General features: G+C 42.1%; 2 protein-coding genes across 3 annotated transcripts; both read left to right on the top strand.

Moving 5' to 3' along the window:
* Positions 1-1,689: 1,689 nt before the first annotated feature.
* Positions 1,690-36,092, top strand: adgb (androglobin). The gene is made up of 34 exons (XM_076084556.1): positions 1,690-1,921; positions 2,015-2,107; positions 3,218-3,289; positions 3,555-3,728; positions 6,038-6,177; positions 6,980-7,066; positions 7,979-8,151; positions 9,711-9,787; positions 10,514-10,688; positions 11,096-11,189; positions 11,691-11,844; positions 14,135-14,180; positions 15,181-15,274; positions 15,492-15,555; positions 15,693-15,794; positions 17,151-17,259; positions 17,588-17,726; positions 19,450-19,564; positions 20,287-20,454; positions 21,140-21,278; positions 21,451-21,585; positions 23,374-23,467; positions 24,160-24,291; positions 24,536-24,689; positions 24,971-25,158; positions 25,470-25,636; positions 27,063-27,226; positions 28,701-28,812; positions 30,984-31,141; positions 31,998-32,153; positions 32,315-32,405; positions 32,530-32,611; positions 35,224-35,407; positions 35,583-36,092. The coding sequence occupies exons 1-34, from the start codon at positions 1,733-1,735 to the stop codon at positions 35,778-35,780; spliced, it is 4,419 nt and encodes a 1,472-aa protein (XP_075940671.1). The 5' UTR covers positions 1,690-1,732; the 3' UTR covers positions 35,781-36,092.
* A 10,021-nt stretch (positions 36,093-46,113) lies between these two features.
* On the top strand, positions 46,114-127,151 carry stxbp5a (syntaxin binding protein 5a (tomosyn)). 2 transcript variants are annotated; one of them, XM_076084295.1, is made up of 27 exons: positions 46,114-46,751; positions 48,576-48,673; positions 78,541-78,622; positions 79,775-79,875; positions 88,631-88,765; positions 96,338-96,401; positions 97,050-97,133; positions 105,667-105,790; positions 107,683-107,761; positions 108,351-108,505; positions 110,013-110,085; positions 110,321-110,468; positions 112,344-112,411; positions 113,150-113,190; positions 113,509-113,729; positions 115,215-115,390; positions 115,717-115,842; positions 116,209-116,360; positions 118,381-118,443; positions 120,212-120,265; positions 122,469-122,518; positions 123,575-123,857; positions 124,051-124,420; positions 125,359-125,524; positions 125,875-125,986; positions 126,096-126,316; positions 126,852-127,151. In XM_076084295.1, exons 1-27 carry the CDS (start codon positions 46,614-46,616, stop codon positions 126,891-126,893), a joined length of 3,426 nt encoding a protein of 1,141 aa, XP_075940410.1. In that variant the 5' UTR covers positions 46,114-46,613; the 3' UTR covers positions 126,894-127,151. The 2 variants fall into 2 exon arrangements, with proteins under 2 accessions (XP_075940410.1, XP_075940409.1); XM_076084294.1 differs by lacking the exons at positions 120,212-120,265; positions 122,469-122,518 and having other exon boundaries at positions 123,618-123,857.
* The last annotated feature ends 4,753 nt before the right edge of the window (positions 127,152-131,904 follow it).

The following is a 131,904-nucleotide window of genomic DNA, read 5'->3' as shown; positions in this document are numbered from 1 at the left end:
GCACATAGCCAACTGAGCTCGGATTACTCTTATGAACACACTTCTTAAGTTATTAGCATGCTGCACAAGCAATAATGTCTTGAGACTGGGATGTAAGATGGCATTGCTTTGGTATTTCCATGCAACAGGTGAACTGCAGAACACTACAGAGTGACAGTAGACATCACTCTGACTGCATTTGATGAACGATCGAGTGGTAACATCAATGTATATATGAAAACATGCCTAATTATTCGTCATTCTAATGAAATGCACAGATTAATGGCCAATGATTAGGTCAATGGCCATAATAAGACTGTATAGTGTGCAGAACAAGCACTGGCACAGTTGTTTCTATTTGAGTTACATAATGTTTGAGAAAACACTAGTGATACGTTTCCCTCGAAGAAACTTGTGGCACAGAGTACAATAGATGAAGTTGTATGTGTGAAAAGTATGAGTACTGTGTGTGTGTGTGTGTGTGTGTGTGTGTGTGTGTGTGTGTGTGTGTGTGTGTGTGTGTGTGTGTGTTCGTGAGAGAGACGCACACACAGGACCATGTGATTCCACTCAGGAAACAGTGTGTGATAGTCATCAGACACTGTGCTCTCACCACTACAGCTTGTTCTCTTTCACACACCTAACTGTTGTCCGGACCAGGAAATACAACGATGGCATGCCAGTTGTGTGGTGTGCAAGCATTACTGCAGTGCCAAAACTGAAATCCACATCAAAGTATGTCAGCATGCATTTCAGAGAAAGTAGCAAATTGGACAGCATTCTGATGTGTTGTGTTGTGTTGTCTATATTTCCTTGTAAGTGGTGCTACAATCATGCGGCGTTACAGTATGAGCCATATGTGTGTGCATCACATGACAGATTTGAGGCAGTGCAATGCAATCCAATACCAAGAAAATGCACCCTTTGTGAAGCTTCTACTATTACGCTTTTATCAAGATGGTTCCAGAAAGGTATTGATTCATCTCTGCAGCACATTTTGAGGCTATATTTTGCAACATATTGCATAATTCTATCAGTTTATAGACAGGACAATGAGGCCAGGTGTTTGATTGATTACGGGTCGTTACTCTGAAGTTACTCTCTGTAATTGTAAACATAGACTGTACAAGGTTGCAAATTACCAAGTGACGCAACAGCTCCAGACCCCGCCCACGTTAGAGCTACGTTCCTTAGCAACATAACCAAACAAATGCACCTCCGGGCCGCCTACTTGACTTGTTCGGATCTTAGTGCAATATGTCCAAGCCAAAAGTCAGGAAAAGGGAGACCTCCTCAAGTAGAGTCTCTTCATCCGACCGACAGACTGAGTGAGTTGTAATGCTGGCTATTAGCGTTAATTAAGGTCAGCTGTGGTTAGCATTAGCGTTAGCAACACATCATCAAATAAACTAATTAAGTTAGCTAGCGTTCAGGAAGCTTGCTAATCCTGACAGAACGTCATACTCAAACTTTGGCTGGTTTCATTGTGTTATTTAGGTTAATACACAGATGCAGTGACCCTAACGTTATATATCAATATGTTGTAGCCACTTTAGAAGTTAACTAACTTCTCATACGTCTAAATACAGTCTTTGATCATCATGAAGGAGACAGCTAGCCAGTATAAGCTAATGTCAACTCCACTATGAAAGGGTAAACAGGACTTTGGTGGGTTTACTCTCGAGACTGAATCTCTGGTACTGAGCTGGCTCATTTCGCTGCTCAATATTGACAAAAGGGAAGCCAAGAACAAATGAAAGGAAGAGTTATGTGTCATCCTTTCAGAGCAGCGTCCCTAGTAGCCTCCTCTGAGAGCCTAGCAGGCGTTTGGAGATGCAGATTTCCCATTTGGCCAGAGTGGAATGATGCAGAAGTCAACAAGGAGAAATGGGACTCGAGTAAAGGAGCTGAAGATGGGAAGACGAACAAGAGTCACAATGCTGTAAATCTGGAGTATAAATTAAATGAATTTGCCATCAGCAATATATACTTTACAGTGTATAGGACATCACATATTATTTGCTTTTGTCTGCAGCCGTTTTTTGAAAATCCTGAGGGGAAACTTTCACTGCCTCCATCTTTAAAAGTGCACTCCTGGAAGCGTCCTACGGAGTTTATTGTAAACAAGGTAACCTTCATGCTTCTATGTTAATGATATGGTTGCTGGGGTAGTCTCTGTCTACATCCAATGTCACTTTATAATGATAAAAGTGCTTTATACTTGGACTGGGATGTGTACCACACTATGCACATAACAGTAATACACAGTAGCCAGTGTATGTGTCATACAGGTAAGCACATATCAGTGATTACATCATTTCATGTCAAATTATATGACAAATTGATTATACTTTCTATCTAATTTATCATTAAAACTATACATTTGTTTGTTTAATTTCTTAAGAGCTGCTATTTTCTCCATCCCATTTCACAGTAATTGGATTTATGTGGATTTTTGGATTGTTGGTCAGAAAAAAAATAATCCCTTTTATGACAATATTGTCTTCCTGTAGGATTTTGTGGTCATTTGTTTGCAGCCATTAGATGTTGTGTGTCTTTGACACAGTGTGGAATGTAGTTAAGCAAATCTGCTCTCCAGTTGCCTCCAATGAAGTTTTAATTGCATCACCACAGTTTTCTGCCCCCCCCCCCCCCCCCCCCTCTTAGTGCAGTATTGAGCAATTACTGGAAGCTTCCTGCATTTTGAATCGGTCCTTGCCAGGTCACAAGCTGCCTTTTCCTTCAAGATGTCAAAAGCATTGCATTCATTTCATAGAAGAGGAACACGAGCTAATCGCAGAAGCAATCAGCCGTGCAGATGCAGGCAACGCGTCAGCTGTACTGTGAAACACACTCTTCATCAAGTCTTTACCCGTCTGTATTTACAAAGCCAGTGTTATTGACGGAAATAATTTAAAGCTCTGCTCTGCTCTCACTTAGAGCTGCTGTGATGATGGGAGAAAAAAACACAACCTACCTTGACCCACAGCTGAGCTCTCTCACCATCATCTGACACATTCATTTATTCTTAATTAGTAACGTAGTAGAGTCTATTAACTTGTTAGTGAAATATGCATCCCAGACACATTCTTGGGAGTATCATTACAAGGTGAGACCAGTTTAGGACCTGGGATGAGCAGCTAAGTACTAAGCAGGTTACATATTCATGTCAGTTTGTCGGAGGTGGAATGTTTCAGTCTGTGCCTTTTAATGAAAACAATGATGTGCTTTATTTTAGGTCCCTACCGTTGTTGAAAATCAAATCACCTTTGACCTAATCTCCCCCAATGATCATCTTATTTGCAGTGAGGTTAGTGTCAACGGTTGTTTTCTACTTTTCTATGTAAGATCGCGCTGACTTTTCGGTAACCTGTATCGAACAGCACCTGGATAGTGTAATTCAGATGTCAGACGGAGTGATGTTTGATTGACAGAAATGAAATAGACGGGGGGTAATGCAATGCCCTTCTAATCAGATAATTGATTAGATTCAGCCAATAGATTTAAAGATTGGTTGGTGGTGGTTAAACTAATGATTACTTTTGTCTCCCTTCTCTCCTCCATCTTCGATCCAGCTGATGAGGTGGCTCATTAGTGAGATCTGTATTGTTCAGACGCTGCATAACGGCATATTTACAGAAGATTGTTGGAGCCCTTGGGAGCACATCTACTCGCTGTGTAATGTGGTGAAAGGTCATGTGCCTCTCTACAACAACTATGGGAAATACGTGGTCAGACTCTATTGGATGGTGAGCCTGACACATGCATACAAACCCCCATCCACACATGTGGATCCAACATGTTGACATCCCTGAAGATGAAGTCTCTGCTTCACAACGCCTCTTTGGTAGTCAGACATTTTTAGAGGCGCATTTTAGGAAATGGATGACATGAAATTGCATTGTAAGATCAGACCACAGAGGATGCCGCAGATGCAAGGGGGGTGGGGATGGACTGAGGGTTGGTGGGGGGAAGGGATGAGAAACTCTTATCCACTCAGGGCTCAAATCAATCAGTCTCACTACTGTGCCAAAAGTGTCCGGGCTTCATATATTCTCTGATGAATAGAACGATATCGTTCTTCTCAGAGAGCAAGGCTCAAGTTGGGTATCTATGCCTAGTAAGACCATGAGAGCAGGCACAACCCCTGGAGGGCTTTGTGCACTGCAGTGTCAATCATATTGATTACGTGCGAGTGTAAGGATTTTTTTCTCCTGTTTAAATAAAGCTCATCATTGCATTGTGATACAGGTTGAAGTTGCTGGCCTGTGAGTTGCAGTGTGTGTGTGTTGCTTGCCACAGATCTCCGTGTAGGGGAGATACTACATCAATGTGTCATCTCAGAAAGGGAACTTCTTCCAGCTCTACGATTTGGGTCAGCGAGAGAGTGAAAAAAGACAGAGCTAAAAATGATTGTGTTCTGTAACACTGTGACTCGTGCCTTGACAAACAAGCATGACACGGTTGTAGGCAGCGGTCCCCGTGCCAACCATAGCACGCTACCAGATGGTTGTTGAGATTGCATGAAGCACCCAGCCCCCAACCGCCCCTTCCATTTCCTCGCCTGTTTTTGCTCATAGGATACTCCTTTTCTCCCCTGCTCATTCGATTCTGTATTGTTCCACACCGACTTTCTTTTTTCTCCTTCACGCCGCTGTGAATATCCATTCTCATTTTCTCACCTTGTTTTTCACCGTCCTACACAACTCTGTCTCTCCTTTCCTGCTTTGCTTCCTCTTTCCTCCTTTCACACTGTAGTTTACCCCATCTGCGAACACATCGAGCTCCTCCTCGAGGCGATGGCTCGACAAAACAGTGGAAGAACAAGCAAGAAAGAAATAAAGTGTGCTCGCCCCCACACTGCATCTAGTCCTGCTAGTGCACACTGCTCTGATAGATAAGGAGAGACACAGCTGTGAACAGTCAGTCAGATTATCACCTGCTTGTGCTGCTTTTTCTTACAAGCAGTGTGAAACTGCCCCAGATGGCCAGTAGACAGACCACTCCGCAGACAGCATGTAACAAGCTCTGACACCAAGCAGGATATGCAAGCATAAGGTAGCTAATGCTAGGAGAGGTGTTGCAATGTGAACATCACATATCCGAGATGTTAAGCTTCAGCTCTTATTACCTTTTTAAATGTAGTTGTATCTCCCACCACCATCTACTGACTGTTTGGTAAAGGATTTGGGAGTTTAGACAAGCTTCCTCTGACATGCAGATGGTTATAAAGAAGGAATCTGAGCAGTGGGAGAACACATGGCATAACACACTAAAGTATACATTCAGTCAAACCTGTTAGCGTGCGTGAATTGGATCCTAGTAGAGAGAACAATACCCAAATCTTAGCACTTTTGGAGGGGTTTGAGGTGTTGGAGGGAGCTGCACGAAGGTTTCAGCAAAATAAAAGTTTGAATCGTAAGGTTAGGAAGGCTACCTAGTTCACTCGTATGATTGTGATTGGATGCTACTAGTCAGCTGACGGCCGACGTGTCGATGCATCCATGAGACGATGATAGTGAGCATGGATGAATCAGCTGATGGCTGATCAGTCGATGCCAGTGCCACTTCACTGCTCTGCCTGAAGGCAATGCTCCATTCTGGAGTGAGAGGCTCAGAGTTGCAAGAGGGAATGTATAGCAGCTAAAATATGAATCAATGCATGTAGCAAAACGCAGTTTTTCATCAGTTTCAGGATAGTATACTATGCTCTGAGGTGATGCCTCTTTTGAAGCTGAACTGAATTTTTGAGGATTCTGAGACTCAATACAATTACAATTGCCAGAAGTAAAAAGCTAAGTTTAGGCTAAAAAGAAACACCACAAAGCTGAAGGAGGACTAGTGTTCGGTGGGATGATGTTTAGTAGTCTCATTTAGCCACCTGTTAGCAACCACTCTTTTTAAGACACATAAAAGCTTCAAAATTCACGAGTGGCCTATTTACTAGCACATTTTATGTCGTAGGACAAAAACGTTATAAAACGATGTTAAATTTCGTAGAACTACTACTTGAGGTGCATTGATTGTTAAACTCTTTGTCTTCCTCCCTTGCTTTTAGGGTTGTTGGAGGAAGATAACAGTAGATGATTCGATGCCATTTGATGAGGAAAACAACCTTCTTCTTCCTGCCTCCACCTGTCAGTCGGAGCTGTGGCCAATGTTGTTAGCCAAGGCTCTCATTAAAGTGGCCAGCACAAAGTGAGTCACTGTACATTCCAACCATAACATACATACATACCTCAGTGCTGCCATAAGGAGTTGGGAAACCGTAATAATAGTCTTAAAAGTAAGACGGCTGAAAAACAGACTCAAGCTTATTCCAAGAATGTGTCACTCTAATACGACCACTGTAGAAATAACTCACACACTATGCGTACTTACTCTGTATACTAACTCTGCACACTAAGTACTGTTAGTGCTGTTCGCACCTTTAGCTGCTGGCTCAGGCATCGCCATGTTAAGAGCTGTTGCGAAGCAATCAAAATGCTCCAAATCTCGCATCAAGCACCTTTTTAAATGTGGGTCTAAAATTACAGAAGGAGAATTTTCAGGAGAAATCAGGGTTGAGGATGTTAATTTCCTGGCTGACACGTACGTGCATGTTGAACCTAACAAAGTAAACCGGACCTGCTCAAGCTTACACTCATGCACAAGAACGCCCACAGAGTGCATTTTGCTGACTAAGCCAAACCTTCACCTGGCCTAATCTCTGCCTTGGAGCTGTCTTGAATTTGGTGACAGACGGGCACTGTGTGTGTCTGCGACGGGGCAACATAGCATGCGTAAAGGTGGCTGTGTCCACAGAAGTTTGAGACATAAATGTTTCATCCAAGACAGGAAACAAAGGAGCTTTTCTTCTTATGAATTATTTACGAGTCATAGTGAAAAGGCTTCATACTCAACTCGTACCAAACTTTGCCCAGGTATCTGCTGGGACTGCTGGGTTTCTTGCACAGTTGTCTTTTTCTTTTTTTTAAACCGTTCCTTGTGTGTTTCTCAGTGTAGTGTCTGAGGTCTACGGAGAGATGGGCGAGTTCACCTTTATCCACACCCTCACTGGCTGGATCCCAGAAATCTGTCCGATAAAGTAAGGTCCTCATTGGTCTACTCCACTCTTGTGCTAATTGTTGTATGTCAGTGTCCCCCATATTCGTGCCTTTTGTTAATAGAATGCTTGTGAGAATTGAACTGACTATTGCCAGTTTTAGCACAATAAAGGCTGTGGCCCTCAATGCACTCACACAGTGTGACTAGCTGTGGATTTTTCCTAATTTATAAAGCATACTGGAACAAAGAGGGAGAGAGAAGTGTATTTGTCTACAATAATATGGAAAGTCACTCTTTGGGAGAAAAGAACTCGGGTCTAAAATGGAAACAAGGAAATTCATGATAAAGCGGGAGGAGAGGCAGTGCGGAGTGGAGATTCTCAGCTTGTCAGTGATAGAACTTTAATGGGGCAGCAGTGTTTTGGAGTGGAGCTGGGGAGTGTTTTCTTCTGTTGCTCAGCAGGTAACCTGCTGTTAGTCTTGGGAATCTATCAATACCTACAAGCACTGAGTACGGCAGTGTTTGTGTTTCACATTGATTCGCGACACATCGGCTTGCAGTCCTATGTGCTTGTACACACACACACATAACACAACAGGAACCTGTTGTGCTTAGCTTGCCTTCAGTAAAAACTATTTTCCAAAGGACGTATTGAAGTAGAGAGATGATAGTATTATGTACTTTTGTAGAGAGAGATGTAACAACCCATTGTATTGCAAATAGAGGGATATACACAGTAACGGGAACAGAAACTGCAATATTATCAGGGCTAAGACAGAATGCAGAAACAGTAGATGTCATCTGGAATAGGAGAAGTCAATGATAGACATGAGAGCTCAACATTAGTGCTCAAAAGTTGTACTTTTGTGTTGGACACCCTAACATCTTTTTAGATTTTATATTAATGTCATCCCTTGTAGCCTGTAACCTAGTTTATTTAACTTCCTCTCAGGTCTGTATACCTGGGAAAAACGTGGGATTTCTTACAAGACACCATTCCCATATTCGCACACCCAGATGAGAGTTTGCCGGAGACGAAGTCTCAGAGTGCAGATCCAGCTGCAGGGAGACGTTCCAGCTGTAATGACAGCGAGAGTCAGCTGCCAGAGCCAGAGAAAAGTCAAGGTCTGAATTGTTAATGAATTGTCAACAGACACAAAGACATACAAACACAGAAAGGCAAACACATATGCACACATGCATACCCGGAAACATACATAACATACTTTGCTTGGACATTTAATTGAGTTAGTCAATGAAATCAATCTATATGTGCAGTACTGTACTACATATTTGTATACAGTATGTGTGCACAGTGTGTAAATCTCCATTTTCCTCCCTCTGCATCCATAATTCAACTTCTATGGTGCATGACAATGAATATTTCATTGTCCTACAAAAACACAAGCGTATCAATGATTCAATTCTGTTATTGCAGTAATAACGCTTAAGCCTTTTAACATTCACAGCATTGATTGTTGATTTACTCCGTTGGTCACTATCATGCCATCCTGCAAATGACCTACATTTTCCTGCCATTGCTCCTCTGCCTCTTTCCTGATGTTTCAAGCATCACTTCCTGTTTTCCCAAGCCCATGTATTATGTAGCGGAGGGAGGGTTAATGTGTGTATGGTGGACTATAAATAAGCCAGCAGAGGGAGCAGTGGCAGGGTGAATTATTTGGCGTTCCCGCAGGGCAGAAGAGCCTTCCAAGTCGAATGTGGTTATGTGATGAAGGCAGGATTGAAACGTGTCCTCAGAAAAGAGTGTGTGGCTTGGAGTTGTTTCAGGTCATGAGAGATACAGTAAAGGCTTTTTAAAGTTTGTACAATTAATTAAAAAAAAAAATACTGACACCTTCACATTAACACGAGTGGGCCGCAGTATGAATTCAATTCCCTCTCTTTTGCTCTCATATTTACCCACCTGTTCTCTCTGCCAGTAATCTGTGACTCGGTCTCTTCTACAATTCCACATGTTTACAACAACAAAAGTGTTGGATATTACTAACATAATGTAATGACATGCACGCACAAAGTTGTATTACTTCACAGAACAGTTATCCTTTAGGGAAATGCATTACATGGTGCTCACATACATGCATGCAAACACAAAAAGAACCTTAACATTCTTTCTCTTTTCTTTTTTCGGTGCCCTCTGTAGTGTTCCATTGAAATGCACAGATTGAAATGCATAAATCACTATGCAGCATGAGAACCACTTCTCTGTTCAATTCTTAATGTGTAGCCTTTATATTAGTGTAGCAGCGCTTCAATCTCTTTTCATCATGGTCCTTCAAATTGATTTTCCATGTCTCCTGGCCCATGTGCTCCTTATACCATACTCCGAGATGCACCATGGGGGAAAGGGCCATCCATAGATAACCTAGATACTCTCTCTTGTTGCCTTATGTATACCTGTGGAGGCCAATAGTGCTGTCACATCTCCAGGCTTACATTTTACATTGATTTAGAAATGTAGCTTTTTATTGTCTGTATCAGCTTTACTTTTAACTTTTCATTGGTAGATGGCACACATTTTTATTATATCAATAAGTTGAATCAGTCAGTCAATCATTTCAGTGACAGTATCTCTCATTTTGCATGTGTGTGCATGTTTGACTGTGTGAGTTTGCATATACCGACACTTACTTATGTCAGTCTTCTTTGTGTGCGTTCCTCAGGTACCCCCGAGGTGGTGGTGTGTGCCAGCTACTACCCACTACAGCCACATAACAATTCCTTTGGGTTTGGACAAATGGTTTGTCTTTTCTCTATTCCCCCTCTCTCGCTGGCTATGCATACACTAGCTTATTCGAGAAGCATCAGCATCTATGAAAATGAGATTTCACCTACTGTAGACTGTATTCAGATCTTCAAATGCTCCCAATCTCGCGTTAAGCATCTTTAAGGTTTAACCTTCATGGAGACATTCTCGCTCATTTGTGTGTTTACCCATATGCATTCAAATAAATATAAAGACAGAGTCATTTTAAATGGGGAATTTAATTTCATTAACTCACACGTTACAATGTGAAAACATATCATTATTTCAGTACTTTTTAAAAATATATACTGTCTTAATCACCTCTGTTATATAGCACAGTTATGTGAAAAATGTTATCTAGATCCCCAAAGTGGGTGGTGGAGATGAAACATAACAGTACTTGTGACCTGGGGGCATGGTGTGTTCTATTTGGATGCTTCTCCTCAACAGGCTTCACTTGTTTTATTATTTACATCCATGATAAGGATAATTATTTGACAGGATTTATTTTTGTTGGAGGTGTTTCATCACCTCCAGTCTCTGATCCTCGGTCAGAATCCCATTTTGAGAGTTTTGACTTGATTCATCTGTCGAGTTGGTTGCAGGTGACAGTAATTCTCAGTATGGGAGAATATGTTTTAAACTGCATTTATGTATTTTCACGAGTGAGTACTGCATGTGTGTTTATTTCTGTCTCTTTGTCTATATGCGGGTACGCAGGCTAATTCCTCAGAGTATCTTCGTCAGTACGGTCTCTCCTTGCTGCACAGCCACATTGTTCTGTTGACAAGAACCAGGGCATGCCAGCTGGAGGCACCACCCAAACCTCCACCTGTACCCCAATGGAAACTCATCCGCCCGCGGAAGGAGATCGTGGTCACCGATGAACCACAAAGTGCGTGAGAGACAAAGAAGGAGGCAGGAAATGAAAAAATTAAGTTTGGAAAAAATGCTAGCGAGGGGTAAACCAGGAGTAGGATGCAGGGGAGGATATCAAACAAATAGAAAAGCACAAATTATGTGATAGAGTGTAGGTGCATTTCATAAATAAATATGACTTGAAAGGAGAGCGAGTGCTAATGCAGGAGCTTCAGAACCTGCTGCACAGAGGGCATACAGTACCACATGCTGAAATGAAAAAAAGGACGATAGCTACAATATTTCTGCAATGAAAATAGCTGCTGGCTTGGGCATATCTGGCATCAGCTGATCTGTGGGTGAAACAAAAAAATGCAGTAAAAAGCAGTGCCGGCATGATGTGTGAGACTTTTTTTTCTTTTTCTCCCTTTTCTCTTTTCGCAGAGCTTCCTTTGTCAAAACCAGAGAAGTTCATTGAAGTCGCCAGCCCTTTTCTCTCCTATCCTGCCAAGAGCAGCGTCGACCGGATACCTGAGTTGTGTGTACACTTAACTGTGTCGTTTAAAGAGTATTTTCTATACTAGCTAACCTTCGCTGTCGCCTCACTGTAGAGAAAGCAAAGCAGGAAAACAGACTCCATCTGGGGATCAAAAAAGAACGTTATCATGATATCATTAGTCTTTTCCTCATCCTCTTACTCTACCATTCTCTCTGCAACAGGGCAATGATATACAGGTAGCAGTTGAAAAATGTAAACTATATGGGTGTCGAAGCCTACAATGTTATCAAGATTGTTTTTTCCCCACTATATTCACCTAAAGAAATGTTTGCTTGCATTCTTAAGCTAAGAAAGAAAGTCGCATATCAAAGCAGCATTACGGTGCTACAGTGTTATGTTGTTCTGGTGTCATTTGATGTCTATTATGTGACATGCATGACTCATTTGTAGATGATATGATGTATTGCTTCTAAATGTGTCACCGTGAGATGAGATGCGGTATGATGTGATGTGTGCATGTGCTATATGTCCACATAACAGAGAGGCCAAGCAGAGCGCCCAGAGGAAACGCTCCTACGGATCCCCTCTGGTGTCCATTGCTGAGAGAGAGGAGACCGAATACAGAGTAGGCCTTCAGCCAGATGCAGCTGAATGCACCACTAACTCACCAGACATCACAGAAGACAAAATAGAGGTACATAGAACTACTGTCTGCTGGGGCACAGAGATGATTTCTATATTCAGTGTGTGTGTGTGTGTGTTTAACATTTTAAGGAGCATCTTGTTGTTGAACAAATAACCTCAATAAAGTGTAGATACCCACGCCGTTTATTGAAAGAGGTATAAGGATCTGTGAAGCCCAGCGTAATGCTGTCTGCCCTGTAAGAATGCAGTTGAAGGCTCATCAGAGTAGCCCTGTGTGTCAGTGACAACAAGGCTGCCATCCCCCAGTCTCAAAGTCACTTCTCTTGTCTCCCAGCCAGGCCACCACTGACCAGGGGCACTTGCCGACTAAAGACAGATCCAGTGAGGGAAGGGAGATGAGGGCGGGCAGCACCAGAGAGAGAGACAGACAGACAGACACAGAGATGAGAGTAGAAACAATGATGGAGAGGAATAAAGAAGGGGGGCAACTACACAGAATACGAAAGGAGGGGGACTGAAAAATGGAGAGAAAGTGACAGTTGGACAGGGAGAGATGAAAGCAGAGCAGCAAACAGAGAAAAGAGAAAAGGGAACCTCTGTTGTGTGTTGGTGGTGGTGGTGAACGGAGTGCGTGGGTTTTCATACAGGGCGAGGTCGTGTACTGTGCTGATGGAAAAAAGCAGTGCAATTAGATGGTGAGCCATCAGTGTCAGAGTCTCCTGGGGGTTTCATTATTACACTTCACTCCTAGCATACAGAGAAAAAATAGAGTTTATATTAATCGCCCTCTTGTGTAACTGTGACCAGTTATAGCGCGGTTAGGCTAGGGCAGTATGGACATGCTAATTTGATGTGTCATTTGGGTTTGATGTGCATGTGAACGTGCACTCATGTGGATTGGTTTGAGTATGTGTGCCACATTTTTACTCAGTGTGTGTTTCCCGCTCTTCGCAAGTGTGTGGTGGGTCACGTGCTGAGGGGGCTGTACATCAAGTGAGAAGGTTTTTTTTTTTTGCTGTTTGGACCCCTCCCTCTGTTTCTGTCAGCAACGATATCAACCTCTGTGCCAAGCTCCTAAAATATAGCAAGGTCACGTCACATGCTGTCGCTAATACCCTCTATGGCCTACTCACTCAACATTAGTGTGGGTAAAATCATTAGAACCTGGTTTAACAGTGAATATCCTTCTGCTTGTCAACTTACTGTAAATTGCAACAAAGATATATTTAACTTGATTGTATTTAACATTTTCTTTCATGTACACTTTATAAATGTGAAATATGGAGAGAGTTTCTTGGAGAGCAAAGACTTAACTCTGGCTGTGGAAAATAAAGCCCCATGAAGTGTGGGATTAAAGAAATGTGCTTTCGTCTACCCATCAATCCATAACTGTGATGTGATCACAGAAAAAAAAAATGGCTGCTGCTCCAAAAGTAGCAGCTTAAAATCCCGGGAGCTTTGTGTGTAAGATGTATCAGTCTGAATGCCCTCTTACTGTACACAGGTAAGCAATCTAACAAATAGCATGCTGTGGGTGGATGAGACATGACCACGCCTTAGAGCTAAAACACTTCACACACACATTCACATTTTTTTGTTGCAGTGGAAGTGTTGCTATAGTGGTAGAGAGGAGGTCAAGTGTACCTCCCAATCCAAATGCCTCTTTCCGTCTGTCTGGGTCTCCGGGTACTTATTCAAATAAGTGGTGACTCACAAACACACACACACTTACTCTGAATCACCCAGAGAGTCTTGGCTGGTATTGCTTTGAAGTAACACCACACAAAGACATGATTCCTATTCAGAGCTGAGTAAACTGTTGGATATTCACCAGGGCTCTGGTGGAAAGTGAAGCTAGCTGATACAGGTGTACCACTTGAATCTAGCTTAGTCATCAAAGCAGCGGTGATGCCCTTCTCCTGATCACACCATCTCGTGCCTTGCTCACACAGAAGTGTGTGTGGTATTTGAAGGATTTGATAATGACTCATTAGCTGTATTTCTCTATTGTGTCGGGCAGACGAGCATGAAATCCGAGCATTTGCGTAATCCCCCTCTAAGAGAGGAAACATGCTAAACAACATAATAACTCGTCTCAAAGTAAATTAGAGCTGGTATTCCCTGGTGGTGTTTTTTTTTTTTTTTTAGCTTTGAGCAGCCCTTGTCACATTAAACCGTGTCTCGTGTCCTGTGGTGTTCGGCAAGAATGGCGCAACACCACAGCTGGCATGGAATCACTAGAGGGCGGAGGCGTATCTCTGGCAGTGTTACTCTAGCAGCAACTCACTGTTCATGCCTCTCTCTCTCTCTCTCTCTCTCTCTCTCTCCCTCTCCCTAAGGTTACTGCAAAGGACATGAAGAAGGACAATGATGACATCTCCAATGGTAAAAGCTGTTCTTTTGCATTGCGCGGCCCTTCATTAATGTTGAAAATAAGGTTGCCTTATCTGAGGTCAAATATTAGGTGACCAGAAGGGGCAGATGCTCATTAATTCAGTTTTATTGGAAATGATGAATGTAGTGAAGGTCTTCATTATTGGTCGACTTGAACAGCATATGTGCAGCGTAGCCAGTATTAATATGATTAAAAGGATGTCCGTTTGTCGCCTTTACTCCCTCCATCTTTCTCTCCATGCTTCTGTCTGTTGGCCAAGACACTTTGAAGAAGATGGGACTGAAATCATGCCTCATGACGAGCCAGTTCCCTGCCTTCTCTCTGCCCCCGTTTTAGTTGCTTAGTAACACCTGCAGTTTGAGTTAGCGGACCACCATTGCTCAGCAGCAGAGACACTGGCCCTCGCAGCCTCAGCTTTCTGATCAGACTTCTCACTTTGAGAAGAGCCTGGGGGCACAGAGCAACTGTGTGTATGTGTGCGCATGTCTGTTGTTATTTTGGTGGAGAGTGTGTCTGTGTGCCGTTGTCTATGACTTTGCTCTGCATGCATTGAGTAAGTGGGAGTGAGTGAGTGGGAGTGAGTGAGTGGGAGTATGGATGTGCATGTGCGCTTACACTATGCCATTATGTGGGAGTTTGGCCAATTCAGCGCACTTTGTTTAAGATAATGATTTGAATCTAGGATAACTTGCTATGAGTCACAAGAGGGAAAGCATTTTCTTACATGCAGCATTTTGAAAAATGTGAGATTTCACAGGCAGGTCTATATCTATTTGGTATTAAGTGTGGCATGAAAAGCGCCATTCATCTCTCATGCTACTAGCTTGATAAGGACATGTATTGAGATGCTGCAGAGTTGTATTAACAATAATGACTGATATTAATTAAAGTACTTTATAATCCATATCTCTTCTATCTCTAACTGAATGTCTAACCCACCAAAAATGTTTCTTAATAACAATATTAATCATAAATGAATCTCCCTTCCAGATCAACCCAAAACTGCATTGGAGGAGCCTGTAACTGAGGAACCCATCATGCAGAAGACCTGGATGGACCTGGATGACTTTGCTAAATGCTTTCAGTGAGACACACACACACACACACCCACACACACACACACACACGCACACACACACACACACACACACACACAAATATGTACTTATGTACATGTGCAAACATACTGTACCAATCGATAAACACAGACAGTTGTGAGAAGAGAATGGTTGAAGGGGCTAAACAATGATGTGGTAAAGATTATAATTGCTTTTATTAATTTATTTGTCATTTTCTTCCAGGACACTCTTGGTGTTTCATAAACCGCAAATCTACCCACATCATATCCATAAATCACATTTTAAGGTAAAGTATGTGACATATTTCTGAATGTTTGGTCTCCAGTGCTGATATTTTCCCAAACTTTTCCGTGTTTTTGACACATTAATGCTTTTTGTTTGTATTGGATAGATTGTTATTAATGTTGCTGTTGTGTTCTGCAGAGAGCCGTCTTGTCCAAAACTGCAACAGGCACCAACTGTAGTGGGTCATCTACAGACTCCACTGGATCCCTCCTTGTGAAATCTACTGTAGCAAGCCCTGAAGTACACACACACACACACACATACAAACACACAGAATCACACACATGCTCCAAGAAATGCAAATGAGCATAAAATGTGCTATGTGTGATTCAATCTTACTCTGTACACATGCTGCAGTACATTGCAAGTCGGAAATGGATAATTCCGAGTCGGTATTCCCGACTTCCAATCTAAATGCATCCCACATACGTCTGCTTGGGAAAACATGGACGCCCCGCAGATAACTGATGTGTGTCTGGCAAGTCTCTAAGCTTCACACGCTTCAAATATTTACAGAGCCTCTACATCATTTAATACCATTAATGGAGAGAAACCGTGAATAAAGAAATGATCATTTAACTAACAACTTCAGAGTCCTGTGGGAAAATATTAAAAGAAAATCAGTTTTAGACATTTCAAGAGATATGAGCGCATGATAAATGGGTACATCTTAAAACCCTGTTTCTGTTCAAGGGTGAACAGAAACATTTTGGCATCTTGTAAATAGCTACATCTTTTAGTTAAGGGTGTTTTGTCAAACCGTTTTTTCCGAGGCCAACAATGAACCATGCATTTAAGACTGACACGAGGTTTGCTGCCCTAACATTTAATGGCAGTCTGTTTCAGAGTCTGAGGCCACAGCAGTAGGCTCTATAGGCACAGGTCATTTATCTTAGGTACAAAAAAAGATGCAGCTTCCTGAAGGATTAGAAATTCAAGGATATCCACAGATTGTAAGCTGTGCAAAGCTTTGTAAGTAATGAGGAGGATCTTAGAATACATTACAAATGTAATCGCTATCTGCTTCACTGGCACCAGCACAACAGACATTTAGTCTGATTTGGTGTCTGGTAAAAGTACCGTAGTCGTGTAAAAAACAGTGTGCGTTTGTGTGTAGCGCAGGTTTTTGTCTGACTGTGTGTTAGTGTGAGTTTGCACGTCTGTGTTTATAGACTGCTGAGTCTGCTTGTCACTCCAGACACGTATGCGTTCCCTCCCTCTTCTCTTGTTCTCTATTTGTCTTTTCTGCACATCTCTCGGTCTCCTGCTTTTGTCTTTCTCACTGGATGCTTTTTCTTATATTACTCTCCTATGTCAGTACCACCTTAAAAAGCTTCTTTAACTCACTCGGCTCTTTTCTATCTCTTCTTATTGCCTCCATTTACCTGCCCTTCTTTCCCTCTCTTCCTTTGTGTTTTCATCCACCGTCTCTTGAACTAAGCCACCCTTCTATCAGTTTATCTATCATTCGTCCCTACAGCTTTCTGCTCTTTCTCTCTTTCACTTGTTCTTTTCCTTGTCTGCTTTCACACTGATAAGTAAGGCCAGTGTGTATGTGTGTGTCTTTGTATCTCCCCCCCCACCCCCACCCCCCAGTGTCCAGAGGTGAGAGGCACTTACTACCTGTGTGTGGACAGCCTGCAACCTCTCCAGATCCTCATCAGCTTCTCTGCTCTGCTTCTCTGGGGAGATGCAGCTGAAGAGAGTAAGGATTTATCGATAAAACACACACACACACCCCTACCTAGATGCTCACAAACAAAAGGATTTTCTGACGCATGTAATGTAAGGAGCTTGACTCAAGTCTCTAACATCCAGAAGGCAGTATGAGGGGGATGACAATTTGCTAACGGCAATTCTAACTCTCTATAAGTATGCACAAACCATACCCTGGAACCTATTTGGAATAAACAGTATATGTACATATTCATAAAAACACTCATACAATGTATGAACATTCCATGGATATGGCCTACTATGTGTCTGATATTTCACCAGTACACATTTTCTCTCTACTCTCCAACACCTCATAGAAAAGGAACTGTCCGCAGCATGTAGGTCTTCAGTTCTCATCGCCCAGGCCTACTCCTGGAGAAGCCTGCAATCTCAGCTGCCAGTACTCACCATCAAGACCACCTCCTCAAAGGCCACCATGTTTAACTTACCCCCCGGGTAGGACAGCCTTAATGAACACTGAGAACTGTGTACTGTATTGATCACAATTAAAAGCTTAGATCAAGCTCATGATCAGACTAGGGTGTCACAAAATATATGTTCCCAGACTCTGTAATCCCCATTAACTATAACACAGTAGTATATCCGTTAGTATACCATTTCATGCTTTGTGTGTCTGTGTAAAGATATTGACATCTTGATATTGCCATGCAATGCTAATGAAACATTCTACTCCATACTAGGAAAAGTCTTCACACGAGTGACCAGTCTAGTCTCTTGCTTGGTTAATACTCTGGCAATTTTCTGATATATTTTAAACTCATCAATTTATGTAAATTTTCACATTTAACATAAGAATCCAAACAAAATGTCATCGCTTTTCACATTTCCTTTTTCCACTCACGCTTGAATCTCATAACCCTAAATTACCCTCAGCGCTCATCAGCCTGGCATTAATGATGCCAAGGTTAGAGCTTCAATTCCCATCATGGGAACCTATTATAAAAATATATGCATTTTTTGGACAGCGCACTTGGGAGCTTTCGATGAAAGAGTTTCACCCTTGTTATGATTTTTACAGCCAGGCAGAGAATATCTGCCTACCTCAGATGCTCTGAAAAGCAGTAAAAAGCATCCGTCCTGGTCTCTATTAATGGGTGCTTCTTGGCCTAGAAGCAGAGGGCCTAATTTCTGGGGTCAGGTGCAGGTATGCAGCAGTGCAATTACCACTGAGCCATAATTACACTCATAGCACTCAACTTATCATGCCCATCTGCCCCATAGTACACTCTCTCCAAGAGAGAATAGCTGACATGTCCAGGCTTTTGGGCAGCACGCCACCTCTTTTCCTCATGTCCCTGATAGCCCATCTGTATGAGGTACTCTAGTTATTTTCTATAATCTGTTTACTGACCCTGTGTGCTGTCGTCTTCTACATTTTTCCCATACTCTTCACCTTCTTTTCTCTCTTTCATATGCTGTCCAGAGCACAAGCCCAGCTCTGCCCCAGTGCTCATCCATCTAGTTAGGCTGTGATGTTTGAATTATGTAAAGCTAATGGGGCCAAGGAAGCAGGGTTCCACTCTCTCATGCCTGAACAGGCCCTGTGAACTTAGCTTGGCACTTGGTAGGCAGGACATTAGGCTACATCACTTCTGACTGTTTGACCCAATCAGTATTACTTGACAGAAACATAGTTTCATGCATTTTTTATCTATGATTATGCAATTAATATTACCAAATACTGTGAAGCCACAGGGTCGTTGGTGGAGGGATAGCTCTGTGCTCTTTAATACCAGTTTCCTAAGTTTAGTAGCCTAATATTTAGCCATTGTTTCTCTTAGTAATGCAATGAAAAAATAAAGTAAATCGTCTAGAGCCCAGCCTGGGGGTCAGGAACCGCAAGGGGTCGCAAGATAAATCAGAGGTCTTGAGATAATTAACAAGTTTTTTGTATTTTTATTTATTATTGAAGATCAAGATAGTTTCTGCCGGCCTCTAAATCTTTTTAAATGAAACTCTAAGAAGGCAACATCATTCTGTGATTGGCCTTGTAGCAACATATGCAGCCAGTGAAAAGGAGTCATGAATAGACTTCATCTTCATAATGTATCACAAGCCAAATCGATGTGGAACCCCTGTTTTAGAATAATTGATATTGTCCAGTAAATGGACAGTAGTGGATTATTTGTTAAAAAAGCTTCCTTTGTCTCCCTTCCAGGCGCCATGTCTTGTCCTTCCACACAAAGGCAGCACTGGGCTACCACGTTCACCTTTGCAGCAAGACATCTTTCCTGTTTGGGGATGAAGAAACCATCATGTCACAACTCACCAAGGTGTTCAAAGCAGTCAGTTGACATTGATAGTAATTTGATAAAACACAAAGTCATTTTAGTTTTTTTGCTGAATAAGGAATGTTCATTTAATAATTTTGTTTAATCTGTGGATAATGCTTATGAGGATCCATCTGTGGATAATGTACTGTACATTAGATTTTCTCTTTCTCTTTAGTCTGAGTACACACAGCAATTTCCTTTGACTCAAAGTCACTTCCTTGCTCATAAAAGCTAAAATGAGTTAAAATACAGTGGTGTGAAACAAATGAACTAGAAAGCACTGAGAGCATAAAATAAAAACCTCTGCCAAGGTTACAAAATCCTTTTAAAACTAAAAATTATGAATTCTTTTTTTGATATTCCTAATCTGGATATGTGTTGGAACAAAGAAAACTTATATACAACCTGTAAATGCAACCTGTTCAATCTCATGACAATTTAAAAAGTACAGAACATAACTTGGTTGAACAGAGAGACGGACAGGATAAAATAGGTCTAGTTGCAATGTGCTTGCTGTCACATTTTTTAATAAGGCCTACTCCAGCTTCAATTTTATAAATCACATCGTGGTAGTAAGATGATGCCTCAACACCAAAGTTCACATGGAAATGTCTTGGTATTGTGGCCGTTCTGCTTTTCTCCTCTATTTAACTCGCATTCTGCTTGTAACCGTAAACACAATATAACTGCTACACCCCACTGCTTTCCCTTTTTTTAAACAGGAAAGTGCTCGTTTCACTGACCAGGCTTCGTCTATATGGAGGGCCCTGTCCAGATTGGTGTCTTCCTTTAGCGATGAGCAGGACCAGCCAGCAGCCAGAAGAACCCTGGAAGAGGCTCACTGTCCCCAAAACATCAACACCACCCTGGGAAAAGGGCAACACCGCAAGGTAGCTTGTTCACCTACACAGTATAGTCCTATGCAGTTGTGTGGTACATTACTGTACAGCTCACCTTGCTTTATACTACAGTTGCTACATCTAGATGCAGTCGGATTGGCTAATTCACATTTTGTAGTACTCCCGTGAAGTATGTAATTGAGTTAATAATGAGTGAAAAAGATGTCCATTCATACTAATAATACTTAATACTCATGATTATCTGTGTCACTTTTCACAAAGCTGCTTCTTCTACTTGTTTGAATAGTAAAATAACATGTTTTCTAAGCCTGATGAAGTGTTTCTATTTAAATATCACATTGCTTTTAAAGTTTAGAATTTACATTAAATGGCTGTTGAAATTGAAATCTCCTTCTTATCAATGTCTGTAGACAGACAGCAGTGATTAAATTAAAAAATGAAATGATGTGGAGTCCAACTACCCGCCTACTTGAGGAACAGGTGGGGGGGGGTTGTCTCAAAGGATAATGAATTATCTCTTATCTAAACTGTCATTCTAATACACTTACAAGGATGTAAATTACAAAAATCCAAATACCTGGAAAAATAAGCATCTTGACACACAGACACACAATTGCTAATGTGTGTGTGTGTGTGTGTGTGTGTGTGTGTGTGTGTGTGTGTGTGTGTGTGTGTGTGTGTGTGTGTGTGTGTGTGTGTGTGTGTGTGTGTGTAGGTGTTTAACTCTGCAGTTTACAAAATGCTGTTTGAGGCTCTGGGCAGGAAGCTGACATCGGAGGAGCGCTTTGCTATACTGGCCCTCACAGATGACCCTTCACTCTCGGCCACTGACCCCAAAGAACACTCCCCTACATGTAAGTGCCATTTGTGTGTTTGTTAATGTTGTATGTTATCCATCTACGTATACATGGCTAAAACTCCAGTAAACTGATTTAAATCAATTTAATTGAAAGTAATCTCCTTTTGCCTTTCCTATAGTTCACGATTCAATATTAACTTGCAATGTTCTGCTGTTATTCTCTAAAGTGGATGTAGAATCAAAGCCTCCAGAAAGCTGGAGAGACAGGGAGCCGACAGACGGGGAGGTCAAGGCAGTCACCATTCTGCAGGCTGCGTTCAAAGGACGCTTAGTGCGAGAGATCTTGAATGCCTCAAAACCAGGTGAAAACACTCACACACCTTGGAAATGTATTCATTCAAATATCATGGTCCGGTTTAAATATTACCTTTTGAATAGTTGAAAATACAAACTTATTATTGTTAGCGAGATAGTCTTGAATTCCGCTTTCTTCTTCAATGCTCTAGGTTTGAAAGGCAAACACATTTGCAGTGATTGGGATGGCTAAAGGGTCCACATAAAGGGAACTAAAACAACAGAACACCTGTGTTTTGTTTTCTAGATTATTATTTAGTGTCTGAAAACAACACACACAAAACACCTCTGTGTCTTACATTCACTGTTTGATTCAGCCCAATGGCATATATTGAGCCTCTGAGCGGAGGCACAAATACGTATTGATGAGACCGCCACTCTTACTAATACACCCTGACAGATGAGGGGTGGCCACACAGGGGATGTACACACACACACACACACACACGTGCACAAAACATTCCTGCATCAATAGCCAAACCTCTCAAAAGTGACAGCAAGTGAAAGATGGGCAAGAGAATACGTGGAAACACTGAACAAGCTATTCCTTTGTAAATGGATTCATCAATGTTTCTTTGTAATAATGTGTTGCTTTTGTTAAATTTGTCCTCATTTTCAGTTCAATTGTTTTTTAAATCCAATTTTCTCCAGAAGTGTTCCTAATTATCTTACTGTGAAGGTGCACCGCTGTTTGCAGCATTACATTCTCTATTTATTGCATGGACCTGAAGTTAACACACAACACTGTCACCATCTGAATAACTTGCACATCCTCTATGGGAGTACGCACAACCTCATTAATGCAGTATTTGCATAAAACAGTACTGTACAATTGTGGTGATGGAAATTTAGACGTATTTTTTTTATGGCTTGAAAATTTAATTTGAGCATCGGAAACATCCAAAATATCCACATCATTATAGAACCACTCAGCCAGCAACCTCGAATATATTGCTGGTGGCGCGCAAACACACACGCACACACGCACAAACACACACACACACACACACACACGCAGAGGCTGAACAGCTTGACTTCTATAAAATAGGCCTGTCATGGTTAATTTCTCCCAAATTCGTATGTAATGGTAAAACACCAATCATGTTTTAAAAACACTACCTTTCTAACTACAATTTGAAAAGCCATTAATTTGAGAAGGTAAGAACTGGCCCTTTCTTGTGTGCCAGCTCACCTGTTTACACCACATCTTCTTTTTTTTTTTTTTTTTTCTCCTTGCTCTTTTCCACTTTCTGTTCTCCTTCTACTCTTTCCTGTCTGCCTCTTTGTCTGTCTGTCTGAAAGGCAACCTCTTTGGTTCTAAAGATGATAGGACGTCTTCGTCTCTCAATAGCCAGCCTTGGCCAATGGCCTGCTATGTAATGGCTGTATCAATTTCGAAAAGTGGCCATTTGAAAAGCGAATGCTGAACGCTAGGGAGGGAGGGAGGGGGTGGAGGGGAGGCTGTGAGGACACATAACTTCTATCCTGCATCTGTCTCTTCACAGTGTTTCTCTCACTTATATGCACGGACAAACACCTACTGACACACATCATGTACTCATAAACACACGGTACTGCATCTTTTAGCAAATGTTCCGTTCTGTCTGAGTGGCTAACCGTCTGGTGAGATGAGTGTGAAAGTTAATGTCAAGGTGAATGAAGCAAAATGCATTTTGTAATTCCTGTTATCTACCTTTGACAATCATTTTTTTTACGTGTTTGACGGCAACATCTTGAATGGTTTGAACATCATCTTTAATGGTGGCTACTTGTCTGTGTGTGTTCATGTCATTCAGGCACAAAGGAGAAACTCAGTGCTTCTAAGATCCTTTCAGACATGTGGCCGAAGGTTGAACCAGATGCAGAAAAACATGCTGCCCTCTTGCTACGGTAAATGAAAAAGAATGGGTCAACATAATGATGAAAGATAATGAAAAATCTGCACACAATGTATGAACTGTACGCACATCGACAAAACATCTCACAACTCATTAACCTAGCTGGTATTCATTCACAAGGATGTCGTTATATGAGAGGATACGAGGGCTCCTACTGCAGTCCTGTGCCAATGCTGTGTACATTGTATGGCTTACATTTAGCCTCTCTGTTGCACTGCGTGCCCAGAATCTACTCCCCTCTTCTGGTTGTGGCGGCCTGTGGCGGGCCAGGCAGGGAGCATTTTCCACATTGTGTTCCATCTTTTCCCAGTGGTACCATCTGCTGTTTATCCTCTCCTTGTTCCAATCGGCTAGCAGCGTCTGCCGAATGACCCGCTGCCTGGGGAAGTATGCGTGTGCATGAGCATTAAGAGCTTGGTCAGTGTGTGTGTGTGTGTGTGGAGAGGGGGTTGGTTGGGTGTTGTGAACCCTTGAGCATGTGTTTTTCTTAACTGACATCCACTTCAGTCAAAGTTCACGCTGAGACGTGAAGCACATCTACTCTCCTCCAATGTATTACTGGATTTGACTCATCATCAGCCACATCAGAGTTATGCTTCTCCGAGCAGTTTGTGTAAAATATTTTCACAAAAATTATGGTTTTAATACTTCATTTACATTTGTATTTCTGTGTTTTCTGCACAGGTATATCATTGAGCACTCTGAGAGGAGAGCAGAGCTCTACCCCTGTCAGCAGGACGAATGGACCAGAGTCACCTTCGCTGATTACTCCGTCTCTCTTCAAGACACAGCCAACTCCTGGGTCTTGGTCTTTAGGTTAGAGAACATTGTAATGCCATGCCCGTTAGGCTTGTCGGTGAACGACAACCTGGCTTGGAAAATCTGGGTGAATCCTGGTGCAAATTGCATTTGATCTATGCACTCAGCTCTCATTTTTGCTGGTAAAGCTAATACCGGGAAATGTAGATATTTCTGTAACATTACATTTCTAAATTTCAACAAAAATGGTTAAAAAAACAACAGCAGTTTGGTCAGACCTGATATCTTGTTGTTTGTTAAGAGAGGTGTTCCTGGTTCATAAGGAGATGCAGCTAGTACCAAAGGTCTACTCCCCATTCCCGAATTGTCTGCTACACGTCATAAACAACGACACCGGAGAGGAGCTGGACATGTTCTTCAACAAAGTGGCACCCCATGTCTACCAACCCAACAAGGTCTGTGGATGCTGTAAATGCACTTGCACTTCAAACCTTCATGTATTTAAAATATTTTTTTTATAAGTGTGGAAGATTTTCATATTACCATGATACATTTGTTCAATCTAGGAAGGCTTCCTTTCTGACTCAATCGAAAACTGGATGCAAACTTGTTGACTGTTCGGCGACCAGTTGTGGCCTCCTGGTGTAATAATGTTGGGAACATTCTCGACTAGTATTATTCATGAGAAACAAATCCTAAAAGAGAGAACAGTAAATTGATTATGTCTTTTTTCCAGCTTGGTTATACCTTCGTAGCAGAGGCTGTCACACCCGAATCCCCCCCTGCTGGTGCCAAGTGGAGGATGCGCTTGATTGGCGGAAGGGAACTCCTTCCAAAACTGTCCCGCGAGACTCCACTCAACACGTTCTCAGTGAAGGAACTCAGGAATTATTACATTCCCAACGACAAAAACCTCATATGTCGGTAAGATCATTTATGGGCTTTATATTTATTTGGCATATTTATGGTAAGAGTCATATTGGTCCATTGAAATCCATTGTACCTGGGGTGGGTCATAAAAATAGATGTTAATAGCTCTCAATGATTCTCTCTTACACTACAGTGTATGAATCTGAGATGTTTGATTATTAGAAACAAAGTGTGACAATAGTTAGCTCATATATTTTACTAAACATAACAGTTCATTTCTCAAGGAGGTCGCATTTTCTAACACAAGACAACATTAAAGATACTCTGACGAATGGTACCCGCAATCATTTTAAACTTTTCCACAGTTGCACTGTGCAGGTGACTGCAGACGTCCTTGGAACAATTCAGTTCCAGACTTCTAAGCCAGACGTATTGATCCGTCTGTCTGTTCTGGACCAGGAGAAGGTGGTGGCCGGCAATACTGGCAAGGGTCATGTGGTAATTCCTGTGTTCTGCTTCCGGGCCAACGAAGGTAAGTCATCAGGTTAATGAATTGAATGTAACCCTTGTGGATCATTTGAGAAGATTTGTCAAACTGTACAGTAACTGTCTCAACATATTTCAGCAACGTAACTGTGTCACTGTTTTACCACTCTCAAATAACGAAACATTGAACTGGATTTACCAATTCTGCACTCCGGTCTAAGTTTGTTTTCAATAGCATTTTTGTAAACCTAATATACAACACACCGGACACATCAAACCGATATGAAAACAGCAGGGCTCCTATACTGTATGAGAGAGAGGGATGATGCTACGCAGTAAATGGGACATTGCAAGTAGGGTCTTTATGCCTTTTCTGTCTTTTCTCTTTTTTTCCCCCAACATTCTTAATCATGTTTAAAGAAATTCTGGACTAACATACTGAATGAATTTGGTACATTTTGGGGTAAAACATACGAAATTAACTCTTAAAGAGGTGCAGTTCATAGACATTCCTTTTTGAGACTCAAAATCAAATTTGTGTGTTTTCTTTGCTACTTAAACTACACGATACTATAAACACCAAATAACGTGCTCTTGGGTTTAGCATTAAGAGCTGGGTAACTTCTCACTGGTGAGCTGGGATTAATGTTTGGGCAAAAGGGACTTTAAGCACAGTATTTTTGAAGTGAGTGGCAGTATTTAAGCTGTGGATTAGTTGATTTTACCACCCCTTGGATAGAGGGTTGAAATGTCAATAACAGTTCAATGTAAGTATGTAACTATAAGATTTCATTTTGTCAGGCGTGATATCTTTTCTTAAATTAGTTCAGCTTACAAATCATAGTCATAGCTTGTGTCTCCAACTGGCAAGAAGGCTCTGAGGAAGTGACATACTATGTCGTTTTGGACACAGCACCTGTTTCTAGAAAGAAAGATTGCGGTTGCATTTTGCTTTATTTTATTTTCTTTATTTGTTTATTCTATTATTATTGTTATTTTGGGGCATGTCGCCTTTTATTTGGTAGTAAGCAGATACAGTATATACAATAAGGAATTACAGTAAGAGAGAGAGAGAGAGGGGTATGACATGCAACAAAGGTCCCCGGCCAGAATCAAACCACTGATATAGCGGTTATATATATCACACCCTGTTGACATTTTATTGTTTAACGCTCTGTGCACCGTTAAAAACCAATCTCATTGTATTGTGGTTGAAGAAAATCACAGAAATAGCTATCTTTAGACAATTCAAAACTATCCCCATTGATAAATACCACTAATGGTTATTGAGGACATTTACTATTTATTTTCACTTTACTTTAATTTTGGGTGAACTGAGCCTTTAAGTAATATTAAACTTTTCAGCCTGATGTACAGTAAAATACACAAGAGCTCTTCAAAACCTGCCTCTCAATCTCTTTACTCTTGTCTTCTCTCAGATTTGGACTGAGAGTAATATCTCTGTGTTACAGCCCTTAATTCCACAGATGAGAAGAACCACAACCAGAAGGGATCCCCCGCCCAGGGCAAGGGAGTCAAGGTGATGGACACTCCCCAGGAGAGAGATGAGGAGGTCAGCACAGCTGGGAAATCAGACTCCTCGTTTGACCAGTTCCAGCCTCCCACAGAGACTATGGTATCACTGACAACTGCCTGCGTGGTATCTGCTGCTGCTCAAACACTTTACATATCTCACTTGCGCACACACACACACACACACACACACACACACACACACACAAGCATGCATCTCACTTACCCTCTCTGCCTTTGTCACCCACTTGCTTGTTGCCTGTGTTGATATCAATTTTTCACTGCCAGATACACATAACGCCTTACACACACACACACACACACACATAAACTTACACACACCCACACACTCATTCTCGCACAGACAAAATTTGCAAGAGTAGAGCAGCAGAAACTGGAGGGGTGGTTTTGTTGTTACTGTCTGACTTATCAGTGCTTGTCAGGGAGCAGAGATTTGTGCATGATTTATGAGTCACTCGATTGTCAGAAGACCACCTATCTAACAAACCTGTTAGATAGACAGAGTGTCACGATTGACAAAGTATTCAGTGCGTACTATATGTGTGTACCACCGGACACACCACACACCGCTTGTACAGTGTAAAAAAAACAAACTAGGAAAATCAACTGAGATTTACTGTGATACCAGCGATACATCTGGAGTACAAGCATCATTTTAATGTTCCCTCAGCAACTGTTTAGACCTCATACATTAGATCAATTTATTTGTCATTTACAACAGTGGATTGAGCCTTTTACCAACAAACATCTTTTTGCTATACACCTATCAAGACGTTTGTCACATCCTGTACGTGTTACAAATACTTTCTGATCCGAAGTCTCTTCAACAAAGTAACCCAACATCAATAACAATGAGACATGTCAACTCTTATAGATCAGATCAGCAGCAGGCCAGAATAAACAGCTATTGATCAAGACTTAGAGCAAATGGTTCAGTGATTAAAGCGCTGTTTTGCGCAGCAGGGACACACACCAGACATATTGATGCCTACTTACTAATGGTAGATTAATGGTAAAGGCTCCTTTAGTGTAATGTCTGTGGGACTTAAACACACATGTAAAAACAACACAATCACAAAAGCACAACATCAGACAGTTAAATACTGTTCAGGGTTCATTTTTAGTTCTTCTAGAACATGTCTTGCTCTATTAGTTTGATTTTCATTTGGGATTTTGTTTAAATTCGGTCTTTTCTGTTTAGTGAGATGGATGTGGGAGTTGCCGCCCCCGATATAATCTTGGCTAACACGCCCTCTGCCTCTTCTCTCTCATTGTGCCAAGCATTTGCTTCCGTCACAGAGCGCAGAGAACAGCAAAAAAACTAAATGTGCAGTTCTTTAAGATCTCTCTCTCTGAATCATCGGCACTAGTGCACTTTTCAGCTGTATGTTAACAAAATAGCATCCATCTCATGTTGGCTGTGCGATTACGGTGTTGCACGGCACGTGCGTTCTGCTGAATGTTTCTTTTTGTAACGCGTGTATCTGTCTATCACGCCGTGTTTGAACTGCGGTAGGAGTGTTGTACACTTGACTTTGCTTGTATGTATTTCACAGGTTCATAAGTACGTGGTGCAGGCAGAGGTGCTTCATAAGAGCTGGGATTTGGATGAATCTCAGCTGGCTTTTGTCCAAACGCTCAGAGGCTTGGAGAAGAATGAAATGAGAGGTACACACTTAAGACAATCCCAAACTCAACATCAAACAGTCAACGACACCCAAGGTCACCCAAGGGAAAGACTGGAAAGAAAACATGTAAATATGTTTAGTTAATTTAGTAAAGTGACATGAATCTGAACATCCAAATGAGGGTTTAAATATACAATATGCAGGGTTGAGGTATTCCCAATAACCCTATAATGAGTCGTGAGTCATTTTTATTTTAGCATTTAAAAGTTTTCAGGATTTTATCCCCGGGTTATGAATGGATTTTGTAATATGGCCTTCATATTTATTTTTGCACGGCCTATTTTGTGTTCAGTGTGATATACGGCGGATACACATTAGGCAGTGTCAGGGGCCAAGCAGATGCTGTTTGTTCTTTCCCTCTACGAGCCAGGGGCCTGTTAATCACAAGCCTAATGAATACAGCTGCTTTCGCAGATCACAGTGTGATTTCTTGTGCCCACTGGTCGTTGGCTGAGGCAATAATCCTGTCCTCTGCCACCAACTCTTCTTCTCCTTCTTTAATCATGCTGCACAAATTGCATCGATTGAAAAATCTGGGCTTTGAAATTTGCAGACGCTTCGTAAAAATTCTTAGGGGGATGAATTAATTGCGACGCGGGTGGCTGTTGATGTGAAAGAGGTGCTGCATGGGTGACAATTTGCATGATTGCCCAAAGAGAAAAGGCCAGCCTGCTGTCATTGAATTTTCCTTCTCTTCACTCTGTTGCTTTTGACAACACTCTCTGTATTTACCAGTCTCTGTGTGGGAGGCATTCCTCAACTAAAAATACAGTAATCAGATGTATTTTGACTACAGAGGAAGTCAAACCTCTGTTTACACATGTATTATAGTAATGGTAGTGTGAGATGATCAGTAATGATTTGTTGCAGCTTAGATATGCTGTGTGTTCTTCTTGCATGTGCTTTCTGTTCATGGATAAATGTGAGCACGTTAAGGGTTTTTTTCCCAACATTTTGCTGGGGTTTTTCCATATGTGTACGTGTGGGCCAATGTCCACACAAACCTCATGTGGTTCTCCAATAAGCTTGTGAAAGTGGGTCAATGGGAAGTCAAATGAAGTTGGCTCTTGCCCCCCTGGTGCCCTGGGAAATATCTCAGCAGGAAAGTGAATTAATTTCACCCAGTTTAACTCGGTCTCAGTGGTGAGGCTGTGCCCTTGATCATGCTCCCTACATGCGACATGGATACACAAGCGCACTACATGCCACGCCAAGCTTTGAATTCGCTTAAACAAGCTGTTTAACAAGCTGCAGTCCAAAATTGTACTGCGCATGTTTAATGAATGCACATTTCTCCATCTCTGCTTTAAACCCCAGTGCATACTGTTAGAGCAGTCAGAAGCTGTATGTGCAGTTAAGGCAGTATTTTACGTTCCCTTCTTAACCTCCTTAACGTATTCTTAACTGTGAAGATACAAAAGATACATTCTAATTAAGTTTAGCCAGCTGAAAATCAGTTTTCGATACATGTATCAGCCTGAGATTACAACACAGATAGATCCAATTTAAACAGTGAATATCTGTATGACTTGAGATAAGAGTAACCTAATGGGCATGCACCAAATCTGTTCAGGCAGAATGGCAGGTTGTCAGTTAGATGATGGATTATTATGCCTCTATTTCAGAGGAGTGAGACTCATGGTTAATGCTTCATCTAAGCTGGGGAGTGTGTTCACTTCAGCTATAAAGTGCAACAGTGCCATCTAGCACACATGTGACCACACAACACATGCATCGTGTGCTCACTCTGTCACACTCGCACATCAGATGAGCTTTAATTGTGTTGATTAGAAAGTGAACAGCTTTAAAGATAAAGGTCAATGCACATTAATGGACATATATGTGTATAAAAAAAGGGTTTTTGTACTTCACACAATAATTCAATTGATCTAAACATGTCAAAAGTTTGGCAAATAAATGATAATTTTGCACAAATGCAAGGTGTGTTTGCACACCTAAATATTTTTAGGTATCCATAGTTTTGATATTCTATACTTACTCACTGTCAAAGACATGCTAACTAATCGTCATGCTTTTGTGTCCCTTAGTAATTAACACCAGGTTGCCAATGTTGATCACATACGTGCACTCATGACGTGTTGTAGATGGTGACAGAAGCCAATCTATCTGATCTCTGTTTGCAAATTGTAGTATACAAGCTTGAGGACTTGAACCGTTCACCCACCACTGATGCACCGCACCATCATGGGCACAAATCTGGCGCACCCAAAGCCGGCCGCAAAGGGGAAGTTGACAAGGAGAAGGGGAGGCCAGCTGCCATCTCTAAATCTGGCTCCAGGCAGGAAACGGTACTACTTCACTACAGCCACAAAACACCACAACACTGTCAACTGCAAATTGGTTATTATTTTATAGTGTATACTATATATTTTATGTTAACTCAGAGCTTAGTTGTTGAAGGAAAATCTTATCGCTGTCTATGTTAAACTTAGTAGTAATATTAACCTTTTTGAGAGGAGGCTGTTGAGGCACTTCATTTGAATACACACTCCTCTTTACAGATTCCCTCCCACATTTAATGAGGTTGTTGTCGAACTGTCCTGAAATATCTTTTATCTTTTCTTTTTAGTTTATTTTATCAGGCAGGGCAGTATTTACATATTTCATTGACTCTGAAATGCTAACAAAGAGAGACTGAATCCCACAAGTGCCTGGATGACCTGCGTGTATTTAACACACACTATAATCTCGCAGTGTATAATTCTCAGTATTGTGGTCTTGGTTTAGTCGTCAGAAACACAGCTGCCTGAAAAATCTCTGATCCACGTAAGTGCCTTTTATTATCTACTGCGTTGTGCAATGACAATGACATTTGAAAAGCAGATTTTCAGAATAGTGGTTCCCATCAATACATTTCCATTTGGAAATTATAATTTTTTTGCCCGGTAGAGGACAGGATGATCTCTGAATAGATGAACTAAAATGATCTATTATTTACAATGAAGACAAGACAGCTGAACAGGACGTATAATCCTGGCTGTCTGTGTACCAGACTGTCTGAGTGGCACACTGAAAGAGACATACTCATGATGTATTGTGGTAAGGTGACCTTCTACTGGGATGTTTGTGTGCTTGAACATGTGCGTCATGTTTTTGTCCGTGTGTGCTTTGTGTGTGTGTGTGTGTGTGTGCATCTTTGTGCAGAGGCTTGACCTGACTAAGGCGAACTGGACTCTGCGTGTGGTCACTGACAAGAGCGAAGCACAGAGCATTGAGGTGTCGAAGGACACGGAGAGAATGGACCAGATTAAAGCCATTAAAAAAGCCTGGGTAATGGCTGAACCAGGCCGCTGTGCCAAGGTAACCCAGAAGCTATGATTGTAACGGTGATTTAATGTAATTACTCACAAGTTGAAGCCATTTTAATGAGGTGTTTCCAATATTATGGCCTGTAGAAATGTGTTTGAATACTATTCTATACTCCAACATACACTACAGAAAATGTTTTTGCTGTCCTTTAGGCTTTACAGTCTCGTCTCAAGTTTCTTAACCAGCTCCAACCTCAAGCAGCTGATGAAACTACTACAGATGACGCAGAAAGCAAAGAGCCAGGTACCATACTTCAGATACTGTACACACACACACACAGATACATACATATGTATTTGGGCACTTTCTGTTTCTTTTATTTGTCATATACAGTGTGGTAATGAGACATTTTGTGATTCTTTGACAGCTGCTTCCAGATCTGATCCCGGCACCGCTCTCAGTCTAATATCTAATAACAAGCTGACCATGGACGACACTCCCTTCATCAGGTGCTTTACCACTCTTACACGCAGTCTTTTTGTAGCTATATGGAATTTTTTATTATCATTTGACAGGATAAGTATAACGATAGAATTAGGATGAGAGCAGATTGTAGCCGTCACACCATAATGTGATATAATAAGTTATATAATCACATCAACTATACATTGCAGAGTTATCATTGTGGGTGCTCGTGTAACAGACAGCCAGTTCAGCTTGTTCCAAACAGACACAACCAAGGCAGACTCATCATCACACTATTTATTCCAACAAGCTTTTTCTATTTTCCTGTTGAAATCCTATTTCTGCGCACTCCGGTTGCCTATGAATACATTGGATCCCTGTGTTTTTCTAGCTTCGTGAGCCTGACTTATGTCTTACTGTAGCTGCACTAGGGGATTGTGAGTGTGTGGTTGTTGTGTATTCTCAGTGCGCATGTTGCTATGTTGGTGGACATCCCAGCATCTGTATCTCCAGCAGTTTGGTTCATACAGCGTCTGCAGGACATGGATAGTGATTTACTGTGTTTTTGACCTTTGCAATGAATAGCAGCACAAAGAATGTGCAATTTGGCGAGCCTGAAAGGGCAACGCATGGACTCCAGTGGACAGTAATGTATACTAGACAATAAGGGGAGGCTAAGTGGAGAAACAGACAAAAAAATAATAATTAATTAATAAATACGTTTGCTTCCAGAACAAATGTTCTCCATAAACATATACGTATATTTTCTTTACAACTCTACAGTAATCCATAAGTCAAATGCTCTGACAAAAAAATTGACAAAAATCAGGTATCTATAGCTGTCCCAGGACTGTAATAAGCTCATCCAGTCAAATGAAATGACTGGACTAACTGCCTGTCTACCTGATGGCTCTCTGTCCTAGCTTGACAGCTTTGAGTACTGACAATAGCTCTGTTTGACGTTTACGTTCAAGGCGATATGTGATATTCATAATGATGATTTTCGCGGCAGTGACTTTGGACGGGCAGTCGGTGCTGCCAACATGGCAACTTTTCTCCCTAGAATTAGAGACTTTTGGATTTCGTGCCGCTAGCTACTTTCTTTGGAATATAGTTGGCAACACTAGGCTGGTGTTCAGATACCTATACAATCTAGCTTACTCTTGCTGGTGTCTCCAATGTTACCAACACAGCTTTAATGTACTAACAATACATGTGAAATTTAACTTGATGATGGCTTCCCCCCATGCATCTGCTTCATGGCTGATTTAACATCATTTTAAGATGCAATTCAACAGCTCCACAGTTGGAGAACTGTGCTCACCATTGGCAATAGAATAATATGAATATGAATATTTTTAACATCAATACGCAGTGTAGGCTTCTATGAGTTTCCTGCTTGTCGATTTATAAAGTGTCAACTAAATTGACAGTGTCCTGAAGGAAAGAGTCTCCCTCTATCTATACCCTTAGAGTCTCCCATTGCTCTCCCTCACATCCCTCCCTCCAACTCTCCCCCTATCCATCCCTCTCCATGATAAATGAGATGATATTTGGGTCTGTTAATTAGATGGCTATTTCAGGACCCCGATGAGCTCGTCGCTCCAGTGACATGCGCCCAACTCACATCACCTCTCCACCCTTTCTTGCTGTGGGCGTATTTGTGTGTGTGTGTGTGTGCCCACTCGCACGTGTGTCCGTGTCCAGCTGGTAATGGCTGCTGACAGTGTGGCCTGCAATTCGCGCCAAGAGAGAGAGAGAGATCCCGAGGAGTAGTCTATTAGGGGAGTCTGATTAGTGTGCGATACACCTTTCTCTCACGAAGGCGCACCACAGGGCACGTCACAGATTCACAGTCACGCACACTCATGCATGCAACCTTCATAACGTTTGCACACACGTTGTTACAGGCCGTAAAAGGGGTTGAATGGAACCAAATGAACTCTATCATCACCTCCACTGGCCTAGCCTCTTCATTAAGGTCATCTTTTAGGAAAAAGGCATGCGGTATATTTAGCACTTATAATCTCTCTTTGAATTTCTCCCTCTGTGTGTGTGCCTCAGAGGGCCACTCCTAGTCATTTCTCTTCCTCAAACTCATGTAGACTGCTTCACTCATTCATTCTATGTATGTCACACACACACACACACACACACACACACACACACACATACACACACAAATACAATGGTTACAACCAGAACCAAATCGACTTCTCAGATATCAGTCTGGATGTACAACTCGGGATATGAGATAAGACATGGGACTGTGTGTCCATCATTTCCTCTGCCTATCTCTGCATTTATCAGCCACATTTCCATTTGTATTTGTTCTGCCGGTGTCAACATTATCAGTTGTCCCATCTCACAAAATAACTTGTACAATTTGGTGGAATGGTCTATTACTTGAGCTGATGATATCTGCAATATCTGATCCTCAAAATACTTCCTTCTGAATTTAATGGAACATATGCCACTGCCCAACACTGTATTTCTCAGAAAAAGTCTTGAGCTTTCACTATGAATAAATGAACCATCCAGCATTAACATTCTGGTTAGAGACTATATTGAAGATGTGTAAAAGGCTCTAGCTCATGCTACAGTGAATCACGATACGCACACTCATCACATTGTAAATCCTTACGTACATCCGTAGACGCCAAAAGGATGTTCCAGAGCTGATGGACTCGCAGGTAGAGGAGATCCAGCAGAGGGAGCGCTTAGAAAAGATCCAGACTTACCGGTTGGTCCGAGACAATGTGCTGGAGCATCAGAAACAACAGGAGCTCAACAGGAAAGAGCTAATAATACAACAGCTGGAGATGTATGAGCACATGCAGGTCAGTAAAGACAGACAGGGGACTGTGTGATGTCTAAAAGTGAAGGTGTAGACAGTAATAATGATCAGTTTTGACTATCAAAGAGAGTGAGAAAGATCTGTTGTCAGCTTCCCTTCCCTCTGGTTAAACATCATTGTCTAACTTCTTTCTCTTTCCCTCTCTGTCGTGACTCAAGGCAGCCTTGGGGCAGCGCCGTAAGAAATTCCAGGATGCTTGCGAGTCATTTAGTAGCCGTCAGATGGCAGCCGTGAAAAAGGAACAAGAAGAGAAACAAGCTCTGGATGACGCTCAGCAGGCAGTAGAAAAAACAAAGGCCTCTTCTGCCAAAAAGCAGGGAAACAAACAGGCCAAGAGTGCTGTCAAGAAGAAATGACACTAAGTTCCAGTTTCAATTCTCCTCAGCAGGCAGCTCTCAACAAGTCTGTCTGAACACTGAAGATGCTTCATTTAACATAGCTTGTTGATGATATAATTTATAACTTGATGATATAATACCAAAAGGTTGTTGTTGCACCTGATCCAGAGCTGAAAGTGCTGTTGCCTTTTTTTTCTTTAGACTTTATTGAAATATGAAACTCTAAAAAGTTAGTTTGTTAATGTTTATAATGTTGTTTTCTTTTACCAAATGTGTTCATACTTTTACAACATTTATACTGTATTCCTTATCATATTAAAAAGATATATTATATACCACACTATATCCTTCATCTTTCATTTCTAACCTGCATTAACAGAGCCACGGCTCACCTACAAAAGCAATCTTTGCATTTTTTGTTCATTTGCTTTGGAAAATATCAAGAATAATACATTTGAAAAAAATTAATAAGGCTGTCACTGGCTGTGTGCATTGTTCATTGCACTGAGAATGTCAGGCATTCTCACTTGGAATGTATGGATTTGACTTTTTGATGCCCAGTACGCCTGGCTATATTCCACACATCTTTTGCTTTCTTAAAGGTCACTGTATCGACTGTATGACTCCAGGCATGCTGAAAACAGCCAACCTCCCACAAACTGAGTGGTATTGATTGATTGGTTAATTGATATTTTCTTGCTGACATAATCTCACAAGAGTCCATTCCTACACGACCAAGAACAAGTGTTTTACACAAAAGCTGCAACATAGATAGGTGGGGGCAGATATTTTCAGCAACATGGGAACTATCAATCCCATAATCTAAGGTTGAAGTGAATATATTTGAGATGGTTAGGCTTCTGATATGCATAACTCTTCATCAGCCAGGTGTTTATTTATCAAATGAATATGATCTAGTTAAGTAAGTGCCCTTTATTTTAGCATCGTATTTGAAGTCCCACAGAGAGAGTCAGCTGACCAGCTGAGGAACAGGAAGCTAAATTAGAATTGAAAGGGAAGAGGCTGCTATCTAGTGGCTGTGGGCCTTAATACATTCTCATCACCATCTCTGCACTATGCTGTTTTCATGGTCGACAATAATGAATAGTTCAATTTTGTGCTGCTGTGAGAAGGAAATTATTATTATGCTGTCTGTGTGTGTGTGTGTGTTAGTGTGTGGGTGTACGTGTGTGTGTGGAAGACAGCGGGCTGACAGGAATTATTTGTTCTTGCTTGTATGTGTGTTCATGTGCAAAGTCATCCTGCAGTAATCCGCTCCTGCTTTAAAGCTTTGGTACCCTGCTGCTGACAATTCGTTTATTAAAACTCGTCTTTGCAGGAGATGAGTCCCTTTCATTATGGTATCGGACAATAATATGCAAAATATGAATCAGATAGATGGGCTCATACAATGATGCTGTAGACACAAGCAAACAGTAATTTGTGTAAATATGTGCACACAATGTTTGATATAAATACCCTGTGCTGCTCCACTCCGCACACAGAACACAGTGTGTGTATGTGTACATTGCTCAGTTGTATTTTTGCTCATAAAAATGTGCTGCTGCGTGACGTGTATTTTGCACTGCATCTGTAAGGCCTCATATATAGCAAACCACTATTACCCTATCTACCCTTGTAACTGCACGACAGAGCTAATCCTGAACGCCTTGTCCCCTCTCGCCCAATCATTCCTCCCTTCCAAAAAAAAAAGTGCTGTTATTTGCTGTTTTCAGTACCTCTAAACCCGCCCTCCTCCCCCTAGTCCTCTGTGCTGAGATCACCCGACACTGTAATTGGCAGTGACGTGTGTGTATTAACAGAGAGGCTGTTTGTTAATTGGCAGCTGGTGGTTTGATGCAAATGTGTTGTGAGCCAATGAAGAACTCTGGCGTAACCTTGAAAACACGGGGACAGTTGGCCATTATATGTGTGTGTGTGTGTGTGTGTGTGTGTGTGTGTGTGTGTGTGTGTGTGTGTGTGCGTGTACGTGTGTGTGTGCATTTGACTTCCCACAAGTAATAAGAAAATATTTGATTCTTAAATGGACCCACATAGAGGGATGATGAAATTAAATGAAAGTAGATACACATTCCCTGCAGTGGGGAGACTGTGGTGGCTCTTTAATTCACTTTCCATTTTAGAGGTAATAATTCAAGAGTGCCTTAATCAATTTCTTTGCTATTACTTTTGTGAATGACAAAAAGGGCGACTTGCAGGAACTGCCTGTGTATTCCACGTTTCTCTCTCTCTGTTTCTATGGCAACATCTCTGTCACATGTACAATATATAGACTACCTACTGTTGTTTTTCAGTGAGCTATGATGCTCTCCTCCCTACATTTCATATATATATATATCATCTCATATATCTTATGTGGCTCAGTATCAAGGGGTCCAAGTCTAAATCAAGTCTCTGACATTAAACTGAACATCAGTTAGTTGTTAAACTGATCCTATGAATCTTGTAGCAGAGCCAGAAGCATGTTAACTTAGCATGAAGACAGCTAACCTGAATGGTCCAAGCATATAAATCTGCGCAAATCTAGAACTTGACAGTTTTCTGTTTTTGTGCGGGATAAACAAATGAGATACAAGATGTTAAGTAATGACTTAAGAGGTCCAGAGGTTGTTTTTTTTAACCTGTGGACAGACCCAGCTAGCTGTTTCCCCCAGCTTCTGGTCTTTATGCTAAGCTAAGCCAATCGTGTCTTGGCTGTATCGTCATACAGATATGAGAGTGGTATCGATCCCCTCATCTAACTCAGCAAGCGAGCAAGTAAGCATATTTCCCAAAAATGTTGAACCATTCCTTTAAGTGTACATCTCTGAATAATGCACCACACAATGACTTTCTTCCATAAAATAGTGTAGACTTGTTTTGCATTCAATCTATAAATCTATAATGTCTGCAAAGAATATGCAGTGCCCTTCAAGTCCTCAAGAGCCTTATGCTCACTTAGCTCCTTTTGCCTTTTCTTTCACCTTTCTCTGCCTTGCACAGGCACATGCACTCCCCCACGCATCAATAAGCACACACACACACACACACACACACACACAAACATGCACTCCCAGCTGGAAATGGGTGGATACAGGGTCCTTTGGCCTATTGGCTCAACATGCTGCAGCATTGTCGAATTGTTGTTGTTCTCTCCCTCTGGGACTGAATGTCTCTTGGGGTCTGTCCACAGAGCGTGCTATGCTGACACAAGACAGGGGAGCAAGGCTTTGAGGGAGAGAAGCCGGTGCTGCCATGGCTAAGACTCAGCAGACGACAAGGAGCAAAAGGCCAATCCGTTCCTGTATGGTGACAGAGTGACAGCATTGAATGTGATATTGACATCCAGACTGTACTGCAGTAATCCCAAACCGCTGTACTTTACAATAACTCTGTCTCTGATGTGCGCACACACACACACACACACACACACGGAACCCCCAACTTGCAGATACAAAAATGCTGACCTGGTTGCAGCCTCAGTCTCGTAACCCAACTATTTTGCTCCACTGCCTCACCTTGCTCTGGCTTCACTCTCTCTTTACTCTTATTTTTTTTTTTGGCTTACCCGCCTCCAGCAAGAAACCTCTTTCTTCAGCCAACAGAGCGCAGCTCTGCAGACACCAGGGGGGGATGTGAAAATCAAATAATGAGTCTGGAGAAGTTCACAAAAAAACTGCAACCCTTCAGTTTTAGAGGTGCCGAGCAAACGAAGCACCGCACACAAGGTCATCATCACCATTTAAAAACAGTACCTGTCATCAGATTTAGGTGACAAGAGACCTACTGTAAAGCGGGAGAAATCCTGTGTAAGAATGTGTTCTATTGTAACTTATATAGATAGGCTTTCTAATTGTATCTTTCTTATTTCCCTCTGGCCCTCACTTATCAATGCCTACAAGATCCTCCCTGGACCACCAGTGAATACTTTGTAAAGATTAGTCTATTCCTATTTGAAGGTCCAACCGAGTCAATATTTAAGCAGGGCTGGGGAACCGCATGTCTGATGATAAAATGTCTGTGGTGCAGCTCTATGTGCACTTAACGGGTGGCCAGTGACAGCAGAACCAGGCAAGTTGCTATTCAAAGCACAGGTCTGAGTTGACAGCTGAATCAATCAGCACATCACTGCACAACATTTACAGTGGAGGGATCAAGGGAGTGTGTGCATGTGTGGGCACATTGCTACATGTGTGTGTGTCCGTACATACCGATCAAAGTCGGTTTTGCATCCGAGCTTTCTTCTGGGATATTTTAGTCCCAACTACATCCCCCGACAGTTATACTAACTACCACTTGGAACTTCTTTTGGTGGCCGCTGTTGTGTTTCGAAGTCGCTTATGTCTGTATCTATTATAGTGAAGCAATCGTGGTTGTCAGGATGCAGCCGATGTAACTTCCTGTTGTGCCACAGCCTGTGTCCAAAGTGTTTATTTCAAAAGATCTTTGAATGTTGATTTAGACTGCCCCAGATGTGGTTCTTTGTTTGTTTGTACCTGGGTGTAGCACAGCACTAATCATGCATCATTTGATGTCACATCTTCAAAGCTCTGCCTCAGCTGATAGATGGATGAAGGGTAAGCTAATAGATGGCTGGATGGGAGGATACACACAATTTCCTTAAATAGCTTCACAGCAACTGCTTGAATCCAAACCTAATTGTGTTGAGATGATTATATAGCTGGGATGTGTCAGGTTGCCAATGAAACAGGAGTCTAAGTTTCATCCCACTTTATTGGATTGTGCAATAGCCTTTGCCAATCACAGGGGATAATTGTGCGGCTTAATTCACCATCGGAGGCTACAGAGGCCTCGGTAAGGCGGCTCACCATCACGCTGCTGTAGTCCAGAGGGAAAAGGAATTTAACTTTCTTCTGAATGCGCTTTTACAGTGCGCCTTCTTCAGTAACATTGTGTTTGGCTTCAGATTTCCTTTTTATTTGAACACATCAGGTCATGATTCTTTTCTGATATAGAGTCACTTCTAATGGACAGAGAGGACTCGTACCAGTTCAGCGACACAGGCATGGTCATGGTGAAGTGCTGATTCGATAAAGTGTGAACTGATTAGAGTCATCGATAAACTGTCCTGTTGATTATAGCTGTCTTAGATAAAAGGACAGGAGACTTTTCTCTTTCTCACACTCTCTCTCACACACATACACACACACATCCCTTTAAGCCTCATTTTTACCATTCGTATATATAATTAGGGCAGAAGGTGCACGTCGTGTCCATGTTCAACTTAATACCAGTAGAATCATGGTAGACTTTCTTAGACTCTATTGGACTTCCCCTCTCCTGCTTCAAACGGCATGGACTGACGGAGGCAGTGGTCTCGATTTATTGAGTTAGTGACATTGAACTGAGGATGAAATGTTTCTTCAATCTCTGGTTTAACTTCACGCCAACTCCGGCTTCTTTCAAATAATCTGTCCTCCCAGAGGTCCTGCGTCACTGCAAAGGAAACATTGGTATATATATATATGTGTGTGTTGATAGTCAGCTTATCGCCTTGGCTGATTATTGGAATTGATACCAGCTGTGCTGCCCCGAGTAGAGACAAGCTGCCGTTGTATCACTTCCATCCCCTGAGCCCTGAGCTGTTTGCATGAAACATACCTGCACATACACACACAGGCCACAAAATACGTCGTTAGGGACGTGTGGCCTTCTGACCTTGAAAGCTTGAGCTGACAATGCGTCTTAACTGTTTTCGTGGCGGAGACAGATCTTTACAGTCTTATATTCTCTCCCACATTAATCAAAAATGAGGTGTGCTGCCAGGATCATAAACTCATGCTTGTATTAGCCTCTAGCTTTTTGATTAGGAACGCTGTGAATGTGATGAAGGCGTTATGGTATTGTCAATTTCTTCACCCTCATCTACTCATCTGTTTTATCCTCCCGTCGATATTTATGAGCCCCAGTGTAACCATAAGGACTGGTGGGAGGGTGGGGGGGGGGAGGGGGGGGAGATCTGGAGAGGAGCATTTACAGATGTACCTCTTGAGCTGCGTTGCCGTCCGCAGCAGCAGCCCATCTACACGTGTGCTTGCAGGGGGAATGTTTGCCATTGAAAACATCCTCCTATTTAACCAGGCAGAGACAATCAAGTGTTCCCTCAAGGGTATTGACTCATTAACTCGCAATCTCCTGGGACGTGTTTTTGTGAGCAGCATGTGTGCCTGTCTATGCGTATCATGCATACTCTTAATAGCTTTGTATGTTTCCACTTTGACCTCTCTGTTTTGTGAGTGTGCAAATTCTTGTGACTAACATTTAGCGTGAGCATCTTCCGCTTGTTTCTTTTAATAACAAGCCCCCAGCACATGTGTGTGAGAGTTATATGTGTGATGATACTGTATCTCCTCTCACTTGTTAGCTAGTGCTGTTTACCGCATATACTTCTTGCTGCATTAGGACACAGTGGTTGAATGCCGCAGGAAGCTTTGGGGTCATAAGCCCAAAACTCAGGTGTGCTATGATTCGCTTGATTAACTACAGCTGTCAGTGAGGGCGGAAGGTCCTTGTCCCTCTAGTCTAGTCCTTCTGCATGACAGGCAGACGCCCCGACTCGCAGCGACCTGCTATTGTCCCCTGTGTCCTCCTAGGTTTTTCACTTTCTCCAGACAGCGTTGCGACTTGCTGCTATAGGGGGTCAAACAGGGCTCACTGTGATGCCACGCTCTGGGGCTGCACAGTGTGGCACTTCGGATGGATCCGTCTTGAGTGTGAGAGAGTGCGACAAGGTCTATCCCTGTTAGGTCATCTGTAAGATTTTAAGTGGCTGAAATCCTCAAGAGGTGAATAGTCTGTGTGTAAGGACACTTGTTCTTTGTGCATATGCGCATTGTTGTGAGCGTGGCCTGTTTACGTAACTCCACATTCATTTTGTCTAGTTTTGTTTAGTAAATTTAGAATAGTTAGAAAATCAGTCAAGATGAAATTACATATAAAACTACATTCTTATATACTGGAATAACGTACAATCCTACACTGTAAAGTCAGAGAAATTAAATGCATGTAGATGCAAGTATTTGAATTATGTAGAGGCATATTCGTCCTCTTTATGCAAACATCTGTGTAATAATCTTGTAATAAACATCTGGGTCAATACTCTTGACCCTTTGCTGCACTGTATCTTCAAAATAAAGAAGACAACATTTTTATATATTTTATAAATATAAATATAAATGTTCTTTGATATAGATTCGGTGTATTTTGTTTCTGTGTTTACTGATTAACTCAACATTACCTAAAACAAGCTTATGCCACTGCAGAGTCAATGGGTCTAGTACAGTAGCTGCTCGATACAGTCAAAGTTATCATGTTGTTGATGATCCTTATCCACCCTCACCTCAATGCATATTGATTGTACTCAATATGCATATTTCCAAGGATTGTTGTGATCAATGATAATACAGAGATAATGGAGGGACAGAGGCACAGTGTACTGGCGTAATTGGTACACATATAGCTAGAAGAAGTAAAGTTCACCAATGCTGTAGAATGTAGTTCAACTTCCAAGATGTTTAGTGTGCCTAAAAAATAAAGTAATCTGCGTAACATCAACCAAGGGAGGGACAATGACTGCACTGACAGCACTGGCAGGCTGCCATTTCAAAACGTCACAGTTATGTTTGTAGGTAGAAGCAGATGATATATTGTAAAGTATGTGTGTCTTTGCAATGCTTCATCATTACACTCCTTTCATCTCTTGCTGATTTTTCAACCCCTCTCAAAAAAAATGATTAAATGAAAATCATCATAGTTTTGTGGCCTATGACTTAAAAACTGAAATATTGGTCATTGACACACATTGACTTTACATGGGATTTACACCTCTGTTTGACCACCTCTCTCTCTCTCCGCTCTCTTTTCTTTCTGTTTTATACTCTCCTTACACTTTTGCCCTTTACAAAAAAACACTAATAAAGCGCTACCTCAGTGGAAATCCTTATCAAAGAGCACAAACACAGCAGTCAGACTCAAAATACAACACACACACATACACACAATGCAGCTAGATGAATGGCCCGGGCCACAACACAATGGTGCTAAATTAAATCACTGATGTCAGAGTCGCCAAAAGCTCTCCCTTCAAACATCACTCACTCACTTACACACATGCAAGGATTGACTAATAAGGACCTCTTTGTTTGCCTGCGTAATGTATTCTGGATCAGGCGATATAAGTTGGGGTTGGAAGGTGCGTATGGTCAATTTCAGTTCATTATGCAAATCAGCATTGCAACGATTGTTCTCAAGCCACACTGGTACGAGAACTGAATCAATAATTTGCTCCCTGGTCCTCTTCATATCTTTTTGTGCCCTTTTATTCAACAAAGTCTTCATTACCTTGATGCATCCTTTACTCAGCGCCGTCTCAGCAAAGGATTACGTGAAAACACATACGTACAATCTCATTTATTCAGCATTGATTATTGCAATGTGGTGGACATAGACATGCCCTTTTTTTGGACTTTCCCCAGGTTGGGACAGAGTTGGGATCAGGCGTTGTTAGCAAGAGCGCAAACACACCTATTACTTCCACCACTGCACCCCTGTCCCCGCTGCCGGCGTCAACCTGTCGAAGACAAGCATGTTAGCAAACAGCCAAAACAGGTGGCAACGTCAGTGTCAGTCAAGCATGAGCAGTCTCAGCTGAGCTCGTCAAGTACTTTCATCTGTGACCTTACGAACATACACAGCTGCACTGACGTTCTGAACTCAACTCACATATGGGTGCAATCTATGGGATTCAGACCATTAATATAGCAGCAAACAATTACTTTCTTTGTCAAGATACGGTGGAGTAACATCTACTTGAGCAGAGAATGAAATCGCTTTCCCTCTTTGTGTGTTGTGATCCGGCTTCTCTCTGCTTTGTTGACATAGCCGCACGCACCTTTTAGTCCATGAGCTAACCCATTGGTTAGCTCGTGGCCCAACTCTGCACCGCTCTCATTCGGAGGTTGCGGATGCAAATCGCCCACCCTCCGGTTCCCCCTCAAGTCACTGTTGGCGTCATCAGTGCTGTTAGCACTGCTAGCTGATAGCTGCCGGCTCAGCCATTGCCATGTTGAGAACCGTTGAGAGGCAATAGAAATGCTCCCAATCTCATATATAGCACCTTTTCCAAGTAATAATTGCTAATTTTGGGACGGCTCCAATATAGTCATCCATCCATCTTTTATACCGATATGCTTCACTGAGTTGACAATTCAGTGTCAATTCTGACAGCACACCTTTTTGATTGTGGGAAGAAACTGCAGGAAAAACACACGCAGGCATAGGGAGAACATGCAAACTCTGCACAATTCTGGATCTGAACTTAAGACTTTCTTCCGCTTCGTCTTGACATGTCTGACAACTGACATACGCCGAACATGGCGAGTTATTGATAAAAGTGTCAAACCAAGTCAGTCACTGTTGACCATTTCTGCAGATCCACTTTGGATGTTGGATGAACAAAATCTGCAGAACATTGTCTAGAGCTCATTGTTGAGTGGTGTCCAAGCAGGGTTTTAAAATATAGACATTATGGCCTTTGCCTTTGATGCCTTTAAGGTCCCGTCAGGGGGAACATGCAATGTCACCTGGTTGGGGACCTTTCCCTAACCGATCCCTCATCAGTAGCGCTTCACTAGTGTTACTACTGCATGACGTAACACTTTCAAAGGGAGGGTATAAATAACAGGTAAACCGTGGGACTCCATCATTAGCAGGAAACAACCATCACCATGGATACTGCTAGATACATTGCTTGCTCAGCTGTTGGGTTTTATTATGCACAGCTTCCCTGCAAATGCATACATCCCAAAACAATAAAACCAAATCAGTATTGCCAACATAAGTTTTTTTTAAATTGATGTCTGGAGGTATAAGTGAAATGTAAAATGAATTCAGGGACAATGTGATGCTTTCATTTCCATGTTTTATTTGAATGTCATCACATTTCCTGATATGTTCTGTAAACCCACCATGAAGAATATAGCGAAAGGAAAATGCAGCACATTTATGCAATGTTTCTCCAATTCCCCAGCCCAGCACAGAGAGGCTTTATACTTCCACTATGGTTTGGGATGGCCTTTATTATTGTGAACCTTCCACGCGAGCACACAAACAAGAGGCGGAGTGGATAGGGCGAGGGTGTAGTCGAAAATAATGGGACTGAGCACCCGTCTGTCTCCACAGACACTCACAACGCTGCAGCATCCCAACATCACCAGGTGCAGTGGAGCAAAACCTACTATGTGTGCGTGCGAGTAAGAGAGAGGGGAGGGGAGAGAGGGGAGGGGAGAGAGGGGGCGTTGTCGCTGGGGGCAGATGAAAAGAAGAGAGAGAGAGAGAGAGAGAGAAAGAGAGAGAGAGGGGGGGCTGGCAAGGTGGTGGGACTTGCGTTGAAGCCTCTGCTCTGTCAGACATGCGCAAGAGCGTCAGCAGCAGCACCAACAACACCGCCGCTGCGCTGCGTTTCCGCCTTGGCTGAGCGGCGCATAGAGCCGGGAGGGGAGGGAAGCCGAAAAGAAGAGCGGAGCCACCGAGACGCAGTGGGGCACAGCACGGAGTCCGAACAAATTACACCGACGCACCAACATCCAAGCAGCTCCTCTCCAAATTTACGCGTCAAAAAACAAAAAAAGAAGCGATCTGTGCGGTGTGCGCCAGAGCATCCCAGCATGGAGACTGCGCTAAAAAACAATCACTCAAATGTGAGATTTACACAGGAAATCAGAAGGGAGAGCGCTTGAGTGTGTGCGCGCGCGTGTGTGTGTGTAAGAGAGAAAGTGGCTATCCCCTTTATCTTTTGCGGGTGATCTCAATTCTGTGCTCTGCAGTCTGAAGATGAAGAAGTTCAACATCAGGAAGGTGCTGGACGGCTTGAAAGAGGTATCCTCCTCCACCCCGTCTGTCCAAGTGGGGCCACAGGAGAACCATCTGATCCAGGAGACCCTCCAGTCCGACCATTTCCAGCTCTGCAAGGTGGGCGAGCCTGATGATTTTATAACACAGCTGTTTTTTTTTTTATCACTGTTACTCCTTCCGCATGTATGTTTTTAAATTATAATTTACAGTTTGTACTGCGCGTGTCCCTTCTCGGTACACACTGTGCAAGTGAGCTCCACATAATAAATAAATTAATCGGCCAATAATTTTGCTCTGTATTTTAAACTACAACGAGCACGTCTGCTGGTTGAATGCTTATTTAACATTCGGCAAGAATCCCGTTTCGAAAGAGTATCATTATGAAGCGCTCTGTGCCATTGTAGCCTGTAACGTACCTGACTACAATGCGCATACTGTATGGCGAATGCGCGCTGGCGACAGGACAATTACACATTAGTAAGTTCCTGTGTGGTTGTAAGTATTTGTGCAATAATTGTGCTCGGAAATTTCTCAAAACAACGAGATCTTTTGGTTAAAGGCAATATAGGACTTAATCCTCTGAGAAAATAGCATCCTTTGCTGTATGTGTCGTTTGGCATGAACTGTCATATCGAGGGGTTGGGCCAAACTGATCCCTTCTTGCATAATCTGCTGGGTTTGGATAAGCAAAACAGTGGTTTCTGGTTATTGTGCGTGTGTGAGTGTGTGCCATCCCCTTTCGTGATGTCTTTTCCTCACAGCGTCTCTCCATCCCCTTCTTCCCCCACCTCTCTCTCCTCTCACACTCCTCTCTTTCTAGCTCTGTCTCCCTCAGACACACACACACACACACACACACACCTACACCTACCTACACACACAAGCACACACTACTTTAACCCCAGATCATCGATCCATTTGGGGACTGATGGCGCCTGAAGTGGGGGGCCTGTTTGAAGAAAAAAAAGAAATCCATTGGCAGTTTACACACTACGCATGCTACATCCTAGCCCACTATACTGTTTATTAAGAATTTCCCCCTTTGTGCCCCAATGGTTTGGTGTGGCCTTTTTTATAGACACCACTGTGTGCTTGCTATTGATTTCTCCACACAACCTGCACAATTGTAACTGGCTTGATTGTGGAGTCTGAAGGCTAAGGGGATATTGTTGTTGCAAAGACTAGCTCGGAGATTGCAGGTTTGACTGACATTGATCCACAGCCAAGCATCTGATGGAAGTCTTTTTAAACAAGACCCCCCCCCCCCCTGCACCGTCACTGTCTGCCTGGACCGAAACTCTCGGTAATGTTTCTCTGCGGAAGAAGGCAGGTGTCTCTGCTGCACTGAGTGCTTTTTATGTAACGTGCTTTAGCCTTCTGCCGCTAAGCAAACAAATCCAACAAGCCCACCACCAGCTGACTGACACCATAAAGCTGCAGTCACACAAACAAATATACAGAAAACACAAACACCTTACAGGACAATGCACTCAAACAGAAGGCCCTGCAAGAAATCATCACCAAACGCTTCTTACTGGTGTGTTTTCTCCGTAATTTTATTTCCAGACTTCAGTGTAATCACGACTTCATGTGGGTGTCAGTGAGAGAAGGAAAACGAGATAAAAAGAGTGAAATGGGAGAGAAGGAATCTCAAAATAGGCCCATGATTATAAAAGGATCCTAAATAGCAAAGCCAAATATCATCTATCACGAAGAACAGAGTAACGGTGCACAGAAAGAGTGTTTGTTGCTCTCTTTCGTTTTCTCTTGTCTGTGCAATTTCAGGCTTTACATTTCCGCTTCATAACACTTTCCACATCCATCTGGGCCTTTGTTTACCAAAATCAGGTGTGTGATATCCTTTGACAACACAACAGCCCTGCTGTGAAATGCAAATTGATAATATGTTCTCTTTTTTCCATCTTTCTGCACGTCCTCCAGACTGTCCGTCATGGCTTTCCCTACCAGCCGTCGTCCATGGCTTTCGACCCTGTGCAGAAGATACTGGCCATCGGCACCCAGAGTGGAGCTCTCAGATTGTATCCTTTCTCTTGTCATTGCCAGTGTGATAGGTTACCATGGCCCGTGGAAGCTCCTTTAGGTCCCTGCATCAACTGGGAGGCAGCAGCAGGTAAGTGAACAGATGTATGAGCTGCAGTAGTCAGATGCTGCATACATCGGCGGGGTTTCAGGGTATTTTTAGAGCACGCTGAAGAGTTTTCGGTAACAAGCAATGAGGAACCGACGTCGGAAAAGTGACAAGGCATGTCACTGAAAAGTCCATATTTAGCCGCATATTGAAGTATGTGCCGCAGTTGAGCTGGAGAAGTAAGTGGTGGAGGTAGCTTGCGTCGGCTTCCTTGCAATGTGGGGACGGTGACACAAACAGGGACAACAGCTTGTGATGGAATGGCACCGCAGGGAGTCGTATAGCTACAGAGAACGCCCGCGAGCTCGTCTGTGTCAGGCTGCTTTTACAGGTCCTCCATGTGTTCTCATGCCTGTCCCACAATCTTTGCCAGCTCATTACGGTGTGATGAAGGGCTGTCCACCTGGCTGTCCCTCGTTCCCACCTGCTGGCAGCTGCGGTCGTGACTCATTCTTGTTCACCTGCACTGAAGAGGTGAGGATGAAAACAGAGAAACTCTCAGGCAGAGGAGAGCGAGCATAGAGTCTACAGAGCCATGTTTACCAGACTTCTCAAAAGACGATGGTGTTCAGTCTACAGTATGTACCTTCAGAATGTTTTCTGCTCTTAAAAGCAGAGAGAGGGAGACTGAAGAGATACTGATGCACCACTTTTTCCTGGAAGGGACTGAATGTTCCAAGAGATTTACAGATTCAACAGCTGCTCTGCTTTGGATGAAGAAATTCATGGTTTTTGGTCAGTGGTACACATGTATTAGAAGATCGGAGATGAAATCCCTCCTCTTTTAGAAGTACTATGTTAGGGCTGATGCAGGAGCTGGTGAATAAGCTTAATGGGGCTTATGTCTTGCTGGCTGGTACATTACTCCCGTGAGCTCCAGGCTTGGTAAACTCAGTAGAAGAAGAAGAAGAAAAAAAAGCTGTACTCGTGGTGTACAAAGATGCCTATAACCAATCAGCTTAGAGATCAGAACTCCCTCAGACGATCCCTAGTTTGGCTGGAATTATCTTGTCAGATGGTTCCTTCTGGCTGAAACTGGTCACTTTGAAATTTAATAAACAGAGGAATCTCTTGTGTTTGAGTGATGTGGATCAGATAGAGTCTTATCGGAGTCGGGGGAAGGTGAATTGGGAGTCAGCCATCTATTCTTTGGTTCTCTTCTCCTGTCATTTGCTGTTTAGTCAGCCTTGTCTCTTTATCTGATGACAACGATACCAGCATGGCACAAATGAAAGGGGCATAATGGATATCACGGTTCATGTTATTTTGCGTTGCAGTCCTGCATCTTGTGTTTTTTTCTGTCATGCATTTTGGTTAAAGTTATATCAAGTTGCATATTTGCATATATAGACATCCTGGGACTCCTGCGCCGATACACATCTATGTCCTGGAGGTCATTGTTTTATTTTCACTTAGAGGCAACTCGTGGCTATCTGTGTCTCTGCATCTTTGTGTGTATGTGTGTTTGTTTGCCTGGCTGGCCTGCCAGGACATTTGGCTGCACCCTTCTCCCATGGAGGATTACAGGAAGTGGCAGATCAAGGGCCTCAGCCTGGCAGCGTGGCAGTGGACTGAGAATTACAGCAGGAACAGGAGGTGTGTGTGGATGTGTACATGAGTGCGAGTGAATTTATGCGTGTGTGTCTGTGTGTGTCTGTGTGTGTGTGTGCATGAATCCTCAGAGGAGACGGCTGATCCCTCTAGCCAGAAAGCCAATCACTTCTGTGATCCCCCCCAAAACTGTCCCGTGTTTGATGCTCGCCACTGACTCTGCTGCTGCTGCTTCCACTGTCCAGCTGGGAAGATGACAATGTCCCTTTGGTGTTGTCTGGAGGAGGGAAAGAGGGGAATAGAGAAAGCGGTTGGCAGGAGAGGACGGGCCGATAGAGCGGAGAGAGAGGGAATAGATCGGAAAGAGTGAGAGAGGCAGGCTATCCCTGCTTCAAGATCTAATGGCCAAGAATAGAATCCTTATTGATCTGTGTATGGTAATGCACTGAGACAGATATGCCCAAGTGCACACACTGCTGTTAATTGTTTTCTGTAAATTTTCTCAGGAGCGAAAAGAAGTTGTGAGCATTTACAAAACAGATTTTGTTGTTTAAGCACGGCACGCATATTACCTATCTATCGGATTAGCAGTGTAATTTCTGGAAAAACAAAGTTCGGAAATGCAGAATTATAAAAGTCTTTTGGTTTCGATTGTTTAGTCAAAGTGTTTGTCATGAGAGGCAGAGAACCTTCATTGTTTTCTTTTCCTATATATCCTTTATTTCTTGACCAGACTGGACTAAATGTGTTACATTGATGCCACTTGTCATTTTATCTAATATTGCTTAAACCCAACACAAGACCCTTTGGCCAGTATTTTAATTGTCTTGCTGTTAAACAACATCAGCTGCAGTTTGTTAACCCACAGCGTTGGTATCATGAAGCCAGCGAAAACAGGCAAAGAAGGTGGGGCTAATTCAACATCATGAGCTGCATCCGCTTATCAACCATATCATTTGATGATATCCTGAACTTTCATCAGTGCAAAAGTTGATGTTAATTGATATCCATCAGCCTCTAGACAGAAAGATTACATTAACCAAAGCATACAGCCTAGTCTAAAGGGAAACACTTGCCCCAATATAACAGTTAAAATAAAGAAAAGTCTCTGCAACACCTTAATAGTTAGAATAAAAAAGTGGAATTGTAATCACCAACCTGGAAGGCGAGGAATGGAACCTCAATCATTCCAACCAAAATGAGTTTGTAGAATTGAGCACCAATAACTGTGAAGATATCTTGTTGACTTATTCTTTCGTCAGTTATTTTTAGTCGACAAAATCCTCTGAACTAAGAATTTCTTTGGTTCGAGGACAGCTCACAAACCATACCCAGAACTTGTATCCTGCTTTTAATAACCAGCTTTCCAGTATTTAGAAAGAATCCATTTAGGATGTAAACATGAGTTTCTTTTTCTTTTTTTTTTAAATAGAAGAAAGTCACCACCCTTGATAATTGAAATTTATACTCTGCTGATTCAGTCCGTTTGTTAAAGCACGAATAATGTGGGTGTAAATTACCAATTTTTCCAGAGCACTATGTAATCGGAGATACTGTCACTCTGCGACAGAAAACATGGTACAGGGGCCTTATTGGATGATTTTGGCAGCTTACCGCCATCAAACGACAAGTCAATTGTACGTGTATGTATTTTGCGCGTGTGTCTATTTGCTGGGTGGTCTGCAGCTGTGTGTGTAACAGTGTGGCGGCTCATCTCTGCGGAGAGATGGCTCTTTACTGGTGGTGGCCGGGAGAGATGGCAGCACTATAACTCAGAGACTCCCTGTGAGCCAGCAATTGATCAAATTGTCACTCCATGCTCTGCCAGATTATCTCATCGGCAGGCGCAGGACATCATAGGACTCACACATACAACTGGGGCCGCAAACACTGTACACACAAACACACATTCACAAAGAGTTAGTATTTCAGGATAGACGTTCGGAGGAGGCATAGGTAACACACACGTGTGCCTTCGCACACACACACAAGCGTATGATGATCGATGACTTATACAAATGTTAGTGGATGTGCGCACGCAAATACTGTATGTGTACTGACATACACGGGGGCAAACGTTTGCTCATGCGGATGGACAGTGGCGCACACATGTTTGCAAAGACAACTTTATTCAGACACACATTAACACACACACACACACACGCACACAGGCTTTGCAGTAACTGCTATGACTGGCAGTGGCGCTGTGCAGCTTTTGGTCATAGCATAGATTGACTATGACATATCTCTCCATCATTAATCTTCCTTCTGATTGACTCAGTAACCGTGCTACTCTTCCAGCTCTGTCTGCAGTCACAGGAGAATCTCACTGAGCCATGAGTTCTCGGACTGGACCACTGAACGGGAATTATTTTAAAAGTGTTGACCTGTATAGAGATAAACACGAAAGTGTGCAATTGCAGCTTACAATCGCTGAAGTTGTTTACAGTGTGTGTGTATGTTAGAAATCCCTGAAGGTTTTTATTTTTTATTTTTTTTTAATCTCAGTAATTGCTTTAAAGGGTAGTTCACAGATGCCACTAACGGAACACTGATTGTAGCACATATAATTCATATGTCTGTGATTATGGTAATGGCTTTTGATTGTAATCAGTGATTACTACGACTCTCTGGCTTCTTCTTTTCACATGCATGCAGCATCGTCGGACACAGAGGGATAGCAAATGGTGAAAAAGCGTTGGCATTTCCAGTTCATTGCTTCTTTCAGAGATTATTTTCCGGTCACAGACAGTTTGTATATTCATTTAATCTCTTTTTTTGCATTTTATCATCTTCCTCATTTTGCTCTCTCCTTATTGGGGTTGATAGTTGCGAGCTGACTCTTCTAGATGGCTCTCCGTAGTGCAGACCAGGCCTGGGGTTGTGTGTTTGTGACTGTGTTGAGTTATGCAATGCGCCGGAGATGAGGCTGACTGAGACAGCAGCGGTCTCATCAAAGGAGTTAAGCTGCTGCTGCCGCCACTGTATTATTTACTGCATGTCGTAGTTGTGTGAGCGGCTCGAGCGTGCACATGTGTGATCAATACATGTCTTCATTTACCGTACACACCTGTGGTGATATCCAGGAAAGCTCATTCCTGTGTCAGTGGTTCCCAGGTTAGCTAGCAGTAGCATATATGTGGGGGGGGGGGGGGGGGGGGGGGGGGGGGGGGGGGGATACCTCTATCACACAAAATCAAGAGTTGGTAGTATCGCATCCTAGTTGACCTCATTTTACCTTTGACACACGCGGGAGGAGGATTTGGGGATGAGGAAAACGACAGAATAGCTTGAGATGATCGTATCGCGTCTGATGAGAGAGTTTAATGGCGTGTGTGTTAAAAGAGCTGCTGGTAGAAGAGTCGGCTTGTGTCTGCCAGATGGCGTTTAGAAACAGAGTCCGTGGTGAGTTCACCAGAGAGCTGCCGAGATGTGGCTCTCATGTCAGTTCAGTGTCAACTTCACACTATTGCTGGAACGCGGTATGTGTGCATGCATACCTGTTCACTGAGGTGAAGTACTGGTAATCAAAGACCCCTTGTGTACCCGGTTTCATCTTTCATGCTCTCCAAAAAGCACTCAGCCTCCTCTGCTCTATCGGTTCTTAGAAATGGAAAACAAATTTTGCTGCATCAGTACCACAACAATGTAGTTGCTGCCTCTCTCTGTCCAGTATCCTGACAGTGTGTCCTGCTTAAGTCCTTTAGCCTTGACAAGCCCCCAAATGGGATCTGGGTTTAGGATGATTAAAGTCTTGTTGCCATGTTGCTTCTCTTCAATAATTTAGTGTACATTTAACTCCAGCTTTTACTCCTCTTGCTCCCTGTCCGTCATCTCTGCCAGCTCCTGTCTTGCATGATATGATAGTCCTGCGTGTGCATGTTCAAGTGAGACATGTGAGTTTGACGGTTAGTTATATTATGCCAGTTCACTAATGGAAACGGGCACATGCAAAAACCTCAAAAACCTCAAAAACCACCCACGCACACGCACACACACACACACACACACACACACACACACACACACACACACACACACACACACACACACAGTCTTTCTTCCTCCAGTGAGTCATCACAAGTCAGGAAGCCATGTGACATTTTTCACGAGAGAGCAATTTTATTGGAGGACAAGAAATCTTGATGACCTCGAGAAAGGATAACAACGAGGGCTGTTGGGCATGAATGCTAAAGCAGTTTTGTCTGGAACAGTGTGTGATTTTAGCCCCGTCATCAAGGTTTTTTTGTAAATTAGGATTATCATTTAGCCGAAGTAACGCGTATCACATTTTGATACGAGAGTAAAGAAATAATGCTCAAAAAGCTACTTTTTAATTCCTATCGGTCTGCATACACAAATAATAGAAAGCAAGCTGTAGAGTAGGGCATGTGTGTGTGTGTGTGTGCCTGAGAGGTCACCAACCTGCGCACTAATTATTCCCAACAGACGGAAGGCAACGCTTGAGCGGCTCATCGTAAATACACAGTGTCATGTGGGCTGGAGAGAATAAATGGGTTCAGATTTGTACACATACACTCAGTGGGCGTACCTACTGCACTGGTTGATGGTTGGTTGGCTCTATTCTGATGACTGCTTGTTGACATGGGAAGCGACACTGTTTTGGCCACGCAAATTATATAGCGTTTGCTGCTCTGGGTTTGCTGGTCATTATGTTTTGAAGCGCTAATTCGATAGCATTAATTGAAAGTAAACACAAAATATCAAATCACCTTCAAACTTGACACGCTGCAGTTCTGTAGGCATTGCTATACACATTTTGTCATTATTTAATGCAATCTGAGAACGTAGTGATTCTGATAAAAAGAGGTCTGACAGGTCAAGGAACAAGAGACGGCTTTTTTGGAACAAAAGCAAAACAACTAACTATTACCCAGGTTGTCTGTTGTACATCGTTATCACAATTTACGGGCATCTTAGGCGACACGGAAGCTGTGGTATTGGTTGTTAAACCCAGTTTTCAGAACATTTTGGCCATCTATTTTCCATGGGTGTAGCGAGGTAATTAACTACTGTAGCTAGAAAGATGACAGTAGGTAGGATTGACAGTTCCTGCCTACAAATGTATTATTAGTCGAATGTTTCTCAACCAGGTGGAAACAGCCCTCAGTGGATCTTTACGAGTTGCTGAACAAATCGGAGATGTGAGATCTGGAACGAGGCTATACTGAGCTTGTTTATACGTTGTCTGACCATCTGAACACTTGTTTATTGCTCTGTTTCACTGCATTGTTGCAATGATGTTGCCTTGATCCCAAATCTTAACGATGTCTTTGGTGACTACCGGGTTAAAAGAACTAAAGAGGAGAAAAATGACAAAGTTATAATGATCCCAAATTATCCTTTACTGATGTACTGATGACGATGATTTTACAATAACTTAGGATATGAGACCCATGTAACCTCTTAGTATGTATGGAAATAAACATGCCGCACCCCTCGGTCTCGCAGACAGTGACAACCAGGGACGCAGTGCTGTCCGCCTGTCGGTATTCACGACAGGATTTACTTCACTCAAATGCGTTTTCAGCCCAGCTGTGGTCACTCGTGTGGACCGGCGTGTACTGTATTTGTTTTGCACTCATATTAGTCCTGGTCAATGTGCTTCTTTATTGTAAGCCGCGCTCTCGTGACCAAAGGGTTTGACCACTGCCCCGGCTCCATACCACAGAGGTCCCTCATCATCAAGAGTCAACGTTTCCAAAGTAAATGAGCCCGTGCACTCTATTGGATTTGTTTGCCGTCACTGAGCAGAGCGGCTGATTCACGGGTTATGGTATGTGTACATCAGCACATGGTAACACAATACCTCCTCCTATTGATTTCAAATTGTGGTTCATTTGTAAGCCTGAGGCTTTTATCACCGTGACACTTTGGGGAAATCTCCAAGGATTAAATGCCAGTACTTCTAAAATCAAATTAACAGCAATTTCTTTACAACTGTCAGACCTAAGACAAATGATGATGGTCTCCCTTAGTCTATAAATGATAAGGCAGTGTAGTACAAGTTGTTGTTTTGCGACTTGCCCTGAGCAGCTTATGGCATGTATTGATAGCTCTTGCCTGTCCAGTGATGTATATATCACTTCGCATCAATCTAGCGGCTCAGTGAAATGTCGCTGTCGTGTTTCAAATCAGACATGACAGCGACGGAGAACTAGCCGCATGAGATTTTTGGGGTTGACCGAGAATGCGGTGTCTTTGAATTACCGTCAGTATCTGCTCTGTGAGCGTGTGTTTGTCCACAGCTCTGGGACTGAAGCTTTCTATGTTTGCTGCTGTCTAGCGAAATAATTTAAATAGGTGTAGTTTTATGTCGGAAAACATTGTAACTGCATAACTGTGTCTGTTTATTACCACGGTGACTTGACTGACTCAAAGGCTTCTCATTGACTAAAGGAACTGCAATAGTCTTCTCAGTTTTTTATTTATTTTTTATATAACATTAGTTGTGATGGCTCACGTGGTTTGCTTGAGGTGTGGCAGGTAGGGCTGGTAGGGTTGACCCCCTTTTAGGGGTTTTGGTCTTACTTCACTAAGATTGTTTTAGTCATTGTTGTATGCTTTGTTCATGCTGTATGACTTATTTCCAACAAACTTCTGAGCACATCTCTCAATAACTAAAGTGGTGCTTTTGTGTGATTCTTTGTGGAGAAACTAAGCAGGCTGTTAGTCGACTAAGACTTTCTTTGGTCTAGGACAGCCCTAGTGGCTGTTGGGTCCAACTGTTGTGTCAGTGTGGCACAGTCCCTGTGGTGCTTATGGAGGGGCTGGCTTACGGAATGCAGTGAAGCACAAAGGTTTTGTCAGCTCGCTTTCCTCCCTGACCTTCACGTCACCTCTGGGTCTCTGCAGGGCCACACTGCTGAAATAGCTGTGAAGTATTCCTCCCTCTTTTATTCTTTCTCTCCATCTCCTGTTGTACCGCATGCTGCTTTTTGAAGAACTCCCTTTTCAATTCACATTCCCAGGGATATACTCTAATTGTTTACTTGTTTTAGGATTGTAGGATCTTTTTCTAATGGGATTTACGTATTCTCTGTGCTCCTGGTCCCCCTGCTGATTCTCTGCAGCTCATTACTTTTGTCGAGCTGCTGTAGGTAATCTTCCACTCTGTCTCAGGGGGCTCCACTCCCTCCCCATTTTGATGTTTCCCATGTTCTCTTATCATTTGTTTTTGTACCCATCTCCCCTCCAAAGTGCCTTCACCAAACATACAGAGGCTTGTTTTGCGAAAGGTTATGTGTGTTTTAATGCTCACCCCATGCACTTCATGTACTTGTACTTTTTTTTGTTCTTAATACACCAAGTTATGCAGTGAGGTGTGCCAATGTCTAATCCGATAATCTACACTATACACGTAGGGGTACTCATAGTGTAGCTGTTAGGATGTGCTATCATGATGCTAAATAGATACGTTGAGCGTAATGAATTGAGAAATGGCTGCATGTCCACGTACATAGCGTACTAGTTGACGAGTTAAGAGCAAACCATAAATCTTTGTGAAACCTGATTACAGGTGAAACATGGGCTATTGATACCTATGGCTGTTTTTTTTGTTGCTATGTCGTTTAATCATCTTTTCTTCTCCCAACCATCGGGATACAAAACACTAGTGAGAGAACCATACACTCACTCTTTCAATCTTGAAACAACATTTTTGTTTGAGTAGTACAATTCCTTGGAGTCAAAATATTGTCATGCCGCACCTTTATCATACCTAAGAATGCATCAATTAAGAGGCAACTAGGGATGACCCCGACTATTCGAAGATTCAATCTAAAGAGCCGGATTTGATGGCCAATCTCACTGTCGCAACATCGCTGTGGCAGAAAAATCTGGTTATGAAACAAAGGATCACTCCATTCAGGCTATATGGGGGTGCTGAATGTCTGATTTTACACAGAATTGCTTGGTTTCTCCCAATAACTCATAATATATAGCCTTTTTTGGTACAAACATCTGCCTATTAATAATACCGTTAATACAAATTTGAAAAGAACTAACGTGTCAAACAATCTCCTTAGTGTGCGTGAGCAAATCATGAACATCGTGAACAATGATGCATTAAGTTGCACTCCGAAAGGCTAAATAACAACAACATAGGGCTAGTGTTTCAAAAATCAAAGAATACATTTATTAATCAGAGCACTCGCGTAAGAACGTACCACTAACAAAGCGCTAGATATTTTTTGAATGCATGAAATCAGCAGATGGAGGTGCGTAGAAACAGCTGTGTGCTGCGTGCTTCCCTCTCTCGTTGACTGTCCCTTCACTTCCCTGTTGTTTCACTTCTGTCTGTGGATTGCCACAATGGGGAGAATGGAATTAAGGACAAACGTTATGTATACAACCAGAGCAAGCAGGCTAGGGAACCGTGTTTGTCGCTCCGTTTCAGTACTACAGACGGCTTCGCACCTGTACCGTAAGCTATTATTTAATTGGTTGCAATCTGCAACCTCACAGCTAGATGCCACCAAATCCTTCACACTGGTCATTTAAGTGTCAGAAAGTAGTGACAATTTAGGTCTTTTTACTGCTTGTTTGTGTCAAAACCTCAAGGTATTTCATTTACAATGATATAAAAGCGAGAACTTGATTGACTTTGATTGACTGTTACTACATTTAATGTGAGCTAGTTAAGCGTACTAGTTCAAGAGAACGTTGTAACATTGCAACAACCATTTTCCGAGCTGCTGTATGTTTGTGGTATAGCAGGTGTGTTAAGAGACGGTTCTGGTTTGAATGCGTACAGGCCACAAACCATGAGCACCTAATGGCTGTGGGCTGTGTAAATGGTTGGTTATGACCTTACTAAAATCCAGACCCTCTGTCTCTGTCTGCTAGCTCCTCTACACACAGGCATTCACAGGCAAGCACACATACGCACTCACGAAGCTCTGGACACACACACACACACACGCACACAGACACAGAAGAGGAAAGACAGAAAGGTTCCCAAGGTACCAGACCTTGAGGAATTGCCTGTCACCGTGTTTGTGTGCTGAGATGTGGGTGTATGTGTGTGTGCCAAGGCTCTAGCAGACAGAGACAGAGCTGCATGTGGTTTCAGCTGCATACATACAGTAGGTGCGTGCCCTTGCCTGTGGTTCTATATTTATGGGTAGTTGGCCTCAGAAAGGCCTTAATATCCAGCAAAACGTGCATCCAGGTGAAACATCTGTCATGGCAGACACACGCATTCTTTCTATAGTTTTATTCCTTCAATGTGTCCCAGACATAGTATTCCCTAATTTGAGTCTATTTCATGCTTTTTTTACCTTCTTTGCTAAAGACTAATTTCTACATACTCGACTAAACCAACTCCAGCTGGAGAATATTAGTGTTTCTGTCATCCATAGCTAACAAGCCTACACTGCCACTGTGACCATGTAGGTAATGTTGCTTGTAGGCATATTATGGAATACATATACTACTAGATATTTCACTTGCTACTGTTTTAACTGCACTAAATCGCCTAAAGCAGAGACGGGGACTGCCCTCCCTGCAGCACAAGCTCCTTGTTGCACAACACATGTTAGCTAGTAGAGTGGTTGTGATATTTACCTTTAGATAATATTTGGCACAGTCACGGTTAGGTTTCCCCTTCAGATGTATTTCTCACCTCTAAAACTAAATGTGTTGAAGTAATCAAACACTGCCCTTCAGCCCAAATTGGGCGGGGTTTTTTGGGGGCTGGTGGTAAAATAATTGAGGGCAATTAGAGTTTTTTTGACATTGCTGACATTTTCATTTTCAATCATTTGGTTCAATTATCCCACTTTGGCTCTGGTTTATGATCTTAGATGCTTGTTTAAAAAAGGAGATGCACTTACGACTTCTGGTGACTAGTAGTTCTCTTGAATACCTACAGTATACTGAATACACTTTATTGTAAGTCGCTTTGGATAAAAGTGTCTGCTAAAAACAGCTCAAAACCCATTTTTCTGTGTTTGACTACTCTTTAAAGCAGCTATAATCCATATTTTTGTATTACTAGTTGATCGCATGGCTCCTTCTATGTGAAAAGAGTTGCTTGAGTGTTGAATTGACAAAGGATTATCACCCAACTATGCAGTTGCACTCAGCTCTATGGAGCTTTACAGCATCTTTTTACTCTTTGTTTAGACTTCCCGGCCCACATTATTGTTTTGATGAACATAGTGGAGCGTTTAGCAGCTAAAGAGCCAGACATTTCCCTCAGGAGTCAACTTAAATAGTGATTATATGTCAGTGTTGTTTTTTTTACAACTTGTTTCTGCTGCCCGCAAATGCTTATTGAAGGTTTAAACTTTAAACAATACGAATTTCAAATTGTCCAAATTCACTTAGCTGTAGAGGAAACGGTGATTCATCATACAAAGTAGATATGATTCGATTTCTTTTTGAGAAATATTGGATGCATCGGTAAACAAAGAGGACAAAGTGTGTGTGCCAAGCTGAACCCACACACATGATCACTTTAAAGTACAGCTGCAGTCAGTTTGATCGCAAAGTCACTGCCATTCTTCCTCCTCTTGCTAACAACAGTGGCATCATAAACAGATGTTTGAAAAAAACAGTTGCTCAGCTCTAGAGAGGGCGCTCTAAATATCCGCTCGGTGACTTGAGCTCAGTGACTTGGCTGCTGCCAGCCTAAATAGATGACATTTTGTGTTGGACTTTGCTCGATTAAAACCAATGTCCTTGACTAACTTTAGTTGGCTTGGGCTGGGATTCTGCCCAGGACTTGGCAGCATATTTTCTTGTCAATAAGAGCTATGCAAATCTTGACGTTTGCCGTCCTCCGTCCTGCTGGTAGCTTTCGTATGGCGTCATGCTGAGCGCCTGCAGGGAAGACACGCATGTGTCGCATGACGTGATGACTCAGACTTTAATGCCCTGCCACATGGCTGTCATGCGCACAGTCCCCCCTCCCCCCCCCTCAGCTCTCAGCCTGTTGGTGTGTGTGATATAGGCCTACAGTATATTTAAGTGCATATGAGTCCAGTTTCTGTCCAGCATGTGCGTCTGTGTGTGGAATGTGACTGGCCGAGGGGCTGTTTGTGCTTTTCCGTCTGATTGAACCAGAATGAGGATTCCGTTGTGATGTGAAATGTGGGAACGGCGGGGGGGGGGGGGGGGGGGGGGGGAAAGGGTTGAGACAGACCTCTCAGGACTTAAGGGGATGTGTGGAGAGGAGGGAGGATGGAGGAGAGTGAGAAGGGAGTTACGCTTGTGTTTGTCCAGAGACAAAGTTCTGTGCTACATTGTGTCAGTTTGCTTTAGCATCATCCAGAGTGGGAGTTGGCAGACTCAGCAGGAGTGATGTATGTATGTTAACACCGGAGACTTCTCCTTCCACATGGTGCAAATCTGCAAAGATACAAATACCTGAAAGTGGCACAGATGTGTCCTTCTTTTCTTTATTTAGTGCAGCACAATCAGTCCTGAATCACTGCAGCTTCGGAGACAGGAGGAAAAGCAACAGGACGAGTGGACACCCAAGTTGCGTCTAAGTTTAGAAAAGTGAAGAGGAGGAAAATAAATTAGGAGATAGAGTGTACTGTAGGAGTGTCTGCATATGGAGTGGTGCCAAGGTGGTCGCAGCCATTCAGCTCTGTGATTCAGAGCCCTGGTGTTGTGTGGGTAGGATTTGCCAAAATTGGAAGGGCAACACTTGGCTCTTGACCCACTTGTAATCAGACTGCTGTCCAAGCAGAAGCTGCCACACGTTGGTTGTTTGCCCACTGTTTGATTAGGACGAAGTGTCAGACCCCGAGGAGGTGGGAGGCGCCCACTATTTTTTACCCAGCACACGGAGCACTGCAGATCCCCCCCCCCCCCCCACCCTGTCTCCACCAAACCATATACAGAGCATCCTCTCTTTATGCATTTTCACTTCTTTGATCCATAACCAGGACAGTCTGCGTAGGAAAGGACAACCTTGCTGCTTGTGCATCGCCACTTTCATTTCAGTGATGGAGCAGCTAATTTGTTTGATAAGCCAGAAACCCTTTCCATCCCCCAGACACCAGCGAGAGTGAACGATGAACAGGCAGTGCGAGAGGCCTCAGCTAACTGCGCCACTAGGCCCCCCCATTAAGCCTCGATTGGGGTCTATTGGCGTGATTTCTCTTCCTGTCTGGTGCTTGGCAACACTTTTGCTTTCACATAAAACGCGGGCGTCGATGATAGCTGATAACACAATGAGGTAGGGCAACAGTGAGCGCATTAACCCTCGCTGGTACCGCCGCACACCTGACAATGTTAGCATCCAGAGAGATAACACATGCTGTTGACCCCTTCACTGACAGTTAAATCATAGGCAATAAAACATAGACTGGCTTTAATCTAATTGGCTACACTGAGCATTTCGGTCGAGTGTTTTGTTTATTGTCTAATACATAAATGACATTGTGGGAGAGATTTTCGCTCACAGAAGGTAGTTCTTAGTGTAGCAATCAGCAGCAGCTGGTACTGGTGCTCATTTTTAGAAACTGTTGCTGCATTGCCATGCATTTTTAATGGCTAAGGCCATTGTAGCAGGCTGTGTTCTGCATGTGTGTGCATTTAGTGCACAGCATGTGTGTCCTTTGCGAGTGTTCATGGTAGAATCTAGAGAAGAGCCATGTAGGAAAGCAGTTTGGTGCTTTGTTTGTTGTTGTTTCTATGTGTGTGTGTAAGCACATGAGGACATTTGTACTGTTTCCATTTGTTTTTGTATATCGCTTTGTTTGCTAACACTGATTTGGACATTGATGTAATGAGACAGCTTTGGTCCTTAGACATACCCCCTGAATAGTTTTGAGAGACCTCTGGGGCTCGTTTTCCCAGAGGTCTCTCTATTAATGCTTCCATGGCTCCTGTGCATCTCTGCAAAATTAATTTGATGCACTAAAAAGATTTTTCAGAATAGAACATGAAACTCAAAACTTTTTATGATTTTTGTTGCTAAAAATATCTTCCACCTTGGTCTTGTTAAATATATATTATATATATATATATTATATACACTGCATACCAACAACAAAAGGTTGCAAGAACTTCAGAAACAAGCGGGAAATATGTATAGCAGTTTAAATTAATCCAGTCTAATATAGTGTTAGCCAGTTCAGAGTATGATCTCTTAATCCTAATCTATGTTCGTTCTTTGAATTCAGGGGGCAAATAGATTCAACTCGAAAGCAGTAAAAGATTAAAAGATGATGACACATTGATGCAGAAAATTGTACATGAATTACATGCATCAGTAAATGCTATACAACCTCTTCTGTATCTCATTTTGGATTTATAATAGTTGCCTCAACTCGATGTGTATTTTAGTTGCATACCAAAATGAATTTAAACTAAGTAACTTTAATCTATCGTTTCTGAAAAAAATAGACCTCTTGACTTAAAGGGGACATCAGAATCCGTTTTTTTTTCCTGTTTTGTGGAGAGCGTAGGTAACAACAAAAACGTTTGTGACTCCAGAGGGAGCTGTAAGAGATATGATAAATTGGCTCAATTGACGTAACTTGAAGTTTGACTACAAGTTCTAAAATGATAACAATCATGGGGTGTTGCGCTACAAAGAAGTGAGTTCACCAGACTTCTGGAGCTCGCTCCTCATCTTTGTTTGATACTAGCGCGCCTTAAGGCTACATTAGCCGCACCTATAGAATAACACACCAGGTTCTCTGACCAAGCTGTTTGTGGCCAAGTTGCATTCTAGTTAATGTAAGCGCAAGGTATTGACATGGAAGCAGAATGTGTGAAATAAAAAATATATCTCTGGTTCTGCTGCACCACTGAATATCATCCGTCGCGCGCACACGCAGGTCGAGAAAATGAAAAAGGACTGATCTCCTGGCTGATGACACCGGAATTTATACCCATCCAGGATCATCTGAGGTCACACGTGACTTTGTTGATATGAAGACCCGGCCTGCGTGTGCGCGAGACGGAAGATATTCAGTGTTAAGCACTGCCTCTGGCGGTCATTCAGGATTCATAGAACCGTAGTTACATCCGTAACTTTAGATTTATCTTTTTAAACTGTCCATCGCGAACCCGAAAATGTTACTGCGATGCTAAATGAAGAACTATATTAGTTCTCTCTATATTAGACTCTGTACTTTTTGATAGTAGTGACTTATGATGATTGGAATTTTCAGTATGCTGAGTATACTATAGTATGTTCAGTATGTTCATAAATGGTGGAGCAAAATATATACAGTATTATGCTATCTAATACAACTGGTAGTTGGCGAAGCTATGAATCACCACTGAAAAAGCTGCTTGTTATTTTAACGGCTTTAATATTAATTAATAATTCCATTTATTTTCAAAGTCAACCTTATGAATACATTTGACTTGACTAGTCAAATGGAAAATGAATGCTGTTACCATGTGCCCAATGGTAGGATTGATAAAACTGTTGACACACTCGGCCATCATCTGTTGTGCTGTGGTTTTAAAGAACTGCACCAGTGTGGTGCCAACACATAGGAGTCACGTTATTGCCTAGTCGAGCGTACGCACATCTCACAAACTGGGGTGTAGTAACAATATATGTTTGTATGTGTGCGTGTATGTGTGTGCTGAATATCAGCGGTCTCGGTCGGGCTACCCAGCAGGCATCCTGGACGGGGGACGGAATAAGAGGCAGGAGGAATAAGAAGAGAGAGAGAGATCAGACAGAGAGGCGATAGAGATAAAAATGACAGAGATTGTACGAGCAAGGCGACAGGGGGGATTAGTAGCAGAGCGAGGAAGACACTCTTTTTCTTGCTCTCACTCCTTTACTCTTTTTCCTGTCCTCCACACACTGTAGGCGCTTTGCCTGACACACAGTCATGAAACAGAGTACAACCTGTCCTGTGTGCCCTCCAAACGGCACAACACATGTCTATTACCACACACACACACATTCACAAGCAGGGACAATCCTCTTGACTTATGTAACTTGCTTTGTTGCACTGTGCACTCGCTCTAGACGCCTCCCTCTGAAGGCCTTTGTATCGTGTGTGTGATGTGATTATGAGTGTCTGTCTCTTTCCAATCTTCTCTCGTCTTTCTCAACCTGTCTATTATAATCCCATAGCGCTACAGAAATAAAATAACAGTGTTTGTACGTGTGTCATAGGCACACATTTTTATATTGCACAGATGGACTAGTGAGTCATCAAAGTGCCGTCGTTTAATGAAGTGCAGGGTGTGAATCTGTGTTCTTTTTATTAATCCTGCCATTCCGATGGCTTCCATGTCTTCCTTTTTGCAGTCCTGAATTACTTAATCCAGTCTAATTCATCACCTGCATTAATCCACAGCCACTCTTTTTCAATGCATTTACTACTTTAGCTGTAGCTAGTGGTGGGGCGTTAAAATGGAAATGTTTTGTTTTTTTTAAGCCCTGGCTGCCTGTTTTGACTGAACTACAGACACAAAAAGATGTAATTTACTATATCACACGTTAAAGAAAAGCAGCAATTCCTCTCAACTGAGAAGCTAAAACAGGGGAACATTTTTGTCTTGATGCTGATTAACATTCTGTCTATTGACCAATCCATAAATCAACTAATCAACGAATCGTTTCCGCTCTACTCGGTAGGTTCAGTGCAAATATCAGCTTGCTATTAAATCTGGTATAGATTTCCCTCCTCAGACAGTGATTGTTAATGATTTTTGGTGACCTTTTACCATTAAGTCGTTTGCCGTGGTCAGATTAAAAAAAAAAAAAAATCCCCTTGACCAACGTTCGAAAAATGTTAAATTGGTTACCATATTTGGTTTAGTCGCCAAAATGGACGTGCTTGCTCTGCTGGTGCATTATTTTATGATCAATTTGTCATAATTTCTAAGCATGTAAGAAATGATTTCATGAATAAGTTATAGACTGCACACCTTCCACAGAGAGGAACATACTAATGTATGGTGTGATCCCTGTCCATCATACCAGCTAGATCATCACTGAAAATGTCCCAGAAAGTGATCTTCAGAAAAGAGTGGAGACCCTGTTATGCTACATCGGGTGTCTGCGTAGATGTACATTTTCACACATGTGCAGTTGGTGCGTACAGTCTGCACAGTCCCAAGTGTTGTGCTGCATGCAGAAGCACTTCACTTACAGAATGTACGACCATGTCTACAAGGGGCTTGATGAAATATACATCATGCGGACCCTCACATCTAACTAAGTGATGAAGGCTTCACCTCTCATGTAGTAAATTCCAAATAATTTGCCCCATTAGTTGCGTGGCTCTAAGAACACCACATCATTACTATGATGTTTGTTCCATCAAATGTTTTTTGCATTCTGTTCTTCACTCTTTACATATATAATTTCATTTATTTATTTATTTCCCAGGGATTGAGCCTCTTGCTCGATGTCATTTCGGCAGGGCAGATGGTCACCAACACAGGGGCTTCAACCTCTGTCCTGCAGTTGAAGGACATCTTCCCTACTGGTTATGCCATCCTGCTGTTCTCAGTGTTCATGTGTGTGTGTGTGTGTGTGTGTGTGTGTGTGTCAGATATCAGGGTAGAGAGAGAAAATGCAGATGCTTCACAAAGTGCACCACTGCAGTACCTCTGTGTGTATTTATTTCTTCGTTCATTTTCAGTCTTGAATCCAGTGCTGGGTATACTTCCGTCTCGCATTAATCAAAGAGCAAATGACAGCACTCCGATTAATATTTGATATGCTGCATGGCACTTTTGACAAGACGCCCCTCTCCGATGTGCTATTGGCAAAGTGACAGCCATACAATGTACCAACAGAATTCCTGCCAGCAGGGAGTGCTGTAAAGATTACTCAATCCATTAGTTTGAATTAATCTATAGATGCTGGTGTTGTAGTTCTCTATAATTTGAACTCCCTAACGTTACTTGTGGTTCATTTCACTTTGTATGTGAGTAACATAGTTGGCAGAAGTCAGAGTAATCTAGAAAGTCAGGGTTTGTCCCGACAACTCTCCTTCGTTCGGCATTTCTGTGCAACGATTCTTAGTTTAGCGGTCCATCTCTTACACACACACACGCGTTTCTGAAGTATGAGTATACAGCCAGTCGAGTGTTACTGCACGGCTGGAAATATGACTGACTCTTGCTGCGCTGTCCTTGAAAGTGGGGCCTGGCTCAGCATTGGTTGGCACACTGAAACGCATTAGAGGCCAACGCTGGCTAATCTCCCGTGGTCCTACCTTTTGAAAAGATTTGTTTGATATCAGTGCCAGCGGGTGCATGTGTGTGTGCGTTTGTGTCAGGATAGAGGAGGGAGGAGGGAACAAGAGAGCACACACACACACGATAGAGTACACCTGATTGCTTTGAGATAGTGTTGGGAATGTGGGGAGAATAGCTCCAGGAACCCTGCTTAATGACTGTTTGTGAAATGTTTTTAGCTTTGCAAATGATGTAACATTCACTTGAATGCTCCTGTTTCCCACTCTCTAATAGTGTGTGGTACAATACACCACAGTACAGTACTTTACAGTATAGTACCTGGCATGGTTCTAATTAAGATTAGATTAGTGTTTGATGAGAAAGCTCCTCAGTCCAGATGCATTTAATTGCCTTTTGGTGATTGTATTAAAACAAAGAGCCTCTATCTCGCAGTGTGAATGTGTTAAAGGTTAATTTGGCATTAAGTTACATTGTAATAAAACATTTTCCTCCCTACCACTTTGAGAGGTTAATACATAAAGCCATCTAAATGCATATGCTGGCTCCCGTTCGCCACATCCATTATTCATAGACAGGAGGAAACCCAGTCACAGACTTTTAGTCCTACAGTTGCTTGTGTCTTCTTCCCCATCTCCCTTTCCCTGTTTTTCTCCCATCTTTTGTCTATACAGCAAAACCATGTTTCTCCTTAAATTATTCTCCCCTTGTCATTTTAAATGTCCACGTGGGTTTTGTCTTTGAGACTGTCCTCTCCCTTTTTTTCTCTCCATCAGCCTTATGATGTCTTCTGTCTCAGTCCTCAAAGTAAAACATTGATCTTAATTGGGTGAAGTGTGACGTTTATATTTTATATATATATATATTAAAAGGATATAGATGAAATGCTTGTACTCGTGTATATATATATATATATATATATATATATACATATATATATATATATATATGAGTACAAGCATTTCATCTATATCCTTTTAATTGCCTTATCATTCTCCTAATCCACACTATCCAATAACGAGCATGTTATTGTTAAACATTATGTGCAGGTGGTGAAATTGATCAAACGTCAGGGAGGGTTTTGTACTTGCTCCTCTCCCTCGCCCCGCTGGCATTATATACCCCATTGTTTGGACTATCTGATAGTCTGTTTATAGATTGGAACACTCTGCTTTCGTCGTGACCATGTTCAATATGTGCAATCCAATGATAACAGTGTGAATGCATGAGGCCAGAAAGAGGAATGTGGGAATTACAAGTCTCCCTTTGGACACCTGGTGGTTCACATTTCATTTATGTCATAGAGTTCTCTAGTTGCATAACAAATTAGAAGTATATACATGAATGAAAAGGATTGCCAATCTATAAAGCCTTTTATTTCAAGAGTTAAGATTCTCATAGTTGTTAATTGTTTTATTTATGAGTTATTGTTGCAACTAAAGAGGGATTTGAAACCATAGTGCAGTATTATAAACTCAGTCAATGTAGGTTTGACAATAAACATCTTAACACAGGAGATACCTGAATACTACAGTAGTTATGGAACCTTGTTCAATATCCAAGCTAAATTGCAACATCAGTGAAGACTCCACTTTGAAACTCTTAGTCTTGACTCACCTTTTCTTCGATTTTTCAAATCCTATTCTCGACAGATGATGGACGACAAACATTGGAAAGAGGAGGAAGACAGAAAGCAGGGGGGAAATAGTTCAGGTGGGATTCAATCCGAGTCCAGCAGGTGAACATGTGGCTCTAGTGGAGACAGATTGGAACGATTGATTCTCTTTTGCAATGTGAAGGATGATGTTTGTTATGGTTTCCAGCACAGTACCAATGTGTTTGGTAGTGTTGCCAACTAGCAAAGTTCTTTCCTCTCCGGTCTATTCCTCACACACAGGGTTTGTCCATTAGACAGGGTTGGTACACTTTAGGCATGCCGTGCAGAGCCAAACTGTGACATGCGTATCCATTACAGGCTCACAGCTAGGGATAGACCACTGCTGACCCGTGACGGCCTCCTCCCCTTAGCTGTGTGTATATTAAGGCTAAATGTCCATCTTGAGCTAAATCAGGACACAATCAGACCAACCAAACTAACAAACAACCGCGACTAGCAGATCTGATTAAATAGCAAACAAGCACACAAACTGGCTGCTTGGTGGTACATTGTAAGAGTCAGTGAACGATGTAGCTGAAGCCTAAAACTACAGTTAAGTTAGAAGTCACAGAGGGCAGATTTGACGTAGACTGCAGAGTGAGCTGAGAGCCTTTGCGTCTACCACAGGTCATGCTGTAATTGGCCAAGTGGGGCTCTGAGCGCTAGCGTGTTAGCGGAAGATGAAGTCGGTGTCCTTGCAGTCATTCACAGGCCAGGACTTATGTTTAATACATAGTCACCTTGTACTCATGTGAGATATGCACGGAGCAATAAATATAACTCAACAAATTGGTGTGAATTGTACTCAACTGAAGTAAACTACCTGTTTGGTATCAGATTGGCTCCGCTAGTCTTGTTTCCTTTGGAAATACACACACACATTGCTACTTCTAAATGCAAAAACAATCTTTATTTTTACGACCTCAGAATCAGTGCAGAACAGGCTACGACGACGCTAAAGTCACATTCTAAGCAGTTAATTGCAGCCACTTGTTACTTGCAGACATTGTTGAACTCCATCGCCTGTTGGAACATAATCCTTTAACTGGCTTTGCATTGCTATCACAACAGCAGAACTTATGATTTCTGCTAAGCCTCTGCCTGTCACACTCTGTAAATGAGAATATTAAACAGTGTGACAGTTGCAGTAGCATTGCTAAACATCTGTTCTGTCCAAGATGATCAAGCTTGTGATACTGACTAAATATTCTTGTATTTCACTTTTCTTAATTCTCTTCCTTCTCCTCCTTCTGTCGCACTTTCTTTCTCTTCCGTCCTCTTGTCCCGTTCTACCTCCCCCCCTCCTCCCTTTTCCCTCCTACATTTCTCCTTTGCTCTCCTTTGCTATGCATGCTTTTGCTGGAGGGTTTGGCCACAAGCTGTTCTGCTGACTCAACTTCTTCATTGTTTTTACCCCTTTACTCCCTCCCGCTTCCCTTCTCATCCTCCGTCTCCGCTCCCACCCTCCCTTCCTCTTTCCCGCCTTCCAAACCTCTTTCTCCAGTTTTATTCTGTTCCTTCTCCCCCCCCCCCCCCCCCTCTGTCGCATCTCTTTTCAGATGTTTGCCTCGCAGTGGTCGTACAGTAGCTCAGTGCTGAGTCTTCCTGCTGAAAATAGATGATTCACTGGGTTATTAACACCCTACTACTGGGCAGAACTGGCCACGCTCCAGACACCAACAATCCACATTATCCCGACAGCAAGGGGGGGAAGACTACTCATTGAGTCTCCCTCAATGAGGAAGACTACAAGAGCTTAAGAGGATGGTGGCTGGTTTGTGTTATATTCTCTCTGCAGTAAAACTCATCCAAATCCGTATTCAAGTTAAAAGTCATCTGTGTAATGTTCTTATCTTGAACTGTACAGTCTCAAGAGCACACATGCGTACCTGCAAACTCTTAAGAACAGGCCTCGTTTTTTCCGTGGATTTGGATTACTGCAACGTTGAACTGTTCGCCTCAGCAAATGGCCATTGCCAAGAATGTCATCTAGTTGAATCTTAGGGACGGGGACTATAATAGTGTCGTAGTGCTTCCCAAGGTGAGTGTGTGGAAGCTGAGGCAGCGACAAATACTCAGCGCCCCCCCATCGCAGTTTAATTGTTTGCCTGCATAATAAATCAAATGTGTCAAGGGAGATTATTTATACAAGGACTGTGTTAAACAAATGAATCTCCAGTTTGCTCAAACTCTAGGTTTTTCCTTGGTGTGTGGAGCTGTGCGTCGGAGCCTTTTAGGATTGCATTTGTGAGCTACTTGCGTGCATTTCCGTCCGATTCTTTTTCCATGTCAGGGAGCGTGAATCTCCCGGCTTCCTCGCGCTCCTCTCTGTCATTGATGGATTTGGTGCTACCTAAATGCTCTGCCCGAGGGAGGGGAAAGGAAAACAAATTAACACAAATAAGTCTTAGGGGCCCTTTACAGCTGCAATGGGTAAATCTCTAAAAGTCAGAGGGGTGAAGACCTGCGTCCAGAGAGCTTTTTACGCTTGCACTGTGCACCGGCTTCTTGGGAGGATGCTAATCATTGTTCCTGCTGTTGCTAAGCGACAGCTGAAAACCTGTTTAATAAAGGACATTTTTTGCTCAAGTTAAGACTCACATTTCACTGACCGGTGTGCTGCTCAGCTCAACAAAAAACGCCCTGCCCTTTCTGTCCAGAGCATGTCTTCCATTCCATCGAAACCAATAAAACCATGTCAGCATTGTGACGAGAGGTCCCTGGTGGACACACAGGATATTCTTTTTCTCCATTGTTTCAAAGACAGAAACAATCTTGAGCGTCGTTAATCTGATTCATTACATTTCCAAACGCATGCTTTGTGGCCAAAAAGCTTTAAAGAAAGTACGGTTGCTGGAATGTGTCAAAACAATAATATATTGACTTACTGACCCATAAAAAAAGTATTTGCAACATAACTATCCCGATACATTATGGACTTCTAAAAAGCTATAAGAAGATAAAAACATCATCAAATGTGCCGAGTCAGGGTGCAACACCAAAAAGCCTGACTTCAGGAAGGTAGAGCAAAGTGGCTGGTAATAGCAGAGTGCCGGCGACACTGCAGCAGCCTTTAAATTGGATGTAAACAGCCGCAGGCAGCCAGAGGGGGGGCAGGAGATGGGTGACATGGAAGCCATCAGGCATCTTTAGGCCAAGGTTTGTTTCAGAATTATGGATGATTCGTCGGATATCAAAGGGGCGCTGAGTAATGTGTGGACAAGCAGCTAAGTAGTTAAAGTCCTTTTGCGGTTTGTGCACAATTGTTGTTTCTGGAGGCTACTGTATTTTCTTTTGCCGTGAAGACATTCTCGTTTTCCCCTGTCTCGCTCCTATGTCCTCCTCATTTCTGTCTCTTTCTCTCCGTCTTCCTTTGACTGACATTTGTGCATTGCCTCCCTTCTGTTCCTTCTGTTTTCTGCCGCCCAGCTTTTATCGCCTCATTGCTGTCTCTGGGTCGAGTGCAGAGCAGCCGATACCCCGGGGCCCCCGCCTCCCTCCCCGGCAGGGTGATGTATGAGTGGCTAGCTTTGACGTCACTTCAGGCCCGACGTCATAGCAACTCAGTGCTCCCAGGCTTGCTCTTTCTGGTGCTTTCTCTCAGTGCCTCTCCCTCAGTCCTTCCTTACCCTCCATTAAATCACCTCTCTCTTCTTCCCTTTTCTCGTTCTGTGTCTCCTCCTCTGTGATGGCTCCTCTGTTTTACCGTTTCCCCTTTCCCGCATCCACAACTTTGTCTTGCCCGTCATTTGTCATCACTCTGGCTCATGTTAAAATGTGCCTCTCATCTTTATCCACCCTCCTCCTTGTCCCATCCTTCTGGAGCTTTCTATTCTCATCTAAAGCTGCTCCCTCTCCTTCATTTTTCTATTTATTCCTCTCACAGACGTACAAATATACAGAGGCCTGATATGTTTGAAGTAAGCAGACAAGCAGCAAGCCAACTCTTCTCTCATGTGAAACACAGGCTCATCCCTATTCAATTACACTTATCAGGATCCACTCTCTTCCTGGATAACGTGGTTCCATCAAAACCTGCAGTCTGTTTCTGACTTTACTCAGCCAATTCTCCCTGTGACAACTTTGCTTTGCCAGATGCCCAATGACTCACCTTTATCTGTCAGGAGAGTTGCCCGTGGCTTTGACAAAAATAAACATAAAAGTGAATTATCAGTCAACTTTGACTTCCAGAATAGCTCAGGAAAATTTCATCAGGCTTGACGAGACGTGAAAGCTGACCCACTTTCTGCTTTCGCTCTCTGTCTTCCTCTCTTTGCCCGTCTTCTTGTCTCGCTCCCATCGCTGCCCTGCGGTCAGTCTGTCCACTTTTAGCGTTGGTGCAGTGTGGCAAATGGAGACTTCGCTTGGTTTAAAATGGAACGAGGAATGCTCTTGTCAGCGATTGTGACACATGTCCTACGGAGCCTGTCCCGAGTGGACGGAGTCGAGGCACTTGAGCGTAACTTTGGGTCATGTTTGTTAAAACACTGGAAAGAATTTGACTATGGCAACTGAGATGTCGAGGAACTTTTCCCGTAAAGTGATGCTTTTATTTTGCTGGCATTTGCAGTGCTCAGGGGACATGGAAGCAACATTTTTTCTTCAGCAGTTCAATATTACTTGTGAATCACAGTATGACCAGCAATGTGACATCTTTTTTTAATCTCGTTCACATTTTCCTATCTTTGAAACAAACAAACAATGTTTTCTCTGCATAACAATATAACAAAATGAAATGAATTACTTCCTCTGTACATGACGATTTATTTCCAGATGTATCAGCATGTTTCCCCTGAGGAAATATTGTGGGTAAAATGCAATTAATAACCTGCAGGATAACACACCTTCCATTTGGTTCAGGAATCATTAAAAAGTATGATCGTGTTCTCATAATGTCTTTCTTTCTTTAATCCTGTGAAAGATTTTGTAAATGTTATTATAGTGTGTCAAAAGCCATTGATGTGAAAACAACCCACAGAAATTGAAATGATGTCATTTCCCACGCTGGCGTGAAATCGAGGGAAAAGGCACACTGCCAGAGGAAACATGTATTTTATAGGAAATACATTTGCAGTGGTAAATAGCTACCCACCGTTGGAGGTTTACATAAACAAATGTAAACGCTTTCATGCACTGAGTAAAGATTGAATTACCTTCACATATTGAGAGCAGCAGAAAGCGCACAACACAGACAGAGTGGTCCTTTTTTACGATCACACTATATCATACATGTTTCATTATCTCTGAGCCGACAGTCAATGATGAGGTCATTATTTTCAAACAATTAAAACATGATTTATTGGTTTACCATAAAACTGAAATAATTTGCTGTATGAGTAACACAAATTATTTACAAATGACTATTGTAATTATTTGCAAGTCATTACTAGTTGTTTTATTATCATTGTAGTACTTTTGTTCTAGATATTCTTGGAAAGTCAGTCCGACTCAATCGATGTTGACTACTTAACCTTCCTCCTGACTACTACTCATCTGTGAGACACATTTTCGTGGACACATTTGTTGTCCTGAGTGGTTAAATATAGGAGCTTCAAAAAACAATGCATTGATTAAGGAGATGTATAAGATGCTCCATTGAGATCAACTGGGGGTGACGTTAACCTTGTGCCATTAAACCATGAAGGAATATTAGTTTGAGTGATGTTTAAGTTAAATGCGTCATGATTCATCGGCTAAGTCTGTTTCAATTGCACTTTCTCACATTTTCTTTTTCATCGATACACAAACTTCTCTACCTCAGCCAAGCTTCCAAACAATGATTTGCAGTATGTCAACTCTTTTTCTCTCTTGAGTTTCCAGGTTGTTTTATGCACAAATTGGAAATGTGCATAAAAACATGCGAGTGTTAAACACTCAATCAAATGCAATTCTGTAGAGCATTTAGACATGCTTCACTAAGATACACATGAACTGAAAGTACTAGTCTCTCTTAATTAAATACAAAGAGAGGAATACAGAACTTTAGTCTAGAACTAACTTTCTTGTGGTGAAATTCAGTGCTTAGCCATAGTCTTTGCACATTCTTTGGCACTGAAGTCAAGTCTTCTCCCATTGGATTTGATGTCTTGTTGTGGCCTGCTGCATTTTAACGATAATTATTGTGCCAACATCCACTTGAAATATGAACAAAATCCATTTTTTCCTTCTTTGATGGTTTGAATTTATTTCGCAGGATGTTTTATGTCTGTGTGAACGCATATGTGCGCTTTTCATGATAATGTGCTTGTGGGATGGCTGCCTCCCTTCAGAGAGAAGGCGATGTGAGCAAGCACAACGTCTAACTACATACTCCCCGCTCTCTTTCTGTGACCCTGAAAGATTTGCTTGCCGGGCAACATTAGGAAAGAGTTTGCAATTAATTCACTTTGAGTGAGATGGACTGTTACCGTCGCTGGGCCCAAACCAGCCTGACTAACACACCGCACAGGCACTGTCCCATGAATGAAGGTTACACATAAGAAGGATGCTCAACAAATTTTGCAACAGAGGGGAAGCACAAACTGTGTAGAGAGGTCGCACTATAGACTACTACAGATTAATTGGACAAATGGAATGTTATTGAGTAGTGATATTTAGTGCCTATTGAGACATTTGTCAGGCATGAAGGAAATATAACCACATGGTGACCTAAAAGTAACTTTCCACATTTTTGGGAGCATTTATTGCAGATCAGTTTATCTACAGTTTATGAAGATAAATAGCCAGCTCCAGTAATTACTTGCATGTACAACCAGTAATTCAATTGACACTTCAAGGTGGTAGAGTACCTCCTTATGTTTTGGCAAACAGCAATGACACAAGCGCCACTTCCTCTCTCATCACTTTTCCCCCTCAGCGCTCGGAAACAATTAAAAGCAACATAATTAAAGTTTTTAGGCATACAATACATCCCGATGCTCATTAAATGAGCTGATAAGCTATAGCTTGCTGTCCCTTACTTGCACATTTTGGCCTGCATGGACGTCAAGTCTGTGACAGTGTAGCCAGCAGCAATATCCTTGAGCATCGCAGCCATATAGGTCAAGTGGAGAGAGCATCGGGGTCCTCCGTCCTCATCCACTGGCTGTGACAGTGATTCTGTGCGCGCTGATGATCATCTTTTGCCTCTTGTCTAAAAGTCAGAGAACTTCTCATTTTTTTAATTTCTTGCAGTAAACTTTGACGTGCAGCAGTGACCTTGTGTCACTCTACATATTTCACTTTTCACTTCTCTTCTTTTTAGAACTTATCCTCAGGTCTCAGTTTGACAGTTGGTGGAGTTGCAATTGTTTTGAATGGTTTTGTTATTTCTGACTCGATGAACACGATGAAATGTGTGGGTTTTAACAAATGCTTCTGAACATTTTCATAACCATAAAGTGAAGTCTGAAGTGCCACTACTGTGGCAGTGGACATGTACTTTACTGCATGTTTGCTCAATCCCAAGTATTCGACTTCATGTTGTGATTTATTAAAAGCCACTCCAAAAACTGCCAACCAACCATTCCTATAGATCCCATGCAGTCAAAGGTTACTCTTCATTTACTTGCGGGAGGTTTAAAGTGGAGTGAGGCAGAATTAAAGGTCTTGGGGGTTTACAGTTTTATATGTCAGATGTCATATAGGGGAAGATTCTGATCATCATTGACTTGGGGGCGCCCTCCAGGTGTAATAGTTTAGGCCTGCTCAATCTCTCTGGGGGCTTACTGGCTGAAATCCAAAGACGCTGGTGGATTTCTCCTGGACAGGGACTCAGGGCATCACCGGCTCAGAGCTGTAGTTCTTTAATTGCCTGTCCGGGATGGTGAGGTCAAAGCTTAATCCACCTGAGGAGCTTAGTTGCAGCTTTCCACGCAGCACACAGGCTACTGAACCACGCTGATACCTTGCGGTCGAATATAGCTATAAATTAAATAGTAGCCAATGAATGGAGATTAATGTATTGGACCAAATGATGCAAAATGTGAAGATGAAAGGATGAAAATACGTTTGTACTTCACTTGTTTGCTTACAAAACCCCGTGTTGTGTATTCAGTCCAAAGGAAAAGAAGGTGTGTGGTGCTGGCTCCGTTGATGAGATGGCTTTATTCATTGGTACGGTCACTACACACCTCAGCAATGATCACATGCATTACAGCTTAATACATTACACTGGGGCCTGTCTGGGAGCTGAAGGCGCAGTTTGCACTGTGGGAAAGGAGGACTTGATTATTGGTGTTTCGATTATATTTCGAGAGCTCTGCTTGTTCTCTTGTTGCTATTGCTTCCATTGTCATTGCCAACATGTGATGCAGTTTTCTTCTGATTAATGGTAAAACAAAGGAATTTCTCTTCTCAGTCTAGTATACTCTTATGATGTTTAAATTGAATCTGTATTCATAATATACTGCACAGTATTGTGTTTTGGTTTGATACCTCTGCAGGCAGTTTACAGTAACTGCTCATATGTATGCGACGTACAACCTTCCAGCCCCCGCCTTTACACACACGCACTAACTAACTAACTAATGATGAGCAATAGTGTCGTCCCCAGGGTGTTACACCTCTATGTGCCCCCTGTAAGAAAAATTGCCACCCCCCCCCCCCCCCCACCTTAGTCCTGAGAGTCGTGGGAAGAATGAATGGTTATAATCAGTAAGCTCACCCATTCACTCTCCTCAGGAAGAGCAGCCAGTTATTCTCCGTCAGTCCCTTCTCCTTTCCCTCATCTCTCATTTCCTCCATCCTCCCACCCCTCTGTGCATGTTTTCTCTCTCCTCTGCATCTTTTATCAGAGTGGCCGATCTCCGTATAACTGTATTCCCTCTCTCGCTCTCCCTCCCTGCTATTATTTTCTCATCTGCTCACATAATATCCACCTCTTCTCTGCTGATTCATTTATATATATTTGAATATCTGAATTATCCCCCTCCTTCTATTTGCTCCCCCTCAATCCTGGTACAGTTTTCTTCCCTCGCTGCAGCACTGCCAATGTTCTTCTGTTTTGTTTTGACTATATCCCTCCCAAGCACTCTCTTCTGTTTAACACACAGCTGTTACTGCAATCATCTACCTGAATAATAGTATTAGGTGCTCTTAAGTGCCTTTGATAGAAGAATATATGCTCTTAAAATAAAAAGCTTGCTGGTAACACTAAGTCCTATGCTGTACAATTACAGGGTGTTGAATAGTTACAATAATTTCAAGAAAGGAATGGGGAGGGCATGTGGGGAGTCAGAAAGGGTGAAGCCTTGTAGGTGATGAATCTGGTCAGGCTGTGAATATTCTACTTCTACTTCTACTATGAATATGTAAAGTGCATACCGGGCTTCCATAAACAAACAAAGACAAGTGCTTTGGTGTTACATAAGATACTGTACGTTCCTTGACAGACAACCTTTCAGGTTTGGTCGTCCAGGCGTGGAGTGTTACTGTCAGCATGAGAGTGGAGCGGCCGTCATCCAGCTACAGTTCCTCATCAATGAGGTAGGTCACAAAAAAGACGAGTGAAACGTTGGAGTCAGAACAATGTTTATTACTCCAGTGAGGCATCTCCACCAGTAAGACCAGCGCTGTCTTCCAAAGCCAAGGAAAGGTGACTCTGTGGGTAAAGTCCACTGTGATGTATGTCTTTTAATAATACTCATCCCTGGTTATCGCATTTCCCCCTCTTAAAATGTTCAAAAAGTAGTCCCTACTGTGTGCTGTTGGATGTATGATGATTGTATTGGTAGTGTGAAAGTAACTCGCATTCCTTCTCTGCTCATCTCCCTCACGTCTTACCGAGTTTATTGGCAGTGAGCAGTTCTCTTCCTTGTATGCGACTGTACCAAGAGTAGGATTACACATTCAAACAAAGTCCCGTGGTATCAGTGGGGCTGGGTGATGATGGCCCAAAGGTTGGCACAGAATGCCTGCTCACACTCTTCTGGCTGTTTGTGTTAAAACAAAATGAGTTAGTGATGCCTTGTGGACTTTGGCATATTTGATTGAATGAAAAAAGGTCTATTACCTTTAACCAATACATTTGTGGAAAAAAGAAGAGTACTCTTACCAGACAAATTCAAATAAACTAGTATTATATATTCAGTGTGCAGGATTTCTTGGTTCCTATTGATCCAATGCACTTGTCAATAGAACTTTATTGAAATTGTCAGTCGATTCTCACCAGACATTCTTAAACAGCTGACATGCTGGAAACATTTCTATACGTATTGAATGCCTACAGCTTTCTGATTCATGTGGCAAGTTTGATTTACTTCATGTTATTGAGAAATGCAGTATTTCAGGCTTAGTTGGGTGTGTGTGTGTGTGTGTGTGTGTGTGTGTGTGTCAGCGTCTGTGACTGTGACAGTTCAAACAAACCCTGAGAGAGATGGAGACGATTTTCAGTGCCTCCTACACGCGCACATACATTTAAATACATCTTATGAATCATTGCTGTTACCTGGGAGAAAGACGCCTGATTTAAAACCCGTTTCCAGGGAATGCAGTGTGACTCATGCATGTCAGACTCACAGAGAGCAGTCTGTCAAATGTGTTCATGGACATTTCTGTCGTTATAACCTACATGCATTTCAACGATGGTACATGTGATATCTTTGAATGTAAAATGAAAGGACCCTTTTGTTGTGACAGGGAGCGCTGGTGAGTGCTCTGGCGGACGACAGTGTTCACCTGTGGAACCTGAGGCAGAAGAGACCAGCCATCCTCCACTCCCTCAAGTTCAGCAAAGAGAGGTACGAGAACGCAAAACTGCAAATGACGAGAAAGACCTTCTGCTTATTCGATGTGTCCGTCTTGCTACCATTGTCTTTTTCTCCTCAATTTTGCCCTCGCACTCGCTCTGGTGCGACATGAACTGTGTCTTTCTGAGCAGGGGCCTGTGTCACAGTTTGCTGCCCGTGTGAACTGTTCGTTATCACTGACTGTCGTGCCGTATGCAAACAGACGACATTTCATTTGGCAAATGTGTCTTTGCGCTTGCTAAACTGTGCACAGGGCAAAGGAGGTGACATAGAGGCTCTCTTTCTCTCTCTCTGTTGGTTCTCTAACTGAACTCATTATTTGGGTCACTTACTCGCTCTGCCTTTGAGGCTTTCCCATCACTGGGGCACACGTGTGAACCTACCCAAACACCTGAAGGTTTACACCAGCAGCTTGTAACAGGCACACACACACACACACACACACACACACTCACAAATAGACTATAAACATAAACACACGCACGCAATTAATATACACAGCGTCACACACTCTTTGAGATGGTGGATGGTGTGTGAAATTAAAACTTCTGAGATTCAGATTTTTGTGATAATCATAAGAAATACAGTTAACGCTTATCAGACAAATACCATCTAACCATGTGACGATATAATGATTTGAGTCCTGGAACTTTTGTTGCATGGCATCCCCCTCTCTTGCTACCTTTTCATTTACTCTCACTCTTCTACTATCCACTGTCAAGGAAAGTGGTATTACATGTGGTTATACATGAGGGGGCCATTTTCAAAACAGTCCTTTGTGCTTAATCAAGGACAATCCAATATCCAAGAACTGATATTTGGCTGACAAGCTAAAAAAAACATTGCATAAATAAATACAATTTTCCATTTGCAAATGTCAAAACTCTGAGATACAAGACGAGTAAAGTGCAGAATCACCTCACCTCAAGGAAGTTGCTGTCCACTGTCTCCTCCAATCACGGATGCAGCGATAAACCATCAGAGCCAATCATATCATTGGCCAGTGATCTGTCACAGTTAAAAGTGGGGAATGGGTTAAACGTCAGAGCCAATGATCTGAGACAGCGCTGATGTGATGGACAGGTGGCCGGCAGCGTCTTTTAGGGCGCGTTGTGTTCTTGCGTAGGTGCTTGACCGCCTCTGACATTTAGTAAGCACCGCCGTCCAACGCAAAGACGTCGAGACGCGGCAGCAGAAAGGAGCGAAGTCACTTCATCTCAAGAGAAGTCAATTGGAACGAGAAGATTTGAGAAAGGGTGAGTAACGGAATTGTATGAAAGAAGAAAAGAAGAGGAACAGGTAACACAAGCAGGAGGAGGGCTTGAGAGGGATCAGACGTCCCACTCATTGGCTTTTCTCATCCCATTAAAATATCAAGAGGACGATGGAGCCTCATGACTGAGACAGTCTTACTAGTTGATCTCAGCATTAGACATCAGTCTGCTGTTCGGCACCTGACGACAATTTCACCTGAGGATGTTACAGAATACGAGTCTCTCTGTGACTATTTCGAATCCCTCAATTTAATAATGACAACAAATTTGCATATTTTCTATCAGGTTACTGGTTTCCTCCCACATGCCAAAGACATAAGGCTCAGCTGAACTGGAAACGTAATTGCCTATTCGTGAATGGGTTTGTCTACTTAAGCACAACACACGCAGCTGCGTTACAAGTAATTGTATCATCTGACACCTATAGCACGCACACCACATAGATACTGATCCAGGATGTGAATGCTGCTTGGATGTTGTCGCACTTTGATGCTGGGAAATAGAAAATGTGCTTATCCTGACATGTTGTCAGGCTCCAACACCCGCTTTGTGTGCTTACTCGCAAAATAATGGGCGTGGTGGCTTTGATGATTGTAATACATCGTTGTATGTGTTGCCCTTTAGCCCTGCGACATACTGGCAACCTGTCAAGGGTATTCTCTGGCTGGGTTTGCCTCTCAGGGGGTAAGCAGGTATTGATATCGATCCATGGAAGTAAATACACTTAAGTATTAACGTTTTACATTAACTTTATGTGTGACCAACGTGCATGCATATAACAGGTAGGATTTGTTGACTACTCATCTCCTCATTGGCTTGGAATGATTTATATGTTTTGCTTTCAATGCAATTAAACTGTTTCTTAGAAATGCATTGTAACAATTGTTATGGCTTTCCAAAAAAATCTCACTTAGCAGCACATTTTTCAGGCTCTTTACTTAAGCAGTGCATACGAAATGTTTTATATGAAAGGTATGTGTATCTCCCCCGTACATTGGTATCATATTGTATTCAAGTGTTTGCTGATCAGCAGTCCATTTTCGCCCTCTGTGAACTGATACACAACTCTGCAGTCCTCCATTATTATAATTGCTGCCCGGAGGAGCAGCCTCCAAAGTTATTGGGACCATCAGGGTTTTGTTGAGTCCATCATATTTCAACTTTTCTATCACACAGTTTTGCCAAGTGTGTTGCACTCTGAGAAGCTTTTAAGATCTCCTCTGGCTCTAAAGGCTATAAATATCTCTCTGCTTTGTATATTTCTAAAAAAAAGGTGTGCACACCATGGTTGCTTTGTAATGTAGTTGTCAAAAGAAATCAGGTTACATCCTTATAACAACAATGGTTATTAGAAGATCACAGCTTGAAGTGTCATCAGAAGGTAAGAATTGCTGTTGAAGTGAAGCCATGATGCAGTGTTGATGGTTTTAAGACAGACAAGTTGCAGGATTAAATTGGACAGATGCGTAAAACCTATAAAAGTCTTAAGTCACCCACTCTGTCCCATCTCCCACTTTTTACCCTTGCTCCTTTGTTTTTCCTCTCTCTGTTTGTTCAAAGCTTGACTTTAGTCAGGGCAGTCATTTCCTTGTCACCCAACCAGAACTGCCACGACAGCCTACTAACAGAAAAATGGAACACAAGCCAAATGAAACACTCGTGTTTAAACTTCCCCACATTATTCTAGGTACATCATTAACCATGGTGATTCAAAAAAAGATAATTAATTAACAATTAATTTTAATTATGATAATTTTGAGAAATTTACCATTTCTTTCTGTGAGTTGAGAAGACTGACACCTTCTTTTCTTTAAATTTGTTTTGGGCATTTTTGTCTTTATTTAAAAGTGTAGAGACAGGCACTGGAAATGGGGGCGAGAGAGAAGGGTATAACATGCAACGAAGGCGCGGGTAGTCTTTTTTTAACTTTGGAGAGAGACTGGCTAGCTGTTTCCCCCTGCTAAGCTAGGCTAATAGCCTCCTGACTCCAGGTCCATACTTGATGCACAGACATGAGACTAGTTCAAATTTTCTCACCTTACTCTCGGCAAGAAAGTGATTAATACCCTTTTCCACCAATAGGTGCATATATGCTGTTTTCAAAACACAGGAAAACCCACCTAAAATAGGTGATAGACTCCTTTCCCATTGCTAGTATGCTGTGTTGTTACACTGGCCTGTTTCTTCAAAACGTTTTTTATTTATTTTCTATACAACCCAAATTCCCCTTTTGAAGTCTCTAGGTTTCCTGTCTTCTTAGGGCCCATTCCAATACTCAGGAACAGATCCTTCTCTCCCACCTTCTCGCCTTCCTTCCCCTGATCAGTATTCGAGTTGATGGGGGAAAGCAGTGTTGCAGAAAGCCCTCCAGCGTCAGCATCCATTCACATCAGATCACAGGCTCTAAGAGAGAGGAGAGAAGGGAGGAGAGGAGGAGTTGAGACAGACTGGGCCTCAGCCAGAGAGCAGTGAGTCAGTCTGTGGGTAGGAGTGTCGGGATGGAGGGAGCGCAAAAGAAATCCTGCCGAGTCATCCTGGCGTAGGATGCTCTCGTCACCTCCTGGCCTCACAGGAATGCACTGCAGATGTGGAAGCTATCGTCAATGCAGGGTGATATGATGGGAGACGATGAGAGAGGGTAGCCAAGGTCACCACACACACACACACACACACACACCCGGTACACAGACAACATAGATAAGACCTCTACTGTTACTTGCTCTTTTGTAAGGTTTTTTTAGATTATTTTATTTCAAAAATAATAACTAATTGTATTCTTGATATATTTGATTCTAGCTGCTCGAATCTCGACTTCTGGAAGCTGATCCTAGTAACTTAATATTGGAATTTTATATAACCTGAATCTCAGGTAGCACTTTAAAATATCTACTCTGTAGTTTGTCGACAAAGCTAGTGCATCAATTAAATGAATTGAAATACTTGAAGAATTTTAATTAATTCAGCAGATTAGAGTTTCCTTAACGATATTCGACTGATTTGCTACTCCCTTTTTTCTCCAGCGTAACCTTGTAACTGTGCAAATGCATATTAAAGAACTGTGAATGCGAATTCAGCATTGTTTTAATTTCGAGGCCTCGGTCCGGATTGATTTTCGCAGGTGCTCTGCTCGTGTAAAGCGGAGAGAGAGAGTGTGTGTGTGACTCAATTAAGATACTTCTTAATTGAGAACCTGTTCGTAGATTGGGGTCTCTGGACTCTCATCAGAAAAAAACCTGGTCTGGAGCTTTGCCAAATGGATACTGTATGTCTATTTGATTTGTGTTCTCTTAAACAGTGATGGTGAATTTCTCCAACATCCACAGACTCTTCAACACTTATTCGACTTTTTGTTGTTGTTGTCTTCTGCATTGTCTGCATCACCAGTTCCAGGCAGAAAGGAATATCTGTACTCTCAATTACTCTAAAACTCCTTTGTGCTCTGATGAGAATATTGGCCAGATGAAATAACAGACACAGATTTGATGACAATACAATATGCGATACGGCGATATATATTATATTCTGAAACATGGCCCTCGTTCTTTTTCTGTCCGCCTCTTCCCCTGCCATCATTGTGCATGATTCTTTAATAGATATATTTGAACACATTACATTTGTTGATAATATTAAAACTCATTATGTGTGCTATTATGAGTCCTATTACGGCTTTGCTGCAGCAATGGCATACTCATTACTGGAACCAAATTATAGTGTTTCATTCGCACGTTATTGTCTTGTCAGCCATTCAGCAGTTTGTGGTCAGTGCTTTGCTCAAGGGCAGTTCCGAAAAAATAAAAACATAACTAAATCAAGTCAGTTTAGAACATTATTTGAGCGGACGGACGGTGACTTTCTAATGAAGGGCAGGCACAGATTACTCCACTTGCAATAGTCCTCTTTGATTAGAACATCACATAAAACCAAGCATTTACAAACAATGACTTTCTCAAGTACCCCCTTCTCATTTGCAGTGAACCATGCTCTCGTACGTCTAGCCCACAGTGCAGTTAACCTCAGAGTTGTGTGTGGCAGGCGTCTGTCATTTCCGAGGCAATGTGTTTGGGCCTGAGCCTGCGAGCTGGCAGCTGCCTTTTGTGTGTCGTGGCCACTTGAAGCAGGACACTCGTGCGTGCACAACAGGTGTGAACACAATGACACGCACATAAACAATTAGTTTACACAAAAAGAAATGGAAACACACACATTGCTAAACTTTGAGCAGATTTGTATAATTATGCTTCCTGCCACTGCCTCTCAGTCGGCCCTTGAACACTGGCTCTCGGAACACTTAATCATCTGGCTCGTATGAGCGCGGATACACAAATCAAGCATATTTATATACAACCATAGACTGCATATAAGAAGTGGATGTAGTGTTGGTGACGTCACCCATTGGTTTGTGGACTGCTGTTTTGAAGCCTCGACTTTGCCGATTTCGCCATCACCGTGTTGGATTACGGCCGTCGCCATGTTGTTTTTCGCAACCAATGAATGTAATTTAGCATATTTGGAATGCGGAGGAGTGACGTAGAGACGCCGTATACGGCTCTAGTAGTGGCAGCGACGTGTCAATCACAGTAAGCACCGCCCTAAAGCCTACTCCACTTTATGGTCTATTTTACTCTAAATGGACTATAATGTACTAAATGAACATCATGCTGTATTGAAGAAGACTTAAAATCTAGTGATTGAGACCATAAACTCATGTTTACAATGTTAACTGAGGGAATAAATCAAGTGAGAAGTAGGGTCATTTTCTCATAGACTTCCATACAATTTGACTTTTTTTTTGCAACCGAAAGAAGCCGCCTGCTGGTCAGTAGAGAGAATGCAATTTTTAAGACACTTCCGCATCGGCTTCACTCGGCAGAACCGGAGGTTGCCGCCTGTATACAACATACATTGACGGTACATATTATGTAATTACATGAGTTCAAATCAGTTGCTGAGAAGCATGTACACATGGTTGCACCGTGCACTCACTCAAGCCCTCATATGCATAGATGAGGCACATCTGTTTGTGCAGATGGAAAAGCAAATGAATTCCAGTGGACAGTCCGCCACAAGTCGTCCTGAAAAGTCATGTAGCTCTTAGTCACCTCATCTGTAGTGAGTCTGTAGTCTGAGCGTGTGCGTCTCAATGATCACCTGTTCACGGTACAGTAGTAAGTCACCTCGTGCTCTTGCAGCCCTAAATATCATGTTCATGAACAACTCATTTGAATAACTACAAATTACGTTTCCTCCAACATATTTTTTGCAAAGCACATTGGTAGTGTATCAATAATGCTCATGGTCAGCTTGCCTCATCAGATGAGGCTTAAATGAGCATGTGCAACTCACTGACAGTATTACTCTCATATTTGATTAAGCCAGACCATACTCCTGTTTGTAAATGCTGTATGTAAATCTAGGTTAGTGTGTTTGAGTGTTTTTGAGTGTCTCTGTGCACATTTTGCACTGTGTGGATGAGATTTATGTCAAGTAGCCCAATTCCTCCCAAAAAATGAATATATTCATGATTTGGAGCAGAGCATTGAGGCAGAGGAGGACGGTGTGTGTGTGTGTGTGTGTGTGTGTGTGTGTGTGTGTGTGTGTGTGTGTGTGTGTGTGTGTGTGTGTGTGTGTGTGTGTGTGTGTGTGTGTGTGTGTGTGTGTGTGTGTGTGTGTGTGTGTGTGTGTGTGTGTGTGTGTGTGTGTGTGTGTGTGTGTGTGTGTGTGTGTGTGTGTGTGTGTGTGTGTGTGTGTGTGTGTGTGTGTGTGTGTGTGTGTGTGTGGTAGTAGGAGCTGCTACTCTCAATACAGCCCTGCAGCAACAATCTGAAAGACTCAGAGAGAGAAAGGGAGAGCTGGAGAGAAAGGGAGAGAGGCTTTCTGCGCATTAAAACACACATACGCTCAAAGTCACTGCAAGGACATGTTTACACAAATCCACGTGTTGCTGTGCTATTGAGTGTTTGTATATTTATACAGTATAATGCAAGCTTTCTGTTTGACCCTTTCTACTACAAAATACATCCATACTGTATACTGCTAGCATCCTTTGCCAAATATGTTCAGGAGGAAACATATTGCTGCGAGGATCCCTTGCAGCATTTTTCAAGTCCAGGAAGTGTCACTTTCTTACACTTCACGTGACTTTCATACCAGAGACTCAGAGACCAGAGTTTGAGTCCTGCATCCCACATTCTTTTAGTTTTATGCTACTAACATGTGGTTAATATCTCAGGAAGAAGAATCTTTCCCTATTAACCAGGTGCTTTTACTTGCCCTGAACATTATTCTTTAGCTGCTAGGAGTGGATATTGTAGTTGATTGTTGAATGTTGTTGTTGATTGTGAATGTTTTGCATATTTATTTAATTGAAATGTGGTCTCAACACGTTGATGTTTATGATGTTGATATTTCTTTTCTTATTACATATAGTTGCTTGGAGATATGGTTGCAATGTTATGTAGTTTGGAAAGCATAATGGAAACATGGGGAAAGTGGTTATTTTGATCTCTCCTTGAATACTGCATAGAGTCTGGTCTTCAGTTTAATGCCAGTTATATTAATTCATCGCTGACAAGATCTCATCTCATTGGATTATAAAAAGAAAACACACTATTTTATTTTTTTTGACATACTGTATCTACTTAAAGCGTCTTTGACGGCAGATATTACATTTGGATATTAAACTTGCTGTGCAGAGTGATTCCATTGCTAAATACGAGCCAGTCTGTCATGAACGCAGAGGAAATACCCCAGCGTGTCCTTCCAGGTTGGAAGTAATGGATAAAGAAGAAAGAGATGGATACAACTTAATTTATCTCCCTACTTGGGTGGTGTGTCCCAGCTGATGAGCCGGGGGCGCTGTCTTATAGATGCAGGCCTCTGAAGTCCACAGGTCTAGCTCAAAGCACCGTGCAAGAATAAAAAGGATCGCTGGAGGAGCTTGGCGACCTTGAAATATTAGCAAGGCGAATTACCAAGGTTGTATATTATTATTCCTCAGACGGATTGAAGGATGGATGAAAGAGCAAAAATGATGAAAAAGGGATGAGAAAGATGAATGGATAGCCACAGCTAAGGAGGGAAGGGTTCCTAACCTCTCATTAAACTTTAAGTCTGATGGATTGATGAAAGGAGGAGATAGGCAAGCGATGACGAAGACAGGAGAGTTTTAGGAGTGTCTTTGTCCTCATGTACCCTGTAGGTCTGGATAGACGGTTCGCTGATTGAATGACTCAAAAGTCTCTTTGGTTTCCCACTCTCATCTCGACTGCTTCGACCTGATGGAGTGGTAAATAATCCTCTCACAGTTTTGCATAATTTGTCTCCCGTTATAATAGGCCGCTGAGTGATTTTTCAAGAAGCTTCTGTCTCTCGGCTGTCTGTGTCTTCCTCCCTGGTTCTACCTGGTCCACCCTTCCTCTTCCTCTGTCGTTCTCTGCTCTACTCTTTTAACTGGTGTCTCCTTCTCTTCACAGAATAACCTTCTGCCACCTGCCCTTCCAGAGTAAATGGTTGTACATCGGCACAGAACGAGGGAACATCCACCTCGTCAACGTGGAGTCCTTTATGCTCTCGGGCTATGTCATCATGTGGAACAAAGCCATTGAACTGTGAGTGTAACTGCCCACGTGTCACCCTCTGATGCTGCCTCCCACTCTTAATGCCCTGAATGTTTCTCACATTTGCTCTTCTTCTTCTTCTTCTTCTTCTTCTTCTTCAAAGGCTGCACAACTTGGCATGCTGCTGTGCAGGTTTTTGTGCGGTATGGAGGGGGTTCTCATCCACAGTGAATCACCGATACGCAGATCAATATTTGAACTCTGTGGGAATCAAACTCATATCAGCAGCACTGCAACATTGATCCCAGGGTCTATTGACTCACCTTGCAGCACTTAAGTGAGGCCAGCGATGCAGTGTAATTAGCATTTTACCTTTCAAAAGATTATTGTAACTTAAATGTAATGAGATAAGAAAGAATCATTAGTCAGTCTATCACTTCCAGGCACCGTATCGTACTCCAGGTAGCGAGCGACCTGTCTCTTTGCTGTTTCAATGGATCCGTCAGTTTGACAGGCTCCATTTTGGTTCCCAGCTGTAGAGACTTAAATTATTCACTGGAGCGTTTTGCTTCACGCTTTGCCCCTCATCCACTTCTCTGCATGTGTGTGCGGGTGAGGAGAGAGGGAAAAGATGGAGGGAGGAGGGAGGGGGTGGAACAGGTGTCTGCCGAGATCAGTGTATGGTACACGCAGACGTCTCGTCTTGTCGACAGGGCTGCAGGGAAGCAAAGGCGAGAGTGAGTGGTGGGAGAGAGGAGGAGGAGGAGGAGGGGGGAGGGGGGAGGGGGGGGAGTGTATGACAGAGAGAAGACTGGAGTGGAATGGATGAGACAGGGCTTTTGCCTGGGGTAAAGGACATGCAGAGGAGGAAGGTGATGGAGGAGAGGAACGGAGTGGTGACAGAGGGATACATGCAGGTAACAGAGGGCAGAGAAGAGATGAGGGTGTGCGGAGAAATGAGGATAAAGAGGTGGAAAGGTTTTCGATTAAATAAAAAAAAGGGCAGAAGAGGAGGGCAAGGAGTGATAATGATGAGAAAGAGGGTAGATGTGGGTGATAAGATAGAGGGGTAGATACAGGAGTTCTTCTTGACTAAAGGACAAGCAATAACTTACACTTTTCTTTGCTAGACTGCATTCTCTTTGTTTTTCCTTCAGCTTGACGGTATACCATTCACTCCTCTTCACCTTGTTTCACCTACATGTCAATGTTTTCTCATCCTCGTATTATTTCAAAATTCCTCCTCCATTCCACAGCTTTTGACAAAGTTCTCTCTTTGAAGAGTAAAAGTTAATACTATCTAGAATATTCTCAAAAAAGGTTATAAGAATATCTTTTGAATGTACAGGAAGTGAATAATGATTAAATCAACATACAATTATTGAAATAATGGACTGCTTTTATGAAACGCTTTTAGCATCTCATTCACCCGTCACACACACACATTTGGCAAGTAACCGTGCAAGGGACTGGCCATATCCGGTAATTTGAGGTTAAGAATGAGGTAAGTCTGGTATCATACCCCAAACACTGCACTTAGACAATGACCGGTTCGACCTGCCAAAAACTTAGCCGGCACAAAAAAGTGTAAATTGAAAACATCCCAAAGAAATCTACCATTTCAGCTGTAAGGATGCGTACGTTCATGGTGCTTTATATGCAACATTACTAAATCTTTCTAAAATAAAGCGGAACATTTGATACATTTGATATTTTCATTAATATTCAGCAAATTCCAAAGAATGTGTTAGCATCTATTTTCTGGTTTGATGACGAATCCTTTTTGACAACATCAACCATAACCTCTCGCTTCACTAAGCTGAAAGGGAGATTAGTCCTTTCCATAACACTGCCGTTTGTATTAGAATTAGAACTAGAACCGTATGTCACTTTCTACATGAAACAAAAGGCCACACAGCCTGCAAGTGAACATTTTAAACGGCCTCAAAATCCCCTTCTCTACACCACAGATTGCAGAAGCTGCTAACATTAATATATTATATTGTAACTGTATACATCTCTACCTTACCTCCATTTCTTCAAGCCACCCAAAAATGAACATGCAACAGCTTTGTTTAACCTCAACACTTTCTTTGACATATTGTTGTTTCCATTCAGGCCACAATCACTCACACATGGTATTCTGTGGGATACTATGTCTTGAAGATGGTGGCAGTGCCAGCAATTGATTCATGCATTTTGTTACAGAAGCTCTCAGTTTGCATATATGTCTATATGTATGAGTGTGTGTCTGGGGTTTGCTTTGACCCAGATCAGAGCGGTGTGATGTGATTCTCTTGTTCTCTCTTCTTTTGTTCTTTGCCAGCTGTGGGGTTGGTAGGGTGGCGGTAGTCCAGGTACGGAAGCCTCTGTGTCTTTCCCATTGTTCTTCTCTGACGCTGTCGTCATCAGAAGATAGCGCTTGATCTAAATTAACTGGAATTACTGTAACAATTATTTTCTTTTAGAGTTGATTCACTGTTTAAATAACTTATTGAGGAAAAATGCTGACTGCTTTTCTCTGTTTTTTATCATCATAAATTGGTTATCATTACGTTTTGAACTGTTAAAATAAGGGTTTTGAAGATGCCTCATCGGGCTCTGGGAACTCAACAAAATGTTGTTGGTGTTGCAGACTTGCATTTCTAAGCTAGGTCATATTTCATTATCATCAGCTGAACACTCGGAGTTGTCTACATCAGTATTATTATCATAAACTGGAGCTAATACATGTAGTGCTATTTAAAGCATTTCAAGATTTTATTTGAAGCCCAGCCTCCTGCACCTCTGTTCTATTGTCATTGCTGTAATGAGCTTAGAATACGCTGTGTGCCGGGGTCATCATCCCTTGGGCCCTACTATTTGGAGACAAGCTGCAGTAGCTGTGCCAGTGGCCCCAGGCCTGGCCTGGCCTGGCCTGGCCCGGCCCGGCCCAGTGCTCAGTGCGTTTGTATGACTCACATATATTACAGTACATAACCAACTGCATGGCGCTATAGTTAAGTCAGTGCTTTAGGCATTAAGGAAATCTGTGTTTGTTCAAATGACACATCATTTTATGTATGCACTGTATATGCGAGAATATTTATAGATTTGTACCTGGCAGCGTCTGTTTGTGTGTGTGTGTGTGTGTGTGTGTGTGTGTGTTTGATTTGATTCAGCTAGATGGTCACCTGGTACAGAGGGCCGGAGAGAAGTGGGACAGGAGTGGTAAAATGTTAACAGCGTGCTATGACACATAGTTCACATGAACATGTTGGCCTGAGGCCTATTCTGTCCTCTTTTATTTTCTCCCACTCAGGACTTTGTAATTACTTGTTTGAATTTTTCATGCTTCTACGTATGGGTGGTCCTCAGCTGGTACAGCAGTGCCCTACCAGGGAAGCATCCCGGCCTCCAGCTGCAGCCTGGGGAGGCTGCAGGTGGAGGCCCGGAACAGTGACCTTTCCTGGGGGACCCAGCCTTCCAACACCCTATGCACTTGGAAAGGTGAAAATTACAAAACATTTTGAGGATTCACATAATATCAATCCGTACAGTGTAAAGATTTGCAGTCACTTATTGTGCATTTTGCACATTAGTAAGCGATCATGTCATAATTCACAAGGTGCCGTCTTGGATTCTAAATAGGTTAACTTCTCTATTTTGTTAAGTTTAATACATAAATAAACCTAAATAAGCAGCAGTATCAGGAGAGACTGGAGACAAATTTGGTCCAAAGACAAAAAAGAAGATCAACACCACTCTCATATCTATCTGTTAGATATGAAGCTAGGTACAGCCAGGGTATGCTTGGATTAGCTTAGTTTAGAGACAGGAAGCAGGGGAAAACAGCCAAATCAGCTTAGCAACACCTCTACTGACGAGTTTACACAACACAATTTTACCCCTGATTTTCCACTCGCCGACAGTTTTTGATGATTGCTTACAAAGGCCTTGTTTCAGATTCAAATCTCGCTCATATCAAAAACTCGATATGAGAGATGTGCCGATTCGTTACAGACGCCTGAGAGATATCTAGCATGTTAAAGATCTGGACCTCTCTGAGAATCCAAATCCTGTAGTGTGAAAATGATTCTGATTGGCAATGACAGCAGCAACGGTCTAAAGCCAATGAGAGGACAAGATATGGGGCGAGGGAAATTTCATTTATTTATTTACCTCCCTCCAACTCTCTGAACAGACAATCATTGCTTCCTGTGTCTCCCCAAAAATTCTCTCCTCCATATTCTTTTCTTTTTTTCCTAGTTTTATTTTTGCTGCAAATCAGCAATCAGACTTGTCTGATCCACAACAACTTCAAGATAACCCATTATAAGACAGACAGTAGTGTAATACAGTAAAACAAAATTTGATTTCGTATGAAATTACAAATGAATGGTCTTAATTTTCTTTGGCAAGTGTACATGGTATAAGCAGGATAATGTCCTTCGAGGTGTCCAAGGATTCAATGGACTGAGGGGAGGCCAGATCCATTAATTCCTGATTATGGACACCTCGAAGGGCATTATCCCCTACTTAACTGACAGATAAGTGAACAAGCGTATTTCCCAAATGATCGAACTACTTTAACTGCAGCACATCACATAATGGTTGTTTCTGTTGCTCTTGCTGTCTTTCAGTAAGCTTTTAAACAGGGAGCAGAATTCCGTGTGTCACGGCTGAGCAGTCAATGGCCTTATCGGTCCACAGCAGGAGGGGCTCTAATGCAAAAAGCTACTGTTTTGGTCAGAGGATTTAGTATTAAAGTTGTGTTCTTTCATGTACTGGAAACCTTTGCATGTACTCAGTACAGCTGGGTCAGCACTTTTTCATCTGGAACATGTGTATCCTATGCATTAACACACACACACACAATCATGAGGCCACTTACAGTAATGGCCGTGCTGCAAACATGTCGCCGCCGAGACATTGTCATGGTGACTGCCCCTCTGCTGCCTCACGGTGTGTGTCACCCGTGGTGACGCCAGATGTTCAGGACCTCACTGTGCATGTGTGTGACACTGTACAAGTGTGTCTGTGTATTTCTGTATTCACACATTGTTGTTTATTTTGTGTGTGTAAGCGCATACGTGCCTGCACCGAAGAGATGTTTTCAAATTCTGCGAGGTGGACCCTTCCTTTTGCTTTAACATCCCCCCCTGTGTCATCGACACACCGACAGACATTTCCTCTATGGTGCTTGTGTGTGCACACATACAAACGGTCCATTTTCCTTAAGGTCCTGAATGCATCGCTGTGTTTCGGATGAATATTTGAGATACAAAGAAGGATTTGGTGCAATAAAGGTTTATAGCATATGACTTTTTTGAACCGAAGGTGCCAAGGGGACGGATATGTTAAGTGTTATATTTGCCATGAGGCATTTAGTTTAACTCGAGTAGTCGTGTGTGAGTGTGTGTGTGTGTGTGTGTGTGTGAGAGACATAAAAGACCTTGAATCAGTACTTGTAAGACAAGAATGTGATCCCCATAACTGTGAATGATGCCATAATGACATGCCCGTAGCCAAACAAGTATGCATAGATATAAATAGAGTAGTATGCATTAACACTAAAACATCTATCTTTATGAACATGCAAAAGCTATCAGAGACACACATGTTCCTTTATACACTCATACTCAATCGCTCTTGTCCCCGAAGACCTTTTTTTTTTACTTTGTATGCAAAACGCAGAGTCATTAGCAGTACGCAGTCAGAATCGTGTGCTTACAGGAGCGTGTTGAAGTAGTTAGGTAGGCGTTGTTTGTGTCTGTGTGTGTTTGTTTTGGGAGCCTGTCTTTTCTCTGCCCATTCTGCCTCTGTTGCCATGGTGACTCCTTCATCTCCAAACCTGAACATGCATTTTGAGAATGTGTTCATGTCAGATTTATTTACTGTATAACAACAGGTTTTAACAAACCAGATTTGTGTGTGGAGTCTCACGGGGGGAGATGGATTTCATTGTGCATGAAATCCTGAAACGAGAGGAAATAAACCACGTGGGACAGGCGGCCTTTTATGCAAGTTTCATTTTGTAATTCAGCAGGAGGGTAATTGTTTGTTATGGATGTGGGTTTTACAAATGGGGTGGATGTTAAGATGTCTCTTAACTGTGCCGACATGCAAATGTGTGAGTGTGTGTGTGTGTGTGTGTGCATGCATGGGCGTTCTGCTATGGACGACTGTTAGCTGAGAGACGGGCAGTGAAGGGGGATTAGATAAATCAACAGCTCCAGCTGCAGCAGAGCTTAGGTAATAAGGCTCTGGCACAAACAGGCTAAATATAGAGACAACTGACTGACTGCCTGCCTGCCCACTAACTGCTACCTTTTAACGCGCGCACACACACACAGACACACACACACACACACACACACACACACACACACACACACACACAGACACACAGTAGATGCTATCCTTCTCTGGTCCCTTGCTTATACTCAATAGGTGATTTGTTCATTTCTAACATGATCCGAATGCAACTGACAAATTTATTTAGTTATTTTTAAGTCTTATATTGATGTAAATATGTTTACACCAGCAGGAATGTAGCGCAACATGAAAGCAGTGCTCTCTGTATTTAAATGTGGCAGTGCCCCCCCCCCCCCCCACACTTACTATCAAGTTTAGAGTGTAATCCTTCTGCTACTTCAGCACCACGGACAGCGCAATGGACTCATCGGTACTCCGCACCGTTAGGGTACTCATATTCCAGAGCCATGGTCGGGGCCTTAGATTCTAACTGGCACAAACCTCAGTCAGACAAAGGATCAATGAGTCGGGCAGACTAGATTAACATATTCAATGAAACAACCCCTCTTCCCCTACACTCTCTCTGCTACTAGGGGATGGAGATGGGGGAAGGCCGGTTAACAGGGAGCATTTAAATCCAGAACAGTACAGTTTTTATACTTACTATTATCACCAGCATGTCTTGTCCTTCACTGTCAGACTTACAGATGAGTAAAAGAAACTCATGACCTCCTTCTGTATTGCTTCCATTTGGTTGCCGCTCCTTACTTCCCCTCTCCTTTTTCGGGCACCCCTGCCCTTGCTCCCTGGTGTTGGGGTTACGTTTCAGGCTCTTAACAGTCACTCTTTTTCAGCTGTGACCTTCTCTGGCGCTCTGCAGCCACATCATCTCTTTAAGGCAGGGCAGGTTAGGTAAATTCTGCAGCCACGTGGCACGCTGAGAGAGGAGATTTGACATAAGGCTGTCTGGAGGGTAAATCACAGACAGGAGGAGGAGAGGAGGGGGTAGCCGGGCATTTTGTGCTGTCTCCGCTGACATGCAAATGGCCACACACACACACACACACACACACACAGCAATGGACGCACGCACATACACAGCCATTAGGGACTGCCTGGCCTGACAGTGCCATCCATCACAACCTTAACTGAGCTTATGTCTTTGAACAGCCTTTTAGTGCCTTGGAGTGATTGGCAGATCTGTCCTCCCTGGCGGACCCCTTACACAGGTTCAAAGACACTTGCTTTCCACCTTAGCCCTCTCCATACGCCACTACGCGAGAACTATACGTTCATGGCCTTAGTTTTAATGTCTAAGTACTGCATCACAACTTGAAGAGAAAAAAACATATATGTCTCTCTCTCTCTCTTTGTCTCTCTCATAAGGTCCTCCAAGGCTCACCCTGGACCAGTTGTGCACATAAGTGACAACCCGATGGATGAAGGAAAGGTAAACGACAACACTTCTCTGTCCACACACACACATGCAAATATACGAAAAATGTATACTCTATGTCATCCTCTCTCCAATAGCAGTCCCAAACAGCAAATCTAGTACAGTAAGGTCCAGTATTTGATATTGCAGTGAGAATATACAGTATAGACTGTATTAAAACCTTAACTTGAGGCTGGTTTGCTCTCTCTATACTGAATACTCTCGATATTAGCTCGCTATTTTGGTTAAGCCATTTTTCTCCTACATCACTGACTTTTGTACACAGAACATGCTGTGTTTATATGATCACAAATAAGGGGCTTGAATACGGCCTCATTGTCCCAGCGCACATGGGGCACAATATGGACCATTATGTTCAGTTGATCTGCTTTATTCACACATTTGTATTTCTATAAATGAATCCTCAAAAGAACTCACACTTTATGTTGTGAATAAAATCTTTTAGCATCATCTCTTGTGACCCAGGGTGGGCAGGTTTCTCCCCGAGCCACCACAGTCTGCTTACACCTGACCTCCTTTCATGCTGCGTGATAATGTCAAATGTATTACTTCTTTTTCCGCCCATCATGGGGTCTTATTCTATCTCCTCTCTGTCATCTCTCCTACCTATCTCACTGACTGCCTGTCGCTCTTCCTCTCCAGCTTATAATTGGATTTGAGTCTGGGATCGTGGCCCTTTGGGATCTGAAATCAAAGAAGGCCGACTGTCGCTATACTTACGATGAGGTAAGCAAATCTCCCCTATTTCCTTTTGTCTGTAACAGATTTCAGTGATTCCTCCCACTTCTGTGCAGTTTAATGAAGATGAAGCTGGATTTTGGCTTGACAGAGGAGATTTTTACATCCAACTCTAACTGGATTTGTGTTGTCAAGCTACGAGAAGAGCTTAGAATACTTCCTCAACAAACGAGTTAATTAGAGGTGCTTGCAGATGGATTTAGTCACTTTTGGACAGAGCCAGACTAGCTGTTTCTTCCCGTTTCTAGTCTTTATGCTATGCTAAGTTAGCCGGCTTCTGGGAGTAGCTACATATTTAGCATAAATACCTGAGAGTGGTATCAATCTTAAATATCATTTACTTCAAGCTCAGTTGCTTCATTAGACAGTATGAATCTATGAAATATCACTTCACAAAACATAGTCTGTTTGGCTTGTGCTGCAGTCACAACTAAAGGAAAATATGTACAAAGAACAACAGTTTGTGAAATGCATGATTTAACAATGTCATGATTTATACAGTGTCTCCGGAGTGATGTTGCAAGGCTGCACAGTGATTGCGCTTGCATTTTGCAGTTGTAAAAAGGGAAACATTTTGTGAAAGGTCCACCTTTTTAAAGCGCTGAGTCACGTTGCTTCATTGGCTTCCCCAGAGGCAATAGTGTGTGTCTATAAATAAAAGACAACATGACAATAAAAAAAGAGACACAGTGTCAGAGCTGCTCAGATCTCTCTGGACCTGGCATGTGTCAAACCAAGACCATATCGGTTATCTGTTACCAGATTAGTGTTCATACATAATCTTATCTCCACTAACATAGTTGCTGTAATTCAATTGTTTTATGTTCCGTAATAGATGTGATAAAATGTATTACAGCCTGTGTTGTTTATGCTGGTTTTAAAAAATCTTTCCATTTCCATTTACTCCATGTGAATATGCTTTTACGAATGCATCTGAATATTAATAGGAGATCTCATTTATAAACTTGTCATTTAGGTTTCAGGTGCTAAATCTCATATAGTAGCACTTTTAGACTGACTGAATGGTTGCGGTCAGACATGCACACATAGGCACACATGTGAATGTCCGTAGCTCTTAGACGCAGAGCCAGACCGCCTGTTAAAGATAATAAGATTATTGTAACACTCATGCTGGTGCTCACCTCATTGGCAGTGCTGAGGTGCCGTAAGCACGTTGAGATAACAAGAGTCACAGAGGACTACGTAGACACAAATCGGAGAGTGGATTTTGTATGTTCAGTCTGTACAGTTCTCTCTCGCTCTCTGTCTGTCTCTCCGTCTTTCTCCCTCCCTCTCTTTGCCCTGTTTCCCTCTGTCAGATAAGCTAATATCCTCCTGCTGCTCCTAGGGCATTACATTCTCGAGTACTGAATCTCTCAGGGGAGCTCATCTCTTCTCCCCAAACCCCTACAGTTACACCTCTCCAGAGACCGGGGGTTGAGTGAGCGGGGGCCGCTCCTCATTTCATTCACTCTGATTTACACTGACGAGGAGAAAGAGCCTGCAACACACAGCCGTTCTTTCCTCTCTTTTGGAATGTCTTGGGGTTATTCCCATGGCTAATGCATCCAAATGGTTATTAGAGTCAGATATATTTAAAGATTAATTTGCCCCCTGACAAGCCTTCAGGGGCGCTGAAGACAACCTCTGTGTTCTCCTGTGCGACATCACTGCTGAAATGTGGTTATGATGATTGGGCTGTGACTTTTCTATTATTACTGCTGTAGACTGGGCTGAAGAGTGAACGCTGTGGAACACACCAGGGCTTTGTGAGGGTAAGGGTGGGTGGTATGGACAGAAATACATCATCTTGATATCAGTGGTGTTATGATATTCACTTAAAAGTATGATCTGCAGCAATTCTCGCTTACTCTTGTAAACACAACATTCAAAGTTGGCGAAGAGAGAGAGAGAGAGAGAGAGAGAGAGAGAGAGAGAGAGAGAGAGAGAGAGAGAGAGAGAGAGAGAGAGAGAGAGAGAGAGAGAGAGAGAGAGAGAGAGAGAGAGAGAGAGAGAGAGAGAGAGAGAGAGAGAGAGAGAGAGAGAGAGAGAGAGAGAGAGAGAGAGAGAGAGAGCAGTCTAGAAAATGAAAAAGTGAGAAATAAGACATTATTTTGTGATTTCTGATTTATTTTCTGACCTACGCACAACAATGTGGGAAGGTTCCGCATTGCCGGATTTTGTGTGAATGCAGCCGAATCGACTCTCTGTGGTCTCTCTGCTTTGCCTGTGTGTGTGTGGGGGTGGGCTTACCCTTACTTTTGGTCAAACAGACACACAGAGCTGCAGCTCTTCATACATCCATGACACAGACAGAGAGCAGAGGAGAGAGACGGAGACAGCATGCGACCATTGTATAAAGTCCCGTCCTCGCCTCACGCGCTGTTGTTGGCGGGGGGCTTCACACCCACAGGCTGATGCCCAGAAACGTCTCGAACACAGCAAACTAACAAGAGATCCATGGCAGAGGTTAAGGCCCCTGGTGTTTATTTAGAGGGATTTACTTGAGTACTTGATGACATGAGTCTATGCTTTTAGTTATGTGGTGGGTTTTGCTGTTTCAATTGGAAATGATTACAGAGTCACTGAAGGCTGAACTAAATGTCTAACATCGAGATGGTTGGAAACATGGGTCTAATTTGTTCCGAAGACATATATGTGTTTCACTGGCTTAGCTCCTTTCTGCAATTAAACATATATTCCACATTAATTATAAGCTATTGATATTACATGTAGTTGGTACAATTGGAATTATTTGCCGTCATGATTGTGTGCCGACTCAATTCTGTATAGCGTCTGCTAATAATACTGAAGGGTAAAATAGGTTTTTACATCTATTTAATCCATTGCGAACTATATTCCTCCCGCTGTGCACTCTTTTTCCTGCTGTGTGCTTTAATTCGAATACTACTTGCCTAGAAGCTTGCCGCCACGTATCAAAGTTGTCGAGTGAAATGAACAAGGGGGCTTTCCCTCTTCTCCTTTTCAACGGCAGACTAAGCCAGCAGACCAGCAGTGATGGATTCAAGCTTTGGAATGAGCGTGTCTTGAAGAATATATTAGTTTTGATGGGAATTTGTGGGTGTTTAAACAAGCGAAAGGCAGTCTATGTTCTCATATTTCAAAGGAGACGGAGAAATGCTTTTTGTGAGTAATGTCAACTCCAGAATTGCTGGTACATTTTTAACGACTCTTGCACTCACACAGCGTCAGCATGCAGGGTGCACATAAGGGAAATAATGAAATGGTTTTGACTCAAATGACGGCAGCTTTTGTTAGTTGTACATGCTGTCAAACTGCAGGTATGTCAGCAGATCGGGACATAAACCTGGCCCCCGGACAGCAACAAAGTTTCCAGCAGAGGTACAGACAAAGAGCAGAGGCCATAAAACCTTTGTTTTTACAAGCTCACAAAGAGCTGAGAGAGCATGCCTTCCACTCTGTGTCTATCAGTGGATTGTCTATTATTAGCTGTGGATCAGCAGTATGGGTTTCCAGTGAGTGCTAGCCAGAGAGCATCCGTCACTCTGCCCCTGCTCCACTCTGCCCCATCTGACTCAACACCTTGGTCTGAGTCCGGCCCTGATGAATGGCTTTTTCTACATTTCTTTCTGTAACGTTTAACATATTTCCCTTCTAAATGTTTTTATTTGTATTTATTTATTTATTTTTAATATATCATTTTGACCATTCTCTTGTACCTTGCCACAGTGTTCCAGCCATTTCGTGCTCACTTTCTTTTCTCTTTATATCTTTTTCTCTCATGGAAAGAAACCAGCAGTTTTTGCCCAAAAGCCCAAAAACTCTCTTGCAGAAATGTTTGGCTACCTCTGGCGTGACTAACATAACCAGAAAAAGTTTGTTCCCACAACCACTCTCAATAATTACTTAATTTCCAAGCAATACAAATCATTAAACAACTTTGGCTGTGGAGGAATTTGTGTTAACATATTTGAATACCGAGTTCATAAATAGTTTTGACTGCTGGATGCAGCTTCAGTCAAGATCTAAAACAAGTTGTTGTGAACAAATGAGTAGCACTTTTTTAATCTATAGTTCCAAATGGGTGAGGTTATCCATATAGCACAATACTTCCTGAGCTATACTATTTGATGGACAGCTCAGGAGACTCTGTTTGATGTCTGCATGCACCAAATCCCTCCCACCTGGTTGTCTGAGAAGGTTAAAAGCACATGCTACAAGTTATTTGCATACTCTTAGCGACACAAGTCTGGCTTTATTAAGAAGTGTTTTCTTCGCCGCTAAGACCTGTTGAGAATACAGACGGATAACTTTACTATTCATTGCTGATTGGTCATTTGGCAAGTCTAGCACAATGTCCATTAGATGGAGAATATCATTCTTTATATGATGTTCAGTCTCTGTGGAGCTTTTATCTGTCAGGATGTTACTCTTCATTATGCTAATGTTAACTCCTTGTTAAGAAAAAGATGAATCCCTCACACCGCTCTTGCAAGACATTTGTTAATTAAGTTATTTGTCCTAATGTGATTACTCACAAAAATAAAGGTGTGGGGATTACAGTAGATAAATGTCACTCTGTTGGTCTAATGCTTTGATCCAGATTGAAATATCTCAACCATTAATAGATGGATTGGATGGATTAAGGTTGACGAGGATGAATATTATTCTTTTACCATTTATTCTTGCCCCTATGGGCCGCTAGCACTGCTGTACGTGGAATGCTCATGGACTGCTAACAGCATGGCTCTCGGGATGGCAATGCCGGTCTGACTTGTAATAACTTTTGTGATCCTCGACTATTTATCTACCAACATAATCGGATCAAATCTTTATACGTCCAATATTTGGGTTTATGACGAAGCACACTTGATGTGAGAATGGTAAACAATATAGATGCTTAACATGAGTTTGTTAACACCGTCATTGTCAGCATGTTAGCATGTTGATGTTAGCATTCTGCTCAAGGCAGAGATGTAGAGATATAAAGCTATACATTTTAATTTATCTCAAGGGTCGATACAACATGAGCAGTTTATTTCTAACTCAGGCAAATTAAAGAGTTAATGACATTTCATCATTTAGCACCACCAATATGTCAACATTTCACATTTTTGACAATAAACCTCAAAAAGTCCAACGTTTTTATTGTAATTTGAGCGTTCTAATAACATAGCACTTTTTTTGTTGGTGCATTATCTATTGTTAGTATTGGAAAAAGTCTTAATTGGCAAATTGAAGCTTAAATGGGCTCGTTTATTTTAGGGCTTATGTAATAACCACAACACAACATTTCTTTGTGTTGATTTAATGTTTCAACACAAGAAGGGATTGCTCTATGGAAATTACTGTTGACATACTTTTTTAGATTAATCCTTTTTTGGTTGTTCTCCTGCTTGAGCTGAATAACCATTGCTGTGTGTGTGTGTGTGTGTGTGTGTGTGTGTGTGTGTGTGTGTGTGTGTGTGTGTGTGTGTGTGTGTGTGTGTGTGTGTGTGTGTGTGTGTGTGTGTGTGTGTGTGTGTGTGTGTGTGTGTGTGTGTGTGTGTGTGTGTGTGTGTGTGGGGCACTTCAGAGCTAAGCTCTCTTTCCGTCCCATTGTGATACGATGCTGGCAGTAGTTATTCTAATTAGGCCGTGATATGCATGTTTGTGTGTATGTCTGTTTTTCTTCACCACTCTCAACTTGTGCGTTTGTTTTCATCTGTGCCGTGAATTATTGTTTGTTTGTGTGTGTGTGGGAACACAATGGCTCATGTGTGTGACTCTAATAAGTGTTGACTGAATTCTCTCATACCCCAAGGACCAGTCTGTGAAAACTGACCTAATGTAATAAATCATGAATGAGTCTTTTTAATTGACATTATTTGATATGACGAGCACCATGTTTTCCAATTACCGTACTCATTTTCCAATTAAGAACAATGCAATGTTCCCTGTTGGGACTGTCACAGCGATCATTGCACTGATAGATTTCCAGAATTGATTCTGTCAAAGCTTCTCTGACACTGTGATTCAGTTGTAGCATTTTCTTGAATATCTGCAGTTCATATACTTTATCTGGGTTGCAGTCAACATAAAGAAAAAGCATCTAAGACCATCCCCCTACCACTAACTGATCTCATTAGTATCTCATCTTTACTAAAACTTAATTTATCAATAAATAAATCAAGACCTGTCGATCATTCCCAGTGTTGGTCCCCAGATCCCCAAGTATACACTCTATATGTCTAATTATACGTACAACTCGTACATATAAGGATAACTAATTTCTCTTCCAGGGTGTAGGATGCTAAACATGTTTTACAGAATGTAAAATTGTGTTCAGCACACCTGCTGTAACTACATCCACGCCACCTGGCACTGCACACCGGTGAATCACGTCTGGCAAGAAATCGTTGCCAAACTGCATCCCACCTGTCCCTGTCACTCTGCCTAGTGCCTACCAGGACTCGCATCCGCCATCAGCATTGAGAAGACACCTGAGCCATCACTCATTAGGGCTGTAGTTATGTCTAAGAAAACAATCGTCATGAAGAGGGACTCAGGAAAGTCCATAACTAAAGAATGCTTTTGAAAAGAACATGTTTCGTTTGTGCGTCTTTGTGGGAGTGAGAGGGAATGAGTCATTGACTGTGTAATGAGATAATGTGAGTGGTGCGTCTCTGCAGCACGATGTCACATAGCCGTAACTCTGTATCCTCAAGCTCACGGTGACCTGCAGTCTTTTTTTTTAAAGAACCACGATAATGAGACCTTTTGAAAATGCTCAAGGCTGTGCATCCAAAATCACCCACCTCAGGAAGTTCTCCACTTTACTTGTTTCGTCTTTGTGAGGTCAAGGTCTGACCAAGCAAGACTGTGATGGATTACATACTTTTCCAGCGAGCAATAGACGGGGTTCATTACCCCTCAAAACATATAGATATGATACAACTTGCTCTGGGACAGATACAATTAAAATTGTTGTGGTGAGCATATCACCGGTGTCACATGAGCGAGACTGTGACATTGGTTCCCCGCACCGTCTCATTTAGCTTTTTTTTTCTGGAAAACCTCTCAGCAATAAAATTGATACACGTCTAAACAGATATAAGCTTTAATTGGAAGAGATTGACTTGACCTGACCGCGTGCTCACTTCGACATAGACGACGGTAAACATTTATGTCAGATTAGTGCTGGAGACGAGACGAGGAAAACCAAAGCTAAGTTCACACCTAAACAGTAAGTGGAGCTTTAGCTTGAATATTAAAGAGTGCACGGAGGAAAGAATGCACATAAGCATGACCAACCAGCATATTTTTCTTTTTCTAGAAAAGGCTATACCTAATTGTAACCTCCATTTCAGAGAATATGTCCAATCATTGTCTCTGGGAGAATATTTTCCCTGACAAAGCACCAGCTTTGTGGTGAGACATATTACTGATGCTGCAGGTGTTCTGGTAAGAACATGCCCCTGGGCGTAACTTCATGTGACAAGCCTCGTAAATACTGCTTCGGAAGCTGTTGTTGAGCTTCACACAGATTTGGTGCACATCATCATATTTACTCAATGTCCGGACGTTCACTGGGTTAAATTATGAGCTATAAAAAGGGCATCAATAGGCATGGTTGCCCTTTACTGGCATACTTTGGACCTGATTCATTTGTGTTTTCAATGATTGCTTGTCAGTGGATGAATCATTGTGAACCAGGGTTAAGACTGTTGAGACGACGGGGAGGATGAGAGGACGGAGCAGGCAACATCTCTCTGACTTTTTCCTGCCTTTCCGTATTCTTCTCTAGATCTATTTGCTTGTCTCTGTATCAATTTCTCCATTTGGTCATTTGTTTTGCTTTAAGAAAAGCCTAACAAAAATAAGTACTTTTTCCCCAGTAAATACAGTAGATATTAGAATTGTGATTACTTTCATTTTTTCTATTAAACTTGCGATTGCTTTTTTTTTTTACTTCCTTGCCTCATTTAAAACACATTACTGACAAAACGTTTTCTCTTTTACCTTCTCTGCTTCTTCTTTGCTTCTTCGGTAAGCAAGACAGACTAAATACTTTGATCTTAAACCCACGGCTCCGAATGACACCAGATGAACCTGAATGCATCAGAGCAACTGTATTTCAATTATACTGAATGTTATCGACCATTTTGTCCCCGTGTGAATGTGCGTCTTTATGAAATAGAATTCTTAAAATTGTAGCCATGGTAAAAGAAAACCTTGCTCCTGGCATTCCTGAACAAAATGACCAATCCATTTCCATCATTTCTCCACATTCAGCAAATGGGTCAAATAAAAAAAGCTCCTTCTAAGATATGCATTTATGCCACAGGAAATACTCTGAAGTCAGGGGCCAGACTCTTTTATCTCACTTTCCCCATCTGTTCAAGAGTATATTATCCAGAGTCAAGGGCGTTTAACCCCCGCAGTGTACTGTGTGCCGTATGGCTAACACACTTGTAGATTAAGGTGGATGGTGGCACATGATGCTTCGTCTTGCTGAACCACTGACCCCCCCCGATCTTTCTTGCATGTTGTTTCCTAGGCGATCCACTCAGTTGCCTGGCATCACGAGGGCAAGCAGTTCATTTGCAGTCACTCAGATGGAACTCTGACCATATGGAACATCAGAGGCCAGGGCAAGCCCATACAGACAATCACCCCACATGGTAAGCAGCGGGACACACACACAAAAACAAACACACACTCACGCACACACGCACACACACACACACACAGGCTGCGTCTAAAATCACTTCCACACTCATTCATTTAGTACTCCTTATATTATTAGGATCTTATCTTAATTTTACCTGAACACTTCACCATATTAGGTTAGGTAATTAATTAACCTCATACTTGATCTTTTTCCTAACATTAGGCATTTTAATCCCCCAAATAAAGATCTGCCTGGTGCTGCACACCATTTCTGAAACATTCTAACACTTGTGGGTCAATTAGTGCAAAACTTGTTTTTCGAAAAATGCAGATAAATTGTTTGAATAGACCACAAGCCAGAAAATATGCCTGGATATGTCTCATCTTTTCAAACTTGCTTTAACCCGAAAGTGTTTAACCTCACTAACATTATTAATTGTATTTCATTAACTGCTATTATAATTGTTGTTTTTTTTTATCATTTCTGTGATATTTCTTTCTTTTTTTAAAGAATTATCCTTTTTGCTGTGTTTCCTGCATTTTGTGTATTTTTCATCTATTATGAAGCACATTTTTATCGTATCTTTTTCAATCGCCTTGCAATCTAACCGTTCACAACTTATAGACATATAGAGGGCTTGCAAATAGAAATTGCTTTGTATTGAGGCATCACAAACAAAAAAGGTCGGTAACCACTGCTCCAAATTCTGCTAATGTTATCCAAATACTCCTGGACGTCAAACTTTCTACAAGGAGGGCCATGTGGACATAAATGCAGCAATTTCATTAGGTTATTACATTAAAACAAAACCACTGGTTCTGCCTGGTCTGATTACTTTGCGGTGTTTTGGTATAGTTCCTGTTTTACAATACATGATACGTGAGCCTTTAGCCACCTCTGTTAGTCACATGATTCACTCCATACCTCCCTCAAGATTGTCCCTCCAAGTAACTCCCCCATCGTTTCCCTATTTCAATCAAAAGGATTATTGTCAGTTCAATTATGTCCTGCCTCTGTTTGCTTGACTTTGTGTCGGCACGTGCCTACATTAGTGCCGCTGCTCTGTTTATTTCCTGCAGAAAAGCAAGTCTGCTCTTTTGAAGATGCATTTTAATCTATCCTCCTCCGTCTCCCCGCACACCTACTCATCCCACAGAGCACTCTGACAAGTCACTCAGATGAAGGGACTGGGAGAACTAGACAGTGTGTGAGTGCAACAAATGGACAGAGGGAGAGCGCGAGAGTCAGAAAGAGGAACAAAGACGGGAATTAAATGAAAGGAAATAACTTCTAACCAGTTTCTCAAGCTGGTCTTGTGTGTAGGGGATTGCAGAAAGGATTTCGCCACACAGGCTTTTTAATTAGTTGTTTCTCCGACTGCTGCATACATAATTAGTTTGGTATTTAATGGTCATTATGCAAATTCATTTGACAGGTTTAACTAAGGCTTATAAGTCCTCCTTTAATTGTCTTTTCGATATCTGTTAGTTAGATGTAGTTATTAAAAGCAGTTCTTTATTATACATACCTGCCTTGTTTAAACCTGCCTTAGGGCTCACTTTGGCTCTTTAAAAGTAGTTCATACAGCCACTGTTTGTGCATTCTGAAATGCATAGATAGGCACACATGTGATAACTGTGCAAAATAGATATATTCTGAAAGTCATCCGTGATCGTCACACCTTCTTTGCATGTCCCTTCCCTCTGCATTTGTCTTTATTCTTTCTGATGAATAGCCCTTTGTTATTTTTTTTGGCTACTGTTCAGAGCTGCAATTTAAGTGCAGCTCTCAACAGCTTCTAGGAGGAGAGAGAAAAAATGAGATGACAGGAGGAACAAGAAAAGAGGAGGTGAAGAGAGATGAACTGGCAAACTAAAGTAACTTCTGTTTGTTCTATTTTAGGAAAACAGCCCAAGGACGGGAAGAAGCCAGAGCCTTGTAAACCCATTCTCAAAGTGGAGTACAAAACCACTAGAATCGGGTATGGACTCTCTCTCTCTCTCTCTCTCTCTCTCTCTCTCTCTTATACGCACACACATACGCACATGCTTGGGCATTAATAATATATTAAATATACAACACTGTAATGGCAAAATACACATCAAGGTTGACAGGAGTGAACAGCTGTTGCCAAGGCAATGTGAGCAAATTAATGTGCATTAATCGGAGCTAGAATTTATACAGAGACCTATGTCAATCTTTAGATATTAAAATAATGAAGAAAACACCACCCCTCTTTGAGTCATGGCGTCATGTATCAGGGGTATTTCTCTAATACTTTGTCCAGTTATTACAGTGAAAAGGTCTTTTTAATTGTCTCTTTTTTTTTTTTTAAGATTGTTTGTAGTCATATAAAGTTGTGGTTTCACCTGTCAAAGTTAGCTGGTAACATAGTCCATACACCATATCTACAGTATACAACTACAACTTACAATGCACAACTTTAATGGCCATCAGCAGACCAATCAAAATAGGTATTTTCTGTGGTTGTAGTATAAATTGTATATATATATATATATATATAGAAATCCAGTTGAATGTTTATACCTATGCTTGTGTGTCTGTTCCAGGGAGCCCTTCATAATCCTGTCTGGTGGTCTGTCTTACGACACGGTAGGACGGCGTCCATGTTTGACTGTAATGCATGGGAAGAGTACCGCAGTGCTGGAGATGGACTATCCAATAGTAGACTTCCTCACACTCTGTGAGACACCATACGCTAACGGTACGTTTGTGTTTATTGTGTTGTGGATGTGATCGTATGGTGTGTGCATGTTTGTCCTTTCGTCAATGCATTAGAATCACACACACAAAACACACACACGCTTCTATTTTTTTTAATTATGTGGAATTGCTTGCCCCTGTGTTAGTGGGTTTCTGTAATAAATAAGAAATTTCCCAAGGGGAAGAAATCCTATTCCAGTTTTATTATCGGACACACGCAACATTACATTTTCATTTAATCTATTTGTACACAATAGCCTTCCATCTAAATTATATTATGATCTTATTTCCTGCATTGTTGAGTCAACCGCAAAATCAAGTCAAAGTGCAGCTGAATGGTATGGGATCCTTAATGTATGTAATCCAGTCTGTAAACTCTCAGGCAATGTTATCTGGCGCATACACAGCTACAGGCAGCATTAAGGAGTTATGTAATGATGGTGACGGCAACCGGATGTCACCAAACGGTGATTTTATTTGGTAATGGACATCACTGGGTCTTTGGATTACACAATACATTTCTGTATGTTTGCACGCTTAAACCAGCGTTAGTGTGTAGAGGAGGTTTAATAATACTTAAAGATCTGGCTGCAGATGATGTACGTACACGACTATATGTCTGAATGAGAAAGCAAATGGCAGGCAGACAACATCGTTACACCTACGAGTGCAGGAAACAAAAAGGAGCAGAGAAGTACAGTACGCAGACAAAGACCCAGAGGAGGAGTACAGCTCATAAAAAAAAATACAGAGCATCAGCGCATCATTCTCAGTAAATTAGATTTGATCTTAAGCTTGGAGATTCTTTATTCATCTTGAAAATAGCAGGTTCACAAAACACTGGACTCATACAAAGCTTTAGGGCAGGGAACTGTATGGTTTTTACGGTCAGAAAGGTAGTTCTTTCTCTGACGCAGCTCTGGTGTGATCAGCGTAAATCTATGAATGGTAAAGAATTCCCCTGCATCCTTTCAGTAATTATTAATTACCATGTATTTTCTGCATATTCTGCATTCACGATTTTTCTGTTAGAGCTGTCTTTTTGTATTCATTATGTCATTGCTGGATACACATGTCCCCTTTATTAGTATTTATTACTTTTCTTAGGATTTTAGACTTGAATGACTTGATATGTGCAGTTAGCTTATCTAGCAGCAGGGTGATCTGCACTGGTTCCAGTTTTGTGCCTTATAGGTTATAAAAATCTGTGAAACCAGTGCATTACTTTTGAATGGGAAATTCTACTCCCAAATCAGACTGATGCAAATATTTAACCAGAGCAGTATCCCCCGCAGACATAAATCTCATAGATTAATGAATTTGAAGCATTAAGCGTTCCTGCCCTTACATCTTCAGGGCACAGATATAATAATAACATTTGCCACAGAAAGTCTAAGGAATTCTCCCCATGTGGTTTGCAGATCTCAGTGGAGTTCTCTCTCGAGGAATTTCAACACTGCTGAACGTGTGGTGTGATGAATGACTTGTCTCTCTGCTTCTCTGCGCAGATTTTCAGGAACCTTACGCTGTGGTGGTCCTTCTAGAAAAGGATTTGGTGGTCATCGACCTTGCACAAAATGGGTGAGTCTGGCTCTATTAAATAACTCTTCATCATCTTTTGTTTCTTAAATGTGCGCTGAAATGTCAAAGTTGGCCTATTAGTGCTCGTTATCTTTATTATACCGTGATATGACTTACTTTCATAAATCGTATTCTTTTAGTACGCATGCAGCACTGAATGAGATTAATGCACTGATACTTGGCAGACAGGCTCACTTAATTAAAAGTGACTTTGTCTGTGCCCTCTTGCTAACAGTTACCCCATATTCGAGAACCCCTATCCTCTGACTATCCACGAGTCTCCCGTGACCTGCTGCGAGTACTTTGCTGACTGCCCTGTGGACCTCATACCTGCACTTTACTCAGTTGGCTCGCGGCAGAAACGACAGGGCTACAGCAAAAAGGTACTGTTCTGTATAGGAAAGCTTTCTGTTGTAACACTACATATTGTTATCGGTGATGTGTCTTCTTGTACAGTTGTGGTAATCTGAATTGAAAATCTTTCACCTCGTAAACATATCAGTGGTGAATATCAGGCTTTGGATACAGACCCGCAGAATTAAAGATCAAGGACTTCTTTCCAAGTTTACAATTTTGCACAGGAAGGGAAAAGGAAAAAATGATTTATGGAAGAGGAAGAGATATTAGTTTCTTCTTAGTAGATTGGAAGTAGTGCAATCACATGACGTGCCTTTTGTGTATTTTAAGGAAAAGGTGGGAAATATTCTTTATTTACGGGTCCTTAAAAGTGTCTTGGATCGAAGAAAGTTTCCTGAAAAGATCCACTTCATTTTGGAATTAAAATTGGAATCTCTTTGAAAGAAAAGCATAATTTAAATCCAAGTATGAATAATGGAATATGAATGTATTATTATACTTTTCTGTAGACAAACGTTATACTTTTGCATGTTCCTATTGTGCTATTATGCACAGACTAAAATACTCTCTTAGTTTCACTGGCAAATAAATCATTTTATTTATCGAACATGTATCAACAGAACAATATCGCTTATATTAGCAGGTACTTGACATTCCCATCAGCCTCGGCTGTTTTCAAGCTAATTACCAAATGTAAGCGTGCTGATATGGTGAACCTTGTAAATAGTACCCACCCAACATCGACATGTTAGCAATGTCACTGTGAGCACGTTACCATGCTCGTGTTAGCATTTGGCTAAAAGTACTGTTGTGCCCTAGACACAGCCGCTAGTGTGGCTGTAGACTTTTAGTCTTGCTCCTATAATTAGTGACATTACCAAATTACCAAGGATATTGATGGCAAATTATTTCTGTAAAAAAAGTCTCTATCGCTACAGAAATGGCTAATTACTGCTTGTCATCATTGTTTGTTACCATTTCTTAAACAGAAGCAGACCGGTTTTACCTTTGAAATAGAATAAATCACTACTACTTCCTAATGAAAAGCTCTTTGAACACACCTCCCATCACAGTTTAATGATGTATAACAGAGTTAATAGTATCCCGAGGTTGGAATTTTTCCTTTGTGTCATTCTGGATAGCAGTGTCGTAAAAGAGCTAAATTAGAAATGTAAATGTTCGACACTAGGCCCTCTAACCATCTTGCCGTACTCCAAGAACAACAAGGTTACTGAATAAAGGACACATTAATACATACATGCATATTTTTGCTACAAACTGCATGCAGTTTGTGTGAAGCTAAACGGACTATAAGTGCCGTATTGCCTAACGACCATCCTCTCTCTTTTACACCTCCTCTCTCCTCTCATTCTCTTCTCTTATCCCTGTGTTATCTAAGACAGACCCCCTGCTCTTCTAGCCATTATGTATGCCTATGTTCTTTTCCCTGTCGCCTTGTTCTAGCTTTCTATTGTAAATGTCAGCGTGTACTGACCCAAACTGGCGGCCTAGCTGCTGCTTTTTTCTGTTAAGCAAAGGCCTGGATGAGCTGCGGGAGGGCATTCTCACATAAAGATCACCATGAGTCATCCTGATGACCTTTGTATGTGTCAACGTGTTCAAAGCCAAACCCCCCGCCACCACTCGCACACGCTTTCAGACGGAGACACACACTCATTGACGTGCATAATGTATAATTGCAAGACATACTGAGAGAGTTACACAAAGGATCCCAGCCTTTTTTTCCCCATGCACACTCACCCAGGTGCAGTTTTATCATGTCATCTATTTCTAAAATCATTGTGTGTTGATATTGACGCACTGTTTATTGACATAGCTGTAATTCTATCTGTGGTCTCTCATTCTCTCTAATGTACTGTGTGTGTCTGCTGTCAATCCAGGAATGGCCTATTAGTGGTGGAAACTGGGGTCAAGGCACACAGAGCTACCCAGAGATCATCATCACTGGGTAAGACAATACTGATTTCATTAGCATTAGCTTTATCGTCTTGCTGCAACTCAATTACTTTCACCTCTCCTGCACTGTCAGGTCTCTACAGCAAGGGAGCTTGTCTTCGAATATTTACTGTAGGTCTTTATGTATTCCAATCATGTGCCCTTCGCTTTATTTTGATGTTTATTATCCCGCTCTAAGCTGTCATCAAGGGGAGAAGGGGCGTTTTTAACAGAACACTCGCACTGCAGAAGTGACATTGAGGTATAAGTTTATCAGTAGGAGGCTTTCCCTCCTCTCCTTCCTCTGCCGTACTAACATTCTGTACAGGCTTCTCGCTCTCTTTCTAAGAGTGCCACATGCTGCATCATAGTTCCCTCCCAATCCACTCAGATGTCCACATACTTTTGGCCATATAGTATTCCTTCTGGTTAAAGAACCTTGACTGATGAAAGTCATTAGTTAAATCCTTCTAATGGGGAGATCTATGGTTGTGTTCAAATGATTAAACAGGGGCCAACTTATTTAAGTTTATGGATGTTTGGTTTGTTTTTATTTACTGCCTAGACATCAGATTTTGTGTCTTCGGTTGACATTCTAGATATGTTTTAATGCTGCATATCTTACAAACTGATTTATTTTCATCAGCCTTGAATTCAACGTGCGGAGTCCAGACCACACGTCACAAATATTCATCCCACTCCTGTTCCTCTACCTTTATGATTTATTTTCCTCCGTCTCTTGAATTCCCAGGCATGCTGATGGAACTGTGAAGTTCTGGGATGCCTCTGCAAGTGAGTTCTCTCAAGGGCTAAGATTTGTTTATGCTTCAAGAAATTGTAATTATGTATTATTAAGCTGAGGGAAAGGAAACCACTTTAAAAACTAATATAGAAATGCTTTTTTTTAATGAACACTTTGAGCCCCAGCCTTCACACAGTCAAAATAAACAAAACACGTATTGTTTAGATTAAGTCTTGTAACAATTTATTACTTGAAGTTCAACGCAAGCACATTACCTCTAATTTCATATTTTTTATTGTCAGGTTCAATATGTGTGGTTCCTTGGATTGCAGCTGATACTTTTCTCCTCTCGACCCTTTTCCCCCTAGTAATGCTGCAGGTGCTCTATAAGCTCAAAACAGCCAAGGTGTTTGACAGAAACCGGTCCAAGGAGGACAAGGGCAGCACCGAGGTGTCAGATGAAGACCCCTTTGCCATTCAGATCATGGCCTGGTGCCCTGAAAGCCGAATGCTGTGTGTGGCCGGGGTGTCAGCCAACGTTATCATCTACCGCTTCAGCAAACTGGAAGTAACTACTGAGGTGGTGCAGGTGGGTGTCGCTTTATCAGCTCTAAAATTGTGCTGAATCTAATACAATTACAGAAAATACACCTATTTTCCCTCATCTTCTCTTTTATTGTAAGACTCTGGCAACCATACAACCATGGACTCAAATAAGGGACATGATGTAACTCTCTTTCACAAATACATTCTGCTTGTATTTGTTATTTTTTTCAATCAGCACTCCCTCTCTGTTGTAAGATGCTGAGACACATCCACAAACACACACACACACACACACATGCGCTCTAATATCTGCCTCGTCAAAGGCAGTATGGTTGCCATGCCAACAGACGGAGCGATGAACAAGCAAAGCTAGACTGTCATTATAATCTGCCTTGATGGCGACGTAAGTGCTTATGGGAGTCAGTGTTTAACGATATACTGTAAAGACTAATTGCTGTTTAGTCTGTGTGAGCATGCTCACAGCTCCTATATTACAAGTGAGAGGGTGCGTGCATCCTGTTTATGCTTAGTTTCGGCTTTCAGAGTGTTGAATTGGTAACCAGCAAGACACTTTATTTATTTATTTATCATTTTGGCAACATTTTTCCTGTGAAGCGGTCACTGCTGTGGTGTTGTTGCTCGAGACTTGCTCTAGACAGAGGTCGCTTGTCAATCAAAGTGTGTGGGAGGTGCTGTGATGTGTTCTTCCTCTCAGGTCTGTAAATTAATTTGAATTTTTTTAGCCGGTGCCCTTAATGCGTTCAGCACAGTTTGCCGCAACTATCCAATTATATTGTTCTTCCAAGCAAACAGCAAAAGACTGATTCAAATCAGCCACTTTCCTGTGAATTCTTCCTGTGAATACCAGTGACCGCTGATGCATGTGTCAGAGAAATCTCAGGCCTACGCTCGAAGCTTGTGACTGGGATGCGGATGAGGACTAGATATTTACTAGCAGTCAGCCGTAATTAGGAGAACAGCCTCCCTTCCCACAAGGTCGAACACCTCCGTAACCTCGCAGAAATGAAGGTAGAGGAGGAGGAGGACGGCGGCAGGCGGGAGTGAGAATCCGAAGAAGGGCACTGATCACTCTTCACTCCCACATGTCAGTGGGGCTAATGAGACTGACAGAATGCAAAAGAGAGAGCTTACGGACATCGTGTGTGTGTGTGTGTGTGTGTGTGTGTGTGTGTGTGTGACTCTACGAAGGCGGAGGTTGCAGAGAAGTAGCCTGAAGGAGGATTTAGAAGGAATGGAATATTTCAGTATTGGAGGACCTCAATCTGCCTACACACAAGCACATAGACGCGTGTCACACAAATCTCTAATATCAAAGTGACTCTGTGTGAATGTACATATGTGGTTGTCACTCACGGTCAAATGACTTTTCCCATCCTCAGGGGGAATTCATGAAGAATAGTTGTTTTCAAGAGTTTTGGACCTTTTATTACGATTTTGATTATCTTCTCTTGTAATAAATCTGCTTATGTCTTTTCTCCTCTCCGTCCTCTGTGTGTGTCCTACACAGTTACTAGAGGTGCGAATGCAGTACGAGCTGAACGACATAGAGTCTCCAGACTGTGGGGGGGGAGAACAGACATCGGCGCTTCCCACCCCCGGTGCCTCCCCTCAGACAAGCGGCCCACCTTCACACCCCTCCACCAGCAGCAACAACTCTGACGGAGGCAACATGCCCTGCCTCAAGTACGAAGCGCACACACACATACACACATACCAATTACATAAACTCCCATAAGCACCAGGAGCACTTGCACACATTCTTATACACAATCATACACACAAGAGTCTTGTTTTTTGCCTCAAGCACTCTTGCACAGACTTAGTCAGCGCCTGAAGCATTCTCAGCCACAGCCTCCCCTTCATCCCATTGCAGCCACTCATGCCAGACACTCAACACACAACGGCTTCAGAACTGCAGCTGCACCGCTTGTCATTCTCTTTATGAAAATCCTCTTTTTAATGTCTCTTTTCTTTTCATTTCTGTTTTCCCCCAATGTTCCTCTCTCCAGAGTGCGCAGCACCCCTCTGAAGCAGTCTGCTGGTTACCAGGTAGATTTGGTGGTCCAGTTAGTGTGGGTGAGCGGAGAGCCTCCGCAGCAGATCACAAGTCTGGCGCTCAATTCCTCCTACGGCCTGTAAGTATACAAACGGGAACATTGCAGTCAAGACTAGAACCAGGTCCTCTCGGTGCCCACTACTTATCCTCGTGGCTGTATCATCGGAAGTGAAAAACTTAAATGAAAATCTATAAAGACCACTTTTTGCTGTTCAAGCAGCAACTGCTCACGGCTAACGTAACAACCAGGCCTGTCAACCCGACTTATGACTGCCCGAAAAATTTTGGATATTCAAGCTGTTTTTGTGCTCTAAAGATTAAATCAAATCTCATACCAACGTTGCTATAACCCAACTCTCCTTTTCTCTGCCTTTTCATCTTTCTTTCTCTGACTCCCTTCCTACTTCTTCCACCTCCCCCACTGACTCTGTCACCCCCTCTCCAGTGTGGTGTTTGGCAACAGTAATGGTCTGGCGGTGGTGGACTACGTCCAGAAGACGGTGGTGCTCAACTTGGGGACGGTCGAGCTTTACGGCTCCAATGACCCCTACCAGAGACAGCCCCGCTCGCCAAGAAAGACACGACAGCCCTCTGGAGGTAATGAGGAAAAGGGATAAGAAGGAGAAGAGTAAGAAAAAAAAGTCTCAACTTTTCTGACCACTCACAGCAGTAGATGTTTGTTTTTCTTGCCATTACAGTGCAGCCACAAGAAATAACGTTGCACTTATTGTATTAGTGCCTGTTGTTTAATGCCCAGAAACTAAAGCCATTTATTTTAGGTGGCGCTGCTCATCTGTTCTTTCAGCCCCACTGTTTAGCTTCGAATTGGAAATGCTGTACGAAATCATTTATTTTTTCCCCTCTTGTTTTTGAAATTCCTGCCATTAAGCTAAAATTGTGCAAAATAACTTGTGATATAAACTAAGAAGCAAAATCGTAATTTCTAATTCAAGGTTTATTTACAGTAAAGGCCTGGGTTAGAATTATATGGTAATGGAAATTTTATTTTACACATTTAAATGTGCAATAGAATTCTCTGCCCTATCACATGGCCGTACATGAAACCAACTGTACAAGAGACAAGTGTGGCCACACACACACACACACACACACACACACACACACACACACTGATGATCTGTGAGGCCAGATTGGGTTATAGTCAGTGAGCAAATCAGAAATTAACTGAGAAGGCAAGTGCTTTATAGATTATTAGCAGGATTTTAAAGGTGATTCTTTATTGTTCCGGGAGCCAGTGAATTAAGTGATTTCAGTAATATGTAGATTAGATTAGACGTGTAGCGACTCTTGAATGAGCTGGAGTCGTCCCACGGATGTTTTTTCATAATCCTGCAAATAGAGCGCTACAGCAGTCTAACCTGCTTGAGATAATTATATACGTACAAGAACCACTTTCGGAGAGTCAGTTGAAATATAAATGCTCACAGTTTTTATATATTTATTCGAAGTGATAAAACGTTGTTCTCGGGATATATTGGTTATGTGATTTTTCAAAATTGATATCGGTATCCAGAATATTGCCACGGTTTCTGACTTGCTGACTCGATTTCAAAGAGAGCGACGCCAAGTGTGATAGTGTTGTCATCAGTCTTTCAGGGAACATTATGATGAGTTTCAAGTAACCCCAAAGGTCCAAACGTCTTTGAACTGATGTGAGAACGAATGAAGTCATAGAACAACACATTGAAAACGATGCCATTTAGGCTCAGTTCACAAGGCTGGTAACTCTTTCTCTGTCCATCTTCTCTCTCTCTCTTCTCATTCTCACACACACACACACACACACACACACACACACACACACACACAACACACTCACTCTCACAGCCCATCCCTTTTCCACACTGCAGCCTCATGGTAGCTATTTAAGATGCTTTCCGTATGGACACACTGCCACCCAGTGTTAGATGACGGCAGTGCAGCTGCGTAGAGGATGCCGCAGTGTCATGACGACGCACTGCCCATGCTTAAGCAAAAGTTTGATGGATGAATTAGAAAGCTGTGGACATTGAGGGATTCATTTGTGATGCTGTCGATTGTTTACGCACACATGTGCATGCAGGCACAAACAAAACCAATGTACGCATTCACTCAAACGCTCACATATGCACAAGCACGCGCACATGTAAATACACACAGAGCATCTGGTGTCACCGACTGGTGAGCAGTGGGCTGGCACCTGTCAGAGCTTGGCAAGTGTGAGCAGTAATTAGGCGTCCAGCTGTGTTTCCATGCCAACAGGGACTGCTGTCTGCTTGGCTTTCTGCCTCACAGGACAATGTCACACACACACGCACAGACACACACACACACACACACACACACAAATATGCACGCGACAAATTAAGGAATTCGACTTACAACTGGATGAAGAAACATTAAAGATGCACAAAATCTTTATTGTTTTTGAATTATGAGCTGAACTGACACAGGGCTAGTCTGTAGGTCGGATTAGCTGTCAAGTGACGAGAACATTAGACATGGGAATCATCTATTTGTACTCTCTGCAGTGTATTATGAAGTAAAAAGGGTGGTGTTAAACTCTTTTCGGCCTGCTTTGTTTTGCATGAATTTAATTGTATGATCTCTGCTGCAGGTCTGTGCGACATTAACGAGGGCTCAGCCACATCAGAGGACCGCTGCAAGTCCCCTACTTCAGGTAACATGTCCTTCAGTGTCTTATTAAAGAAAAAGTGGGAGAAATATAGCAGAGGCTTTGTGTTATCTAGACGTAAAAGCCAAGCCCTGAACCAGAAAAGAAAAAAAGATATATACGTATTATGCCATGTATTTGAATGCAAGAGGAACATTGGTTATGGTGTACGATTAAAGTTTCTAAAGAGCCTCTACTTTTAATACTTTTTTATTGAAATTGTCGCTCATCAAACTGGAACTTAACAGAGGTTTTCTTTTTTGTTGAACCATAAAATTGTCTGGCTGTCGATTTCATTCCACCACAGTTTTTAGAAATGCTCTTTTTGAGTTCATTGCCATACGTTTATGGGAGTATTTTCACATTTGTGAATGCTTTCTTTTACCACTTTGCAGAGATCAATAGACAGGAATAAATTTGTTTTAATCTCACATTGTATCCTGAAAAACTGGGCTATAGGCTGTGAACGTATCCAATCTCCATGATGCTAATTCAGTGCGACAGCTAAGAATTTTACACTGAATGAAACCAAAAATTAACATTCTGGTCGAGAAACCCAGTAATTTACATTAATTAGGGAATAAGTTAAAAAAGTAAAAGATCAACCTGAAGGGCCTTGGCAATTTTTACATATTTAGTAACTGCATAATTGTGAAAAATATACCACAGTTATATCAGTCGCAAGATGATGTGAATTAACTTTTTGGATTTTGAGCAGGGATCTTCTTTCAGTTTAACATTTAACATGTGTCTGGGTGCCGATCTGTTCAGAACATTGTCATATTCAGCAGTTTTCATATCAGTGAATAAGACCAAATGCGAACAAACAAAATCAATTTTCACTTAGTATATCATGCACCACAGCCACAGACGGACCTTGCTCTGTGTTGCAACAGTAAGATGCTCTGTTGCTCTTTTACTCGCCTCCTTCTTAATCTGCATCATTAGTATTTCAGCTGAAGGTGCTTGAAGAGAGAGCAGCCCATATCCATCTCATTAGGGGTAACTTGGCACTGAAAATAAGGAGCTTTTTTTTTAAAAAGGTCAAACGGAAAACAAATCTCAAAGTCTGGAGTCCTGCTGCAGGTATGATGCCTGTCCCAACCCCCCCCCCCCCCCCCCCATGCCTGGTGCCACCAGACTGTGGTCTGAAGAGGCACCGCGATGAGGTGTCTTTCTACCAGTGGAAGAAACATATTTTAGATCTCTTGTCATGCAGATTACCCTGTTTTGCCTTGAAAGAAGTTGCAGAATGATGAATTAAGACTCAGACTTAGTGCCCAGGAGAGTGTCATTTAATACAAGAAAATCCTTGGATTAGTTTTTCATTTGCATTAAAAACAACTTAAATTCACAGCTTACATTTGTCAATGCTAAAGCACTTACAGTAATAGGATGGACGCTCTTGATTATGCATTTAATATTGGAAGGATTTACACGCAGCACAAAAAAAAAACATCAGTAGCAAGTTATTACTCTCTAAGAAATAACGGTGTTAACTAGAACCATAACGGGTTCTTCAACTTGTCTTTAAAGGAGTACCTTTTTTGGTTCCACCTGGAACCCTTCCAGAGGGCTCTGCCTAAAACCCAAAAGGCTATAGCTGGATCTATCTGTGTACGGTTCCACCCGTATTTGAGTCAAACCAGTGTCCTGAACATCAGAGTAAACAGCGACAGCTTGTGTGTCGTAATAAGCCAAAGGGTGTTTCTAACTGCACATTTACTCTACTTTACCCCCCCCCCCCCTCCCCCCCCCCTTACACCCCCAAAAGTGTTGATGTCAAACAGCAATCTACAGCAATTCTACAATGGAAGTGGTAGAGGAGGTAAGGTTGGCCAAAGATATTCATTAGAGGCTGTTTAGGCAGGACAACGTCCAGATTTGTCCGTCCCCGCCCCCCCCCCCCACTGTCTCTGTCCTCCGTGTCATGGTCTCCACAGTGGGAAGAAATAGATTAGAGAAGAGAGAACCAAAGTTCAGCTTCACTTCTGGGTTAGCTTCTGTTCCACTGTCGTTCGGTTCTCACTGTATTGAATTATAAACAACAGAATCTTTGTTTTTGTTTCTTGACTAAAATGACATGGTGCTCATATATTTTGCTTCTGTACTCAAGTACATGGTTAAAAACTGTACACCGAGAACTGAAAGCTCATAGAGCAGAGGCCAACTTGGAAGCATGCAGGAATTCAGCTGTCTGTATAAACACACGATAGAGCTTCATTGCCTTAGGACTCACATTGCATGCTACATGTACGTAGCACGAGTGTCATAATGTAAATGTGCCTGCGTGTGATATCTGTCCTGACCTCCTACAACAGGTTCCCTGTCTACATTACGAGTTACATGATTGGCTCTGTCCACAGTACAGTATGACGACGCCACAGAGCAGAGAGCAACTCATTTGTCCAACTGTGTCTTTGTGTACCTTGAGTGTGTGTGTGTGTGTTGATGAAATAGATAATGACATATCAGCTGCTCAAAAGTAACGTGTTTTGTCTGTGGAAGGCCGGGATTCGGGATCCTTCCTTCTTTCTGATTCAGGTGACAATGAGTAGGTATCTCAAATGGCCGAAACGTCAGAGACTGGAGTTTTTGCCCTTGCCCAGACCAGTCCTTCTCAAACCAACGTCGTAGAGTCTTCAAACTAGCCTGACCTCATTTAATTGGTGTGAACCCCGTTAAAGCCCTGCTAAAAGTTTCACAAGACATGTTTTTATAAATATTCTAAGCCTCGGAATATACAGCACATTTTCCCTCTCCTTCCTATTTGCTTTGTTGCACCTGTAAGGGCAGAGACCTGAACCCCTTTTTTAATTATTTTGTGGTTGATGGAATTTGGTGACCTCATGTAATTCCCTTAGCTCCTCTCAACTTCTATGTAGCCAGACTAAGTGAAAACACCTGCGGGGATATGCAGGGCCCTTAAATTAAAGTAAGAGTAAGCCGCGTGTTCGCTTTAGATTTGTGTCCATAAATGATGGACAAGAGCTGGACAACAGCGAGCTTTGAAAACTGGATTATAGTTGAAGTGTCAGTCATTCAAATTATGCCTCTGGCACTTATTCTAAATGGAGACAAAAAAAATGTAATCAAGTTAAACCCCACTCAATTTGAGCTTAAGGATATTAAGGATGTCACAGACTTTTCAGGGTTTTTATTTTATACTTCTTCCTTTGTCAAGGTGGGTTTCTGTTAGTTTTCGAACACAAAAAGGAACTTGCCAGCCAGCCATTTCTTTACAACTACCATCAGTGAACATCACATCTAAGTTAACGCAAGATGAATGTCCCCTTTCATCATATAGCTTCTCCTACTTCTTCTCCTACAGACAGAGAAATAACATCCAAGACCTTCATTCATTGTTGTTTCTATTTATAAGTTCACTCTTTTAAAAGATGGAATGATTTGAGCACCAGAGCTAATAAACCCAATACATTTAGCAAGATATGCACACATACAGTAATAAACTCTATGTTGCACTAGCTGAGATAGTTTTGGGTAAATCTGCCTCACACGGTTATTAATGAAAGAAGCAAAAATAAGTAAAATAAAATATATATAGGTGACCAAAGTTTAGCTAGCCTTCAGTAACCATCTTTTTCCACTGTCTTCTTCCATCTCAGTGTTTTCTGTTTTCTGTTGCCTCCCTGTTCTTGGTGCATGCTCCCGTGGCATGAAGGTCCTGAATGGCTGTGCAGTTTTGAAGTATCTCACTGTATCAGTCCTCTCTTGCAGGGCACTGTGCAACCAGGGGGTCACCTCCTTCATTTTGTCTTTCACAGCATGCCTCTGTGATGCACAGGGTTGTCTCTTGAGTCCTTACACAGTATATTCTACTGTGTAAAGCATATTGGCTCCTCTAGTCAATGAAACAATCCCCCTGGCACTTTGTTCCACAGCCTTCTGTCGTTTATGTGTATTTTAGCTTTGTGCACAATCCTAGCCCAGTGCTAGTTATCTAGCTTTGCATGGCATCGTGTGTTAGCGTAGACGTGTCTTTGTAAAGAGGGATGTTCTCTTTTTTCCAGCAAAGATGTCACGGAAATTAAGCTTGCCTACTGAGCTAAAGCCAGACTTGGGTAAGCCTTGACTTGTCGCCAAACAATTTTTATGAAATGCAGTATATCGTTCTCACTTCAACTGGACTCACACATCCCATTAGTCCAGTTTTATCTGGTTATTAGCCTCAGAATTGGCAAGCTGAGCGGGTATTTTATTTAAGTTTGCATGAGACAAAAGTAGCACTGATCTGACCAGAATTGAAATTGATGAAGCAAAATTTAAGTGTTTGAATTAAATTCAGTGTGAAACTCCCACTTTTTGAACTTGGTGGGGGTTCTATTAGAGGTCAGTGGTGCTAAGCTAAACTATGCACACTCCATCTCACCGTGATGCTTTCTGCTACTTTCGCAGCTTCCTCTTTCTCTTCTCTGTTCTTCATGTCTTTCCTTTCTCTGTCTGATTGGTGCCTTACAAATTGCTCCAATAGCAATACTGTCGCGTTGTGTAGGCTGTGGTGTACAACATTCTTCTACCAATAACATTGGATGGGACATTGTCAAATTAAAATGTGCAAGTGCCAAGACATTTACCTGTATGTTTTGTTTCAGAGTTCCAATGTTATACATATGTAACTTTCATACTAATAAAACCATTGATTGGGGATGGAATATTTTGAAAATGTTGGTTGGCCTGCGAAAATGTGCAAACTCATAATTGCACTGAATTTGTGTCCTATTGTATAATATATTATATAAAGTGTGTATAATCTAAAGTCACCATCAGTAAGGTTTCAGGTGATGCTGCTCTGTTAACCAATCGGTCAGAGAGATCAAATTAGACCAGGCTCTTTTATATGTACCCACTGTTAAGAATGCAAACCGATCCCAATGTTATGTATCTACATCTTCAGTATCTTACAGAGTTCAGTCATAAACAAAATAGTAATATGTCTTCAGTTTGCTGTAAAATGTCTAATGCCGTTAAGGTCCAATGTGTTTCATTTACTAGGACACTATGAAAAAATGTTTTTTGTTGCGTCATTTTTTTTATGTACAGAATCCACATCTGTGTTGGCTGTCTTGTGATTGTACTGCTTTGCGGGTGCTTTACCTCTCTCTGTTTTCTCCTTACTGTCCTCCTGTCTGTATGCCCGCCGCGGGGTGCCAACCCATTAGACCACCGGGACAATTCTTTCAGCCGCTCCCGCTCCTCCAGCGTCACCAGTATCGACAAGGAAGCGCGAGAGGCCATCAGCTCCTTCCACTTTAGCGAGGCCTTTGCCCGGAAGGGTGACAGCACTTTGACCCCCTGCCTGTACGTGGGCACCACTCTGGGCATGGTGCTCGCTCTAGCTCTCACAATGCCACCTTCTGGGGAGCAACGGCAACTGCAGCCAGTTATCGTTTCACCAACAGGTGGGTAACGGGATACCAGAAGGGAGTGATGCATAGCCGTTATGTTGCTATAGAAGATGAAAACCAGATTGATTTGTGCAAGTTGTCTAACGATGTTCACAACATTGTTTCTTATACAATCAGAGTTGAAAGGTTTTAAAAATTGAATTTCAATTCAAATTTCAGTAACAAGCCTTTTCTTTCCATTCATCAGGCATGCTGGTGCGGCTGAAGGGCAGCGTCATGCGGATGTCTTTCCTGGATTCTACAGGTTCCATGCTGCCCCCTGCCTTTGAGCCTTGGTTTGAGCCCAACGTGACCGCAGATGGTGAAGAAAGAGAGAAGGTCCGTAAGCGCCGGCCCGTCTCAGTGTCCCCTTCCACCTCCCAGGACCTCAACGAGAGCCAGTACGCTGTGGTGTGTTCGGAGAAACAGGCCAAAGTCATTTCCCTCCCCTCCCAGACCTGCATCTATAAACACAGTATCACAGAGACCTCCTTCATCCTACGGGCAGATGTGGTGCAGATGAGCCGAGGCGTGTGTCTGGCCTGTTTCTGCGCCAATGGCCACATCATGACCCTCAGGTGAGAAACATGTCAGTCCGCGTCAGTCAAAAATAGCTGGTTATTATTAAAATGTATCAGTCAAAGTCAGTTTGAATGAATCATGTTCATATGATTCGATTTAGGAAGTATCCTTGAAAGACTGTTGCTCTTAGTTCTAGCTTTCTTTTTATCCATTCCTAATTCCCTATATTCTACAAGTGTGGTTTAACAATATTATGGGGGTTGAAGATTGTCTTAACTTTTAAATGGCAGAAATAAATGCTGTCACCACTGAGGCACACATGCTCATCATATTATGTCCTCAATGAAACTTTTCTTTTTGCTCAAGTCAGACACAAACTTTTGTCCTCGTACACACCCACAGCCAACATTCGGTCACATCCTCAGACCTCTGTCCTATCCTCCATCCTCTCGTGACCCCAACGCTAACCTAATCCTCCTAAATGTAACCGTTCAATTTAAACTTAAACTTCAAGGCTAGAAACTTCCCATACAGGCATGCACATACACATGTAGACGTGCCAGGTTCATTTTCATGTTGTGTATGGAAGCGTACGGGTGGAGGGGTGTCTAAGTCTGTCGCTCATCCTCATTAATCTTCCTGTCCCTAGAGGAGAGACACGGAGACAGAATAGCCATCCATATGGGTGTCTGACAAAGGAAGGATGCCCAGCTGTCTCCGTGTGTGTGTGTGTGTGTGTGTGTGTGTGTGTGTGTGTGTGTGTGTGTGTGTGTGTGTGTGTGTGTGTGTGTGTGTGTGTGTGTGTGTGTGTTTCGTGCACAAACATTGCCATCAATGTTTTAGGAGATTGAAATGTGCTGTTGAAAAACTTGAAACCACAGTAATCTTGTGTGTAGGTGCTGACCAAGGCTAAAATATAATTTATTGTCAGCGTTATAACATTCTTATAATAGATCTAAAATCACATACATCGTCTCTGTGTCCCCCTGTCTAGTGTGCCGGGACTGAGACCGCTCATGGATGTAAACTACCTGCCTTTGACAGACATGCGGATAGCAAGGACGTTCTGCTTCACCAACCTGGGTCAGGCCATGTACCTCTGCTCCCCCACTGAGGCCCAGAGGCTCACTTACAGCCAGGACACCTGTGAAAACCTTCAGGTCAGTTAGCATCCTGTATGCAGGACAGCATGCATATGGATTTAATGAGTCATGGTTCAGGAGTTTTTCAGATTATATCCCATTTGCCTTGGGAGCATAAACAAACGGCATGTTGTGCTGCATAGAAAGCAGTGCATGTTTACGTCAGTTGATATGATCATTTAAATGATCTGGATAAGATAAAGGAAATATGTTTGAGAACTGTATATTGGTGTGTATGTTTTACCTGAGAAACTGCATACTAGACTCTGTCTGTAGCGTATTGCAGTGTAACAAAACACTGTAAGACACAGACAGTCAAACTGTATGTAGCAGGATGATGTGTGTGTGTGTGTGTGTTGATGTTACAGGAGATGCTGGGTGAACTCTTTACACCAGTGGAGACACCAGAGGCACCCAACAGAGGGTTCTTCAAAGGCCTCTTTGGGGGAGGAGCACAGTCACTGGACAGAGAGGAGCTATGTATGCCAAACCTACACATGCCCAGATATACAGTGGTTCAGTCCTTTGTTGATTCAAACTCTCCCTCACACGTCTCCCGCTGTTTATCTCCTTTCATTTCTTCACTCAGTCGGGGAGATATCCTCTGGAAAGGCATCCCGAAGTCTGGCCCAGCACATCCCAGGCCCAGGTGGCCTTGAGGGCATGAAAGGAGCAGCGTCTGGTGTCGTTGGAGATCTGGCACGCGCCCGAATAGCACTGGATGAAAGAGGCCAGAAACTGGGCGAGCTGGATGAGAGGACAGCTGCCATGATGGCCAGCGCAGACTCCTTTTCCAAACACGCCCATGATGTAAACAGTCTAAGATCTGTTAACAGTGAACCCTATGTGACGCCACAGAAAGGACACCATAGCTGTTCCAGCTCGTACATAAATATGTGTGTGCGGTGCCTCACAGAGTGAAAAATAAAGTCTTGGCTGAAATAAATAGTGTACTCAGAAATACCCTTCTAAGGGTAGGAGGTATTCATAAAAGTTTGTATAAGCGTTGTTTCAGCTGTTTTAATTTCAGTTCTAATTTGACCATCAGAGCTGGTTACAATAGCTGTGTGCAGTCTTTTGCAAACAGAGTTATGGACTTGTGTATCAAAGCAAACGTTTGTGAGAAATGTCAGAGTGATCTGCCTTCTCAAATTGTTTTGGAAATCTGTCTCACTTACTCTATTCTCCCACTAGAGGGCAGTATATGTCTGTTGAATGTTCACAGTACTGTGGCTCGGGAGCCTTGATTTAATCATGAGGATCATGGATCGTGTAACTTACAAGTTGGGAAGGTATTTCTCATATTTGAACCATGTTCTCACTCCTAAATTTCCTCTGTTTCCAGATGATGCTGAAGTGCAAAGACAAAAAATGGTACCAGATCTGATCAGTGACGGGGGAGGAGCAGAGCTCCGTGGACACAACTGTCACCTTCCATTGGCTCATTTTGACTCACCGTGACCCCCACCCATCCGTCTGTCCATTCCTCCATCCCTGCAAGCCTTCTTCACTGGGACACTTGGGATTTTCTTCCCTAGCACAATGTTGAATACTGTTCTTACCTCAGTCTTAGGGTGGAACTGAAGGGTAGACAGGGGAGAAGGACAACCTCAGAGGGAGCAAATAAATGGTGTCTTTTATTATGTTTTTGTCTCTTTGTTTATCTCTGTTCGACTGTCCTCCGAGGTAGCCAATTGGCCCACGCACCTTGAGATTCTTCATGCTCACATGCCAAAATGTCCTTTATTGTCGTCTCCACTCCGAGCCCATCGGGGCCAATATTCAAACCGAAGAACATAGCTGGAAAAAAAAGACAAATACCTGAAGAAGAAACGGACTACAAAAAATTCTTAAAATGTAAAAAGAAGGAAAAAGAATCTAAATACATCATTATATATACATAAATCTAATAAATGTGCAACGCTGTATCCACTTCAGAGTGACAAGTACAAAAGAAAGGAATAACCCATCGAGGAGAAGGAGGAGCAGGGTGTGAAGGCCGAAGAAAAGTGGCGTTGGAGAGCCACAGGAAGTGCTGTGACAGTGACGCCTCCTCTATGCAGAGAGTCAGGGGGATAAAAGCAACCTATTTTGATGTACACTGGATATTTCGTCATCTCGCTCAACCTCTAGACTCTCCTCTGTATCTTACAGACTTTCATATCGTTACCAACAGTGTGTGTGTGTGTGTGTGTGTGTGTGTGTGTGCGCGTGCGTGTGTGTATGTTAATTTCTATTATCTTGCCATTCCTCTATTTGTTATTCGTTGGGTTTTTTGCTCCGTCTGTATTATTGGAAAATCTCTTATTTTTCTATTGTTGTGAAAGTGGATGATATTTGATTTGTTGAAAAAATACGTTTTGTGGCTTATATCTTAACAACTCAAATAATTTCTCCTTATGAAAAGGGCTGGAATCTAAAAAAGGAGGGCAAGGATATAAAAGGCATATATCATTTAGTACTCACTTGACATGGCAACATCAGCTTTCTTGACTCTGAAAAGGAGGTATGAACCTTACACATGTATTGTTTACCTGAGAATTTCATCTATTGGCCTGATGCGAACCGCCTCCCTCACCCTCTAATGTCATACGCTTCCACAGTTTGGCTTAGTCTGAGTGTGACTGTAAAAGCGCTGATGAGATCACTGTTAAATACACTGATAGCATAACAGCTTTGGTGGAGTTTCCAAATTCTGGATGACTACGGCGATTTCATATATACACGAGTATCCACTATTTATGTGTATGCATATATGCAGGATAATGAAAATACAGATGTGTAATCCTTTAAAGGCATCAATGTAAAACATATTTCAGGTTTTGCTGACAGTTGTCTGTATGAGAAAGTGGTCCGTGTTACTTCTTTGTTAATATTTATTTATTGAGGTGCAAGAGACGGTTGTGTTTGGTGTCAGAAACGTTCACCGTTCATCATTATCTCGTTTCTATTTCCGTGCAAATGTGTCGTTATCTCTCTGTCTACCAGGCTTTTAACCTTTATTTGTATATAAGTAAATAGTTTGACAATCTAAGACCAACTGGAAAGTAAACGTCGAGGTTGCCTCAGCAACAGAAGAGGAGAGAGGCCATATTTTTTCTGACGCCAAAGAGTTGCTTTAGCTTTTCCATTGCATTATCATCTGGCTTGTCATTCCACCAGACTGTAATATGTGTCATACAGTGTTACTTCACCCACGGAGTGCAGACCGAGGATCAGGTCCCTTTAGGAATGTTATCATTTTCAGGGTTCAAGAAATGGAGCAAGTTGCAATGGAACTCAGCCATCTATAGTACTATTGTTTCACAATATGTCATAAAGTGTAACATCTGGACTAATGTTTAATGTTTGAAGAGGCCTAACTGCTGGTTGATGAGGCTGTTTCCATAAAACAAAAAAATCTGAACCGTTCCACTAAAGCTCGGACACAATATTTATGGTATTCATCTGTGTGTTTGCGAATGCGTGTTTGCGAATGCGTGTTTGTATGCGTGTCAGGGCGTGCTCGTGTAAATTAAGTGATATGATTTAAGATTTTGGTTCTTTAATAATCAATGTTGATGTCCTGGTCTCACCAGCCTAGTCTGTGTCCAGTTGAGTGTCCGTTACACTAACTAAAGCCACCAATGACGATAAAAAGAAGATAACGATAGGATACTGAGCATAAGAGGATGACCTCTAAATTCTGGTTTAATTTAACTGCCGCATGTTTGGTCTTTGCACACATGCTTGGACTCTCATTCACTTCAGTCTTTGCCTTTCTCTCTTCCTCCAGCGAGTCCTCCACTGACTCTCTTGGTTCCACAGCGACAGATATGGCCTTCTCCGTGTTTAGTAAGCATTGTTGTGTGGATGTTGATAGGTAGCTCTGTCTTTAACCCCCAAGGTGAAGAAGAGGGGGGGGAAAAACAACTTCAGGAAAAAAAAACTAGTCTTAGCTAGAGGTCATCCCCGAAAACCTGTTCAATGTCTTTCCCTCCCACCCAACTGTTATTTGTTTCAGGTTTTTTCTCTTTTTGTCAATGTATATATATATATTTTTTACATATTTGAGTGATTTGTTTCTTCTCCATACACTACAGTATGCAGTATTCTAACCCAATACAATCCAAACACTCAAGCAACAAGAGGGAGTCCTGTCTATCTGCCATATGCCATCTTCTGTCCTGGATTCAACAGTTATCAGTGGGTTGCAGTATTTTTCTCATTGTAGCCAATTTTCTTGTACAGTTTTATGCAACTTTCACATGGATGTTAATGACTTTATCTGCTGCCACACAAATTTAGAATTTCTGTAGATAGAGATTACTGTGCAATGGAAAATAAAAGTGGAAAATGTATTTTTTGTCTTAAAGCATCTTTTAAAAAAATACAAGGAGTTAAAAAAATAGATATTTTACTCAGGTCGGATGAAATAAAATGTATATATTTATGCATTGTGAATATAAGGCATAGCGAGTACTGGCAGGTGCGATGGTGTACATAGTGTAGGTACATGTGTCCATACTAAGACAAATACTATTCATGAAGATGAGGCAATGAATGGGGGAAAAAAGTATTGCCATGTTTGCATCTGTACACTAGATGGCAGCAAACACACGCAGTTGTCTCTACATGCATTTAGACTGAACAGGGAAAAAGATGATTAGTGGTCAACAGAAAACAATGCAATCTTACTGACCTACGAGTTATCATCAGGTGATCTAATCATGTGAGATTTGAATGGAACACATTTATAGATAAATTTGAAATTGGTCATAGAATTCAACTGTTAAGCAAGAAGCAGATCTGATCAATCTTTCAGTTTGAGCGACGGTGTAATCCATTTTCTAATAGTCACTGTAATAGCTTGCTTTGTCAGCTCATGGTCTGTGGTGCTCTTACACTGTATTGCTCCTTTTCTTAGAGCAACACAATCCTGTATTGATCACACTAAGTGACTTCTGAATGCGCTCTGGTTACTTTGAGGTCATGACACAGGTGAAGAAGGGGTGGAACTCTGGAAGGTCACAAATAAGAGTTATTTTGCTCTTATTTTACTTGAATTACACACAATGGCAAAGTACCTCTAAGTGGCCCTGATCGTGATTTTTGGTAAATGTTGTGTCTTCCACAAGAAACATAGTACTTATCTTACACTGGGAGGCTTTCTATTTTTTCCCACTTATCCTTACAATGCACCTCTATACTGTTAGGATAAACCTCTTGTTTCAGATACAATTGTCCTAATCACAGTCATTTTTCACTTTTGGGTCAGTAAGTTCACTTAGTGTATTTGCACTGACTTATGGTGTGGATCAATCACTGCAGCAACCAGAAGGGCTTCCAGCTCGGCTGACGATTTACTGTCGGAAGAAAGATTTACGTAACTAAATTGTCATGAAATGCTTCCTGGCATCACGTGTGACCACGCTTGGTGTCTCATAGTGGTTGGAATTCAGTGTGAAAGAGTTAAGACAAACCAGAAAAAGCAATATAGCGTAAAAAAAAAAAAGCCTGTACGAATGAATGAACATGTTAAAACCCAACACAACAAGTCCTATTGCAAATAAAACTATTGATTGCTGGCTGGAGGGAAAAAGCAGACCGTGATTGACTGTAGCTGTTTTATGATCAATCTAACAAAAAGATATACTGCAGTTCAGTAAATTGATATTTCCCGGGGCCATACTTTTTTTTAACCAGGTCTGTAAAATTGTCGTCTGCTCTGCTAATCTGTTTTAAGAACAAACAGGCAAATCAGAGTTGCGCTTTCATGTAACGCCAAAAAATTAACAAGCAGCAGTATTATTTCAATTTGCAGTTTGCTTTGAAGATTTATATGCAAGATGTAAAAAACACAATTCAACAACAACAACAAAAAAGATCTGAGGAAAGTATATATACAAAAAAATGATGCTAGCACTTACAGGAAATGGCTCCCCTCCCCCTTCCCATATATAATGTGCATGGGTGCCTTGTGGCCTTACATCATCCCTTCTTTACGTAAACAAAACGATCAAACAAAGTGGTGTCATAATTTTATTATGAGCAATGCACGCTTTTCATCATATATAAGCTGCTGTGCCTGTGAGAGGTTGAAGGGTAAGTTAAAGGGAGGTTGAGAGATAGAGTGAGAGCGAGGTGATGAAAACAGGGCTGATTTGTTCAATTTGACTGAAACCACGAAGGGAAGGTCAGCGGGGAGAAATGTTTGTTGATGCACACTGTTTGAACTACTGACCTTGTTAGCACATGCACAAACACACTCGGATATAGGGTTAGGCGATCCAGAGCTGAGCACACTGCTCAGCGAATGACACGTCAGTGTGACTGTTGCTGTGGTGACTGGAAACATGAATGACCTGAGCCATGTCTGCACAGCAGGAATCAGCATGGCACCTAAGGGGAACATTCAA

The sequence above is a fragment of the Anarhichas minor genome, unplaced genomic scaffold (assembly GCF_050575085.1).
Source record: "Anarhichas minor isolate MPS153535 unplaced genomic scaffold, ASM5057508v1 ptg000136l, whole genome shotgun sequence".
Lineage (NCBI taxonomy): Eukaryota > Metazoa > Chordata > Actinopteri > Perciformes > Anarhichadidae > Anarhichas > Anarhichas minor.
This window is presented reverse-complemented; position numbering and strand designations above follow the sequence as displayed.

What these genes read in the sequence shown, in the direction of transcription:
- stxbp5a (XM_076084295.1), top strand. Translation starts at nt 46,614, where the DNA reads ATGAAGAAGTTCAACATCAGGAAGGTGCTGGACGGCTTGAAAGAGGTA. An exon ending in TACAGTTCCTCATCAATGAG is followed by an intron (nt 78,623 to 79,774) that starts GTAGGTCACAAA and finishes TTGTTGTGACAG; the next exon opens with GGAGCGCTGGTGAGTGCTCT. An exon ending in ACAGACAATCACCCCACATG is followed by an intron (nt 105,791 to 107,682) that starts GTAAGCAGCGGG and finishes GTTCTATTTTAG; the next exon opens with GAAAACAGCCCAAGGACGGG.
- adgb (XM_076084556.1), top strand. Translation starts at nt 1,733, where the DNA reads ATGAAAGGAAGAGTTATGTGTCATCCTTTCAGAGCAGCGTCCCTAGTA. An exon ending in TGGTCAGACTCTATTGGATG is followed by an intron (nt 3,729 to 6,037) that starts GTGAGCCTGACA and finishes CCTTGCTTTTAG; the next exon opens with GGTTGTTGGAGGAAGATAAC. An exon ending in CTGCTTCCGGGCCAACGAAG is followed by an intron (nt 25,637 to 27,062) that starts GTAAGTCATCAG and finishes TCTGTGTTACAG; the next exon opens with CCCTTAATTCCACAGATGAG.